Source organism: Grus americana, chromosome 4, assembly GCF_028858705.1.
Source record: "Grus americana isolate bGruAme1 chromosome 4, bGruAme1.mat, whole genome shotgun sequence".
In the NCBI taxonomy this organism is placed as follows: domain Eukaryota; kingdom Metazoa; phylum Chordata; class Aves; order Gruiformes; family Gruidae; genus Grus; species Grus americana.
Window position 1 is genome coordinate 45,744,469 of NC_072855.1, and position 144,179 is coordinate 45,888,647.

The 144,179-nt window shown below is 38.7% G+C and overlaps 4 protein-coding genes across 8 annotated transcripts; 2 read left to right on the forward strand and 2 right to left on the reverse strand.

Moving 5' to 3' along the window:
* Positions 1 to 6,232: 6,232 nt before the first annotated feature.
* PPID (peptidylprolyl isomerase D) lies at positions 6,233 to 19,419 on the forward strand. Its single transcript, XM_054823058.1, has 10 exons — positions 6,233 to 6,626; positions 8,527 to 8,667; positions 9,121 to 9,227; positions 11,367 to 11,555; positions 12,335 to 12,457; positions 14,093 to 14,199; positions 16,008 to 16,149; positions 18,403 to 18,489; positions 18,575 to 18,617; positions 19,190 to 19,419. The coding sequence occupies exons 1-10, from the start codon at positions 6,542 to 6,544 to the stop codon at positions 19,276 to 19,278; spliced, it is 1,113 nt and encodes a 370-aa protein (XP_054679033.1). The 5' UTR covers positions 6,233 to 6,541; the 3' UTR covers positions 19,279 to 19,419.
* A 141-nt stretch (positions 19,420 to 19,560) lies between these two features.
* On the reverse strand, positions 19,561 to 39,607 carry ETFDH (electron transfer flavoprotein dehydrogenase). 3 transcript variants are annotated; one of them, XM_054823055.1, is made up of 13 exons: positions 39,466 to 39,607; positions 37,388 to 37,534; positions 36,339 to 36,568; positions 35,362 to 35,443; positions 34,976 to 35,094; positions 34,584 to 34,661; positions 31,853 to 31,999; positions 29,912 to 30,052; positions 27,324 to 27,467; positions 22,699 to 22,867; positions 21,248 to 21,430; positions 20,680 to 20,901; positions 19,561 to 20,368 (listed from the first exon to the last, which is right to left on the reverse strand). In XM_054823055.1, exons 1-13 carry the CDS (start codon positions 39,497 to 39,499, stop codon positions 20,205 to 20,207), a joined length of 1,860 nt encoding a protein of 619 aa, XP_054679030.1. In that variant the 5' UTR covers positions 39,500 to 39,607; the 3' UTR covers positions 19,561 to 20,204. The 3 variants fall into 3 exon arrangements, with proteins under 3 accessions (XP_054679030.1, XP_054679031.1, XP_054679032.1); XM_054823056.1 differs by lacking the exon at positions 39,466 to 39,607 and adding an exon at positions 39,069 to 39,208; XM_054823057.1 differs by lacking the exon at positions 20,680 to 20,901.
* A 334-nt stretch (positions 39,608 to 39,941) lies between these two features.
* C4H4orf46 (chromosome 4 C4orf46 homolog) lies at positions 39,942 to 41,475 on the forward strand. The gene is made up of 2 exons (XM_054823062.1): positions 39,942 to 40,118; positions 40,233 to 41,475. The coding sequence occupies exons 1-2, from the start codon at positions 39,966 to 39,968 to the stop codon at positions 40,386 to 40,388; spliced, it is 309 nt and encodes a 102-aa protein (XP_054679037.1). The 5' UTR covers positions 39,942 to 39,965; the 3' UTR covers positions 40,389 to 41,475.
* Positions 41,476 to 41,957: 482 nt separating this feature from the next.
* RXFP1 (relaxin family peptide receptor 1) lies at positions 41,958 to 92,770 on the reverse strand. 3 transcript variants are annotated; one of them, XM_054823060.1, is made up of 19 exons: positions 92,717 to 92,770; positions 92,400 to 92,454; positions 73,803 to 73,958; positions 60,367 to 60,471; positions 59,424 to 59,529; positions 58,074 to 58,145; positions 56,396 to 56,467; positions 55,246 to 55,317; positions 54,334 to 54,405; positions 53,467 to 53,541; positions 53,112 to 53,183; positions 52,573 to 52,644; positions 51,781 to 51,852; positions 50,457 to 50,528; positions 48,358 to 48,429; positions 47,900 to 48,129; positions 46,236 to 46,646; positions 45,505 to 45,723; positions 41,958 to 43,548 (listed from the first exon to the last, which is right to left on the reverse strand). In XM_054823060.1, exons 2-19 carry the CDS (start codon positions 92,446 to 92,448, stop codon positions 43,247 to 43,249), a joined length of 2,301 nt encoding a protein of 766 aa, XP_054679035.1. In that variant the 5' UTR covers positions 92,449 to 92,454; positions 92,717 to 92,770; the 3' UTR covers positions 41,958 to 43,246. The 3 variants fall into 3 exon arrangements, with proteins under 3 accessions (XP_054679035.1, XP_054679034.1, XP_054679036.1); XM_054823059.1 differs by having other exon boundaries at positions 92,400 to 92,450; positions 92,717 to 92,762; XM_054823061.1 differs by lacking the exons at positions 60,367 to 60,471; positions 92,717 to 92,770 and having other exon boundaries at positions 92,400 to 92,562.
* Between the last annotated feature and the right edge of the window lie 51,409 nt (positions 92,771 to 144,179).

The following is a 144,179-nucleotide window of genomic DNA, read 5'->3' on the forward strand; positions in this document are numbered from 1 at the left end:
AATACCCAATGTAAATATTTCAGCTTGGATGTTCTTATTGCTTTTCATTCTTTACTTCTGCCATCATCACCAAATGCCCCCAGTCATTAAGGTCAATTCACTCAACCGAAGCTGAAGGACAGAAAAGTAAGGGTACAGTGATGATAGTACACGGAAAGGGAAGTGAATAGCAGGGTGTGGCTGGACAAGATGAAAGACATCATGCCTGACATAGTAATCAATGCAAATGAGAACCTAGGCGTCCAGCTCCAGAAATAAGCACTGGACTGTATTTCTCAAAGAACAGTCTTGAGGAACCTAAAGTTGCAAACACCACGGCTGCCCCACCTGTGTTAGCAAGTAGTGCTGACCAGTGGGGGCAGAATCATAGGCTAACCGGTTGTCTTACAGAGCCCGATGTCCACATCACAAACATTTTACAGGGTTTTATTTTGGACTAGTCGTAATCTGGCCCTGTCAGCAGGATGAGTGTCAGTGGTTGGAGCTCAATTAATGTGTTTCTGAAAAACATCTGGTTTAGTTTCATCTGAAAATGATTCACTTGTATGCCCAGATGCCTCTCCAAAATGAGAAGCAAGACAAAAATGCAAAAAAGACAAAGCAAAAACAGCAGTGTAAATGCACCCTACATGTTGGCTGATGCGCAGTGCAAAATTAGTTCTCGATATTTTCTGTTAACGTGTGTGACAGTCACTATGATCTGAAAATGATAACAAAACATTAGGACACTAGTGTTCTGAAGGTTATTTCTGAAAAAAAATAATGGGGGAAACACAGCAGAATCAGCAAAGGATTACAAAACAACTTTCATGGTCAGTATGTGCTGTCCCACCCCAAACAGTTTGGCTAGAAGGAACACCTGGCAAAGCAAACGTGGTGATTTTTCACTGACCCATGAGTGCAAAATATGAGCAGATGTAAAGAAAAAAGCCATACCATCTGTCAAGCAGAGACCATTTACAGCAAGACAGTGTGTCTACAGCCCTCACTCTTTGAAGAAATATAGGAAATAAAAATGTGGCATATGAGAATCAAAACCTTATTTGTAATATTCTAACTAAGGGTCAAACTCTTTGTGTGCAGAGAAAGACAATGTAATTGATGAAACTTCAGTCAGAAAAGCAGCCAGATTCTTGATGTAGCAATAGATGGGACTTGGTTAGAAAGTTGTCAATACATAAAAAGGATCATTCACATCCTGGAATAGCTGAATGCTTGGATAAGTATTTATATGTTTCATCGAGCATAAATCTCTCTGAAGATTCTCTCCTGAGAATGTAGGAACAAGGTTTTATAGCCAGGACAGGCTGGGTTAAAAGGCAAGTCTCCTAAGTCACACTTTGTCTCCCCATCACTTAGACCTGGATGAAACGCTGAACTCTCTTATGGCTGCTCCCCTTCCACCCCGCTCAGTCCTGAATGCACAAGTCCAAAATGCTCCTAAACCTCTGTTATCAGAACTAGGCTTTGGAGGAACCACAAAAAGAAGCCAGAGGCCGGAACAGGTAAGCTCTGAAGATTTAACAAAAAGTTTGTTAATCCAGGATGCTAGTTAATGACTTACTGCTTAGTGTAGTGATGCATGCTAAGTTACATGAACACAGCAAGTCTTGCTACACTTTGCAATGTATCAGCAATACTCTGGATTCTGTAAAATAAATAAAAACTGACTTTTATTGCCACTTCAAACATGCCAAGTAAAATGTGGTATCAAGAAATGTCTAGAATTATTCTCTCTCCATACTGTTATTATTACTATTTAGCACAGTAAATCTTAAATTACTTTCCACAGAGAATTTTAAAACCTATTATAAAATGTATTCCACTTTGCAAACAGGGACAGAAACTGACAGAATGGGAGAGCCTGGGATTGCAGCCCCCTGCAAACCAGCTTACTCATCCTTCACTGAAGGGAGCGTTACATAAATTGCGCTGTTGCTGCAGCAACTTTTCCTGGCCCCTGAACAGTGCCACAAACGTGCTGCCTTAATATAGCTAAGCAGTTTCACTCTCTTTTTGCATAGAAGATACAGTCAGTGGAAAGACAGTTTAAAGGGAAATATTATTTGTTTCAAAAATACTGGGAAGTATTGATGTATGTAATGAAATATTTGATTTTCAATAGTCTCTGGTGTGAAAAATAGAGAGAAAGGCCAGATAAGGGGTGTCTTCTTTTAATCACCACAATATAAATATCGAGTAATATGGTGAGGACTGGACTGTGTGAACATAATAGATATTTACAGTCCTCTGAAGTCACTACTGTTAACTTATGTATCTTCTCAAATTTACTAAAGCAAAGGTACACTACTTTTTCCTCCAGAAGAGCCTGAAGATATACGTACCTGTGAATGTTCAGACGCTTGTTTAGAACCTGGTTTGGTTCCTCTCTACAACAGTTGTTAGTGTTGGTAAGATTGTATTTCTAAGCCTTCAGACCGGGATTCCATCCAAAGCCAAGCTGGAAATCCATATGTCCCAGGTTTTCAATGGCAAAATCTGTAGTGGGATTTCCCACTTGCTGGTTGCACTCTTGTCTTTAAATCCATGCTGATGTAGTTCACCTTGGACTCCATCCTACCCACATTAGATGCAGACCAAAAAGGCTTTCTATAAAAAAAAAGAATACAGTCATCATAATTGATATTTTAATACCTTTTGGTGATAACTATGATAAACAGCATTATACATTTACATGAAATTGCAGTAATATACAGGACATAAATTTGTATCAAACGTGAGGACAGGAATTTAGCAACAAACCCCACATCCCACATCAGCACTGCAGCAACAGCGGCCAGAGGCTAGCTAACACTTTGGGCCTCTCCTCCTTGCAAGCCATGGCTTGTACTGTTATCAGAAGTCATAGGCACTCTCTGCCAGGCCTCCTCATGTCCCAAGGTCCTAAATGCTATTCTGCTTATTTGCCTCTAAAACATGCTCTAAGCAGATCTAAAATATATAGCTAAAAAGTCTGCTTATTTTTGCTTGGTTCTTAGCTAAACCATTTCTTTAGCGATCAGCATATCTGAAAACTAGTGATGAGTAAACGCATGACTTTTCTTTCAATTCTGTCATATTATGTCAGCTCTGTGTAGACAATTTTCTTTTTAAAACATCCTGAGACAAGAACATATGGTTCTTTCATTGTTAAACATGGCATTTTAATTCAGCTTAGAGGAATCAGCTCAGAGTCAGTAACAGTTCAGTATGGGTTTAATCTGGGACCTCTTTATTCAGCTTTACGCAGAAAAAGACTTGGTGCAGATGGAGAACAATAAGCCTGATGATGACAAAACAGATTTATGTCTCCCTCTCCTGTCCCATGTCTCTGTCATGTAGGTGACATGCTTGATGTGCCAGGTCACATGGGAATAGCACATGATGTACCCCGTGTGTCACACGGCAGAGGAAAGGCTGAGTGGTTGCTCCATTTCACAGCAAGCAGTGAAAGCGTCCTCACCAAGACTTGTTACCAAAAAAATTGCATATTGGAAGTTTCTTGGTAGCTGTTCTGAAAAGCTGGTGAGGTATGTGTTTCAGTCGCTTGGACCCTATTCTGAAGCTACAATTCAGCCCAGTGAAAAATCCACAAACATATGATTACTCCTATACAAACCAAAATGGCTTTTAATATCCTTAGAAAAGGCAGTTCTGCACTGAGACAAAGCGCTTACCTTCTGGTGGAACATACGTGTTTAAGCTTCTGTTTTCTTTGCAGTGCGAAATACAGACTTAAAGGTGAAAAAAGAAGCAAGAAAAAGAAAAAAAAAGCAAAAAATCCTAGTCTGAAAATATAAATATTTGCCCATTTTACACGATCAGCAACAATTATAAATAATCTTAATTTTACAGTTTATTCGTTCGTGAATGCTATTTGACAGGCTAGAATGGTTATGAAATAAATTTGCTTATTGGGTCTTCCATCAGAGTACAAGTTTTAGAATGATATATGCATTTCTATGCATTTATCAATGATAGCTTCTTTAGTCAGGGAGGGAAGAAGAGGTAAAACACAAGATTCTATAACTGGTTGGACATATGAGATCCACAGCCCTTTGGCTGGTCTTGAGTTCAGTTAGGCTGGAGTGTCATACTCCAGCAAGTATGATGTACTTGGTGGAGTGGAGACCTGTACTTGAAGCCAATGGCTTCAAGTTTTTAGCACTCCCAACACATATTTATTTAATAATAATAATAATAATACTCAAACTAATTTTACTGGGGAGCCAAAGCTGTATGTGCAGAAAAATAAGTATCTGAATTAAAACATTTAACAGATAAGTAAATATAGGAAATATTTTGGTGATAGGAAATATTTTTAAACTACAAGATCATGAAGCATTAGAGGATCACAAAGGCAATTTTACTGCTTGAAAACAGATTTTAGAGGACTTTATAAAGTAAGTCTGACTTTGAAAGAGATTATTTATCTATCGATTTAGTGTACAGCTTAACACATTAATTTGAACATTAAATCACTCAGTAAATTCTTGACAGAAGTCACACTATATTTGTTTTTTACGATCTGTCAATGACTATAAATTAATGTGTAGCAATTATGCAACTGCAATGCTTGAGATTCATTCAGCTCACATATTTTCCAGAATCTACTACTGACACTGAGAAAGTTGCTTAATTTCTCGCTTGTTCAGCTCACATTTGCAAATTAGCACAGGGATTGCCTCTCTCTTTGTACCTCTGAAGCACCTTGCACATAAGGACTTCTGAGCAACTACTGCAATATGAATTACTAATCTAGAATCTAGACTATTCCAACTTGGCCAGAAAAAAAACTGCAGGGAGTGCGTCAGTCTGCTCCTAGAAGAATGAATCACTGCTTCTTCTTGAGAGGAAGCTGCCAACAGCTCTTGCGGGGGACACACACCACCAAAACACACTTTACTCCCATGTCTGCTAAAGAAATCTCTTCTAGACCGTACTGGCTTGGCTAGCAACTGCTTCACTGAGATCACTTCCACACCACTGCACCTCACCTATGCTAAGTGTAATGATAAAAATATCTCAGCCAGCGTCCATGGCCAGATGCCTGGTGACTTACTGATGACTCAAAGCTCTGGTGGCCTTTGACATTGTGGAGCATGTGAAATCCCTGACACAGCTGCATGACCTGGCTCAGAGAGAGAAATGCCTTAGCATGGTTCCACTGATTCCTCACTGAGTGTTCCCAGATGGTAGCAGATGGCTTTTCCTTCTGTTAAGGGTTCCCAGATGTTAATATGCAACAGCACTCGGTGCTGATCACCTCTTCTCTCCAACATCTGTACAAAGGCTGTGGGAATGATCACGATGCAGTATATGGACTGCAATGTTATTAATATCAATGCTGCTTTATCTTTTCTTTCAATTTGGGAATTACAACTGCCCTCTGACACGTCTAATATTGAGAACATACCGAGAGAGATGAAAACCAGCTTGATGAAGCTCAAGTCCAAACCTATAAAGATGACATGAGTTAGAGGAGAAAGCCTTTGGATGATACAATGAATCCAATGAATTGTAGAGATTTCTGGGATGGATTAGAGAAGTCAAAGGAATAGAGAGGCTCATTTTGATCAGCAGCATTCCCAGAAGGACATAAGTTTGTGAGAGTCAGAGGCCAGAACTCTTCTGCCCCTTCTGCTTTTGCCTCAACACATACCTTGCCTTCGTAATGCCAGCGAGCATAGGATGTGGCCGTGCTGACCGTTCCTCTGCTTGGGAATTCGGCACCTTGAGGAGCCCCAGCAGTTTGTTGACAGCATTCACATCCCTTGGTCAACACAAGTGGCTGAAAGAGACTATTTGCCTTGGAGCAATTATCGTGATACTCATACTTTGGGAAGAAACACATTTTGCTTTCAGACCGTAATAAGACTGGAGTTACTCAGTGTTTCTAAACATTTATGTGGCGACAGTCACTTCTGACAATTTGCCGATTTTTCCATGGGTCACAGCTTTTCACACAGCCTGCGTTTCTCTCATAAAACAGAAAGCCTGGCAAGATCAAAAATCCCTCTCCTTGCCCGCCCTTCCAGGCCTCCTGTGTGTGTTTATATCCTCAAGAAAGAAACGTGGTTTCTTGGCAGATTATCTCCAAGTCATTGAGGGCTGCTTCCAGGCGGGACGCAGAGGCAGACCTTTCCCGCAGGCCATCTGCGGGACCCTGCCTCCGCCGTGCGGCACCCCGTACCCAGCAGGCCGCCACCGCGGGCGGCCCTTCCGCCCGGCGCCTCGGAGAGCGGTGCGAGGCCACGCCGGGAGCACCGAGAGGCGCCCGCGACGCAGCCGCCCCCCCCGCCGCCCAGCGCCGCCGGCCGAGGCGCCCAGCCCGGCCACGCTCCCTCAGCCTCGCCTCACAGCGACGGCCCGCGCAGCCATTAACTCGGGGACAGGTTTCCTGCCCCTCGGCGGACACGACCCGCTCCGCCACCCGCCCGCCCCGCCGGTGGGAGGAGCGGGGAGCGGCCCCGACCCCGCGGCCGCCGGAATCGCGGGCGGCCAAGCAGGCGGAGCCACCGCGGCAGCGGGCAGCTGCGATATGTCGCACCCGTCCCCTCTCGCCCGGCCCAGCAAGCCCTGCAACCCCCGCGCCTTCTTCGATGTGGACATCGGGGGCGAGCGAGGTGGGGAGGGGGCGGGAAGGGGCCGTCGCGGCGGGGATCCGGGCCAGATCCGCGCGGTGGGGCCGGGGCCGGGCGGGAGGGCCGGGGCACCCGTGTGCGGAACGTGGGGGGCCCGGGCCGGGTGGGGGGGAGCGGCGCGGCTCATCCCTGGGCCGGGCCGCGGGGCAGAACGTTCGCAGAGGGGAGGGACGGTTGGGCTCCGGTGGCGCCGGGCCGGGCGCTGTCCCCGCGGACTGCGAGCACAAACACGCGGCCCCGGGGAGGAGGAGAAACGTGGCCCCGCCGCGAACGGGCGGCCTGTGGGGCGGGAAGGGGCCTCCTGCTGAGGCTTCCCCGCCAGAATGAACAGGCCCGAGGAAATAAAAAGGCAACAACATGGCTGCATCGGCACCCCATCCCCCGTGGCTTCCCAGCCGAGGGACATACCCATGGGCGATGCAGGGGAGCCTATACCGCCATCAGTGACCCTCTGCGACACGTTCTCTTTACAGCCTCACCCTGCCAAGTGTGGCAGACTGACACGGTGCCCCGCACCATATAGGTCCCCGGTGTACCTATGGCGGTGGCCTGCGCCTACACACGTACTGCCACGTGCTGTCGGTGTGCCCAGCTCGGCCTCCGTCAGGGTGACCCACTTGTCAGGCTGCGACGCCTGCCTTCAAGCTGTGGTCCCCCGCGCCACGTCCTGGGGACGTGCTCTGGGCCTTACCTGGCTGCTGCCGCGGCCGGCCGGAGCTGTCCTGGGCCGTGGTGGGCTCCGGAGGTAAAAGTGCGGGCAAACGGGCGGTCCCAGTCATGCTCTTGGCATCGCCGGTGTTGCCAGAGGTCATTTGAGAATCTGGGCAAACGGTCAAAATGGAAATAAGAAAACAGCAATGTGGAAGCTGGGGTAATATTTGAAAGCGTAGGTTTTCCAAATTTGCATGGGTGAAGACAGATGCTGCCTTTGTGTCAAGATGTTGCCTCTCATTTATTCATTCTGCTACTCAAAAGAATAAAAGAAGAAAGTCTGTAAGATGATTTGCCTTTTATTGATTTTCAGTTGTCTAATTTGTTTTCATTCCTGTATTAATTAGAATTAATATATTTACATTTAGCTTCCAGTAGAGTGGAGTTACGTTAACTAATTGACTGTGAGGCTGATGAGAAAACAGGAGCATCAACTGATGGCGGCTGCTAGGAGCGAGGAGTAGCTCTCCGAGAAGCCAGTTTGTGAAAAGATGAGAATTTGACACAGAATCCATTTATCGACTATTACAGGATCTGTTAGCTAGTCAGGTTTCACTTCCTTTGGTTAAAACATGTACATTTTTGGATTTAATAATTGTAATGTCTGTAGCTGTAAATAACCATCATTCATAAGCATGTTAAGTATTACTGTGTCTTATTAAAATTGGAGTTTAAGAGAATGAGGAGTAAGGTTGGTGTACATGCTTGGCATAAGCAAAATAAAGCCAATAAAAGTCTCCACAAACCAGTCTTTTTTATTGTATCTATTTTTGATTGAACAAGCTACATATCTATGTTAAAATAGACATAAAATAAGTATGCGTGTTAAAATACATAATTTGGCTTTAATATATGTGTTTGTGATTTCCCATGCACTTTTTTTGGCAGAAAATGCCTTTGGAATTTTTGGTTGTTTTTGGCAGAATCTGTCTTTATTCCCCTAAATTATTCTTGATAGTGGAATTCATTGTTGGTAATAACCTTGCTAAAACCTTGCTAAAAACCTAATGTCACTCTGCTAGCAATTGCACCAAAATGTAAATTTAACAGTAACCTAAATAAAAATAATCAAGTCTGAAACATTAATTTCCTTTGCCCTATAATGCTCAACACATGACCATGCTAAGCACGGAACTTAAAAATATGTCTCATTCTCTCTTTGTCATTTCAGTTGGACGCATTGTCTTTGAATTATTTGCTGACGTTGTACCTAAAACTGCTGAAAATTTCCGTGCGTTATGTACAGGGGAGAAAGGAACAGGGCCTACCACTGGAAAACCTCTCCATTATAAAGGATGTCCTTTCCACAGAAGTAAGTTCTATGAAATCCTCTGGTTTCCTGTTGGTAACAGAAGTCCTCCATTATCAGTGTTTGAAATAATGTTAAATAATATTTTGGAGCACTTGTTTAAGAAATAACTTGATTGAAAGTAAATTTTTGACTTTTTGATCCTGCTAGTGACTAGATGTTTTAACCATGCGTTAACAATAGTAAACTCTAAATTTACTAGTAAGTTAGCAATAGTAAAACTAGTTTGCTACGAGTTGTGAATAGGTTGAAAGGGATTTCAGGTAAAGGATTAAATATCAAGTGATGTCCACTTAACTGAAAAGGAGTACTTAGGGGAGACTTGATAAATAAAAGGTGGTTTTCGCATCTTTAGGTACAAGTGCTGGTGACAGGGATTGCTCTTCATCTCTGAATTGTTTTTCTTCCTGCCTTTCCCATCTTGCTGCTATATTTTGTAATTATTTTCTTTTACAGTTATTAAGCAATTCATGGTCCAGGGTGGGGATTTCTCAAACCAAAATGGCACAGGTGGAGAAAGTATATATGGTGAAAAATTTGAAGATGAAAACTTTCATTATAAGGTACTCTATTGAAAATACTAATTGTATTCAGTTTTTGAAGTTTCAGCGATTCTAATTTTTCTACAAGTTCAGAATCAGTGCTCTTTAGTCCAAGGTTAACATATTTTTAAGCAGTGGAAAGAATGTGGCAAAAAAATCCCCAAACTGGTTTGTCCTTAAAGTCTTTGTTGAATACAGAACAAATACATGTATGAATACATCCAAAATGAGGTCAACCTCATTAAGACAAAGATAACTGCAGTTTAAATTTTCTTCTTAATTGCACCATCAGAAATTCATTTGAAACACTACTTTAGTTCTCACTGAAGTAGGGATATTATTTTAAGAGTGGGAAATTTTGTCACTCTGAAGTATATATAGCATATTAGCATTAAATGGATTTTTTTTTTTTCATATACTACTAACATTCATAAGATTAGATGTGGGAAGTACCTTTCTTATTTCAGAAGCGGGGAACTCATGGTAGATTGCAGAATTAATCCAAAGGAAAATTTAAAAGAAAGCATTTTCCGTACTACAGTTATTTTCAATGATAGGAAAAGTAAAAGGCTGTTTATGAATAGCTTTTTTTTTACCCAAAATGTTGGAAAAATGTGCTGTGAGCAAAGCAAGTTTTTTGAATATGCAAAGGTCTCAATTTGAAGATGTCATTTTAAGAGATGCTGGCTTTGATGGCAGAAATTCCTACCCCTCCCATTACTTATTCCCATTCACGTATCAGAGCTCAGTATTTCGTCACTAGCAACCATTAGTGCAGTCCCACAAGCAATTTTGTCAGCCCAGCTATGGGAAGAGAGGAAGGAGCTGTTCTGCAGGAGTAGGAGAGATTACTCCAGTAGTGTTCTGTTGGCTAGGTGCAATTCTAGCTCTCAGCTGTACAACCTTTTCCCAGAGTTCCTGAGCCAAATCCTGGTTGAAAGATTCAGACCGTATGACTGGATGAACACCTCAGGCAAGGACTTCTCCCTGCCGCCATGGAAAGCCAAACACTGTATGGGAAAACAGTTTTCAAAACAGCAGGTTCTTCGAAGTTGTAGAGACTATAGGGACAAACCAGATGCTTAAATACAGCTGTTTCAGACTGTTATCTCAAACTAATCAACCTCCCATTGAGCGCTGAGGTCTACTTTACAGCAGTTTCTGCTCCCCTCCCCTCTGTGCTGTCATACTCTTTTTTTTTTTTTTTTTTTTTTTCCCCTCCCCTCCTCCCCACAGTATCAAGTTTCCTGGGAATACCACAGTTTGCATGCTTCAGTCATGTACTAGTGTCTTGGTATAACATACTGGCCTACGTTAAACAGAGTTCCTTGCACTTAATAACCAGATCAACCTGGGGACAATAATATCTTAATGACTGTGTCTTGGCAGTTTAACAACAAGAGATTCACAACACATACAAAAAGTACATTTTTGCAGGACGAGTGAAAATGAAATAATCTGTGTGATGGAGCAAGATAATTCTTATTTCAAAGAAGGAAAAAGTACTTATGGGAAACAAGATCAAGCTAATATCTTTTCACATTGGGCTGTTTAATATTTTTTTTTTTGTTATTTTGTGGCCTGGTAGCATGAGCCAAAATAATTAGATGGTGAAAAATCCCAACAAAATAAAAACTGTCTCTCTAGGAAAGTGAAGGAGTTAACCACCGCCCCCCCCACCTTTAAATAATAAAGACCACAATCCCCTAAAAGCCCCAGTTCTATGACATACTTTGTGCGAGTAGCCTTTATAAAATTAACAATACATACCCATCTTGACAGTGTAACATTAAAGTTGGTTTAAGTGGTGTTTTGCTGTTTCTTGAGGCCAGTGGTCTTGAATAATCCAGTGAGGAACTTCACGTATCTCTCAGGTGATCTGTGTAAACTCAGCAGCTGTGCAGGAGATAGAGTGTACAAGCAGCAGACAGATGTTACAGCATCCAGTCACGCATGCGGCTCTGCTTGCTAGGCTGCAAGATGCAGAGCGAGGCATTTGCCCTCTTCAGTTGCAATAGGTAAAATTAGTTGCCAACTGTAGGTAACTGGTTTACCACATTGTCCTTGCTATATATATTAATAATTGCCTTACAGAATCTTATGTATGGTTTTATAACAGACCTTTTATATGTTGGTTGTGATTTTTTTCCCCCAATGCAGCATGATAAACCAGGGCTGCTGAGCATGGCAAACGCAGGACCTGGTACTAACGGCTCTCAGTTCTTTATTACAACGGTGCCTACTTCTCACCTGGATGGGAAACATGTGGTGTTTGGCCAAGTGATCAAAGGAATGGGTGTAGTTAAAATACTAGAAAACGTTGAAGTAAAAGGAGAAAATCCTGCTAAGGTAAGCAAAATCCAAAGCACTTAGGGATGATGTTTATTCTTCCATTATATGATGTATATTCATTTCTTCTCAATGCTTGGTGTAATGTTTAGAACTATTAAATGTTAACCAGTTATTTTTACTAGCAGTGTTAATTTCCATTTTACTGTCCGTGTTAAAGAGGCTTTTGTTCTTTTGCTGTAAATTTCCTCTGCACAAACAATTGATTTATTCAACACAGCTGTGAGGGTTGAAGCCTTTATCAGGGTGGAAATACACAGTTAGCAGTGTACGATGGATGATGAAATTAAAAGGTAGAATTCACAACCCTATCTAAATGATATGTAATTCTTACTAATTTTCTATCAGAAGTTGTATTTCTGGAAAAGCCATCAGGGTGTAAGACATGTCAGTTTGTGGTGGTTTGAAAAACTAATACCTCTAACTTTAAAAGACTTGGCAGTTTCGGAAAGAACTGTCGTCTTAATGTAGTAGAACTTCCATGTCTTGTGTTTTGCTGCAGCTCAGCTTGCTGCCAGTTCTTCTTCCAGCCTCTCTGTGGAGCATGGGTATGGTGTTCTTGGAATGCTGCTCCTCTGAAGGCAACACTTTCTGTGATAAAAGCCTTTTGATGAGGATAGGCTAACGATGTGATGGGCTTCTGAAATCAACGCACCCAAACAACAGATGAAAAAGCATTTTTTACTGAATTTCGAAGAGCACTCAGAAGTTACAACTTTTTTTTTTTTGGAAGTTGTCTTAATAAGCAATACTTCTATTTGCACTTTTGTTTTTTTCAGTTGTGCGTCATTGCAGAATGTGGAGAGTTAAAGGAGGGAGATGATTGGGGAATTGTTCCCCAGGATGGATCTGGAGATGTTCATCCAGATTTTCCTGAAGATTCAGATATAGACTTGAAAGATGTAAGTATTTTTCTTTTAAGGTACTTATTTTATAGAATGCAAGACTTGTAGGTAATCTGAGTTACATGGTGTCTGTGATGATGTTCATTAAGCCTTTTTTCTTAAGAATTGATCGAGGTCCAGATTAAACGGTGACATTCAATTTTAGGAAAGAGAATGCTGTGGGAGTGGATAGCTGTCTCATTTTTCCAATTCTAATTGCAGCTGATGTATTCCCCAGTAACTAAAACCACAATTACTTACAGTTATTACACTTAATTTTTTTCTGTTGTTTCTTTTTACTTTTGTTTGTGCTGTAGTGACAAATTGCAATTACTGTAACGTCATCCTGCAGATGACTAACTTACGTTGTACCTACACACTTCTCTGCAACTTTTTAAATACCCACCCTTAAAATTATTTTGCCTCACTTACTAGAAATAATAAAGGATCAACCTTTTTAGAAGATTCTTATTACATCAGAGCTAGTTGTTCTCAATTCCCAGTAGTTGTTTGCTTTTGAGGCTGTTCAAACTGAAGGAACACTTGTTGGTGAGAGAGAGGGAGCAGACTGGTGAAAGCAGCTCTTCTGCAGGTTTTTACTGTATCATGAAAGTGAAATAGACAAACTGTGCAAATGAAACAGTGATTTGTGAATCACTGAAACCAGGGCAGAAGGGGGAAAAAGGGGGCTGCATGTGTACATTCCAAATACAGAATTAGAATAGTAAAAAAACCATTACAGCTAGAAACCAGAAACTCCTCCCATCTGGCTATTAAGAAGCACTTCAACTTCTGAAAATGTTTTTGGATAGGACTTGCTGTGCTTTAGAACTGAAGTTGGCAGGTGCCTGCCTCCTTTAACTTTAAACTTGTTCATATAAATTAAGTATAGAAACCACGGTGACATTGGTCTCATGCTGTGATCAGGTTTTTTTTTTTTTCAAGGTCATTAATTCTAGTAGAGTAGAAGTGTAAACTGATAGTGTTACAAATAGCAGTATATACATTTGTCTCAGCTTAAGACAACTGTGGTATAGACAGCAGTAATTATAAACTGTTTATTGCCACTGGAAAAGTAACTTAACACTTGAAATGTATGCCACTCTGGAAATAGAAATGATGGATTTGATAAAGACAGGCAGTTGTCTTTTTATCCTTTCATAGGTGTTTGAAGTGTTTTGAGAGAAAGAGAATTGTGTTGATACAACTTCTAGTTTGAGAGTGTGTAGAGTTCAGGTGACTTACACTGTTTTGAGAGCAGAAGACAAATTTTTCTTGGGAATAAGGCAGTCTTGGTTGAATACTTTGTTAACGTTTTCTTTTCTATGAATAACAGTCAGTGCGTTTATATATAGTTCTGAGTGGTAGCAGCGTTTAGGGGAAGGAGTTGAACTGCTATGTTGTCTCTGGTATTTTCTCACCCTTTATACTGTAGAAAACCCATTAGGAATTTAATCTTTCAGATTATTGTGTTACATAGAGAATATTATAGGAGTGGTTTGAAGCTAGTATTTTTCTAAAATTGAAATATTTTTATTCTGAGATTTTATGATAATCTTTGAAAGAGGATGGACATGGGATCCTACTATTAAGTAAATCAAGACTTCTTTCATAAGTACATTCATGCTTTATATTTTCCATCTATTTTATTAGGTTGACAAGATTGTGGCCATAGCAGAAGACATAAAGAATATAGGAAATACTTCCTTCAAATCGCAAAATTGGGCAGTGGCAGCTAAAAAGTATAGTAAAAGTTTACGGTAAGGCTATCATCATTCAATCAGGTAGTTTCTGTAACCCAAATTAATATTGCTATCAAGCAATGATATGTGCATTTAAAAAGTGCCTGTTGCTGTGCTTTTTTCTATTAAAAAAAAAAAAAGAAAAAAGAGCCTTCTGAATCTCAAACATCTGGTTGATTTTTAGGTACTTATTCAAGTAGATCTTCTACTCATTGCTAGGTAAGAGCAACAGGCAAGAGGTATTGTTCCGAACGGACTAAAAGCTCCTTTTTTAATACTCTTGCTGAGCTGGTGCATAACTGGGAAGAAAGCACAAAAGTATGCAGGGTAGTTAATGGACAGGAAGGGAGGGGAAACTCCTTTAGAAATCAGAGAAAAAGCAGGTTTAGGAAATTGGTAAGTTCGAGAGAGTAACCCCCAAATGTGACACTTAATAATTCATTATTATTTTTCTGAGGCTCCATACCATCATCCTGACTCCATATGTAATTCAGACTTGCCTTCAAAATCATGGTCGTTCTGCTTTTGTCTCCATACTGCTCCTTTCTTCTTACCATGCTTTTTGCTTTATGTATATGAGCTTCTCCTAAAACCTCTTTTTTTTTTTTTTTTAAAGTTATACTGACCCTTATCTCTACCTTCTTAATAATCACTGGTTAACTAGCAGTAACAATAATGATTCATATTACTGATTTCTTTGACTTGGAAGCTCTAATTTTTTTTTTCCAGAATGGTTGTGGTCTTTCATGTTTTGGTGTGATTTATAAATATTATAGGTGCATTCTGTTTGTTTTGAACATAACACAGTTTTGTATTATAAGTCTCCTTAGCTTTTTACCCTTTTCTCTGTTCTGATTTTCATCTTTTGCATGATGCCTGGCAAGTGGAAAAATCACTGGGACTATGTCTAATTTACTTTTTAAGTATTGCTTCTTTCTGTGGTCCAAAGCTGTATACAAAGCATGCAACGCTCAAAAGATAGGGCATGCAAAATTTGGACTTACACAGGCACTGATCTGCAAAGACGGCATTAATCATGGCATGCTTAAGATGTGAATGTATGCAAACACATAATTTCTATTTTTTAAATAAAACCCACGTAAGTTTTATCTAGTAGGCCATTAAAAGAGTTAGAACTTTTATATCCACAACAGACCTTTGCCACTTGAAATAAAAAACTGACAGCATTAGCACACTGTAAATTAAGAATGAGATACAGTTTGCCTATCAGAGATGCAGTAAATGATTTGGCTTAGTCCCAAACCAGTGTCAGTTTTGAAGTTCAGGAAAAAAGTCATGAAGGAAGACAATGGAAAGAAGGCGGAGTTACTAATGCTCGTAAAACACCCTCCTTTACAAAGTAAAGTTAGCTTCAGATTTTAGCCATAAATGCCTACATTAATAAAAAAATTACTGAGGGAAGTGAAGGAGAGATGAAGTTTCCACGAACGTGGAAGGTGCAGTGGTGATGATGACTTTTTGCCACAGATAAGCAACATGTTTTTTGAGAATAAAGAGTTATTGAGATAAATTCTAATGGTTTCATGCCATCTAGAATCGTGCATTTGTCTAAGAAAAAGAATGCAGTTAGTATAGTGAAGGGATAGGAGTTACAGAAAAACATTTTCCAGTGAGTTTATCTTTTTTGTCAGGGTACATCTTATATTCAGGTTAATAAATATTTGTAATAGTGGAATTGAAGCTGCTTTAAAAATTCCAGTTTGGAGAGGCCAGTTCACACATATCTGTGGAAAGATAGCTAAGGGCAGAACAAAATGGAAGTTGCAACACTAATACATGTTCTTTGTAAATCTGTTTTTCTGCAGGTATGTAGAAGCTTCTGAAGCAGTGGCAGAGGAGGTGGACAAACCGAAGTTAAAGAGTGTTGCTTTGACCTGTGTTTTAAACATTGGCGCTTGTAAACTAAAATTGTTGGATTGGCAGGGAGCCATTGAAAGTTGTTCAGAGGTAAACTTAATGTTTAGTATTTTGATTAACAATTGGCCTGTATAGAAAATCGAGACTGAAACTACAAAGTTTTTTTTAAAGAGTCTTCTGACCAGCTTATGATTTGAAAGCAAACAAAGTAGAAGGCTGATTGAGAAGTTAGTAATAACTTTCCAGTATGTGGCTTTTCAAGAAGATTTTGAAATTGAAATAACTCATTAGAAACAAGCTTTAAAAGAGGGCTGTTGCTTACTGCCAGAAAAAAAAATGCACACTGTCATTGTCAGTTTGGTATGCAGAGCTAATTTTGCATTGGAAAGAGTTAAACTGTCTTCAGTGAAAGAAGAATACTTTCTGGAAGACTAGTATAGGCAAAACATTTTACTTGTTTTTAGATTTGATGGTCTTGTATTTTATTAATTGAAGTGACTTTTCTAACTAAAGCCCTTTCAGGTTGACTTAGTAGTGAAATGAAACCAGTGAATAGGAAGGAAGGAGGAAACAATAAATACAGAAATATTGAAAAAAATTAGAATTAAAGGAAAAAAAAGGAAGTGACATAGACATACAGACTGAATTTAGTACATTTGAGGAAACTTTAAATAATTCATTAAAACTGTGAAATTTTGAATGAAGAATGCTCTTATCTGTTAGCAGAGGATCCTGAGCAGCATCTCTTAGGGCTTCATGCTGAAAGCAGGAGTCTTGGCTAATCTGTGTGTGAGGGGTCTTTAGAGAGCTGGCTTGCTTTCTAGCCTGCTGATGGCGTTACCGCATAGAGAACTTTCATAAACCTATATTCAGAATGGACAAATGGGGGACGAGGAAAAGGAAAAAATAAGGAAACTGTGTAATGTTATATCTGCCATTAGAAAATGGTAGAAATTGAAACAGCATGTAAGCATTACATATAGAAATTATTAATCATAATACTTGCCACTGAGGAAAAGAAAAAAACTCTTCCTTTTTTTTAAGATTATAAAATTGTTAGATAAAGGGAATGCCATAGCTGTAATAGACTTCTGTAAGGTATTAGCTTCCATCTCATACGCTGTTTAACACTTGTTATCAGTGTCTTAATCAGAACACCAGTTTCCTAGGATTAACTAGCAGAGTAGAAGGTAATTGTTAATGAGAAACTATTCACTTTTATGATTTCCTAAGGCCAAAAGCATTTTAAATTAACAATCTGTAATACATGCATTATTTGGTGTAAATAAGGAAATACAAACAGCTGAACCTGTTCAAACAAACCTTGCATTAAAATAGCTGTAAGCACAATGGTCAAGCTAAAACCAAGGAGTGCTACCTATGTGTACACGATACAGACACCTAATTTTCTAATTCTTGACACAGAAGAGGCTCTAGGCTTTAGAGCAGACATACCAGGATAAGTGCCCAGAGTAATACTTCCTTTTTATCAAGAATCAATACTGAAGTGATTTAAAAACATCTGGATGCATCATCTAATATCTAATTAATAAAGTTAATAAATGAAATTAATAAAGCCACACATTCATGCAAAGAGATTTCATCAAATCACTAAGAAACTATAGTCTTGAAAATAATCAAAAGACACACTATAGAACTATCTGCAATAAGAAAAAAGAACATGATCTTCACAGGCAAGAAAACAAAACACCTAGCTAGCCAAATTAACTGAGGTACTTTGAAAAAATAATGTAAGTAATCAAATAATGGAACACTCTATTTGTCCAGCCACTGTACTTCCTATTTTGATATTGTCGTATTAGAGCTGGCATATACACATTAGCAAAACCATTCTGCTCAAAAAAGGCATAATGACTGGAACTTGGCAGGGCTCCTGAAGCATGAGATGGATTGCTCGTATGTATCTTCTGAGCCCACCATGAAAAAAGCTTTTCAGGAAATGTGCGTGTTTTCTTTAGGATGCCATAATTTTGGTGTGAAGGAAGAAGCTGCAATATAGAGGTATACCATGAGATTGAAGGTTAGGATAATTTGACCTGCAGCAATACCTTTGCCTTGACAGAGAGAGAAAGAGCAGGTCCATGTTATCCACCTGTATGGTCATCCTTCACATAAGGCCACTTCTGGTGTGGGGATATTAAAACTGATTAGCTAGCTATTCAGTGTGCTACAATATAGCATTCCTTTTTTACACAGTTAATGTTTTGACAGCTTACCCTGAAACCAACTGGGGAGATTGCTGGTGTGAACTGTGCCATTTGCAGAGATGGGAGGCTGTGAAGTGTATGAAATGTTAATGTGACAATTTTATTAAATTTACAGGCTCTTAAAATAGATCCAGCAAATACTAAAGCTCTCTACAGACGGGCTCAAGGATGGCAGGGAATAAAAGATCTTGATCAGGCACTGGTAATGATCACAATATTTCATTTTTTTTTAAAAAGAATCTAAACACTTCATCAGAATATTAATTTATATTTCTCTTTTATTTAAGGCTGATCTTAAAAAGGCTCATAAAATAGCCCCTGAAGACAAAGGTAAAATAAAGCTTTTTCTTTATAAATTCTTTACTTTTTTTTTTTTTACAAATGTAGAAAAGTAACCAGGGTAGTATTTAGTAGGAAGTCATACCAGGGTGATGCCTAAAATGCTGGCTTGTAACAGCTTAAATGCTCATGTATTGAGCACAGAGCCGACTGAGGTGGAAAACCTGTTTTTATATAGCAGTGATGCTTCTGTTGCACTGGGAAACCTGCTTATGTAGGTCAACAGCGTGCCTCTTGAACCATCTCCCTACCTCACAGAGGTCTTAGTAACTTACTTAATTTCCTGGTTTAGTTAGCTAAGATTTTTAGCTCATAAATTCTGTGTTGGCACCAATACTATGGTTGCTACACCCTCCTCTACCTGGTAACCTTACTTTATTTCAACTGGTAAGAGACAATGGGTTTTTTTGCTGCTAGTATCTGACCTAATAGAAGATTAAATGCAGTTCTGTTAAACAAAATAACGTGGGTAAGTTGCAGCAGCATGACCTGGTCTTGACATATCAGGAGACCTAATGAAAAGAGATCACTATAACTGTATCATACGTTTTCTTTTTAATCAGCTATCCAGACGGAAACACTCAGAATCAAACAGAAGATAAAAGCCCAAAAGGAGAAAGAGAAGGCAGCTTATGCTAAAATGTTTGCTTGATTTTTTTTTCCCTAAACTTTCAAATCTATGCACTAACTCATGCACAAGGATAAATGGAGCTGCTTCTTTCATTTGCCCTGTACTGCAGTTGTCAGTGTTTACAACTCAACAGTCTGATAATAAAGACAAACTGTTCAAAGATGAAGTGATTTTCTTTTTTAAGCTCTAATACCTTGCATTTTCAGACTCAGGTATGTTTCTAATATGTAAAACAGCAGTGGTTGTGTTTTTACAGCTTAATAGTTAGTGCTTCCTAAGAAGCTTGATTTCACACCAGGACAATTTAGGCAGTTTCTCTTAGAGTTTTTATTACAGCAGACCTGATTTCTTGTAAGGAATAAAAATGATGGTAGACAGACAATGAAGGTGCAATGTTACACTTTTGTCTTAAACAGCTTAAAAGGTTTTATTGCAGATGGGCTCCCTATTATCATCAGGAAAAAAAAATCTAACTGTAAATTTGATGTAAAATGTGTAACACATACACCAGTCTAGAAAATTGTCACTGCTTTTTTTTCCCCTACTGCAAGGTAGGATGACATATAGTAAATCACTCCAAACAGAGAGAGAAAATACTTCTTTTAAGGGTACATACTAAATTCTTCCACCATACCCATGATTCTGGATATGGCTCCTATTATCACTGAACTTCAGCAATAAATCCAAGATCCAAAGTTCCTTTGTCAGTCCTGAGAACTTTCTTCTGCCTGCCACACAACTCCTGTAAAGAAGTCCTGTTTAAATAAGGCTAGGGTTTAACCAGAAGGCACCAACTTCTCCATTTAATGCAACAGTCATACCTAAAATTCAGAATGGCACATTAGTCTCAAACTCTTCAACATTCAAGTCAGTGCTGTATTTCAATTACACTGCAGCATAAAATACTTGTGGGTGATCAGAAGTCGCTGAATAGATTTCCTGTCAGTTTACATCCCATTATAAGCTGGTCCTCCGCCACCTTCAGGCACTACCCAGTTAATGTTCTGACTTGGGTCTTTAATGTCACATGTTTTGCAGTGCACACAGTTCTGAGCATTTATCTGCAGTCTTGATCCTTCTCCTGTTTCCAGAGGAATATATTCATAAACTCCTGCAAAGGGCAAAAGAGAGCTGTCACTTCACTCAGTCTCCCCCTGCACATTTGCTCTACTACTTGGCAGCAAGCACAATGAGGGAAGTCTATTGCTAGTGTGAATAACCTGCCTTTTTCCATGTTTACTAATTGTTTTGTCAACAAAGTACTGTTAATGTAACATATTTTAAGACCTGCACTTGAAGCCTCTTCTAGGAGGAGGATGGGGATAGAATGCTTGAAGTAAGTAGTAGGCCAGCTGGATTTTTTCTCAAGTACTTAGTCTTTCGTCTTGCAAAAATCAGCTCAGGCACATTTTTATTACCTACCTGCTGGACAAAATCTTTGTTCTGGTCCATCGAAAACAGCCAAATTCCTGCTCACAGGGACGCTGTCATCTTTGAGAGTTAAATGAGCAGGCTGGTCATGTTCATGGTTTGTACCACTTAAAGCCACAGACGACAGGAGATCAAAACTGATTTTTCCATCAGGCTTTGGGTATTCAATAGGCGTGCAATCTTTGGCTGGCTTGAGTTGAGCAAAATCTGGTCCTAAATATATTTATTAGTTTCAGTATAAGTGACTGTAATTTGCAGTTACTCTAGAACAATTTCATTAAGCTATTTTAACTTCCTTTGTCATCAGAATGAAATATTTCATAAAAGGTAGCCTTTTTCATGAGACAAAAAAACCATGCTTAGTAGAATAGTGTTTTAATGTCTTCTGTTACATTGTGTGCTAGATAACATGACAAAGTCTGCTTCACTGCCTTACCACCGATTTCTTTTCTACACTCTAAGGCCTCGCTGCTTGACCAGATGTGCTCTAGCTTTAACTAAGACCAGAAAAGAATGACATATACATTTAGTATCTTCTATCAGGAAATAATGCAATTACCTGGATGTTTTAACGTCCATGGTTCCATTCCTCTCAGTAGCCAATAAAATATTCCTGTGTAAATCATTCCTCCGTACACACCAAGTATGCTGTGGCAGGATGGCCGGATGTTTCTAACCGCATACAGCTCTTTCCAGACCCAGGACTTCTTCAGGTTCTCTTCATATTCTTGCACATCGAGTCCTAAAGCAGTACATTACTTGTTAGGTACCTACAGTGAGTAAAGACTATCCTTGAAATAAAAAATAATTGCTGAATAAAAGCAATTGTTAGCAACAAAGGCAACAAAATGAGAATTTCAGAATAGTAAGCTAGGAATGTACCAGACAACATATTTCAGCCTCTTGAAGAGACCTGTTTTGTTGACACTTATTAGGAGATACTTGCTGCTCCTTTGTAGCCTCTAGTAAATGACCCACAAGCAGCATTAAATTGCCTCAAACATCAGGAAAATATAAAGATAACCGGCCAGGTGGCTACACTGGCAGCTGTATGGGAAAACAGCTACTTGCTCATAGAATCTAAGAATCAGCCAGGAGAGTCTACCTGTGATCCAAGAGTCAGGTTTGTAATTTTAACGTTGTCAAGTTCAAAAGCTGCTTCTACAAGTTATGCAACCACCAACATTCACATTTCAGTAACTATAACTATGGCCCAATGGATGATGCCAGTGCTACAGAACATTTTTTTCCCCTTTGTAATTAGCAAGTTAATGTGAGATATTTGACTACAAACTTTTGACTTAAACTCTTTCATTGTATTCTTTACATATACCAGACATTGCACACTTGACACGACACATCTACTGTGGCATAGTTAACACCAAGTAATTATCTTGGAAAAAACCCCTTCAAATCAAAATTTTCTGACAGCTTCCCCTTTGCCATTCTCCATTACTACTGTATAGGAATAGATGTTCTAGATAGTAAGTTTTAAGCCTTGTCTATACATGGAAAACATGCTTCAGTCCGTATTTTCTGTCTCACATAAGGCTTTGAAAAAAGCTCATTATCTATGCACAGAAAATGGGCTGTAATATTCTACTGTCTTGACAAAACTGGAAACAGCATATAAAACCTGTCTATAATCAAACAAGAGTGCACACTACCCAGCAAGAGTGTTTATTGTTTCAGATAGGTTCTAAGCATTTTACTCTGTTGCACTAGTTGAAGCTTTAACCTCTGTGGCATGTTTCAGCTGAAGGAGAGCTGACTAGGACTGTATCCACCCCCTACAGAGAAGACATTTCTAAAATACAAATCATGTGGCACCTGGCTGTAGCATCCATCTCCAGAATAACTGAAAGTCTGACTGGCTTCTGTCTCTGCACAGTCTTTGTTAACAGATTTAAGGGAACAACTAATTATTTCAGACACATTTAGCTACTGCTAAGCTGTTCGCGGTTCCAGTTAAACACAAGGTAATTACAAATCAAAGTACAGTGATCTTACCTATGGTCTTTGATTGGAGATTTTCATTGATTAACTGGCTAAAGATGGCTTCTGAAGCCAACATACCGCTTTTCATTGCGGTATGTGTCCCTTTGATCTTAGGAACATTCATGAGTCCAGGACTGCAACCAATTAATAATCCACCTGGGAAGGTGAGTTTGGGTATTGACTGAAGAGGAAACAGAAAGAAAGGTGATTGGTTTGGGGGGTTTTTTTTGTTTGTTTTTTTTAAAGTGAAATCACATTCTGGAAATGAAACTGGCAGGAGGCTTGAGTGTCCTTTACATTTTTAGACTTGCATGTGCACTATCTAAAAATACACCAGAGTTATGCCACTTCAGGAATTTTGGCATAGTAAGCAAATAAGAATACAGGCATTGACAAGACAACATTTTCCTTGTATCCTCTCTCCAGTTGCTTTGTCTGCAACAAGACTGTGGTAATGTCACCCACTGACACTGTTTTCCTCCTTCAAGTTTAAATGAATTCTTTAAAAAAAAAAACACAACAAAACCCCTGACACATTTGTGTTCCCATTTTCCACAGAGTAAGTTGTATATATCTTATCTAACAGTTTATTACTCAGTGTTTTTTTTCCACATTTTTTTTTTATGAAACTGCACAGTGTCCTCCCTGTCCTCCCTCAGGTCCCACTTAGTTTAGAAGTTGGTCAGCAGCCAACAAATACATTTTTGGTGCAAAATCATTGTCTTACAGAACGGGAGTAAGCAACATAATGTCATTGAGGACAGTCAACTCACAAACCTAAGACAGATTATTTGCAAACATCAGATCTCTATATTAATACACTGTTATATACCTGTATTAACTAAGCAATACCTCAACTATCAAGACAGTTATTCTCACCCTCGTCCAATGAGATCAAGATTTTAGACAAGGAATAGCTTCAGAAGGTGGACTGACTGCAGCACTTTGAGCAGAAAGCTGTCATCAAATCCTAGGTCTGAAATTGCTGAAGCTAAGCTATGCACACAGCATTCCTCCAAAGTCTTCAGTACTGAGCAATGCTTGTGAATCTAGCATACTGCTTTTATTAAAGCTGCCTCAAAGAATTTATTTTTTAATAGCCTAAATAATTTGACCCCAAACAAGTAGTTTTATTTCATGAAAAATGTAAAAAAAAAATTATCCCTTGGAATTCAAGATGATCTGAAAACCACGTTTTGTTTCTTCTGCTTGTTCAATTGTTCTCTGTTTAGTATTCCCCCCAGGGCTGGCCACTTTTGAATATTCATATAGTAGTCACTAAAAAAAAAAAAAAAAAAAAAAAGTACTACATACCATTTCCCCTGTGTTTTGGGCAATTTGTTTAATCACAGACTTGGTGATTTGGTTCGTAGGAATGGTAATTTAGGCTGAAAACACAACTACACCTCTTAATTTAGTTTTCAGTGACCAGAAGTTCAGCTACAGAGCAGTATTTCAAAGGAGTTAAGTATGTCAGATGTCTTCTCTTTTCACAAGACCCTTGGCTGAAAACACTTATTCTGTCACATCTATTAGGATGCAATGATGCAGCACTGACATAAGCATAGAAAGATTTCTTGACTGACTCTTTGAATCACGTAAAAAGATGGTGATCAAGTATTTTTCTTCTGCAACAAGCGTTTCACTTAATAGGTAGTGACGAACATACTGTCAAAGTATAAATGAGACTAGTCATGTAACAGGAAAAGTTCCAGATACTGCAGCTTTGTTAGTAATTCTCGTTAGTACCATGGGAGTTGGTGCCTGTTTTCCCAGTCAGTTTATGGAGCTGAAGGAACACACCATGCCAGCATGGCACAAGCCCTCCTTGCCCCTGAGATACAGGGTGAAACTCTTTCAACCTTGAGCACCTGAAGAAGCTACCACCCTCTTGGCAGCAACTAGACAAAACAAGGCTGGTTTGGAGGAGGGAAAAGGGGAGACTCCTGCTCCCTGCAGAGTCGTCCCCCCCCACCCCCACCACACAGGGAACCCCACATTCTCCACTTAGCTCGGGGTTGAAAAATCTGTTAAGTGAGTCTAATGTTTGACACTTCCATGGGTCATCAATATGAAGGTTTTTTCCCCCTGATGTTCAGAATATACATTGCTCAACAAGAGCAACACCTTTATTTTTTTCCACAAAACTCTTAAATCTTTTCCAAGTTTTTTGATGAAATAGGTACAAAACAGAGGTTGCATGGGAATTTCTTAATTTTAAGTGCTTGATTTTGCAATTTTAATAAAAGAAATAACAGCTTGTCCTGGTTTTCAGCTGGCATAGAGTTGATTTTCACAAGAAGCTGGGAGGGGACACAACCAGGACAGCTGACCCAAAGGAGTATTCCATACCATATGATGTCATGCTTAGTATATAAAGGGAGCTGGGCATTTTCTGGGTGGTGAACAAAAGTCCAGGCAGTGAGCACATTGCATTGTGTATCACCCATTCTGTATATTCCAAGTACTGTTGTTATTTCCCTCTCGCTTTGCTGCCCCAGTAAAGTGTCCTTATCCCACCCATGAGTTTTACCTTTGTCTTCCCATTCTCCTCCCCATCCCACCAGGGGACAGAGGAGTGAGCGAGTGGCTGGTGCTCAGCTGCTGGCTGGGGCTAAACCACGACACAGCTATGTAGATGTAGTCTATTGAACTATGTCCCCTCTCTCATATCTGAAAAAGCTACAAAATCAGGGAAACATCCAAGAGTGCTCGCTCTCTCTCCCATCAACTTAACATCACTACATGTTAAAGACTAAAGAACACAGTCATAAGGATATCTAACACACAAAAAAGTTTAGATTGATGGTAATTTTATATACCTATTTAATGCAATACTGTTACCAAAATGAAAACCTGAGCTACAGAACAACTTACATAAGAAAATATTCCTGGACTCTAGTGATGCAAATGAGTCAGACTGCTATAGTTATTAATCAAAGCAACACATGCAAAAGAAGAGCTAATCTTAAAAATCTTCCTAAGTGACTCATCAATAAAGTTTTTTTTTTTTTTACTGAAAGCATGTATTAAAAAGCCATTTAAATTGTGACTTCATGATAAACTAGACAATTCTATCTACAGGAAATTAAAAAAAAAACCAACACAAAAAACATAGCATAGTGCAAAGTAAGTGACATGTTGTTTTAAGCTCAGCAAAGAAGTCCAAAGATTAGGCAGAGACGTGCAAGAGCTGTAGTCTTACTGCCTATGTAACTTAGCACAAACAATGTCTGTAAGTGACTTAAAAAATACCATGTTCTTTCAGCCATATGTTTCAAACAGTACGAGGAGTATGCAATTGAAGTCAATCTGGCTACCTCATCAAAGCCAGAAATTCCATAATGACTGTGATAGAGAAACCAGTGCATGGGGTGGAAAGAGAAGTCCCTCTTGCATAAAAGTCTAGATTAAAACATCTCTGCATTTTGTATCTTACCTGTGTTAATAAGGGACTGACAATGGTTTCTGAAATAAGTTAGCAGCACAGTCCCATTACAACATGATATGATATATTTTGACTGGAGAGTGGACAAAGTAATCAACCTGCAGACTGATTAAATGTGTACCACGTGTGTAATCAAGAAGTTGCTTCACAAACCCATGTGACTCAGTCCCAGGCATGCACACCACTGTCAAAGCCTAACTCCACAAGACTGTGACAAGAGTTACACTGCTGCTGAAATTCTACTTGCATTGCAAAAGCTGCACAAAGCCACATTTATACCGAAGAAGAGGTTCAAAAAGAAAGACAAAGTGGTCAGCAGAGTGGAATAGTCCCACACACATGCTGCAGATCATGAACACTCAGGCTAATTTTAAGTTCCAAACTGAAAAGAGCATCTAGAAGATGCATCTGGGAGTCCAGGACACACAGCCATGCCCTGTGTTTCAAGATTCCCACATGAGAACCTAACAGGTTGAAAGGACTTTAGCTGCTATATATAAATTGTAGACTATTTCTCCTGCAAGTTGTTCCAACCCTTTGAAATGACCTTAAGTGTCAGTGAATATATTTTTAAAATTTAACCTTTTAGACTCCTTAAGTGAACATGAACAAGGTACTCCATCTCCCAAGAAAGCAGAAATTCAAAATTGTGCATGAAAAAGACCAGAGGTATCTGTCTGTACTTGAGGAGGTGAAGACTTCTCTGCCAAGCTACATAACAATTTTGGCACCATCATGGACTTAAGAGTCAAGCATTAGAAAGAAGTTCCCTCTGCTAGGATAAACAAGCAATTTGGAACATATGCCCCCCTCCATCCCAAACCCCACATAAAACCCCCAGATGAGTGGTGCTAACCTCTCTTCCCCAGGGTTCCAGGCACAACAAAAAATGATCTGTAGCTTCTTTGCTGCTGAACACATTTGATTGTAATATGAACTCTACTCCATACTTCATTTAGAAAGTAAAGTGACTATGTCAGAAGATTTTTAGTATGACAGAGCTTAAGTCTAGCAAATCTCAGCAGCCAGTATTCAGCAAGACAACAAGACTTTTCTGTCCAGCAAAACTTTTGGCCTTATTCATCTTTGTTATAGTTCAGCTGTTTCCCAACAGCATGCAACCTGAATCTACAGCACTAAAAACATGGCTACAGAGAACTCAAAGTAAAAAACTTCATGAAAAAGTTACCTGGAAACCACCTTCATTCAATGCTCTGGCACCATAGGCAATCCTTGTTCCACCCTCCAAAGTAGGCTGTACACTAGGGTGGTGCTTCCACCTCTGAAACTCCCTAAATGGATTCAAATAGGGATTTTGATAATCTAAACCAACCTAAAAAAAAAAAAAAAGGTTGCAACATTAATGAAAATAAAGTATGAAATTTCAACAAAAGTTAGAAAACAATCACGTATTACCACATCAACTCTTTACATCTATTATACTAAACCAACCTCAGGATCTTTCTACTTGGAGAAACTACTGCCAAAAATACATTCTATTAACAGTATAGTAGAAGCAAATCTGAGAATTTGCTGCTATAAAACTGTTCTCTGACTTACGTGAAACCTGAAGCATGGAAAATATTTAATTGCATTGTAACCACCTTCCATCTGTCTTTGAAATAAAATAGTGACACTAAATTAAGCATGGTTTAATGGGCAGGATAAGCGAGAAAACTTGTTTAAAGTTTGTGTTTCAAAACCTCTTTGCCCTAGAAAAGCTGGAAGAGGTAAACAATTATTTCTAGATAGTTGTGTCCTTGTGCTCACATATTTTAAACAGTTTCTCACATCATTTAGTGGAGTCAATTAACATTTCTAATTAGATGGGCCATTGTAATAAAGCACAGGGGAGCAATGATGAAAGCAGAAAATGGGGGGAAAAAGACTTTGCCAATTGGCTGGATGCCTAGGATTGTTATCTTATGCATTTGAGAATTTGCTTAAAGATATACTCTGCATTTCCCATCTTTAATATACTCTTAAAAGGACTTATGTTGCCCAATTTTCTCATTTGAGAAATGGGTTATTTCTGGTTCCTGTAAGCTTTATTTGGGACAAATAACAAAATACATCATGAACCAGCAACAAACAGTACCTTGATTTCTCTGGCAGCTCACTGCTTTTAGAGCACTGCTTGCATCTACTTTCCTTGCTAGACAAAGTTAACGAACAGTTTCCAAAACAAGTGCAAGATAATCCTAATATAAGAATTAGCTCAGACTGACGTAGCTGTAAAGTTCAAAGACAAAAAAGTGCTTCTATGTTCACACAAAAGTTGATTATCTCCTATCTGGAGATAACATCACTGATTACCATCCTCTGTAAAATCAAAGCTCTACCCTTCTAAAAACAAACAGGATTTGAATGTCTACTGTCTGTACTTATTTATTCCAATATCAGAAATCTGCACAGGATAAGTACACGTCTGAAAAAAGCTAACAAGTTTTTCCAATGTTTCTTACAAAACGGTTAGACAAAAATACGGCTTTCACCGCCCCACACACACTCTGGAATCCTTTTGAAATCTAGGAGGCCAAAGGGTCACCCTCAATCCCATGCTGCTAAAAGTCCAGATTGTGTCCCTGACTCTTACAATGTCTGTGTGTAAAGCACCCACACAGGATAAATAGTGCACACTTCATTTAGGACTGTAGGCACTAGAAAAACATTTCCTACCATTGCTCCTTGCATCACTGGCTAGCAGAACGACACACTCTCTCTAGTGATCTCAATGTTTCTGATAAAGAGGCAATAAGAAGGAAGATGCTGCCTGTCCAATTCAGAAAGACAGTTGCTAAAGCAGGCAAGTCAGATGGGGGTGAAGAATGATGAGAACAAACTGAAGATCTCAGAAAAGAAAGAGATACTGCTTGTGGATGGGAAGCTGCAGAGCACTTCCACTTTATATGCTTCTCTCATAAAGTGGATATGCACCCAAGGTTGACGCACGAATGAGGAAACCGAATAGTACAAAGTGCACGTGATTTAGATATTTCTTAACCTGTAAAAATTTTGTGAGCGCAGTTTTGTTTAATCATCTGGAGTACCTCTCATAAGGAAAGGCTGAGAGAGTTGGGTCTGTTTAGCCTGGAGAAGAGAAGACTGAGAGGGGATCTCATCAATACTTATAAGTATCGATGGCTGGACTTGATGATCTTAGAGGTCTTTTCCAACCCTAAGACTCTATGAAATATGTAAAGGGTGGATGTCAAGAGGATGGGGCCAGACTCTTCTCCAGTGACAGGACAAGGGGCAACGGGCACAAACTGGAACACAGGAAGTTCCATCTGAACATAAGGAAAAACAACTTAGGGTTACCGAGCACTGGAACAGGTTGCCCAGAGAGGTTGTGGGGTCTCCTTCTCTGGAGATACTCAAAACCTGCCTGGATGCAATCCTGTGCAACTTGCTCTGGGTGATCCTGCTCTAGCAGGGGGTTGGACTAGATGATCTCCAGAGGTCCCTTCCAACTCCTTACCAGCCTGTGATTCTGTAATTTGGTTTTGGCTTTACCAAAATTTGTTTGGATTGCAAAAAAAATGTATTTGTAAGTTTTCCATTTTGTTCTTAACAAAAGACACTGAAGTAAAGACAGATTAATATGACAAATTAACCTTCCCTAATATGAGAATAAACGCACTTCAGATTGAAAACTACTAAATTTAGTCTGTTGCTATTCTTGTGTTTTCATCTTCACATTAAACCAGAGAGAATAAATGGCATAAAAATGAAGACCAAACAACAAACAAGCATGAAAAAAACCCCTTCACTTACCACAAATCCAAGAGCAACTAAAGGTTCACCCTCATTTAAGTGGTAAAGAAAGGATCCTCCATACGTATGTCTGTCTAAAGGCCAACCTACAGTATGTTCTACTCTTCCTGGTTTCCATTTCTTTTCATCAATAGTCCATAACTAAAAGGAAGATCACAAAAAAATTACTTTCTATTGCAAAGTAGTGGCCTTTCAATAATAATAAAAGATAAACACACAATTAAGTATAGAAGAAAATTAATTTACTGCTACAACCAACATATAAACTGATACAGCAAAATACCAGGTAATAAGTAGAAATACTTGTTCTGGATTATCATTGAAGAATTTCCTAATACTTCTCTTTCTTGAAATGTTGTGCATCAGAAGATGTAACAGACTCCAGCACTATACCCCAAATTTTCATTCAACCACAAGACCTTTATATTAGTGACTTTGATAGATACTCCTGCTAAGGAATGCAATGCTTACATTGACTCTTTTCTTTAAAAGCTTTATTTTTTCATATTGATCACTGCAATTTCTTCACATGTTTTTCAAGGTCAGGCTTAACAATATCTGAGTTGATCCAAATATTGGCTGTCAAACAGGTTGTCCTCTCTCTGCTCTCTCCTACACATCTCCAGTACTCATCTGACCCATGGTGAACTCACAGAAGCATCTTTACATTTCCACTAGTGAGTCAATTTTCTGCTCATTTCACAAAACATCTCTTTGCCATGGAGTTATGTGCCAGGTACAGTCTAATGACAGAGGGCAGTTGAGCACCATTAGATCAGCTCAAGCATGGAGGGCACATCCACATGAATGTTCCAGCTTAGACTAAGTAGCACGTTGTTGAGCAGGACTCCTGATTCCTCTCACTGTGCTTTGGTTCACATCATACAGCAGCCATGGAAGGCATGAACTGGGTTCCTTTCACATGGAAATCAACTCTAAGACAGGCTCCAGAAGCCAATCTAAAGCATGCCAGTTACAAAAGGGCACTCAGTCCACAGGACTCGACCAAAGGTAGTCTGAAGTAAAAATAACTCTGAAATGTGCACAGTATGGCTATCAGCTCATCAGCAACAACTATTTCACTTTACAGATCCATTTTTATTGGACTGTACTATTTGCTAAAGCAGACATAGTCTCATCTGGAGGCAAAGGATCTCTGCAGCAAACCCTTGCTTTAATGACAACTTAGGTATTAGAAATTTTAAGAAAGCCTGTCATACATAGGAACATTTACAGAGTGGTTATTCTCTGCAGAAACGTAAACTAATTATTTAACAAATATTTTGTAGCTGACAGCACATGCTTAAAGTAATAAATAAAGAATATGTTACAGTCAAACTCTGAATATATTCTAAGTAATACAGTTCTATTTTATGAGTGATATTTCCCCAAGTATAAATTATTTCAAAACCAAAACCTGATCCTTATCTCAATTTTATAAGCTCAGTGAAGGTTTTTTTTTGGGGGGGCGGGGGAAGTCATCTGGAAGGTGTTTCAGAGACCATGAGTCATCATCTGGAACAGCCCTTTTCTCTCTCTAATGAATATACAGAAAATCCATAGAAAGCCTTTCCTCCCCTCCTCAGGTATTAAAATCCCCTAAAATCAAGCAGAATGAATCTCTTTCTCATTTAGTAAAAGTACTGAAAACAGATTTCACAAATTAATGTAATGTGATTTCATGTTAAGACATTAGCAGAGTGGATTCACAGGTACCTCTAGTTATAACACAGATAGAAGAAGCAGCTGAAGCGAAACAGTCACAACATTCAGGGAGGATCATCTCTGATCAGCTTCAGACTAGCACAAATTCTGAAGTCTGAAAGTGTAACTGAAAATCTATCATTCTAGTGTCTTACATAAATTAGCTTGAAAGCAAACAGAAACTTCCTTACAGCTTCACAGTATCTTCCTTAATTGTTAAAATTATGCAGGTAATACCTCTTTCAGTCCAATGCCATAGCTCTGGGGTTGACATTTCTCCCTTAGGTTGTATTTTTTGTACAGCTGTTTGGCTAGATGCCCATGACAACCTTCAGCGAAGATGGTGACTTTAGCATGGAGTTCCAAGCCTCTTTCAAAGGTAGCCTACAAGTAGAACATTTCATCAGCAGTTAGATCTGTGCCGCACCAAACTCATAGCAAGAAAGTGGAGGACGATAAAGTGATTTTACACTACTTCGTGGCACTGCCCAGAACCTACAAACCATTGCAAGCTATGGCTCTAGTCCAGTTGTCTTTTCCACGTAACCATGATGCACCCCTGGCAAATCCTGTAAGGGGATTACAGTAAATCATCATTTGTTAATGAAAGTATTTGTTACTGAGAGTATTTTCTGGATCGGAGCACACTTGTATCACATCTGCTCGCTCATATGGTGCAAAGGAACCCTGACAGAAGAAAGAATCTTAACCTATAACTTCACACTTCAATTTTTGCTCATGAAGTCAGAGTAGAATAAAACATTGTCTCCCCCTCACAAACACATAAGACAGGCTAGACAGACACACTAGATCAGAAAAACCTGCATCACCCCTGCCCCAAAAGAACCCAGTACCTCAGAATAAAGTTACTATAATATTACACCAGTCTTACATGTTAAAACATATTGTAAAATTAAACTAACATTAAGTATTATTATGTAAAAAAAAATTCTCATCAGAAATTCCAACGAGATTGAGAGTAAGATAAGGGGAACCTGCACACTCACGTATAAGCATGTCAGCTACGTATGTGAGAGCACTGGACAAGAATATTAATAGATTATATTTGCAATGTAAGGATATAAGATTCTAAATATACATAATCTTGCAGGGAAAAAAAGAAAAAAGCTTGATTTGAGACAGAAAGCTTAATGTTGAAAAAGATATTGAAAACAGTTTTGGATGAAGATATCCAGCGGTACCCAATAAAACCATCTCAAGGTAAACCAGCATATGTTCAGGAAAAGCTTATTGCTTTGGTTTTAAATCGTCTCTCAGGTGAAATCTGCTTGTAACTTACTGGTTGGAGACCTCTGAAAAAGGCTAGCAAATGAAAATGTTCCCTCTAGTCAGGAATTACCTTTAAACAGGATTTACAAGATTTCTGTGTGTATTCTTTGAATTTCTGATTGCCAAGCTGAAAATTAACTAATCTTACAAATTACTAAGAGAACTACACGGAACTAAAGATTAAAAAATATAACCTGTCCAATTTTACGTAGATTTATATACAACAAATCAATTAACTACAACTCTACACTGTAAATACCAGAAATTCATGAATTTGAAACATTTCAGTAACATGCAAAGTTCTATTTCACAGTTAATATCCTTCTCCAGCATCTACAGAAGAATCAATGTGCAACTTTTTACTACGTATTTTTACCATTGGCATTTTTGTTTGACTGGTGCTGACTGCAAGGTGAAACTCTATTCATTAACCACAGTCTATTTGATTAGGCTCTGTACAAACATATTAAAGATATTCTTGCCTTGAAGGTTATACAAACTACATTTATTTGCCTGAACTTTTATACGCTGGGGGTATCATCAGCTGACCTAACCGACAGTTAAAACACCTGAATACTCAAAAAGTTTGCAGTAGTAGCACATTAATTATGTACATTAAAGAAGTTAATAGATACATTCTTCCAGAATAAATGGGAAAAAATAATCTAGGTTTTGAGGATGCTTTAATAAAAAGAAATAATCATAGTACCTTTCCATTTTAAAATTAAATCTTGATGACCGCAGCAAGCTGTATGCATTACTTTCGCCCCCTACTGGAGACAATGCATACCTGAAAATAAGGGCGAATATTCTATTGGAAAAATAATATTACTTTTCCCTGCCACCCCTTTCTCCTCCATTGGAGAGAGTCTCTTAAAACAAGAAGCAGTCTTCTCATTCCCTGCCTTAAATGAGAAAAATAGTCCATGCTTTTATGTGAAAGTAAATATTTCTTTGAAACTATTTAACCAGTAAGAAACTTACGAAAGAAAGATCTTAAGAAAAAACTTGTACTCAGAATTTCTGCAGCCAGGTAATTATGTGTGAAAGCTGTTCTGAGTTATTCTCACTACGTATTGCACAGGGAAGTTATATGCTTACCACAGTTTATACATTCCACTAAATATCAGCCCAAGTCTGACACTTCGGGCAGAGGGTCACTTACTAGATACAGAAATGTGACCAACCAACAAAAAGGTATAAAGATTCAGCATGTACCTTGCCCCAACAAGGTAGACAGACTGTCAGCAAATGTGACTGCAGTTGTCAATATCAAAGAAAACAAATTGGCCAGAAACACACTCCCATGTTGCCACATGCAGCCAGACGACAGCTTTCCATTTCACCTTTGCACCTGTTTTCTAGGAGTTCCTGGAACCCTTTCCTTTGTTTCCTGATTTCACATATGCCAAAGCACCCTTACAGTATTTCCTTCAAGTCACACTCAAACAAACCTCCTTTCTGTGAAGGCTTTTTCTATTAATCTCAGAAGTTGTTTACGATATTCTGAGACCAGAGCTTTCATGGGTAATCAATCCATTTTATATACAGAGAGGGAAGACAGGTACTGAATTTTATACTTTTTGTTAGCCTGCAGCAAGACTACTGATGGTAGTAGAAGCAGATGTATCACCATTTCCATAATTAGACCCCTAGTTATGGGAAGACAGCTACTTACTTTAGGTGCTCCATCCTTTTGAATGCCTACATCATTAGTTGCTATCCCTTTCACGCTACCGTCTTCATGAAAAAGAACCTTTGGAAATATTTAAACAAACAAACAAAACATTTCAATGATCTGCCATTTTAATCCATTCATAAAAAGTTCTAATGCAGAACTTCTAAGCACTATGTCTTTAATGGTCAAACTTGAAGATTATGTATTTATTAACATACTGTATGATCCACTTGCACTTTGCTGGATCTAGGACAGGGAATTTAGACACTGAAAGAGTCTTCACAATACGCTTCTTTTAAAAGGAACGTTGTGAATGTACAAATAAATTGGGAGCGGAGTGAAGGGGGTTCCAAAAGACGCTGTTTGTATACACACACTGATGTCCGTATTACCTCAGCTGCTGCATAGCCTGGATAAACCTCAACACCCAAAGCTTCTGCTTGTTCACCGAGCCAACTCACAAAGTGGCCCAGACGTACTATGTAATTTCCATGATTAACCATCGGAAGTCCTAGGCAAAAAAGACACACATGCATAAACCACAGAACACTAAGCAACATAACAAAAGTTGTATACATCAGATGTCATATCTTCTTCTACAACTACTACATTCACAGTAACATCCTGTGTTATTACAGCCATCATCTACAGGGACCCTATCACTGGAAGCTATTTACATTCCACATACACTTGCTGTACTACATTGAATAAAATACATCGTTTCATTCATGCAAAAGTTGAAAAAGAAAATGACTTTTACCGCATCACCAAACTTTACCTGGAAGAATTGGCACTGGAATTCTGTATTTCTTTGTTAAAATTCCAAACTTGTCTTCAGTTACAGGAGTATTAAGTGGAGCCTACATTAAAAAAAAAAAAGGAAATGGAAACTATACTGAGAGTTATGTTTCTCTAGCCAATCCAACAAAAACAACAAATAAATGAAACCAGTTGAACTGGCAGTCAATTAAAGGTTTAATAAAGCACTTCTAAAGGAAAGTATCAAAAGATAAAGTACTTTGAGGCAGTATCAGTTAAGAATTAACACAACTATGGAGGTAAAAGAACTGGAACAGGGCCTTGCAAATCACTTCTATAGCTTGTACACAGGCTTGTGCTACATCAATATTCTAGACCTTTCTAAAGAAGGCAGCTCAACTTGTGTGTTTAGCCCAGTAACACAAAACAACTAGTCGACAGCCCACCTCTTGCAGCTCCCAGGTGACAGCAGGCAGCCAGCAGCCAGCCAGATAGCTGTTCTGGCAGAGGTGGCAGCTCATCACGTGCTATCCTCCCTCCTAAAAGCATCTCAGGCCTCCATTACACCACTACGTCTGCACAAAAATCAGCGTACTATGCATCATTTCCTGAGGCAATGAAGAACTATTGTACAGAAACAAGTCTGACATTGCTAAGAATCTGCCTACTGCTTGTGCACGGGAGCTGGATTCTGCACAAAGCAGTTAGTGTAGTGCATCCCAGGATGCACCAGACATACTGCGTACATGCCGTAAGGCCACCGTATAGAAGAGCAAAGGCCACAGCGTATCTGTGTAGACATAAAAATTTAGCATAAAACTCAAGGAAACAGACTAAAAAGAAGGTAGGGGTTTTTTTTGTTTTGTTAGACCATCATATTTTAAAATGGTATTAAGTATCAATGGCACCAAGGTACTAAGTCATACCAGAATGAGTCAGATACGGAGTTCATTACAAGCTAGTGATTAATTGCAGTGTTTATGTGCTCATACATACCCCTCGCTCCTTCCAGTCTGGAAAGAGTTCTTGTAAGGACCGTGGCTCAAGACAAGCACCAGACAGTGTATGGGCACCAATCTGAGAAGCCTTTTCCACCAGACAAACGCGTATTTCTTTGCTATGCTCAGCGGCTAACTGTTTGAGTCGAATAGCTGCAGAAAGACCCGCAGGGCCTGCTCCAACAATGACAACATCAGCTTCCTCTGCAAATCTTTCCATGTTTACCCCTTTAATAGAAAAGAAACCAAAACACAACATAAACCAATCTCCAATTCCCCCAGGGTCTCTCTCACTAAACCTTGCTCTGTGATACTGGTTACTGGGTACCCCAGAAGCATTATTTTGCATACAAGGAGGCTAAAAATTCAACAGAATCCTCACTTCAGTACTTGGAAGAGTGCAAAAGGACATTAGCATCCCAAAGTAAAATCAGCTCTTTTTAAGTTGAAGGGACATATACCATAAAAACAAATACTCAATATCTCTATGCACCAAAAGTAAGTATCATCCTAGAATGTTAAACTTAAGAGCCCAGTTGACTAACTGTATCAAAGACGCTCAGTGAAACTCTAGGTAAGGCAGAAAGAAAAGAAAAAAAGCCCCTTAAAACAGGTTACTATTTTACACTATTTAATCAGTGTCTTTTCTGGAATTGAAGCCATTAAAATTGCTGAATGTAGAGACTAGAATGCCCAGAGATTTATATAAATCTTATTTTCTCACAAACTCTCATGGTAAGAACAACTGAAAAAATCCAACAGATACATACATGACAGAATTAAATCTTGTTGTGACAGTCACTAAAGCAAAAGCTGCTTATATATATTCTTTAAATATCTAGGATTAAGTTTAATCTAATCCCATTTTATAGCACTAAAGACACTCATTTTGAGATAGCAACCACAAAATTTAATTTGGAATATTAGTACTATATTTTAGAGTACAGAATTTCTGTAAAAAGAAAAAAAAACCAGCAACACATTTCAGTGTCTTTAAAACTAAGCAGTAATAATAATGCTTTTAAAGAACACATTTTTTCCACTTACCGTCCCATCGTTTGTCTTTGTCCCGAGGATGAATTGTATAATGTGTAGTTATGCGAGGCACAGAGGCAGTAGAGGCACATCTTGCGATATGCGGTGATGGAATGCAGTCTCTCTTTATCAACTTTAGAGCATGAAAGCACTGACGTACTGCAAAAACAAGAAACAGATTTGTCAAATCAGTCATTTTCCAAAATTTTCAACTTTCCAGAGACACAAGTTGCACAACAAATATGATAGCTCCCCCTCCAAAGGCCACCAGGTGATGCGAAGCTGAGGAACCATAAACACAGATTTTAAGTTCGTGCTATATAATTTTATATCAGAAAATAATAGTAATAATAATAATAATAATAATAAACAAAGACTAAAGAGCTTCCCCTTTAAGCATTCTTCACACAACAACACTCTACGCTGGCTAGCTGTTTCTGACAGCTGACATAGGGTAACGTGTGTAAACAGATAAAACACATTTAAAGTTCCTATTTCATTTTGAACTTCAAAAGATTTCAGACTTCACTTAAAGTGACCAAACTGTAAAGATAGGACATGCAAGTTCATCTCTTCTGACATCTCAAGACATGTTGAGACACACAGTTTGGACTACTGATACTAGACAGTTCATCTAAAGTACATGCCACAGTCTACAATAAAAGCTTAGACTTAAACCCATGTATACTTTAGCCAAAGCTAGGAATTCTTGTTCTAATTTTCCTCTTTCTCAAAAAAATTATGAAGATGTGTGCGATTTATACTCAGAAAACTAGCATGGTTAGCACCAAAACTAGTTATAGTCAAAAGGTCTGTGAACTAATGCACCTTGACAGGTATTTTTCCTTCCTTTAAGGATTTTCTTTCTCTAATTTTGGGGGTAAAGAAGGAAAATATATTTAAAATAGAGTATTTCTGCAAAACTACATAAGTAAAATCACCAACATGCTATGACCAAAATGTTTTGTTGAGAATGGTGACTGGCAAGGCCAGCACAAACATCCTCCACTGTAACTCTGCACAGTGACAGTCAGGACAGTCAGGTCTCTCTCTATATGCCAAGTAATGACTATTATCTATGTTGGTTTCTTAACAGCAGGTTTTATATTTAACCAACATAACATAAAAGCTATTATCATATCATCTCATGACTCTCAATTATCCTTTACCTGCAACCAGGCAGGATCTGAGAACAAACAATATATTTCATAAGCCTGATAACAACTACACCTATACGTATATATTCAAATGTGACACCTTAATTTAATTTTTAAGATATTTTTATTTGAGCAGAACTGACAATACTATGAATTACAAAATAAAGCAAAAAAAAGTCCATTATTTCACACACACACAAAAGAAATGAAATTCAGCTCAGAATTTATCTGATCATTACAAAGGCAGGTCCAAATCCTGAACGGACAGATTCTTCCCAGTGAGCGAGCCGAGTTTGCGCCACCACACTACTGAGAGCTTGCGGACTTGGTAACATGATGTGAAAATTTCGCACGAAGCAAACAATCCCTAAGAAGAGGCTTTACTCTTCCGCAGCTGTTCAATAACTGCTGTCAGGATGCTGTGCCTACAATTATTTCGTCAGTAAGGGCGTGCACTCAATTGCTTTATTTTACCCTTTAAAAGAGGCAACATCTAGTACCGCTCCAAAAAAAAAAAAAGTACATTTGCTACGCACCACGTTACAGACAAATACAACAGGTGAACAACCCGCAGTTCAGGCTCGGCCAGCGCTCACGCACAGCTCCGTCCTGCCGTTCGGGAGCACCTTCAGACGGACAGAGGCCGCCGGGGAGCCACGGCCGTGCCACCGCCGATACCCAGTGCCGCTCATCGGCTCCCCCCGCCCGCAGGAAGGAACCCCCACCGTGGGGCCCCCCCCCCGCCCGCAGGACCCGCTCCGGGCCCAGCGGCCGCCCCGCCGCCCGGACACCCGGGCGAGCCCCAGCCGCGACCTTTGCTCTCCTTCCGCGCCGCGCCAGCCGCCGGCCCCACCCCGCCCCGCCGAGCGGCGGCCGCCCCGGCCCCGTCCCCTGGGCGCGGTCAGCCGCCCCCGGAGCGAGCCGGCGCGTTACCTCGGCCGGAGGACGGGCAGCCAGAGAACAGCATAGCAGCGGCCCGCGACCCCCCTTGGCGCCCTCCGCTCCTCGCGACCGCCCCCCGCCGGCCCTCGGCCACGCCGCGCCTGCGCACTCGGCTGCCGGCGAGAGGGCGCCGGTCCCGCCCCGTCAACCGGCAGGACTACAGCTCCCAGAGTTCCCGGCGGCAAGGCCCGTCCCAGCTTCCCTCGCGGGGCAGCGGCTCGAGCCGGTACGAACCGATTCGCTCATCTAATTTAAACAGGAGACGCTCGGAGGAAGCGGGGCGGTGGGGAGGAGTCTGGGCTGATGCTGCGAGGGCCTGCGGCGGGAAAGACTACCGCTCCCGGCGTGCAGCGCGACGCCCGTCGCCGCAGTGACGGTCCCGCCCCTCCCCAGGGCATGCCGGGATGCCGGGGGCCAGGCGCGGGCGGGCGGGAGGCGGGGCTCGGCTCGGGATGGGCGGGGCGGGGCGGTGTCCGTCAGCGGAGCGGGAGATGGCCGAAGTGGGGCAGCTGTCGCCCGCCGCGGTGCCCGAGGGATCGCCCGGCCCCGGGCCCCGGAGGACCCGCGGCGGGAGCGAGGGGTCGCGGCCGCCGGCCGGCGATACGTGGGAGCTGCTGGAAGAGGTGGAGATGCAGATCGGCGACGTGAGTGCCGGCGCGGCAGGCAGGCAGGCGGGCGGACGGGGGTCCCCTCACGGAGGGCACCTGGGGAGGCCGGGCGGGTGTCGGCGACCCCCAACCTCTCTGCCGTTCCTCCAGGCCGCCTTCTCCCTGGCGAAGATCCTGGAGGCGACGTCGGCCGTGTCGGCCCAGGTGGAGGAGCTCGCCACCAAGTGCTCGGAGAACGCCCGGTTCCTCAGAACATGGCGGGACCTGCTGAGGGAGGGCTACGAGTCCCTGAAGCCCAGCGGCTGACCCTGCCCCGCGGCGGCTCCCCCCGGGTCACTCTGGGCTGCCCGCTTGTATCGGACTGGAATGCGGTTCTTCTTTTTAAACGACTTTTTTTTTAGGGATTTCACGTGAATTTTTTGTTTTCCCTCAGCAGCTCCCCGTGAGCCCGGAGTTCTTTCAGAAATACTTCATGATTCGTGTGGATGTTGTATGTAAGTCACAGACTAAAAGAACTTTGTTTAGGGAATCAGTTTTTGACTTTAGACTCTTCTGTTGCAGCTCAAGCGATCTCGTACGTGAAATATTCTCCCTTTTTTTTTTCTTTCTTTGCTGATGTGGTGGATGCAAAGTTAGTATGTGTGGTATGTCCAGAACTAATTACTGGTGGAGAAGTGGTGTCCTGCGAGGAGGTATTGTCAGCCCTCCTTTTTAAGAGCTGTCACCAGCACAAACCCTGCCAACTCCAGAGAAACTTGCTGATCTGACTTCAGTTTGTCTATGCATGCTTTTTCTCTGTGTTGAGGATGGGATTGTATGGCAAGTTGTGGCTTATTTATGAGCTTTAGATAAGTCCCATATCCCAAACCTTACTATTTTTAGCAATATTGCAATATATTTCTATAAATTTTGCAAAATTTTACAATATCTTTTGTTGTAATAAAGTGCCTTATGATGGACCATATATCTCTGAATGGTAGAAGTTTAATAGCATTGTTTACTGATCGGATGAATTATTTTGAACTATAAGTAAAAGCTTCCATCAGTTAGAATCTATGAAATGTATTCTCCCATGTTTTGGGAGGCACATTAGAGCTTTTTCACTATTAGGTCCTATTTTATATCTTTGCCTTCAGCAATTATTAGTTATTTAGTCCAGAGCTTTTTGTCTGAAAGATCACTAATCTGTAATAAGTAGCTGTACTGAAACTCCTGTACCTTTACCAGAGCAATGTGAAAAAAGTAATGCTGAAATGCAATGGGAGGCTGTGGGAGAACATGGCTGTACCATGATTTATTAGTCGGCCTTATTTTTACTGGTAGAAGGACTTTTTAAAAGACAAACTGTAGTTTTCTTATCAAAACAATAAAGGTGTTACAAAAAATTCTGAAATAATGAATATTCTTGTGTTACTCATAGAAACAAAGATGACATTGAATATATTCACAATCAAGTGAAAAACAGAAGTAATGCTGAGGACAGGCATCCTTGCGTATCTCATCAAAAACAGTTACAGTCATTGAGAAGGCTTGGCCCCTCAAAGTACACAAGTTCTATTAAATTAAGTTCTAATTGCCTCAGTTAAAGGCTGTCCATGTGCAGGATTTCACCCAGCTGTTTTTAACCCACAAGCCAAAATGTTGCTGAGCAGCTTGGAAAAGAAGCGATTTTGTTCAGCAGATAATCTTTTATTTCAATAAAACATACAGTAGTGGAAACAAGAGGCTTAACAATCTTCAATTTCAAGATAATCCAAAGTTCTGTAAACAGTTGAAGTGTGAGTCACTTTTCAAATTCTACTTCTTACACTGTCAAGAAGTTAAGTGCAAACATTGGAAGTATCTTTTAACTTCATTTAAAAAAGCTTCAAATCATCAATGCAAAAGGAGCATTTCTTTTACTTTTGTGGGCTTCTAGGCTATTGGACTATGAGCACAGTACTGAAAGAACTAGGGCAGTCGTAGTAATTCATAATGGAAAAGATTCTCTTCAGTAAAGATATGTGAAGAAAAATGCCTCTAGAGGATTGTCTTAGATGGGATATTATTTTTTTTTTCAACCTTGTAACACTGGGAAGTAAAATAATGCCTCCAAAAGTGCTGAATGGCTGTGCTCCTTAAATTATTTTAACTGTAATGCATCCAATCAGATGCAAAAGGTGATTAAAATGTACATGTCATGACAGCTATTAAGACTGATAGTCTTCTGTTTGGTTGTCTCCCATTATTCCATGTACAGAATGAGACATCTTAAGACTGAAATTTGTTGAAGTTTGCAAGCTGTGGGGAGCTACTTACGGTAGCCTGTTAAGAAACAGTGAGGAAAAGAGCAGCATCAAGGTGTTGGGATACTCAGTCCAGTCTTTCCCGGGAAGGGTGCTCTTCTGAAGGGGGAAGCTTCCACCAGCTGTAGCTGGGGGTCACTCAGTTGAGAAAAAAACCCTTTTTATTTTTTCTTCTCCACAGTTGTGGTTCTGCCTGAATTAGAACAATCATTACAATTTCAGGATCGTCTTTACATGAGTTGAAGTAGTTGGTAAATTTTTAAAAGGAATAAAATTTCCACTTGTCTGGCTTTGACAAGTACAATAAACTAGTCTAATTATGAAATTTAAATACTTTTCTTAGGGCTATTTCTCCCTAAAGCTGATGTAGCCTAAATATAGCCAGTCAGAAATTTTGAGGAGAAAAAACAAATTCTTAATGAGAAAACCAGTCAACTCTAAAAAATTCAGCTGTTGAAATGGGGAATTTAAAAAAAAAAAGTTTAATGAAAATAATCCCCCCCCCCCCAAAGATAGGTGATTTTGAAACATTGTGCTTTCAGGGTGAGATGTTTTAAATGACAGTTTGGTTTGTTTGTTGGTTTGGTTTGGGGTTTTTTTCCACATTCTTGGCTTCTGGGAGGAAAAAATCAAACAACTGACTTCTTATTCTGATCTAGGATGAGTTGTCAAATGTCAGGTACTGCCGTGAGATGGTAAAATTGTTGTTGTGTCAGTTCTACCTGCGAACGGACACACTGCTCCCTCTTCTTCCTGCTTTGGTTCACATGAGCCCAGGTGCCATTTTTCCTCCCTCATTTTTCCTCATTGCTGTAAAGCAGTAAGCCCACAGATGTGAAGCTAACAGTGCAGATGTCACCATGAAGATTCAAAATTTATTTACGTGTATGAATTTAGCCTTGTTGACTGTGTAGTCACCGAAGCATCAGAGGAGTCTGTACAAAGCACAGGCTTGGTTAGCTTTGGCGTGATTTCATGGATTGGCCACATCTCTACCCAAATGAATGACGGACCATATGTTTTCTTACTGCCTTTACCTCTTTTGGATCTTCTTTGTCTGTAATTATACCAAACCTGATGAATCATTTCTTTGAAAGGTCGTGTAGTCAAAGTGTAGAGAAGAGGATTCAAAGCACTATTTATTGGCAGTATGAAAATCACTACCCAAGAAGTTATGGTACCTTAGGGAGGGAAAAAGAAAGGAAGCTGTAACATCCATTCCAGCGTTTGTACCCGTTAATCACACAAACACTTGATGCCTATGCAGCACAGCTTCCTAGTGAGCAGGGTGATCATGCGCTCCTAGGCTGAGTTCATGTCATAACACATACTTCTCTTTTTCTCCTCACTATTATGCTTGCACTGCCCTCTTACCTCCCTCTGTTTCCAGGACCTGCTGCAAAACCAGACATTTTTTACCCTCCCAGTAGTTCTATTTGTCCCTTTTACTTTTCTGTACCATCACTCCCGATTTGCCCTGGCACACTTCTTGTTCTGGCTGGGCCCCATTTTCCTGCCCCAAAACTTTTTGTCTCTGCTTTGCTCTCCCTGTCTCTTCCTGTGATCTCCGTTCCCCATCCTCTTCCCACCACTAGTGGCATCCAATCCTAAGGATGTCCCTGATGTCCTGTACTGCAAAGCAATATCCTCCAGTCCCTGTATCCCCTCAGAGATTGGTTTTCTCCTCTGCACCACGACTTCTCCGTTCTTCCCCCTGCAAAGGGCATTATAAACATCATCCTTATTTCCTTTTTGCCCTGTTGGTAAGAGTTTCTGTGTTCACACCGTCCTCCTTTTAAAGGTTTCCTGTTCTCCTGCCTATATCAGGGTCTGTGTGCGTTTTTCATCCCTTCTTCCTCATCCTCACTGTTTGGGAGGTAAGTCACCTTGTTACCTGAGGGGCTGGCAGAGAAGGGACAGGATTAAAGTGCTGAAAGAGGTTAGTGAGTGCCCTCCGTTGCAGTGTTTGGTTTATAAAACGATTATAGAACTGTTCCAACCTGCACAAAAAACTTAATTCACTCTCCCTTCCTCAAATAAATGCTACCAAATAGGGTTTAAAATTTCTGCAAACTCAGACAGCTATCTGTGATGTCTTTAATTTTATGAAATGAGTAATTACTGTTTAACCTGGTTTATCTAATGCAGAACATTCATTTGCTGAACCCAAGATCACCCTGCACTTCAGCAAGGTTTCTTGACTCAGAATACATCTGCTTCTACTTTTCACAATATTTTCTTTAAAATTTCTTAGGTGGTTTGATTACGAAGAAGCATTTTAGAAGAGTTAAAATAAGTGAAAATATTTGTCATAATCAATGTAAGTTTCGAACATTTGAAATGCAAGTCAAAACTTTGAAAAGGTAACTCTCAACACTCCTGGTCAGCACATAAGACAAAATCCTCTGAGCTATAATGTTTTCTCACCAACGTAGTATTGTGACACATATCTGTACGTTGAGTCTGAATCCGCTGTTGCTGATGGTACTGTTCATGTTCACATGGTCTTTCTAACAGGGTTTGCAAGCCCTACTTAAAGAAGCTATTTTTCTGGCATGTACTGGTATTCCAAAGAGAAGGAATAAAATAAGGTGCATTTTTAATCTTTTAGGTTATGGTATTTTTATATGGGAATATATTAATAGCATAAGAAAGGTAAACAGAGTTTTATATAATTTAATGTTTTGAACTATAAGTACCAGTTCGTAAAAGAAAGTTATTTCAGGATAACTATTATATTGTTAAATCAAGATGGGAAACACTGTATTGTCCTGAGCCATATTTAGGTGACAGAAAGAGCAAAAGCTGTAAGATGAGAAAAGCAATTCAGCCTTGGTTTTCAAATACATTTTGTACATTTTATAGATATTCTATGGAGATAGACTTGAACAATTTGAATTTTGGGTTTTGGTTTTTTTGCTGACTCTAAGGTGATTAATCTTTGATGATTATAGAAATATAGTTCAATGCAGTAGTAAAACTATAGAGTTCTTTATATTGTGTGTACATATATATAGATATATAACAGTTCATTATAGTAATATAGTTCAATATATTAAATTCTTTTTCTTCTAAAGTAGAAACAGCACTCTTCATACAGATATGGTTGAAACAACCTCACAAAAGAAAGGATATACCTGGTATTTCTACTTGAAGTAAAGAAAGGAGTTTCAAAATAAAAATGGGTATCCAACATAGTGCATCAGTAAATACAATGAAGAAAAAACGTTTAGCAAGGATCATCTCTTTTTTAATATGATTCCGAATTTCAGTAGCCGTAATAGCTGTTTGGTGAACACTGTAGAACATACTCCCATAGGAAAACACAATGATGATAAAAGCTGCCAAGTTTACACCTGTTTAAAGAAGTTAAAATTAGTTATAATTTAACAGCATAATGGCAATTCCACATCACCTATTTGCAGGCTGGGTAGTAAAGAAAAATGTTTCATCTAACCTGCTAGTCCCATAGAATTAAGAAGATCTGAGTCTGTCTTCACCTGAACACTGAATTTTCATCTCTACTCGGGTATTTGTTTCATTCATCGCCACCTGATAAATGGCTGCCATCTGATCCTAACCACGTAGTTCTCCTCTGGTCTTATCATTGCTCTACTGCCCTGGGAAAGTCTGTTCATTCAGGAACTTAACGGCCATTAATTTCTTCCTACTTTCTCAGCCCTTCGTGCATTTTGAGGTATGTAAGTATCTATCTAATATAGTAAAATACTCCGGCTGGAAAAAGTGTGTATGTGCTTGCTGGAGCATCTATATACGAGGTGTGAACATCACAGCAAAGCTATCTTATTTTCTTGAGAGTTAAGTTCATATGCAACGCAATCATATATAAAGAAGAAATGCTACTTACCTAAAAAAATGACAACAGAATAAATCTGACTTCCTGAACTTTCTGTTTGTTCTGAGTGAAGAGGAAAACAGACGCCGTTGGTGCCATAGTAGTTCCTGAAAAATTCCTTATTGCTCAGTGGGATAAAAGCAACAGCAAACCCAATTATCCAGATAAGAACCAAAATGGAAATTGTCCTGCGTTTTCTGGGCTTCAGACACCTAAAAGGATAAACTATGCAGATGTATTTTTCCAAAGTCAGGTAAGTCAACAGTAAGACTGACACCTCTGTAGACAGAATAGCCAGCGATCCCACCAATTGACAATGAATACTGTCCATCCACAACTGAGCGTGCTTGTTGTATTCTCCACGATATTTAAGATCAAAAGCTCCAATCACAAATAAATATATTCCCATCAGACAGTCAGCACCTGTGGGCACAGTGCTCAACATCATTATTTACACATCTGAATTTCCCATTCTCTGTGTATATGTAAATTGGAAAACAGACATACACACATATATATGAGTACATATTAATAAGTCAGCTAATATATAGATATAAAATCAATATTATAGTTGGAATGCTATTGTGAATTACAATTAAGGCGATATAATTCAGTTCTGTTCCTTTTTTTGTTTTAAATTTTCATTTGGACTGACAGTTTGTTTCATACTTGTTTCCAACCTGATCTTTTGAAGCTCAGATAAATGGATTTGCAAGTAGAAAAAGATATGGCTTCATTTATAGAAATATTCTTGCAACCCTTTTTTTATTCAGTCTTATTCCTTTTCATATTGACATTTGGCTTAAGATAATTTGCTTTGAGTAGGGCATCTCTGCTAGCTTCAAAGTTTAGTTTTGGTTTGTCCACCTTATGCTAGTTCAAAACTGATGTCCATGCCTAGTAAGGGAAGAGGAGCTGTCAACACAGAGCTGAAGGCTTCTCAGGTATTTGGGTTAGAAGTTTTGCATCGCATTCAGATTGTTCCCATGGAAACAACAAAGTTTCAAAATCACTGACATGCTGTGTTTAGAAACGTTGCAATCATTTTATACTCTGTTGACAATTATCTTTCAAAATGCAACTAATTGCATTTGTGAAATGCTTGTAGGTTCTCCTGTATTGAGACAAGGTACTCGAGACTATGGTGACTGTACTGCCAAATAGTTTGTCCATAAAGGTGTCTTGCTTTTAGGACAAAAATTAAAAAAACCCCTAATTCTTAATATTGGGGAGCTAGGAGTGATTGTTTTTCTATATTTGCATAAGTAACCTTTTGCTCATGCAAAAAATAGAATAACTATCTTGAACACAATGTTTACATGCACAAATTGCTATTTACTCAAAAATGCGTGGTATAATTTAGGTTTATGAGCCTTTGAAAAATTTGGAATTTTATTTCTCCTTGCTGAAGAAAGTGTGAATTAAACCTGCAGCATTAAAATCAAATGTGAAACCTTTGGAATTATCAACCGCCTATCGGTACAGAACAAAAGCAGCATCTAATGAGACCTCCCGATGCATAAGGTACACAGCATTTTGTATCGTCATTCACAACAACATGAAAGTTCAGTTAATCCGGTGCTGGAAATATGTCACTCCATTATAACAACAAATATCATACATGCGATGAGCAGACTAAACCAATATTCTTTTACTTTTATGCATGGAGTACTCACAGCAGAGAGACATTATTGAGATGGCATGGAGCTTATTCTCTGATCTGATGTAAGGCCTCATGCAGATAACAAAAATATTTCCAAAGCAGGTGATGGCAGAGACAACCCAGACAAACACTCTCTGTATGATGCTGGCTAGAAGATTCTCAAGGGATGAAATCCCATCAGTATTGGGCTTACAGCTGCGCACATGAGGGGCATATCCACAGTACTGGAATTTCTTAAAATATCTGGTTGTGAGAACGAAAAACAGATAAGAAATGGTTTTAGCTTGGTTAGCAGAATATCAAAGCTCTCTAGTAACTACTCAGAAAACATATTCTGAAAGAAGAAAAATTAATTAAAAACTGTCAAATTCGACAGCTGCTCACGTGCCGCTTTGCATACACTACTGTTTTCAGTATTCTGTAAATTGTAAAAATCAGACCAAAAAAAGCACACTGGAATAATCTACTTACATGTGGGAAAGGTTTCTAAGGGGTCTGAACATTCTTCTCTGGATGTTTGCGATTTCAATGCCCTCCAAGCTGCTGTAAACAATATACTCTCAATAAAAGGCAATAGAAACTCAGTAGTAAAAGAACAAACTTTATGAATGTTTAATTGTGTTTCTGTGATTATATGTAACTAGACATGCACTTTAATTGCATGGAATCTGTCATCCCTTTGAAATTTGAACAGAAAGTCTGCGTGAAAGCTAAAGTTGAATAAAATTAATTGCAATTAAACTCGCTGTTCTTCCAAAAGCATGAAGGTGGATCTTTTACTGCTCTCAGCAGTGCAGTCTCCGATTATTATGTTGCCCTTCCAAAGTATTGTTCTACTGATGCTCTTTCATCATCTCTGGGAAAATAATAGCTTGTTCCAAGAGTAATGTTTTACATGTCTCTTCTGTTTTTATCCTAGAGAGTGCTTTACTAGACAAACAAATCACTGCAGGAATTCAGTCTTCATCGTGTCACGAGCAGCGGGAAGCTGGGACCCAGAACATGGCATGTAAGGGAAAGCGCTGACTTTCTTGTGACACGTAGATGGGATTTCTTATTTTATTTTATTTTTAATATATTGAAATCAGCACTATTATTTCCCCTGCAGTCCTAGATCAGGCAGAGGTCTTTGGTTCTTCTTGTGAGGAGCCTTGTTTCAATTCACCTTTCAATGCTTTGAGCACAATGTTCCCATAAGTTCTGAGCATATTTAAGCAAAAGTGGAGAAAGGTACCAGTCTTACTGGTTAGTTGCTTTGGGCTGGTGAGTAGTTTTGCTAGGAGACAAGAAGAAAGCCCCAGATATGGAAATCTGTTAGTTTTATTTAAGCACTGCACTGAATCCTGGCGTGTGCTTTCCCCAGCTATTCTTATTATTTTAATCTAGGAAAGAGGCTGTGGTAGGTTGACCCTGGCTGAGTGCTGAAACATACAGTTTCCTACAGATCTCAAGATTTAATAATTTTCTCAACTTAAAAATATGGAAGGCCATGGTCAATTGCATGAGTTCTTTGGTGTTAAATAATAGATAAAATATATATTGTAGCCTGACTGTTAGGGAGGTAATTAATTTTTCTTTTCTGTGCTCAGCTGCTTATTTTCATGAAACTTGTACAGATTTAGTATTTTCAGATCATTAGCCATTTACCAAATTTAGTTGAAATTGGCCACTGGATTCCAAATCACTGTAAGGAAGCTGGACTGGCCAACAAAGGTCTGTGCACTGCTGGCTGCTTCTCAGGGGTCAGTTCATAAACTCCTATTACGCTCCTATCTAAGGAGACATCTCTTTTTGGATCTCCACCACCATTTTGAAATGATGACCGACAAGAACCAATGCTGTGTTCTACCAGGCTGGTTATCGCAGACATGCAGTGGCCTGTGAAGATGTACTTAAACCTACTGCAGGATAGTTTCAGATTTGCAAGAGTGTCGCTCCATTATTGCACAGTTTTAGGAAGGTCTCTTCTGGCAGACTTCAAGTTCGAGCTGCTGTGTTAGTGCACCCACAAAACCTCCCTCTAAACGCTTCAAAAAGATTTGTAAAAGTCCCACCTCCCTCTGGCATGGCGGCCGAATCGTACTTGGTTTATATTGTTCTTTTCATGGTCTTGGCAGTAGATTCCGTAAGAATGGGAGTATGTCCCCAAACTTGCACACACACCAAATTCCTTTATCATTCCTGTCTTTACCTATGCTCATGGTACCTGCCCATGGCCTTTATAGCACAACTGAGCCTTGCATGATCCTTAAGCCCAGTGAACAAATTGTGCACGATCAAACGAGGGTTGCATTAATCTTGTTCTGTAATAGCAGAAAAGAAAATGTCCTTCTCTAAGCTGAATTTATGATCTCTTTTTCTTGGAAAAACTTCCATTATGAAACTGGTATTTTCAGGAAGGAAAATTTGAGTATTGCTAGTAATTTTTTTCCAGGCTCAAATTGTTGAGGATCATCAATAAAACTACAAACTACTTTTCTTATAAAACATGTTCTGGATCATGTTCTTCTGAAGGAGAAGCGCATAATCACAATGAAAATATAGCTAAAATATAAAAACTCAATACTTACAGGGATTTGAGTTTAATTAAAAAATCAAACTGGTCTATTTGTATTTTCTTGATTGGGTTGTAAGAAAGGTTCCTGTAAATACAACAGTGACATAAGTAACTTTGTACATCTTCCTTGCAGCTTTTTCTAAAAATAAAGTCAAACTATGTCATCCATTTGCTTTTCCAATCCTGCGTGAAGAACTCGTACAATTGGCAGTTACAGCTGCAAATGGTAACATTCATTTAGCGTTATTCAGCTCGTTAAGCCAGTGGAAAGAGTAGTCAGATGCTTCACAGACATGCTATTGCCACGTACGCACACACGTACACACACAACTGTCTCCCCCAGCCTGCTGCTTAAAGGTTTTGACTATAGAAATATTTAGTTATTAAACTTCCCGGACTTGTTTTTCAAGTAAAAGGACCTAGCTGAACTGCATGCATTTAGACATAAATTACAATTGATTTTGCTAGTTACTAAAATCTATTTTTTTGTAATCATTTGTGTGAGTTCAAGAAGAGATGGAGGCAGTGGAATGTAAAAATAGACATTAGTATTAGACGCTATCACTCTGTGCAAGAGAGTTTCTATGTACATCCCCTTTTACTTCTGCCTATAACTTTTCCTTATGTTTTTGTTTTGATATTGTAATTAAAATGCACAAACTCCAGAAATGCAGCTGCACACAGTTGGTTGCCCCAGTGTAACATGATGGATCCCAAGGATGCTGGAAAAGCACAAAAATAAGTTATTCCTCATACTACCTCCCCCTCCTCCAGAGAGGTCTTCAATTTTGTGACTAGTGCCTCTTTCAGATTATGCGAGAAAGATTGGGACTTCCCAGCAGCAGCATTGGAGAATTTGCCTATATATGCGTCATGAGAAGAAGAGAGAACATCCTTCTGGTTTTGTAATGCCTTATGCTTTTTTGGAACTCTTTCACAGGAAAAAAGCAGTTGCAAACAAGGCGTCTGTATGATGCTCTTACATGCTTATGATCTATTTTTAGAGCCAAATCTTGATATCACATTAAACATTGCCATCAAATTATTAATTTCTCATGATATAGCTAACATAGCTCATTTTGTATACGCTAACAAGATCGAGAAAAAAGCAGAATTTGAACTTGCTATCTTTCGAGACATGCAAATACACATCTTTTACAAAACTATTCCAGGCAAAATGTTATACTGAATTATTTTTGGCTTAAGTATTTTTTAGGCAGAGCTTAAATGACGCATACAAACAAAGGTGCTCTTTTCTTTCCCAGCATTCATAACTGAAAGCATCACATCAAATAAGTAATATACAGTTATATATATTAATGATCAAGAATCCTTACAGTTGTGAAAGCTCCTTTAGATCCTTAAATATATACGGAGGAAGTGATTCAATCTTGTTGCTAGCCAAATCTCTGCAGAAACAGCCACAGGTAAGATACAGTAAGTTCTTACTAGGCTCAGTAATTTTACCGAACAGTTTTGCCATTTCAAGACACACAGTTTTATTCTAATTGCCAAATAGCACGTTATTTATTACATGGGTTATCAGAAACTTGGACTACAAAAGAATGATGTTAAAGCAAGGTGGGAAGCTAGATCCATCAGACCTGTCTTTGTCTAGTTAGTTCAGACATGCCGCTAGATAAATAATTTTTAATTAATTTTTTACATCAAAAAGAAAGTAAAATACCCTTAAGTTGTGCCGTAGGAACTTGAAAATAAATTAAACATATTATTTCATGACAGGAATTCTTTCACATGGACTAGCCAGCACATCTTTCCCTTAGTTCTTCTCTCAACCTTGCTCCTTATTTTCACTAAACATAAATCCTGATAACTGTGGACAGAGGAGTAAAGGTCACACGCACCTAGACTGTGGTGATGTAAGGTTAATTAACGTTATTCTGTTCAGGGAACACATCGATCTTTTCAGCAAAAACCCTGATATTATTGATACAGGGTATGTATTTTATCGTCTATTTCTTTCCAGTTAAATACATAGAAAAAACCCTCAGATGAGTGCTGTCTCCAGAGCACGTTATATGAAATAGAATTTATGATAAATGATATTTGCAATATGAATTATAAAACTTTGTAACTTGTGATACAAGTAAGAGAAGAAATCAACTCACAATTCATCTAACATCTGGAGAGAAGAAAAGCTGTTTTCATTTAAAGAGCTGATTTTATTTTGTCTCAACACCCTGAAAGAATAAAACAAACTTATGTTACTGTTTCTTGACATATGTTTGGTTTCAGAGGAAACATTTTATAAACTTTAAAATTTCTCTCTTCTCTGCATCTTCAAATATTTGCCCAATTCAGTTAACAACCTAATCCGATCGAGCAGCTTACCATTTCACCATGTGACGAATAACTTCTGGTGTCTAGACATGCATGTATTTGTGCATATATATAAATACATTTCTAAATCTTACTATCAGTCGTATCACTTCACATAGTTGCATATATCAATGCTTAACTTTGCTATAACTGTGAACAGTGGTTATTGCATATGGCGCTCATTTAAGACCAAGCATTTTGATTTAATCTCCTTGAGATCTAAATAACCGTGATACTCGGGAAGCTTTTAGATTAGCTGTAATGAATCAGTTGACGGTTCAGCACAATCATATCTCGCTCTGGCTGGCTAGCATATCCTATTACTTACAGCACAGTTAGAGTGTTGCAGGAGATGAAAGTGACATTTCTTACATGATGGATATGGTTGCCTTCAAGGTCTCTGGGATATAAAAACAAAACATAAATCACTGAAAATAAATCGAGGCGGCATTTATTCTAAGGTAATTAAAGAAAAATACTACCAGAACTTCATGACTGCACAAAAGAGAGTGGGAACCAGACATCTAATTTTCCACACACCTAGTTGATGACTTCAGGTCACCAACCCCGCAGTGACCCAGCAGGCACTCTGTAAGAGCCAGCACCCCATTAGAAAAAGTGGCGTGGAAGCGCCATAAAACGATGACAAAACAATAATTTCTAGTGAAATAAGGTAGACTTACAGCCAGTTTAGTCTTGGCATATATCGGCACAGAGGTTTATCAGGCAAATGAGCAAGAGAATTATTAATCATCTCTCTGAAAAAAAAAAAAAAAGAAAAATTGTATAGCTGGCTATACTTGCCAAAAATTATATTACAGAAAAAAATAATCTCTCTTAAGTTTGTACTTTGGAAAAAAAGACAGTCAAAGCTTGATTCTCTTTTCATAGTCTTGGAGGTAGTATTATTTTCTTAAACTTCTACATATTTTCCCTACGGCATTCTGCGGAGCAGTATTTTATCCTTAACTCGTTAATTACCAGGTAAAGGAAAGATGTTCACTTCACTGCTTTTTCAATAAAGCAGAGCAAGTCAATACAAGTATTTCGACTGTTCTATCATAGCACCTAACCTCTGTTGGTGAGAGAGGAAGGGGGGGACGGAGGGAGGTTTCCCTCTGGGCTGCAGGGGAAGGGAGTCCCTCGTGTTTGGGTCCAGAGGGGCAGTGACAGGTTGCGGACAGGGTTTCGGGGAGGGAGGCTGGGCTGCTGCCGGGGGCCCCCCCACCTCCTGCACCATGGCTTGGTAGGACAGCTGGCACCCATTGCTGCAGCTGCCGTGGCCTTGCCCTCTCAGTGACGTTGTCTTTTTACCATTTTCCCCACCCATGTCCCTATACTTTTCCAAACACCACATGCCCGCAGCTGCCAAATCTTCCTACTCCAGCACATCTTGCCTGGGGGTAAGAAAAAAGCAGGAGGCGTACTGCTAGCACTCCGTGGTGAGCAGCCGCGGTCGTTACAAAAAGGTTTTCATGTATATATCTATATATCTGCCCTTTCTATTCTGTTCTTTTAAATAACACTTTTGGCTCTTATTCCATACTTACAGCAGAATAAGTGATTTGAGTCCATAAAATGTTAATGGCGAGATCCGATTTATCCGATTATTTTCAATTATCCTATAAATTACAGCAAATCAGTATCAGATCGATAATTGACTGCAGTCTTAAGTTGAACAGATGATAAAAAAATAACAGACTTTGAAGTGGATTTCTTCAAATGCCTGTTCAAACTACTTAAAAAAATTAATGCACTACTCCATAGCAGGTCAGGGTATACATCGAATTAACTTCCTTTCAGAAGAATTTGATTTAAAAAAAAATTAACTTAGAGAAAGTAATTGCTTTCAATTTAGAAAAAAAGTATTTTCTTTCCAGTTTTAGAATTCTTTGATCAAGAATTTGAATGACTTCTCTGTGAAAACAAAGCAGCACCACATAATGGCATTCCACGGCAATCCATCAGTTCAAAACACACAGAAAAATCTTAGGCATATTATTACTTGCTTATTTTTAATAACTTCACTGAATCAAAACAGTATTTCATTTCATCTGTCTGAAAAGCAGTACTAAACCAGAATTTCAGATTATGACAGTGATTTTGTCTGGGACATTTTCAAGCACTATTTACAGGGAAAGACCTGCCCAAAAAATTATCTTTCTACTGTTTTATAGTATCTGAGTTATTTCTCGTATTAATTTGTAACAAGCAATTACTAATAAACATTATTTAGTATTGTAAAAGTCATCAGTCATTGGAGTCATTAAGGCCCAAGAACTAATTTATACTCTCACCAAAGTCAATTGGATTTTTACCTCACACAGTGTAACAGGAGTTACTTAGTTATTATCTAGTATGAAGTACTGCTATGCACAAAAATCAAAGCAATCCAAATATTTCTTTGTCTTGCTTTCACCATTCCTTCAGAAAACAAACATACAAATCAGAAAACTACATACAGCCATTCCAGTTTGTGGAGATCTTCAAAGACACCAGGCTTCAAACTGGTTATCTTGTTGTTGCTCAGGTATCTGAAAACAAGACCAAAAAGATAAATGAATGGAATGATTAACTAGCATCAGATGTGTGGAAAATTTATTTTAGTATTTTTTTTTCCTTTCCAGTTTATCAGAATACTCCTAAAATTTTTCATAATTATCATTTTTTATTAGGGTAATTTTCATGCCCTTCTTTGAAAGCAAGGCAAGACACTCCGTAGCGAGGACTTTCAGAGCAACTGTGTAGAACATTTTGTCTTATCTATAAGAAAACACGGCAAACTAAATATTTTCATTGTGTCATATGTCAGGCCCTTTGCAGTTTCCTTTTATAGAGTGATTTGTTGCATGAATGTTTCCAGGATCCCATTCAGTCTCAGCTAAGGACGTTAGTCAAATGTGGATGCCAGAATCATGGAAAAAGAAAGACTGAGAAATGAAAGGGTGGGGGTGCGTGTGTACTATAAAGGGTCTGGGAAGGTAATTAACAGCAGCTGTAATAACAGATAATCAACCACACTCATGGAACCAAAAACTAAAAGGTACAACATTTTAAAATTTTCCTTTTACAAACACTGCAGAAACAAAAAAATGAACAATGCATTTTATGTGTCATCTCTTTCACTGAGTGTTATCCATAAAAGTTGGAAGCACCTTTCAAAAACCTGCTGCAAAATAAAGAAGATAGTGTTCTCTTCACTACCGATACTGGTTACTTTGGTTTGCTTCTGTAAACCAAAATACAATGTTAAAGAGTTTTCATTCATCACAAGTTCTTGCTTTTGTTTTATTCCTTTTTAATTCCTTCTGACTTTGTGCAGGTAACTACCATACTGTCTCCTCTTCCGTTCTGCAGATTTGGGGAACCGGGGTGAAGTATGGAGCCCACTTGTACTTTCAAAGTATTGTCCTGTCAGATAAACTTGGACAGATAGCTACTTCACCGATAACTCTTTATCTATCTTTGCTTTCTCAATCCAATCATTGAGTTAAAGATTTGGACCATTTTGCAGCTTCCTAACATTGAATCAAATAAGAGCGAGACATCCGTAGCAACTCTCAGAGCTCCTCCTGTTGCTCTTTACTTCAGTATTCAAAAAGCAATACTTACAGTTTCGTCAAGTTGTATAAACCTTTGAAAGCACGTTCAGATACAGCTCTGATTTTATTATTCTGAAGATACCTAAGAAGATATAAACCCAACAACAATTAATTCTCTAAGCATGCAAAGTCAAAGCAAGCATAAATAACCAATTAAAATCTATCAACTAAACTGAATGCCTGTGTGATACTTGAAGCTGTCAAACTTGTTACATCTTAAATTTGACAGCACCCATTTCACAGCTATAGTTGCAAAGACTGCAAAATAAAGAAATACCCCTTGCCGCAGCAGCATTACAAAATTCATTCAAAGAGCCAGTTGCTTTGCCTGAGATGAACAACGAAGTAGTTCCTGTTTTCGGTCCTAACCTTGCAGTTCTTACCTGTGTGACCTGATCTTTATGTTTAGCCAGGACCCTGCCTCAAGCAAACTTTTGCATGGCAAATATCAAATTAACACGAGTTTTTGAATGTTCTTGTTATGGTATCAGACACTTTTAAAAGACTGTGGATTTTTAAGATGGTATAATAAAAATACAAAGTGAATGTTGCTAATTTTCTGTAAACTAAAGAATAATAGTTCTTTTCTGTCTATTTGACTTTGTCTACTTTGATTAAATAAGTTAAAAAAATATCAATTGCAAATGCTAAATCCTTCTAAAATATTTTTAAAGCATTATAATGCTATTCTCTAAGAAATATTTAAGTACAAATCCTTTAAATTAAATTACAGTCAATGAAGTGTCCAGATGCATTCCTGTTAAAAAGCAATACGAAATCTGACAGTGGCTTTTAAAAAGTGGCTTCGTGTCAAACGCTGCTCAAAAGCTTTCTGAAAATGTACAGTTATCATTCAGAAATATGTGAAATTAAGTAAACATAATTCAGTAACACTAATTAATATTAATATACATTAATGACTATTTATTTTAATGCAGATGTGTCTTTCCAGGCTTTAACAGTGGTACTTAACTTTGTGAACACCAGATGGTGCTGCAGTACAGCACAGTTTCCAGAAAAGTTACGGTCCACTAAGTCTTCTAGGCGCACAAGGGCCTTGGATTGGTGACGTAAGAGCCCTGCTCTAGACTTCTGCATTTGATTCTTAATTTCACTAATTCTATATAAAGCAAAGTTGTCAAAGGCTATGATTTTTGAACAACACATATGTCAGACACCATAAAACGTAGCTCAGTATTGCGCTGCTGTAACAATTTGTCTAGTTGAAGCGTTATCAAATTGGTACCAGATATAATTAGGAGTAAAACCAAGAGCCGTGTGAGTAAGCTCCCCATGACAGTGGGAAGTTTAACTTTTCAAACTTTCATTTGGTGGAGTAAGTGGATTAAGTTACTTGAATTTCTTTTGGTATATTACTGTTCGTTATACATGTAACTTCCTTCAGACACAGTGAAAGTTTAGCATTTTTCTGGTATAAAATAGTCAATATAAAAAAAAATTAAATATGCAGAAATTATGGTTTTGAAAAAGAGAGATGCCAGATAAAGCTATTTGAGCCAAAGAGGTTACACAATTAGATGATGTACTGAAGGGTAAGAAAAAACAAAATTTTTGAGTATATAATAAGAGTTGTCACTTAGACGTTAAGATCTGTGCGCATATGTGAGAGGGAGAGGATGAATATTTAAGGCACTAAATAGATATTTTAAGTTGAAGTACTGCCTTACAGATTTTTAAGGTCTTGGTATTTCTTGAAAATGTCAGCAGAAAGTTTCCTTAGCAGATTCCTCTGAAGAGACCTGTAGGAATGAAAGCACGCAGTAAAACCACTCTCCCGGCTTCTTACAGTGCTGACACTTCTGTTATTCAATAAGAGCAGCTTTCACACTGCTAAATAACAAAAGCAACATGAAACCATCTGAATATGCTACCTCTGTTTGTCTGAATATTTGTATCTATTTCAGCAGTAAGCCAAATACTTTATCATCAAAAAATATTCCTCCATGTCCCCAGACCAACTGACGAAATAATAGTTAAATCTAAAAGTTAAAAAGATACAAGCATAAACTAAAACACAGATTCATTTCGAACCTCAAATGCATACAGCTCTTATTTCCCAGTACATGTGTCCCTGTGCCCCATCTCCACTGGGCACCGACTCAAGTCTCCTGTCAAAAACCAAAAATCGTTCAGGGCATGGTTGGATTAGAAGAGAGTCTAGCCCAAAAGCCAGCTGAACCCACTCACTGCTTTTTCTAAAGCTAGAACTGGGCCATTATTTTTGAAGTCTTTGTTGACCCGGAGCCAACAGCCAGTTTAAATATATATTTGACATTGCACTCAATCTTCGTTATGAAGTATCGCAGTATTCGAACAGGAACCAAACAAGGAGAAGCCCAGCCACATGTGAGCACAAACTGGTACCAAACAGAAAGATCCGTACCCCTGCTTTACAGGGAGGATCCTGGGGTAAGGACACACGATGCTGCTCTCTGCTCATCCCGCAGAAAACGGTCTCTCAGAGGGTGATGTGCAACCTACGAACAATATCAACCATTCTCTGATCTCTTCAGAAAGTTTGGCTTACACCTACGTATCTGTATGATGACCCAGCCCAGATTAAACCCTTTTAAATAATGACATATTCTGAGACATCAAATGAGAACTAAAAAGATTTGCTCAAACAGGTAGTTCCACTGAGTTCAAGGTTATTGACTTTATTGGCAGGAATATAGACTAGGAATAAAGGCAGGTGCATAGAATAATGAAAATGTCTTAAGCATTATGTCTTAAAAGGAAACATTTCTTCCGCAGATTTCTTTAGATTGCCTGAAACTGTTGCTAGCTCAAGTCACTGTTACAAACATGAAACGATTATTTCACACAGAGTTTTTAAGTTCCTATTCTCTCCTTTTCTGCAGGGAACATTGAAGGGCTTGTAAACAGAGAGACACTGTGCTCACACAAACACCGGCTGAGCCAACTGGCCATTACTACAAGGCTGTAGGTGTGAAGAGGTTGTAGGATCGGTAGTCAGGCCAGAACAGAGCAAGAGAGGACTGCTCTGCTCTACTTACATTATGGTTATGTTTGAAGAGACTGACGGGACAGCACGCAATTTGGCAGCATCGCAGAAGACCTCCAGCCCCTGGCAGGTACACTCTGCTGGCACAGCACCAGCCACTGCGGGAGAACAAGCACGTGGTCGTGGCAAAAGGTGGGATGGGTGGTGCGATGGGATGGGGAGAAAAGAAACGTGGTGTAAGAGAACAGTGAGCACAAAGGCAGACATACCAGGCTGGGTTGAACAGAAATTGAAGCACACGCTTTTATGTAATTAATTTAGACCTGGGAAGACACAAACCGTAAATACAAAGGGACACAAAAAATTATGTTACCTCCTGACCTCTGTGAAAGAGCTTTTACAAGCTCTTGAGCTTTAGGCTTGATATACAGGAATCTGGCATGGTAATGATTTTTCAAATTTTTTGTGGCTCTTCTTTAGATTATTCAGTTCTCTTATATTTACAAGAATGAGCACAATTCTGTCCAGCTGAAAATGGGTCAGGAAGTCTTTGCTCCCTTTCCGCCTGTCTGTGCTTTAAGGAACTGCTCACAGCAGACAGCAGAGTCAGAAAATCTGTACGAAGGGATGAATGCCTGAAGAAGCAGAGGAGGTTTGCAGAACCATTTGATGTACGAAGAAGTGACTTTGGAGGAATGCTGTCTTTGTTTCACTCTGAAACTTGTGTTTCACGGTCTTCCCAGCTGTATTAATATATCCAGATAAACATTCATATTGCCCTCCTAATTGGCATATGTTTGACGCTTCTCTTACAGAAAATGAATCACTCTGATTGGAAATGAAATGAGCTTCAATCCATTTGTTTGAAACATTAACTTTGGCTTACTATAAATGAAACTGCACTATATGTCTCTTTCTGATGAGCATATGTGCTATATATTTCTTTCTAAGAATCATCAGTAATAATCAGGCAAATAATATCTGTAATTACTTACAGCACTCAGGTGTCTTCGTCTGAAACGCATACAGAGATTTCAGTTTATTGTATTTGTCCTTTGTATAATGCTTATCAAATTGCAGAGACCATCCATTGTTGTCTTCTAATAAAAAACCCCCCACAAATAGAAGACACATTAGAATAGAAATTTCGTTGTGTCACTTTTTTTTGCCTCAACTTTTATCTCAATAGCATGATTTTTTCAGAACATTTCATAGACCATTAGATGACCTTATCTTTATACAGCTGCTTAATCACAGGTATGCATGGAGATTATGAGCTGCATAGTAGGAACAGCTTATTATACCTTCAACATTGACATTTTCCATGAGAGTTGCACCAAAAAAGTATAATCTTTCACTTTTTGTTTACGTAGGAGTCTAAAAATGAGAGGCAACCATATATTTTCCTACCTCCTTAAATGTGCAGGTTTGTCACTTGTCCAGGAAAGCTCAACTGATTACTACCACTCTGACGACTTCTTTCAGAGGGCTGTCTCACACTATCACAACCTGTAATTTCTTTCCTGGAAATCTAGACAAAGGCCCAATGAACACTGCTTTTCAAGAAAACGGGTGACATGGCGTAACACATCCAAGTCAGTATGTTTAAGTTAAACTTAATATGCATCTTCTTAAACAAAGCATTAATCCATATTACCAGTTTGGTCACTGCGCATAGATGTACTGGAGCAGAGTAGTTTATGGCCATAAAGGTGAAAATTGAAAGGCAGATCTTTCAGTTCCTTCCCACAAATGGAGATTTCCAGATACAGAGGTGCTGGACATAACTGCAGACCTGTTTCATAGAGTCATAAACTGGTTTGGGTTGGAAGGGATCTTAAAGATCACCTAGTTCCAACTCCCCTGCCATGGGCAGGGACACCCTCCACTAGACCACGTTGCCCAAAGCCTCATCCAACCTGGTCTTAAACACTTCCAGGGAGGGGGCCTCCACAACCTCTCTGGGCAACCTGGTCCAGTGCCTCACCACCCTCACAGTAAAGAATTTCTTCCAAATATCTAATCTAAATTGACCCTCCTTCAGCTTAAACCCATTACCCCTTGTCCTGTCACTACACTCCCTGATAAACAGTCCCTCACCAGCTTTCCTGTAGGCCCCTTCAGGTACTGGAAAGCCGCAATTAGATCTCCCCGGAGCCTTCTCTTCTCCAGGCTGAACAACCCCAACTCTCTCAGCCTGTCCTCACAGGAGAGATGCTCCATCCCTCCATTCAGCTTCGTGGCCCTCCTCTGGACTCGCTCCAACAGCTCCATGTCTCTCCTGTACTGGGGCCCCCAGAACTGGACGCAGTACTCCAGGTGGGGTCTCACAAGAGCGGAGTAGAGGGTCAAGGATCACCTCCCTGGACCTGCTGGTCACGCCTCTTTTCATGCAGCCCAGGACACGGTTGGCTTTCTGGGCTGCAAGCGCACGCTGCTGGCTCATGTTGAGCTTCTCATCCATCAATACCCCCAAGTCCTTCTCCTCGGGGCAGCTCTCAATCTATTTCTTGGGAGTCTATTGTATATCTGACATCTGTAAATTAACTGATCAGGTAAACACTTCCAAAACAGGGCACAAATACACACCACACAAAAAAAAAAAAAAAAAAGAGAGAGAGAAAATGAATTTGCCTTTAAAAAATGTGATCCAATTTTAGTTTTATTAATTTGGGTCTGACCTCTCTTCAGCTTTGACAACACCCACATCCTTCTAGTTTAAAGCATCTTATGTAATGAATGCGCACCAGTAGCAGAAATGCTCCTTAGGATGGCACTCACTAGCTGGTGAGTCAAAGCATCAGTGATAATTGAAAGCATTACTTTGTAATGATACCTACTGTCAAATAACATTATATCTCTGAGGATGGCTCTGCTTTACTAGTCATTACAGTCTTAGATTCACTTTTATGATATGTTAGCAATTATCTTCCCCCCCACCCCTTTCACACAGTAATAGTTCTGTTACACTTAAATACCATTCCTCATAGACATTTCTCTATAAATCTTCATATCCGAGTATGCATTACTCCTATATTTATTGGCTTCAAAATAGGCAGGGAGAAATAAAATGTAATAATTTCTTTGCAACTTTTCCCCTCCTGAAATGGCATCTCCTTTTTCATGTCACATTACAACTCCATTGTTTTCTCAGTTGGCAGGGAAATTACCTTGAGAGCATCTCCCGAAGTACCTATCTGCCTACAGACTCTTAGCAGACAGAGCTGTTCCGAGAGCTGCCAGCCCCTCCGCTGCCTCAGCTGAAAAGATGTACTATACATGCTGATTAATAGATATTATGAAAGCTTAAGTAACTTCAGGCAAACTATATTTTATCTAGTTATTCGTTTGTTATGCATAAATCGGAAAGGTAAACAATTCAAAGCAACCCAAAATCTCTGTCTTCAGGAATTGCTCCATTAAGAGAAAAGACAGACTTGAAAATCTTGACATTTTCACTTGAAAATTAATGTGAATTAACTTATGCCCACAAGAATGCCAGCTTCCCACCCAGGGAAGGCATTTAAGCACATTTTACTAACTTCCTCGAGAGCACCTGGTACACTCTGATCCACAAGCAGTTTTGCCAGGTTAGATCATTAAGCTGATATTCAGAAGCAGCCTAATGCATTTTGGACAAAATGAAAGGTGTTGGCAAACCTGCAGAAATATTGCTCCTGCCTGTTTTAAATGCTCAGCAGTTCAGTTTTAGGACCAGCTCACGAAACTGCAGCATGGAATCCATAATTGATGAAGCGATGAGAACAGATCCTTTGCCAAGCGGTGAGCACCTTATAAACCCCCTGCCCCGTAGCTGGGGCTGTAATGAGGTTTCCCCTATCACTATTTCTGAATATTTAACTAGAACACAGCCATTAACTTTCATTTGCAAGACTGGACCCAGGAACTGGGACCTGAAGAAACTAATGGGAATACAATATATGCAGAGGAGATGAGATTTAAGAAGAAAGGAATCTTTCATTGAGGATTTTTGAATAGAAATTTGTAAAGATGTATTAAAAGTGAGATTATTCTTAGAGTATAATCACACCAAATAAATATTTCGCAGTCAGTAATACAGTCACAAAATATTTTTTGGACTTTCTAATTAATAATTACATTCACAGGAAGTTTTGGACAACTAACCGCTTATCTGCAGATTCTGAATATATAGTTAAAAGTCATAAATTCTAATCCTCCTGTAAGCCAATGAACACATAAACTGTTGTTTTTCTGCATTTCCCTGCTTCTGACACTGAAGAGTGGATAGATGAGATTTTATTCCACCTTTTAGTATTTTGAAAGCGCTTTGCCATGTGACAAAGCACGTGCAAGAGGTGACCGTCACTGCGGCTCACATCTGCAGAGAAAAAACACGAGCAGTGCCTCCTACACGAGGAAGCGGTTCCCCACAAAGGGGAAATTCACCACCATTTTCAAGGAAGTTGAGAGGCAGCTGTGTGTTTTTGGGTGGCCATAAAAGAGAAAGGGGGGGGGGGGGGGAAAGCACAGAGAAGGGAGAAGATGGATTAATTTGTACTGGAAACATTCCAGTTGTCTGGAGTTTCTGGTCAGTTCATTTGAAATAACGGGCTTTTCTCATGGCATTGGTTTTCGTGCCTTTGACTAGACATACAAAGCCATATCTGAATATAACAAAACAAGTTTTTCAAAGTTTTTCAACCTTCAGAAATGTTTGCTTTGGGCTCAAGTTTTGTGCCCAAGCCTGGGACAGTCTTTATTTTATACAAACTGTTTTGTCAAATCCCAGAAGAATGTATTGTGCAAATAACTATATTTAGTACAACCGTTCGGTGAAGCACTCAACGCCAGAACTGTAAATCACTTTGTGATTGTTTAGAGTTTATATGGTAGGTTTGTGACCTGTTTACCTCTGTCGAGACGAGGTTCTCCAAACACTTTAAGAAATGACTGGTAATAGCACTGGTCTTCAAATCCTAAATCTATCATTTGGGGGAGTACAGCTCAGATGAGAAATTACTTTTTCCCAAGCCAGTTCTAAAATAGATTATGTTGGCTGCACTTCTGTAAAAATGAGATCTGAGAAAACAAGGCATCAGCAAATCTTCCCCCACGTGGGATAAGTGAAATAAGTAATTGTAAACGGGCCTTATCTGACCACTGATTAACACACTGTTCCTTGCTAAAAGTTGTCAATTACCATTTCTGATGGGAAAGAGAATGGGTATGTTAATCCTGACAAACTACAGATTTGAATAATCTGTTCAGTGACAGATCCAAGAAAATATCAGCTTTACTCAATTGAAGATACATCTCTTATTTAGGTTGAAGCTTAGGAAAAGGACATTATCTATACGACTTTCCCTTTCTCTTGGCCATGTCTTCATGGGTTATTGTGGAGAGAAACACTACCAATGAAATGCATAAGCACTCTAAAGACACATGGCATCACCCTTTGATTTCACCTTTGCTGTTGGTGGCCATAACCCGTGGACATATTTCTTTCTGCCAGTTGTTCAAACATACTTTCTCTTGCTGTAAGAAATTACTGCAGGCTTTTCACAAAGATATCTTTTAGTACAACAAGGAAAACCTGTATCCTCCAGAGAAGAAGCAATTCCTTTGAAAACGTTTGCAGATGAAGGAATATCATTGCCCTTTTCCACAGAGTTGGGGCGTGCCTAATAACTTACAGTAGAACCAAAACCACGCTGAGATTTTTACAAAGCGGAGTGTTGTGGTGCCTGGAGCATTCAACTCTGGGAGTGAATCTCACAGCCCCAATTCAGATACCCAAGTGGAAAAAATGAAGAATCTATAAGCTGGACACCTGCCGGTCACGGCCGAGGCAGCTTACCCCACACCAAGCTGCGTGTCACTGCGCACCGACTGCTTCCTCTTCCTGCTGATTACTTCAAATGTAGCTTGGCTACTCATACGGGACGATGCAATCACAGAAAACCAGGCAGGAATCAAATCAATTCAAATAAGGTTTATGCTTCTCTGGATGAGCTAGATTACATGCTTACACAAGTTTATTCTTGATTTTAAAACAACTTAATTAATCGAGTGCAGCTTTTAAGAAAATAGGCAGGCTCAAATTTCTGAAAGATAAATATCTTCTCAATATTGTAGCTTTATTCCTGTGCAACACTTGCATAGGGGAGTTTTTCAGTTTATATAACAATACTTTTAATCTATAGAGATTAATTCCATTTTCTACTCTGTTTTTCTTGAAGTATTTACAATTTTTTAACTAAATGTGACAGAATAAATTAAAATAAGCTAATAGCACGAATACATCTGTAAAACCTTGAGTTGGTTGAAAGCTCCCTTAGCAGTAAGCTACTACAGTGGAAACCAAAAGAGACAAAAGTCTCGTGAAATGTAGAAGTTCCTCTCAGTTATCAACAATATTTAAAGATCTCAGTAACAAAATCAATTAAAAGCCTCCAGAACTATACGAAAAATTTCCACATGAAGCTTGAAAATCTGATCTTCGACAAGTATTTGCTACATTTTGAGCAGGCTGCTGACTTCCAAGTGTTTTCTTTTTGCTTCATAAACAGAATTTACTATCTAGGACTCAAAACTGAATGGTGTCTCATACATTTAAATCTCACATTTTAAGTACGATGCGGAAAAAAATGTCGTGCCAGGAAAAGATGAGACCAACTGTAGCATTATTCATTATTAGTATTAATATGAAATCTAAAGTCATCAAACTCTTCTGCAATGTGCTGAGGCAAAAATGGGAAACTCAGACCCTCTGAAATTTCTCATCCGTTATGAGCAATCTTGTAATATTAAAACATATATCTTTTGTATAGATGTTTTGAAACATCCCATAGAAATTTAGGTTTCTGCTATGGAAATCTAGAAGATGATTTAATGAATCTACAGAACTGCAATAATTCTCTCTAAGTTTATAGACCTTCAAAGGAACACATACAAAACCAGCATGACATCTATATAGATTGTTATTACTTTCATCCTGTTGAATTTTATAGGCTCTTTTAAAAAAAGAGGTAGTAACTTATTACTTATTAAATAAGGCAAGCCCGATGACCGCACGGCACACAGTAACAGAGGAGGCTCGTGCTTTGAGAGGTAAATAGGCGCGAGACTTCAAACAGCCGCTCCCTGCCCCAGTTCTTTCAGAAATCTGTCTGTGATTTCCAGCCTACGAGCTAGACAGAGCTTAACGAACATCTCTAAGTGAACTCTACGTCTGGGGACTTGAATGCTGCCTTTTGTTCAGAGACCTCTTCGGCCTGGAAGCAACACAATGGTAAATACGTTTAGCCAGTGAAGAACTCCTCCGGAGAGTCAGAAACATCTTAAATTAAATCTGCGTGCCTGTTCTTGCTTCACTGGACTGGAAAAATGTGGCTATGACACTGTGATTAAAAAACAAATGCAGAGACACTACAACCATTCCCAAAAAAACCAGTTTTGCAGACCTATCAGCAAAATTGTCCAGAAGCCAAATATCTAAACACTGAGGAAACTTGTGCTCTCAAAATAGCTCAGGCTACTTTGTTCCATTAACTACTACATAATTAAAGACCTTGCTTGTGAAAAAAGATAAAATGAAACACTCTAGCATGGTGTTCTTTCCATTCCCCTTTTATTATTGCTAGTAAGTAGAGTGGTAGTCAAATACGTAACAGTAGTTGCTGGTTTTTTAATGCTCCATTCACAGTGCAACAGTCCGGTCTACAGATGTACAAGCGATTAGGCCCAATGAATGCAATTTTGGTTCTGAAATAAATAAGAATTCTGAAGTATTTGCATTTGTAACAATTCTTGTGCTAAAGTACTTTTTATTCTAAATGAGACTTATACTTGTGTTATTTGCACATAACCATTTCCTCTAGAGATTTACTAGTCATAAATGAAGAACCTATTTCAATAACCAGTTTGGAGATAAGAACTATTCAATAGCACAAAACAACAGTAACCCTAATTTTAATTTTAAACAAAGCATGAACCATATCTACTCAATTCCCAATTAAATTTAAGAAAAGAAGAATTAGGGCATTTATTTATGAGAGTTATATATCACTGGCTGCACGGGCAGATATTGTATATCTCCTGTTTCTGTGATGGTGCGGGAGATCACAACCAAGATTTCTTCATCTCATTTAGCATAAACACATAAATAAATAAAAATCACTGCTAGCACAGTGTTTCCAAACAGTCGTATCCAGTACTATTTAAGAAGGCTAACACATGAGTAACAAAAATTGGGTTTTTTTTTGAAACATCCCAGCTTTTCATTAGTTTCCTAATTTAGGTAAGTTGTGGTTCTTTGCTCACTGAAGACAGCGGGAGCCTTTCCATTGATTTCAGTGGAGTCAGTCCAGGTCGGTTCTCACCAGGCTCAGCCTCGCTTCATAAAACATGTTGTGGTTAAAAGCCCAGGTGGTGTCTCTGAAGATTTTATATCGATCTTATTGTTTGCATTTTAAATTAGAACAGAACATCATCAATCCAATAACTAATTAGATTTTGACTGCATGTTTGGGTACTATCAAACCCTAATGGAAGTTAGGAAAAACTTTTCAATCTGAAAGCAGGACTACCATAAAAAATAGGTGCACCTGTACTTTACATCCAAGGGATTTTCAGAACCTGTAACTACAGGATGCTGACACATTGTGCTAAATATATCAGAGACAAAGCAGTAGGGCTTAATCTTAGGCTTTAAGACATATCATAAAATACGCCTTCAAATTGGCCAGGTAGGATGTCAAGTCCAGAGATTCCCCTCAAAGGAGAAAAGCTCAGAACTTCTGAGATTTGATTATGTTTCTATATTTCTCCATTTACAGTTTTGTACCAAACTAAATTCAAGAGCTGATGGGTGGTTTTGGAACAAGAAACCTGAGGTAAGTTACACTGCGATTTACTGGGAGGCTTCTCTCCAAGAACCGGCATCGTATTAGCATCACAGCTCATTTACAGTTACGGTGAGCAAATCATGCTAACTAGCCAGCAGAAAGGCTGGAACATTACGGTTAATTGCAACAAAGGAAAAACAAATATTCAGTCTCTCAATGATTTTAAAATTTAACTGCATTAAGAATTTTTGCAGCACTTTGTAATTAGCATGCTATGACTACAAATTGATAACTGACCCAGTGATGTATCTAGAAGAGATAATGACACAAAAGCTGTTAGACTGATAACATCACACTTTTATTTGTGCATTTAAGAGTAGGAATATTTTACTCAGAGAAAGCTGACCCTTTCCTAGGACAAAAGTTTGCCCATTCAGCCCTGTAAGTAGATGGCATATCAGAAAACTTAAAAAAAAGAAAATATAAAGTGCTTATAATTTTTAAAATGTAAATACTTAATTAGGGAGCAGATTAAGGATTTTTTTTTTTTCTAAAGCTACTTAGATAATTAATATTTTCGGGGAAAAAAAAAAAAAAAGAAAATCCATAGATGATTACCGGCAACGTTACTTGTCTTCTGTCCAAATTTGTAGAGTACATTTATGTTATGATTTAACATTTCATACATTTTTGCAGTTTGTCACATGTCAGAATTTGTTCATCTAAGCAAACATGCACTTCAAGATAATAAAACACATATGGACTTAGTGAAAAGCTAAATCTCAAATACTATAGTTCTGTTATTTTTGTTTTCTGTTACTCGACCCCTGTTTTATTCTGCTGTTATCTTTAATTTTGTTTTGCTTTTCATCAAGTGTCAGTGTCAAAGCAGAGATTTTAAAACGCTTCTTTCAATGAATACATACTTGGGAATATGTACTTGGCACTTTCACTATGCCATTGGGCTCTAAAGGGCTTTTTTAACAGTAACATTGCAGCAGTAATGTCTTCAATGTAAGAAATACTCTTTACTCGTTTTAGGAACAATTCCCATGTCCACACTGCCTTAGCATTAGGTGAGCAGAATTTGCTGTTATGCCTAACATTTATCCTCCCTGCTCACGTTTAAAAAAAAGCAATGAAGTAAACAAATGTTCTAACCTCCCATCTACAAACATCAAGTAGCTACAGAATCAAATCTTAACAGCTGTAAATAAACAGAAAAAGCTCTTCCCTTGGAAATTAGGCTGAAACCATTACATTTGAAATCAAACACAGTCTCAGTAGGACAAAACACTATCAAACTCACTCTGCTTTGCCAGCTTGAGCTTTAATCGAGCTTGGGCACAAAAGGATGCTGGTATTGCTTTACTTTTTTCTACACAGTTTGGGTTTTGCTAACAGATAGGGAAATAACTCCAAGTGAAACAGGTGATATAGGCTAAATTGTTTTTAACATTGCACTTGGTCTTTTTAAGAGCTCGATGGTTCAGAAGGGATGAGCATGGGGCAGAACAACAGAGAACAATTTACTGCCATATTCAAGCCTAAAAAAGGAAGTCCTCAAAACCATAAGCTTTTATGACACTTTATGAAACTTTAAATAAAAAAAAAAATTTAAAATATTGCATTTATGACAAATTTGCAGAGATGCCCACTTCTACTTGATGGACTATGTTTTCAAGTTCAAAAGGTAAGACTGTATTTTCTATGCACATTTAAGGTTATCTAGTCATAGTTCAAAATAAGCCTCCTATCACTTTGGGCATGATAAGTTGCCAGCCTCCTCCTCTTCTTATTGCTGCTTACTACATTGCCTCAAGCTCTTCCCCATCACAATATAACACAGAGTATTTTCTCGGGTTTGGAAACCCAACTGGGTGACAAAGGCATGCGAATTTTCAAAGACGAGTGTTTTCTCTCTACTGTAACATATCGGCTACAACCCATCCCTTTCTAGAAGTGGAAGAAACGCTGAAGTTGAACTGACCAGCGGATGTCCACACACTGAGGTTAAGGACTAGCATGGTGGTCTGAGACCTAGAGTCTCTTCCCAACTCGACCTGTGATGCTGATTTCAGGTCATGTCACTTCTCTGAGCCTTAGTTTTATGTTTATGATTTGGACACGGAGAACACGGTGGAGGTGAAAGAGGAAGCAGATTTGAAGAAGGTGCCACAAAGCCCACCTTTACGTGCTTGGGTTGGATGTGAATGGTGATTACAGCACATCTGAAAACAGATCTCACAGGGAGGATTCAGTTTAGTTTCAACTATTTTTGATCATGTTTTGCTGTTACCGGGCGTGCAGTGCATGAAACAGGACTCATTTGCAAATTGTCTCAAAGATTACAACAATAAATATCCCTATAGGAATGAAGTGGGGAATGAGAGAACTTTGTCCATTAAAAGAGGGAAGGGGCAGAATTGCTACAAAATAGTTGGAGTGACTCGTTTCAGTATTTTCAGAGGCTCCTATCACGTTGGTCTCTTTTGCACTGATGCCTTTTACGTTTTGTTTCAAGGTCATTTAAAGACTTTTACAAAGTAACTCTCTTGGAAGACCTACCTGTGCTTTTTATGCTAGTTGCTTCTCCACTTGTTTCGTTCACTGATGTTTCTTAAAAGTGTAATTTCAGTAATTGCAGTCACTGTTAATATTCAGCATGCTTAGGGGCTTGTATTGAACAGCTGAACTTTGGATTTTCTTATCTTTAGAGTACCTGGTGGTTTGTCTTTTTGATTTTGGGGGGTTTTTTGATTGTTGTTGTTGGTGGTTTTTTCGTCGTGTGTCGTTCCCCCCCCCCAAACAGAAGTATTACAGTCTTCAAAAGAAGTCGGGTTTTTTTTCCTTTTCTTCTTCATCAGTATTGTCCTTTCCACCACAGAAAGAACTACTGTCCATGACAGATTCGTGCTTTGTGTTTCTTTATAATACTGGTATGTACATAAGATATAGTCTTCACTATAACATTTTTCTGTAGGCTTAAGGTAGTGCTAGTGCTTTATCCTGAAGAAATTGTTAGCAAAGCTAGGTAAAGCAACTGCTGTGTTTGACATACATGCATTTTTTAAAAATTTTTTTCTTTTTTTTAACTTATTTGTGAATTCCTTTGAGGGTCTACACTGATTTTTATTCCTCCCCACAGTTGTTGGGTTGAATGTTGTAGACTGGCCACCTCAAAGCTCTTACTCAAATTTATGCGAGATGAAAGTGTGCAAGAATTTAAAAGTTGAGCTACTTTAATTAAAGTACATTGTGGATGAGATTAAAATTTCCAATGGTACTGCATGAAACAATTACTACACTGGAATAATTTCATTCTGAATTGCTTTTCTGTAACCAGAAGCAATGACTTTAACTGAAAACTAGTTGTAAATTTTAAAAAAATTGGTGGAAGGAAACAGATACAACTGCTGGCATAAGGCAGGCATACTAAACTGGTCCTGGGAAACTGCAGCAGAATAAAAAAAGAGCCGGATAGTTTCTTTGTCTTGGGAGCTAATCAATGAGGCTTCCTTTCTTAGTTTTTAAGCAAGATGAATGGTCACAGAACAGAGCTGTCCCACAAAGATCCCCACACTTACTGCAGCGTAGGGGTGTTGCAGAAAAACTCATCAGGACATTCCATATTCTCAGGCAAGTAAGCGACTCTTCCTTTATTCAAACAACAAAGTTTGACTGCAACACCAGTTTTTGAGAAAACGTTACTGTTAAGTATGACCTTAACGTGTTACACATGGCACGCATTTCTAAATGAGAATATGGGATCAAGATATGAAAAAACCACTAATTGCATAGGTTTTCCAGTAAGTCAATACAATGACTCCTCATCTTTTGTAATTTAGGTTTTCAGAAATTGAGGTTAACTCATTCTTGAATTACTAGATCCAGAAGAGGATTCAATATTGCAGCTGAATTGTCTTGCAGCTTATACTGTCTCATATGTCACATTATGAAACTGTGTATATCCTCATTGCCATTTGATCAAGCTGTACGCTTTCAGCAAGTCCATGCATGATAGACCCTCTGGTACTCTGCAGAAATGAAACATGGATAAACCAACAGTTTACTGTACTTGGACTTCTTAAACATAAGAGGGCATCACCAACAGCAATGTCTGCCACTGTAGGGCAAGATAATTGCAGAAGAAGAATAGAACAAGAGCCAATATTTTTTTCAGGATTTTGATTACTGGCTACAGAAAGTGTGTTTATGGCATCAGCAAATGACATGAACCTAGAAGAAGATGCAGGTCCATTAGATGGGATTAGAATTAAAAGTGACTTTCATATGGAGTAAAATGCTGAAATTTGATAGGCGTAAGAATAAGATACCACACATAGGTTCAAAAATCAGCTCCACAGATACACAGTGGGAACAACTATTTTCAAAACCTCATTGACACCGCTGAGAACGCTTGTGAAAAATACCTTTACCTTGAAATTTCATTCAGAAAATTTATTTTGGTATTACATAGCTTGGAAATTTCAGTTTTTGTTCCCCCTCCCCCCTGCTCTAAAGGCTACCTGTGTGGCTGGGACAGGCAGACCGTTCATCGCTCGGCTCCGGGGAGCTGGAGGCAGCATGCGAGGCAGGGCACCACGCGTCTGGCTGCCCTCCACGTCTACAGGCAAACGGCTAAGGAATAGGAAGTCTAGTTTCCCCATCTGCCACGGATCAGCAGCTCTGGAGGGTAGCTCTGAAACTGTCCAGGCTGTTAGTAAGCTGACAATACCAGTAAATAAAATGTGCTAGGGATGATTTTCTCCCCCGTGGTCATAGCTCACAGCCAAACGGCTAAGCTCTCTTCTCACCAAATACCGGGAGGCCTTTCCCAGACTATCCCAGGTCTGTGCCACCCTCCGAGCAGCGTCCAGGCGCTGCGTGAGAGATGCTGCTCAGCACGGACTAAAGCTGTGCTCACAAACGAGCAGCGTGGACAGGCGTGTCCCAGTGCGAAGCCCGTGCCCAGCCCCTACTCAGTTTGCAGCAGGGGTAAAATCTATGAACTGAGCGAAGTTCACGGCTGCCGTCCGGCAGGGCCAGGAGTGACGAGGATCATGACGACAGCAGCAGCAGTGGCCTGGCTATGTGTATTCCTTCAGATTTTGACATTTCCAAGCCCCGAAGCCTGGTAGCAGCGCGGCTTGTACAGCTCACACAGTCACAGTTTTGGTTGTCCTCCCGAGTTAGGGCATAAAAGATTTCTGAAAAACCTTGAAAATTCTTCTAAATTATGTTTCCCATCCAGCTTTAAAAGTCACATTAAGCATAATATAAACTCTGTTAGTGCATACATCTACCTTTCCTAAGCAGATATCTCTGCTAGATCATGTACATACATTTGCACACATCAAAATGACACAGGCAAACAAGTTCAAAGCGTGGATAAAATTGGATAAACCGATACCATACACAAAAAAAATGTGGTACTTCCTTCCTAGCAAGTGGCTTGTTGGGTGGCCTTGTTAGCTAAACCAAATACTTGCTGTACCCTCTGCAAAACGTTTAACTTTCCTATTCCTAACACTCAATGTGAGCAGTGCACGGGTTCCAGTGCCTGCGCGTGCTAGACACAAAGAAAAGTCTCAGCCACGTACCACAGTTGTCTTCGTCGGCCCGATTCCCACAGTCATCCTCACCGTTGCAGTGAAGTTGTTGGGGCAAACACTTTGTGATATTGCCACACGGAAAGTAGCCCAGGGGGCACCTGGCCCCAACTCCAGAAACGTGATCTTCCAAAGAGTCACGGATAACTAAATAGAAACAGAAAGAATATGCTTTAAGACGTCCTCTTAATTTTAAAGATTGAGGCAGTGCTTTTATAAATACTCATTTGCATTTGAATGTGAATATCAAGTGATAAATACATATTAGTTCATTGGACATGCAATTACAACAGTATATTAAGTACTTGTTACCTTGGCAAGAAACATTTATATCATCAGCTAATTAAAATTTGCTTTGATATAAAGTAACCAGGTAATTCCTCTCCACGCATGCTAGGAATAAGATGAAAATGCTAATCATACAAGATAAATGACCTAAGGCCACTATTTAAAAGGATTGTTCCTCTTTGCACTGGAAATTAATTTATTATAGCAATATAACAGATAAGCTATGCAGATATGGATTATATTAATTTGTGCTGAAATTTTAGGCCCAGATAGATAAGTGCTCTTTATACAAAGTCGGAATTAAATATTTTAAAGTGTATTCTAATTTTAAAGCAATTTCTAGATGTAAACCGACCGAGGATCAAAGAACAAGGAAAGCGCGATCAAATCTGTGATGCAGTTTTGCTGCAGAACAACTAAGATGACATAAAGATGCCATTATGAATCCTTTGGAAAAGCAGTCAACCTGGTCCAAAAAAATTGGAGATTTTGTTCAGAATCTATCAGTCTGAAGGTTAGATACCTAGATGCGGTTCTGTTAAGCCCATTGCTTATAGGAAGTAATTTCACAGAATACAGGGACCTCATTCGAGCAGTGCTGAGGGAAAAGGCAGAGGGATGCTGACGAGGGACAGCCGGGGCAGCTGGAGGACTCTACCTGTCCTCTGGTCCTCAGCATTCTGTTCTACAGCAGCTTCAGTTACCCACGATGCCTTACCAGTCCCTTCAGTGCACCCGAGGGACAAATCCTGCCACCACCACTTTTTCCAGGGTCAGTACTACTGCTTTTGTAACAGATTGCAGGGTGCCAGCTCAGACTTCTTGTAATATAAGATTAACTTCTTCCCGGGAGCATATGACAGAGAGGGGTTTATATTACTCTAGAATGCAGTTTGCTCAGTCTCCAATATTTTGGAAATGGAGAAAAGCAGAACATTACTTAGTGCTCTTCATGCTCCGAAGGCTTCAGTAAGCCTACCTAGCGAAGTACCGCTCTGCAAAGGCCTGCTAATTTAATTTTGGAAGTACTTTCAAAAAGGAATATCACTTCCTAATTATAGATAGCATTTGACTTAGTGCATGCTGTCACCAAAAAAAGGATAAAGATATAAATTCCAATACAAATTATATTTTGAGTTTCATTGCTGTCTTAGAGCACTTGAAACGCTCTATGCCAACTTCATTAACTGTGATGCGATGCTCCTTCAGACAGTATATTGTCACTTCTGAAACACGCAACTACTTTTCCAGCCTACTTTCATAAGATAAAGTACAAATCTTCCATGCAACTTTCTCAGATTAACAAGGAATATGTTATTACGCATCTGATTTTTGTCCTGACTTTCCTCCTGGGGTAAGGGAATCATCTGAAATTGAATCAAGTACTTCAGATTCATGAGAAATCTCTTCTGGAAGAACTTTGACATGTTAAACCCTTGACAATGTTTACAGCACTTGAAGTTTTAAATGTAGGTACAGTATCTGGAGGAAATTCTGAGATAAATATTCTGTTATTCCCATATGCACAGAATTATTTTTGCTGTCAGAAGCATGCTGCTTACGAAGTAATATAGTCAGCTCAGAATCACTGTATGATTTTGAAAAGTTGATTTGCTTTCATCCACCACTGTATAACCTATGCAATTGCTCAAAAAGACTTTTGCTGTAGGTCCCTATCACGCCTATATATAGGTACCAAAAATAAGGATATATTCCAATCCCAGGGTGAATTCACTCTTGCATGTTGTTCGTAAACCTCTCTGCTGTTCTGTGCCTGTATACAGAATATTACGTTTAATCTGTTGCACCCAAAAACAAGTAGGAAAAAAAAAAATCTTACACAGGCTCATGGTATAGTGTTAAGCAAACAGAATATGTATAGTACTTAGTGTCTAAAGTATCTTGCTACAAAAAGAAATCACAGACAACTAAGGGTCCCTTAAGCACATTTATCTAACAATCTGAACAACTACCCAGGCACCTGGTAGAAGACAACAATATGGAAAAATCAAACATAAATGGGAAAACCCCCCAAACATCCCCTTATATTTTGTCAAGCCTTTTTCGCTACACACTGGACAGAAATTCAGACTGAGCTGAACTTTGTGCTTAATGGGGCTGATCTCCGTGCAGTTTAAGTTCCAGATGATGGCCTTTATCTTCTCACAGTATCATTCAATGGATTTTCGTAGCATTTTCCAGAAATTATTATTAATTAGTCAAACAGTATTAATCCCTGAAATAACTAACGATTTTACTTTTTGTCATGGTTTAGAAATCATTCTTTGTGAAAGAGTACATAATTCCTCACTGTGTTTAATGATTTGAATTCTCTGTAAGTTTATAGCCTTGCTGATATCTATTCTGAATCTCTGCATTACTCATTTTGTGCTGTGTCGGATTACCCTGGCATGTAAATATCTGCCTGGGAAAGCAGATAACAAGGCATCAACACTTAACAACTTCATTCTAGTCAAATCATTGGAAGCACTGGTCTTTGTCCATTGACTTGTTAACATCACTTTGTTTATGTAAAAAAAGACACAAGTTTGGACCCTGCAGATCTCTGGAGATTTATGAATGGAAAACCCCCCAACCCTCTATGGAAATATTTGGCAAAACTGACAAAGGTAGACAGGAGTAAAATCCATTGTAAAATGCTAGATAACATTCAAAAGATACTCATCTGGATTAAGGAAATTATCCATTTTCCTCATAAAAGACACCATTTTAAAGATAGCATTGCAACAGCAGCAACAAAAGTACTATGCTCCTTATTTTGCAACTACAAACTGTACTGACAAGGTAATGATCTATCATACTCTTTTTGTCATGCATTAAAGGTGTCAACTTTTCTACCTGTTATTGATTTTCCACTATGAAAAAACTGAACTACTCTTCTAGTGTCTGTTTCACTATCCTTTTTTTTTTTTAGCAGTTAAACCCTCCTGATAGAATAGCTCTAAAAAATATTGATTAATGATTATTTCATGTCATGTCATGTCACTGGCTGTTTCACACTGGTGTTAAATCAAGAAAAATATCATTTTGTATTCCTTTTATTGATCCATAGGTTATGTCTCTGATCCATATCCGTATCAAGCTTCAAAGGTACATCTATTGTTTTATAGGTTCTCATTGACAGCACATCTAGGACAGAACATCTCAGCTTTGCTTCTTGTGGCTAAACGAGCACTGTAAAAGCAAGAGACCTCCTATAACACAAAGGTACCACCATCAGCAAACCATATAAACAATCAACTTGAACCTTGATATGGCTTGATTAATAGAAATGATTTGTGGTTTGTAATGAGTAAGTTTGGGCCAATATTGTCATCTTCCACAGTTAACAGAAAAATACTGATGTCCTTCAGAGTTACGGCCAACAGTGGGGTAGACTGATAGATAAAGGAAGACTAAAAGTTGTTAAACTATGTATAAAGAATTCAGCTACAAAGGTACAAACAACAGAAAAGGTAGAACTCGGGACAGATTTGTTTAGGCCTCAGTTGTGAAGGGGAAAAGTACAAATCTGTGCCAGACTTGATTATGTCTGAAGGTTTGCTTTTACAGATACTCCAAATAAAAAAAAAAAAAATCTCTTCTTTGTATATGTTATACAGAAAACAACCTCCTGCCCTTTCAGTGACCTCGAGGTAATTTCATACATTTCAGCCATACTGTACTAGTAAATTTGTTTTTTACTCATAATGGTCAGAATAAATATTAAAATATTTGCAATGGTTCTAGAACAAATAGAAAATAAGTAGGTGAACTGGTATCAGTACATACAGCAAAAACACAAACAAGCATCTTTCTGACAAGATGTTTGCCATCTCACTACAGAATCGTGTTCTACCCAGTAGAGCATGTTCATAATTCTGCAAATTAAATATTTCTGACTGTTAAGTGCTTTGGGTCCCCCTTCATCCCCCAATTCTTCTCAAACAAGAATTCATGTCGTACACCTTTTAAGCTCGTCCAGACCTGCTGCTTCAAGGCACTTATTGCCAAGGCAGACATCTATGACCTTTCCTCTGGCTTGAAGAAAGTGGATAATGCTTTTCCTGCTAGTCTTTAAAATGTAAGGCTAATTTACCACTATTTTCCTTTTTTAAAGGAATAAGCAAGAGTTGGACTGTCATCTAATATAAGATGGTAAGGTTCTTTCCTCTGTTGTATGGATGCAGAATCACTGGGTAAAGAACATGGCAGCCCCTCTTTAAACTCTCACAAAAAGAGATCAAAAGAGGGGATGCATTTGGGAAAGCCAAGAACAACATATTCCCAGGAGAACACAGCTCTCCTCCCAGATAAATTGATTCATCAATTTAATCAAGTTCACTATTTTTGTGCATTGTTTGAAAAATGGCAGAAAATTTTGAAAACAGATGCTGGGTCACAAATGCTGTTTGAGAAACCAAATAAGGGACATGTACACTAGAAGAACATGTACTGAACACAGTTACTTGTAGGTTCCATAAGACAAGTGACTATGACTCCACAAGGGAAACAATACTGGGCTGATTAGACAGAATCGTAAGCAATTAAACTAATCAAAGCAGCAAGGCTCACTGCTTGGTACTTGCTAGTGACGTCAGTCTCAACTGGATTGCATATAGGTTTGAATAAGGGCATATCATGATAGCCGAAAAATATTTTTGTATTTTCAAAAATTTGAATCCCATGAAGACCCATCATTATGAGTAGAAAATGACTCTCAAATTCCAAATAAGCTAGTAAGTTTTTCTTCCCTTTGAAAAAGTTATCAGTTTGAAAGTACTGAGGCCAACTGAAAGTACTGAAATCCAACTATTTTCAAAAAGGAGTCTTTAGATGATAAGGTCCAAGGAATGATCATGGCACTGGAAGAAACCACCCCCCTGTACTTACTATGATTGAAAGCTGTTTTACCTAGAAAAGCACAATTTTTTCAGAGACCAATGCAAATTTATCAAATGGTGGGGCTTTTCCCCCCTCCCACCCATAACTTATTTTAGTTGCTGTACTTGTAGACACAGTGGGAAATGGGCTAGAGCAAGGGAGGACTGAAAATTTTCTTTTGAAATGATTGTTTTGAAACAGAATATTTTCCTTCAACTAAAACAGAAAGAATCAACAAAGAAAATATTAAAGTTGAAATTGATTTTGCCCATCATTTTTGTGCTAGCCTGAATACTTTAAGATGACAGTAGATTAAAAAATTCTTCTTCTGCTGAAGGTTCTTTGAAAGGCATGTGAACTGACTTTGAAAAACCTTTAGCATAATATTGAGGAGAAGACCTGATAGGCCTGTAACCTTTATTTTCAAAGACAAATCATCAGAACAAGACTATAAAAAAATTTATAACTATGGATTCCTTTAACTTAAAAGATGGTTAGTTAATGATTGACAAAGAATAGCAGTGACAAGTGGTTGACCAACTCTGATCAGAAGCATTTGAATCACCAAATGGCAGAAAAAAGAAGATATGAGCTCTTACAAAGATCTTATTTCTAAAAAACTAATTTGTTGTCTGGATTTGTCCATTACCATAATATCTAGAAGTGAATGATATTTAGTTCAGTCTTACATTAATTTTCTTGGTTTTGTTCTGAATTATTCCCACTTAACAAGGGAATTTTTTAGCAATTCATGACAGAGACTAGGATAAAGTTAGTCCAGTGTATTTCAGGATAGAAACATGACGTTAACTTTTGTATGTTTTTATTTAACTTATTACAGCTTCATCAGTGGGAATACATTTTTTTTCGGCATGTAATTTTATAAAGACTCTCCTAAACAGTTGGACTTGATGATCTTAGAAGTCTTTTCCAACCTTAAAAATTCTATGATTCTAAACCTGATACTTCTTTTAGGAAAAGCTTTCTAATGTCTTCTGAGACTACGTAATGGGAATCCCATACTATTAAAATTATTTTTATTAACATTAAAAAGCTGTCCATAAGTAACATATTGAAAATAGATTTTAGTTTCATACAAGAATAAAAAACCAGTTTATGCACGTGAACTTTCAATGTCCACATTTGGAGTAACCCCTTGGGCAAAACTTGTAGACCAATATACCTTGCTCTAGTGGCAGTAGATTAGCATTAATCCTTGAGGCAAAGCGCCATTAGCTTAAAAGATTTAAACATCTGTACAAGATCTCCACAGGAGTATAACTAAACTGTTATCACTACATTGCCTTGTCTGTAATTTGCTCCTCTCCTCCTTTGCTAATTGTTCAGCCCTGATGTCTGTAACAGTTTCTAAATATCTGTATAGCAGATGCATCGTGTTTGTAATTTTAGATTTTATTGGATGCAAGTGACACAGTGCCATTTATTCAGAATCCCAAACGGTTGCAACAGCTTCATTTCTAAAACACTAGAAATTTTTTATATTTTGGCTGTTGCTCCTGCAACCAGAATTACATTTTCAGTTTTATTGCATTACATTTATCTTTACTTAACCATATTAGATGTCATTCTAGGAATATGTAGTGCTTGAACTACACATACAAGTTTATGGCTGACGATATAAAATACTTGCTTTCATTAAACGTAATATAGTGCAAAGGTTTTTAGCACAAGATGTGTATATTATGACTGTCTATATCGCATGCCAATCTGGTCATTATCTTGAATTTTAATTTCATAAAGGTCTATATGTCTTGCTGTGGGTTTCACAATACTTTCAGAAGCATTTTCCAAAGCAGAAAATTTGTACTATATTTTGGAAAATATAGACTCTAATCTCATAACAACATTACTAAAATTAGTTATCAGTTGTGCTACAGATAATTCATTCTAATTAATCCAGCTATAGTGCTGGAAGATCCTCTTTGTATAACTGCCAGATAAATCTGCTCCAGGGCCAGAAACTGCCAGTAGAGCAATTCAGACTGGGCACGTGGCACCTTGCCAGAGGATTTGGCTCTTATACCTTTTATTAATTTGTCTTTTTGTTCTGCTTACACAGAACTTAGAATTAAAAGATTCTGATGTGCAGAAAGAGCTGGAAGAGATAATATTATTTGAAGAAGCCCCAATATGTAGTATAATGATTTTTTTTTTTTCTGGAAACGTGAATTTTGTAGGGCATTCCAGAGGACGAGGGTTCAGCACAACATCTAACAAAGGCACCAATTAATGAGCAGAGCCAAACCTTTTTATCATTCTCCTTCCCCTTTTCTTCCTCTCGCCAAATATACAGAATTTAAATGATGTCAGACTGTTATTTCTGTTTAGAAATAAATTCTATCTCTGCATTCTGACACAATTTCCAATACAAAATACATTATGGTAGGCTTTCCTTTGCCCTAGTGTTGTTTTGCATTGGTGTAACTCCTGTGATTTCACTAATTTCTTTTTCACCCTGGTGCGATACCAAATCTAAAGCGCATGAAACACTAGGGTTTTGCTCGGGTGGCATTAGATATAGAACAAAAATGAAGTCCCCGATGTAAAGGTGTTAAACGCACTGTGCTAGTCAGTACCATCCCACCAGACAAGGCAGTGGCTAGCCTAGCCATCAAAAGAAAGGAAAACTCCCCCCCAAGGAGCTGATTCTTCCTCACAGCCACCGAGGAGTGTGCTTGGGCTCCCTCTTCAAGCCCCAAAGATAAAAGAAATCTGTTTCAAATAATAATTTTTTCCCCTCCTTTGAAACACTGCATTTGTCTTTAAATCATTAACTCTTACATCTATAAAAAGAAAAAAAAATCCTGAAGTTGAACATCACAAATGGCATTTTTGGTGTTTTGCAATCTCAGGAAAAAAAGTTTCTTATGTAGCAGTATTTGCCATGGGGGTTTTTTTGGTTTGGTTTGGTTTTTTTTTTTTTTTTTCCCCTCTTTCTCCTATCTCATAACATGCTCAGTAGTAAGCTAATGAAGTTTTTTTTTTCTTTTCTTTTTTAAATCTGAGCAATCAAATAATTAAAAAATGTACTTTAGCCAAGAGGATCAAGGACAGATGGTTATCAATAAATTAGTGTGCCTCAAGCAACAATCATTCAACTCATCTGGATAACTAGCATTCTGAATTTAAATACATAATGATAGTAATTAGAGATTACTGTAGAGAAGTTCACTTCAGACTTGTTGCTTTGTACAAATTAACCCAATCAGCCATACGTAAAGTAAGGAAAAGTGAACTGCTAATTAGTGAAAAGTAACTTATTTAAATTGACAAACAACAGACATTTGTAATATGTCTCTTATGTTTCCATAAAGAAAAGGCAGATTTAAGTGACTTCTGTGACACAATACCATATACAGGAGAGGAGCTTGTGTACTTCATTCACGCATGGAAGTAAAAAGAACTCCAGGAGATGAGGAAAAGTACTTGCAGCAAAGCCCTAAGGGAAAGGTGCAATGAGAAAGGGGATGAAATTATAAAGGCAACGAACAGGGAAATTACTTGCTGATATTCTAATTGTAGGATCTTCTGAGAATACATTATTTGTAAATGAGCAGAGTAGCAAAGGATTACATGACTATCATTAGCTTCTCCTCACAACAAAAAACCATCTCAAAAGATCATAACACTTTGCCCAAGTTTTCTTAGGTCTGAAAGGGCAAAACTGTCTTCCTTTTTTTCTTCTCTCCCCCTCACCCCCAACTAAAAATTGCATGACTTAGCTGTAACTTCTTTCATACCAGCATTTCCCCCCCCCCCCCCGTCACAGGAGCGTACCAAAGACTGGTAGAATGACCATCTTGCAACTCTGATGATAGCAAAACAGGTTTGAGAAAGCCAGCCCGACCACAGGCTGGGGAAAAGAACCCGAAGAGGGCCAGTGGGAGATTTTATTTTCTCTTTTATCATCTTCTTTTCCTCTTTAGTCTCTTATTTTGCTACAGGGTCGCTTGAACTAAGCGAGCCACATCAGCATCAGCCACAATTTCAGAAGCCACAATATTTTTCCTCTTCTCCAGAGTAACACAATCCTAAATAAACCTTTGTAAAATACTCTCAGGTAAGCTTTTGCTATCTAGGACTCTAGAAAGAGAAATGGAAAAAGGTGTTTTGGGTATGCAAGTATTTGAAATATTAAACAATCTGTTTTTTTCATTCATCGTACCTTTAATAAAGGCTAAAAGGATTTTAATGATCATTCTTACAATAGAACTAAGCCAGCATAAATTAAAATGAAGCTCTGAAGCATACTTAAGATTAATTTTGTAACGATAAAAATATATTATTTCTTGGCAAGCCTGAGACAGGATTATCTGATACATTTTATTTATTCACATACTTTTGTTACCATTTATAACTATTAAGAATTTAAATTTAATTTAGAACTACAAGTTCAGATTTGGGAGGTTGCTGTGCCCTATAAATCTATGAGATTCCACCCTCCTGAAGTATTATAAAAATAGAATCCATTGTTGTTCTATTTTGAAATAAAATAATTTGAAAGGATTTTAGAGAATTTGTCCTCTAAGAGCTCATGGGACTATTTTGTGAAAAATCAATTTGCAGACACTGTGCTTAAACAAACGCATTATTCTGGGATTCTGACTCATGGATATTTGGTTCAATTTAAAAATCACAAGTTTTTCAATCTCTACTATATTTTACTATGAGTAAACATAACTCACTGCTATAAATTGTTACACTCCAGTTAAAGTGCCATAAAACAGAAATTATCTCAAGCTAATAGGATTTCTGACTTTCTTAAAGTGAATAATGTTAGCTGGTTGAACCATGATCGGAGACATCTGGTTTATTTCTTCTTTTGCAGATCATATAAAAATGTGCACGCAGGTTAAGATTAATAGATATTAAGATCATAACTTTTAGATTGTATCCAATCATTAACGTACATAGAGAAACGTTGTGTTAGCAGCACGTAGGTGTAAGTTATCTGGATGTTAATTTTTCCAACCAAGTTAGAAAAAATAACAAGAAAATACATTCAGAAGTTGACCTCCATTTTAGATGCAGTTTGGCTAAACCATACATGCACATGGATTACTGATGGATTTCACCTGCGTATAGTCTATAGCTCCTCCTTCTCTTCCTTTTGACCCCACTCCAACTGAATCCACACATGATGATGCCCATTCCTGACACTGTTTTCTTGTTGTCAGCGCAAATGAAAGCATGCTCAGCGAAACATGGCTTAAATTAGAGCAGTGCTATCACAATCCACCGCTGGCGCGGCACACGAGGCAGGACGCGGAGCTGGGAGGAGGAGAGGTTTGCCCTGATGGTGATCTGCTGCAGCACCGTGCTCCTGCAACACCTTTCCGTCAGGTCTCCTCCATTCACCCCACATCCGGCTTGCTGACTCAGACAGCGGGCTTTTTGGGAAAAGAGTGCCTAGCAAAACACATCCCTGGTCTCAGCGGGGACCGTAAGAGGCTGCTGTGATAGTCGTGTTACGACAGCGGAAAGGGGACTGAGACGAGGGTATTGGAACAGAGCTTTTGCCAAGGCTTTGAAAGTTACCTAGCCAGATGCGTTGTCAGACATCTCGAGTCACACACAACAGGATGCAGAATGACATGTGGGATCTAAAGTCAATGTGTCCGAGTACTTTTATTGTCTATCGTATTAAAGACAGTACCTTTTTTTTTTAACTGCAAGATCCTTACTTTATTTGACCTGTACGATTACCTATAGTCTACCCAGTGTAGATGTATTAAATATTCTTAGCACCTAATGCTTCCCTATATAAAATGTACAGGATTTTTTTGAGAATAAATCTTAAAACTTCACATCTAAAATGGAGAATTTTTGTTATGATACCTTATTTCAATGAAGGATTAATTTCTAAAAAGAGTTTTCTGTGTTACCAGACATCAAAATCTGGCCGCATTTTTTTTTAATAGACTGAATAAGGCTATTAAATCAGGATAACATATTTGTAACTTACAAGATCATATCCCAGTACTTAAAGCAGTTGTTGATGTGACCGATTATTCAAAAATATCGGTTAGATTCTCCAAAGCTGCACATCCATAAATAAAAGAACTGTTTCTCTGGGCAAGGAACCAATCTGGTTAAAAAGATGATGTGAAAGCAGTGAACATGTAAATGAAAGACTTAGAAAAAAATGAAAATAAAATCAAATAGTGATAAAAAAAGTGTATAGAGAGGCATGCTAGAGAAATAATCAGCATTTATTTTAAAAATAACTGTTTTTTTCTAAAACATATTGGGAAAAGAGAAACCTCATGTGACACATAAGTCTTATGAGTGTAGAAAAGCCCAACTATTCAATACCCGTTTCTGATACATATTTGGAAAGAAGAAAGCAATTTTATTCTTTCTGCATGATGCTGAAAATCTGCACCAAAGATAAAACAGCATTTCTAAATGAAAATATTTTCAAACCAGCCATAGTAGGAATTTGAAAGGAATTAGTTGAGAAACACTTTGAAACTAATGTTATTATACAACACATTTTGAAATACAAAGAAAATACCAAGAGAACTAGAGGCTTGCAGTGTTATTTGAATACTAGAAAAGAATGACAGTTTGTGAAAACTAGTGCCTATAGTTCCAAGGTAAGACAACACAACAGTTAATTCCCATGTTTTAACATGGAACTGAAGACCAGAATTGAAGACTGGAAAATGACATCAGGGAGTGTACTTTCATGGTAGATGGGCCTTCTTGAATAAACCTCTAAAAATTAAGACCATCTTTGTCAACCGTATCACTATTAACTTCTACAGACTAATCAAGGCATTTGACCTGCAATCACATGGCTTTCAAATTCATTAATGTAGTCTTTTTTTTTTTTCCATAGAGTGCAAACTTTGTTTTTAACTATGTTGTGGCCAGAACTTAAGTTTCACGAAATGATGCTGTTCTCAGCAGCGGATTCCAAAGAAAAGTTGGTCTATTGCTCTCTCACCTATTTTTAGATCTATTTTTTTAATTACATTGAAAACCAAAGTAAACCAGAAAAAAGCTTATCTTTCCAAGTAAAAAAATACCACCACCACCTCTCTAAGCACTGTGCTTTCTTCCCCATGTTCAGCACAGCATGTGATGGGAAAAAGATTCTTCTCCTAGGTCAAGTCAGTGCTTTTATTTTCTCTGCAGAACAGAGGAGAAAGAGGGAACGTTCACCTGCTTCGACAGACCTAGGCACATCTTCCAGTCTCGGTCACCGCTACAGCCTCTGCCATTCTTAGTGCTGTAGTGACACTTGTTCCCCTCTGGAGGAAAGAATTACTTGACAGAATAAACATTTTGACCAAATAAAGCCTTGGGAATGCTACAGGGTACGCTGGTGGAACAAAATGACCTGCGGTATACAGGACTGGGTGATTTAATGTCCTTTCTGGATAAGCTCTACTAAGTGATCTTACGGGTACAAGTCCCACGAGATCAGCGTAGCTTCTGCTGGGCTCTCCCTCCCCACCACCCGGCCACCCTCTTCCCCTGACACCAGGTGTACAGGGACAACTTGCCCTCCCAGGGCTGCCTCTCCCCAACAGGCCACAGCTGATGGCTCCAGAGACCCTTTCAAACCTGTGTTTTCCCATCAGTAATTCCTCCAGGTACCTATATCTCGCCCTGTCACACAAGCCCACTGCATGCTGGATGCCTCGTCAGCATTGGGGACAACAATTAGCTAGCATAATACTGCGTATTACTTCTGCGCTTACACAAAGTCACTTCTTTACATCATACGTTGTCGTCTTGTCTTGGCTATCACACAATTTACAGACAGTTTCTTGGTTTTTTCCCCTATGACAGGGACCATGTGCAAACGTCAGTTATTAGCAGCATACATTCAAATTCTGCCACATATCTTTAGATTTCACACATTTCTGCAAATGCACCTCTATATAATACCACAAGCTTTTTACCTACACTTTGATTAGTCTTCTAATGGATTACTGACATCCTGCTGTTTAGTCTGTCTAACCACTTATAAGTTGCAATATTAAAATCCTCATTGCTTCGGTCATGCATCTACAATAATTAGACTACCCATTTTTAGGTCCTCACAGATTGCTTAGATTACAGTTTAGACATTATTGCTCAGATGGGGAGCTGAGACATTAACATATGTATGGCAAGTATTTCTGCTAATTTTAGGTTCCTACTTTCAGAATCAGCTTCACAGATTACTTAAAGCACAGCTTTTACAGATTTCAGTGACAGCTGTGAAATGAACATTGCCACATCAGGATTATCAAGCCAAAAAACTAGAAAACCTGCCATTTGATTATTATCCATTTATGAAGCATTTAGAGCATTACTGTCTGGGGCAAGAAACAGGAACATAAATCGGTTTTCCACAGCAGAGTTCAGTTGCCTTCATCACATGGCCATCATTTTGTAATACCCAGCCTCATTCACCATTTATCTTTATCTTCTACAGCAAATAAGGGGTCACACAGACAACGCAATTCACTATACATTTCTGATTCATTCTTTGAATGCAGTACATGAAACCTAAGTTCTTGTGGAACTATAGCATGAAGAAAACTTAGTATGTCCACATATGATAAATTATGATTGCATCCTTCATCTTGATTCTTAAGCACTGAGTTTGCAAAATTAATAATGTTCTTTGATATAGGTAGCATCCTACAATATTAAAAGAGAAAATCAATTTTCCTCTGACATTTCATAACATGACACCCTGCGGCGTCACGAGTTCAGAACCTTAAGCTCTCCAGACTTTTGGTGTTTGAGAGGGTGGAGTGATCTGGCAGTGTTAATTACCAGCCTCTGAGCAGAAGGTGTTACACAGCAGGAGGAGACATTTTGCAGGAGACAGTAAGCAACAGGACAACCTTGAGCTTCCTTCCGTCTTTGTAGCACAGTGCTCACCCCACCAAACGCAGCTCCTTTTTCTGCTCAGCCTCATCTTTTCCTCACCCTGGCTGCTTACCTCACTTCCATCCTTTCTTGCCTAATCACTACCCGCTTCCCATCCTCTTGTCTCCTCCTGTCTGCGTAGGGTCCTAATACTGGTCTCACCATCCTCTGACCTTATTCTTCAGGCACTCTCCTCTCCTCTCTCAGAGCTCCTTGTCCTTCTCCTTTAATTCTCTCCTTCTCCACTGTTCCCTGCCGGCTCCCTCTCACACACCCCTTTCCTCAGTCTCTACTCTCTCAGACCAGCGGCCTTTCTGATTTCCACTTTCCCTTTCTAAGTCGCGTTAGCCTTTTCCCTCACCTCTCTTCTCCCTTGTTCCACCTTCCTCTCCCTTTAGCCGCTACTTTCAGTCTCCTTGCTCAGTCCTTCCTAATACATTTTCACCTCCTCTATTCTTCCAGACACAACCAATATGACTTCCTCATCCTCTCAGCTCCCTACACCTCCCCACCTCGAACCAGTCATCTCAAAGTCTGATTTGATGGCTTCAAAGCATAGGACATACTGCACCAACAGGAAACCTTTGCTGAGATCACTGGTGACAGCTCCTGTGATGAGTTTCACCTTGGTCTCTAGCATCCAGGAGCATCCATTAGAGAAGGTTAGTTTTTACACTGGTGCAACTAGGCTTGAACAGGCTCGTTAGCTGTTGTGGAGTGGCCTGTCAGAGGAGTCTCCCCTAGACACAGTGATTTTGTGGAGAAATACTGCAGAAACCCTTATTCATTTAAGAAAAGGCATTGCTTAACACAAGATTCCCAGAACCGTTCAACACAGGCAAAGTACTAATTTCTCACTTTCTGAAAAATTGAAATTATTTTGGTAAAGTTTTGTTTGTCTTTTTTTCCGAGAGAAAAAAAAAAGGCACATTGCACATAAAATTTCAGAGCCAATGGTTGAAGCCTGGTAGAGTTGCTATAAACAGTCAAGACAGGTTTGGAAGAGTTGCTATAAACAGTCAAGACAGGTTTGGAAGCTGGGTAGCCCCACGTGCTATTAACGGAGAGGTGCAAGCAGCCTTGCCCATGCAGCAGTTGTAGGCAGACCAGCCTGTGCAGACAATGGTCTAAGTTCCAGAGCTTCAATTTATCATTGTGTAGTCTTTTCACTACCCTCTACCTGAAATCAGAGGAAGATAATTTCCCGAGGAAAATCTCATCCCTGATTTTCTGCAAGGATATTATTTTTTTTAGTTGTACACACAGATATACAAGATGGACATTATTTTTCTAGCCACAGGGAAGCCAGTCAGATTAACGCCCAAGTTAAATGAAAGAAAAGAAATAATAAAAAATTATTATTACACAATGATTATTTGAGCTTGTGCAAAGGCTGAAGTAATTTCGCTTTCCTATACACAAATCTGGAAGGGATCTTAAAATTTGTTACAAACTAAGCAAACAAGAGCACTATCATGCACATCATAAACTTGCACTCTTCCAAATGATTTGGGACGGTCTCTTTCCCACATTTGATAGAAAGCATTTGGTATAAGAAATCTTAGCCTTGAAAACAGCTGTCATGTGCATGCAGCACCAGAAGGCCTAACAAATTTCAGATGGTTTTAATAAAGTTTTCCTTGGCATTTTGAAGTGGCAGTAAGGGAAGGAAAAAAAAACAAAACAAGGAGATGAACAGAAAGAGGTGAGGGAAGGGGAACTGTAGGCACAAGCAGAAATAGGATTGGAAAACTTCAGGTAGGGGCACAGAGCATACAGGGTTAAAATAATAACCGTCGCAATTGTTTTCCACAAGAGGCCTGCCAAATCCCTTCTGGAATTCACTTTGAATAGTTTTAGATACTAACGTTCTTCTGTTTTACTTAATGATTGATAAATGAATTGTTTGTGGGACTGTCACTTAGCCAAAGTCCAGGAGGTCAAACCAGTTTTGGACCCCGGAAAGCTCATCGAAGCACCTCTAAAGGCACAAACGCGCGCTATGGTTACTGCCGTGGTTACAGTTGGTTATCGTACTAAAAGAGAAGATGCAGCAGCAGCCAGCGCAATGCCAGCCACACGCCCAAGCAACCTGCCAGCTTTGCGGGGGCAAGGGGGGGCAGATGTCTGTCCTGGCTACCCATTCAACGGTGCCAGTTCCACAACCAGAGTCTGAAATTTACTTTTCTCCATGTTACAACTGATGCTGTTGGGCTGCTGCAAGCCACGGATGCTGCTTTGTTGTCAAAGAAACCCTCTACCTGGCATAGTGCATTCCACACGGGAAAGTATTCAGGCAGTTGCTGGTGCATAAAAAAGCTATGTAGTTTGACTATTTGGATTTTGGGAGGAAAGATTTTCACATAAAAAGATTTAATGAAGAATTTGAAGGACGAGCATAAAAGAGCTATTGGAGTTATTTCTGTGCAACTTGAGCTGCTGAATGGAAAACTAAGCAGATGTAGATTGAATTGATACGGAAGGATCGGGCAAGAGTAGTTTTGGTACCACAGATATTTCTCATTTTACTTTTTAAGAATTAGGAGTATCTGTGAGTTGTAGAAATAACAAAAACACATTGAAACTCTACAGCTGAACTTGTAGCAGTCCATAAACAACAAATCCAATTTCTAAGCAGAACTATACCTACTTCAGGAGGGTTTGTTTTAATATCAGCTAGTCTAAAGACTTCAGCAAAGCTTAAATCTACCGTGTGGATGAGATCAGCCGACGCGTAGCTGTGGTTACGATTCAGATTGCCGGCTAAAACTCTGAAAGTCAGTGTAGCTATCTGTCTTGGTTTAAATCACAACACTACTAACTGAGTGAGGTTAGGAGAAGCGGCACTAAGCAGGAACTCATTTTGATCCAAAATAGAGCGCGAACAGGCAGCAGAGCCTCCAGGCACGCGTGTGCTTTAATCTGTGCCCGCACGGCTTCTCTCTAACAAATCTAGATGAGCCACGTGGTTTTCTTATAAGTGTTATATATGCTATATATGATGAGCCAACAAACACCTTAAAAAGGTAATGGCTATTGTAACTATTATACTAGAAGGTCTGTATCGTCATTCACAGCCCTCATCTGCTATCCTATTTTGCAATATGCCTTAACATTTTTCAATAGGTTTTATAAATTCCACAGCTGAGATGAATTTAACTCAGCAGAAATTATACCAACAATGATTTACACATCTTGTATAAATGTTTCAACATTTTACTGTTCTGGTATAGAAAAGAGTAATTTGAAAGGCTTAATTTGCTTGAAATCCTTTAGCTTTTGTTCTGCATACTTTGAAGTACTACCTTTAACTATTGGATTATTGCTCATGGATAACACGGGTGTATGTGAAGCCAGACTTTGCTCATGGGCTTGATAAGATCTCATTATCATAGCCTGCTTAATTCCAAATACATTAATATCACTGTTTCTTCGTGCTTGCAGGTCACATATTGTGTATTCCTCCAAAACGTAATAGAAATGCTTAGAGTTTTCCCACAGATTTAACTAAGCTTTGCAACCATAAAAATAACTGTACGTGGAGCTTTATTTCCCAAACTTCTAATGCGGGCAATATCCCTTACAAATCTTATGTTAAGCAGTATAGTATGCACACGTAAACCCAAAAAGGTTTAACTGAAAAGCAGGAGAGAGACCAAGCTATTGTTCAGTACAGAAAAAGGTGGCAGGATTCAACCTTATGCTCCTATTAGTTTAACAAAATAGTTGATATTGCAAAAGGTAACTAATTCATCTACAAAGTTAATAAAACATTATTCTAGTATTGACACAGTGCAACAAAAAGCATTTTTAATATAAAAATTACAACTAAAGGAAATTACAATCATTAGGAAAATCCAACATATAGATCAGCATCAATATTGGCAGCTTCACAGGGACAGCTTTACCCGAATTGAAAGCAGCACTTACAAACAGGGTACTCGAATGGAATGAAGAAAACATTACTAAAGTAAGCAGAAGGTCAGGTGTAACTCCCACCACACTGAAGGGACTTGCATCTGAAGAAAGCTTAAATTTAATTCAGTCTCCATCTTGCATCTATGCTGCCTATCACGCTGAATCAGACAGTAAAAATTCCTGTTACCTGAACACAATCTACTTTTTGAGAGCTACCAATTCTGGTAGCACTGCACAGTGCCACTAAAACCTACTGAACTGAGTCTAAAATGGGGATTTCAAGGCATCCGAAATGAGTCAGTTCTATACGTTCCTTCATTAAATATTTACAGCAAGTATTTTTGCAATGTTTAAACTGTTTCTTATTTTTTAATTTCAGCTCATAACTATGAATAGTAACTCTCAAAGCATTAAGTACAAAAATATCTGATCCTTACACGTAGCTAGTAACCTTGAGAGACTGCATTGCACTTCAATTCTATCAAAGAATAATTGCCACGAAGAACTGTAAAATAACACTGAGATATCACAGTTTTTAAAAGTTTATCAGCTATCTGTTTTGCAGTGCTCAAAGCAAGAAAAAAAGCCAGATACACTTACCCTTGGTACCAATAAGCAGCAACATATAGAAGCAGCACTCGGATGTCATATCTGTCTTTCAGCAATTCAATGAATAAAGTCAATGAACGTTGTCCCTGAAATTGCACACCAGCCAGCGCGCTGCTCGAACGCTCTGCTTCCGACAGCCTTCAGCAGAGCACGAAGCAAGCTCCCTTCTCTCCCCTGCCTTCCTCCCTTACTCTCCTTTGCGCTAGGTCTCCCTCCTCTCTGGCGCACGCACACACACCACCACCCCCACCACCCCCCCCCCCCCGAAAGTTTCCGGGAGCACACCGGCTCCTCAGGCTCTCCCTTACAGGACGGGGGCTGCTCTGCAGCAGGCGAAGGCTGGGGTGTGCATGGACACGGGTCTGCCCCAAGGAAAGCTGCTGCTGCTGCACAACACACAGCCAGGTCCAGAGAATTGTCACCAGTAGTCCAATTTCCCTCCCCCCCCGCCTTATTTTTTTTTTTTTAAATAAGTCACAATACTGCAAGAGGCCTGAAAAGTACAGTTTTATTTAGGCAAATCTGTTTGAAACTAAACATTTGCTATAGTTTAGATAAAAACTGGTGGTTTCTCAAGTAAGGGGAAGTGAAATTTATAAACACAGTCCCTTTGTAGCAATCTGGTCACTCACTGGAATACAGAAAAATGCACAATGTAATTTATTTCCAATAACAGCATGTCACTATTTTTACACATTAACCACTCTTTGTGACTAATGTTAAAGAAAACAATCTGAAAGAGCAAAGAGGGATGTTCAGAAACATATACTATATGGGAATAAGATTTTTCACTGATTCTCTCCTTATTTAAACACTTTGAGACATTCCTCTCTGGCTCTTGGCTTTACTGTTACCTGTAGATCATGGTATACTCGATCACATATACAGACACGTGGTTAAAAATATTTTTTTATGATGTGAAGCCTAACACTCATCAGCATAGCAAGGTATATTTCAAAACAAATCACTCAGTTGAGATGAACTTGAGACAAGAAGCTAAATTATATCTGCCATCAGATGATTCAGATATTTTTCTCTTTTTCTCTATTAAAAAAAAAAAAGAGGCAAAAACCCCCAACTTGATAGATTCAATAGCTTGCCAGGATGACACGAGTCAGGGAGCACGAGTAATGTGTCAGCAGCTACGTCAGGTACTTAGGAAGAAAGCCTCTCAGACAAAGGAAATGTGAGCATGCACGAACACATACATGAAATGGTGAATTTGGAGAGCGGGAAGAATCTATACCATAGTCGAAAGTCCACAACATTGCTATGGCAAAGCTGTCCATAAAATAGATATTATGAACTGTCAGTCTCTTGATATCTAATATAAAAGCATACAAAATACAGAAGGGGTTAAACCAAAAGATTCTTGTCTATGGAAGCCCCAAAAGGTATGTGGGCATCTTCTGTACCAACACCAGTACTAGGCAGTGTCCAGGTGAAAAGGGATTAAATGGATTAGGGACCTATAAAAGATTTCTTTTATAAGGTGGGGAATAGTTTTGGAGCACATCAAGTAAAAGCAGTTGCCTCAAACAACTAATCAAGACTTAAGCTAACACCTAGATAGTCTAGGGCTAACGCCTGAGCTGAAAAGGGCTTCCGTGGTGGGAAAATAAGAGGAAGAAACTGAACCAAGAACGTGAAGAATAAGAGAAGTATACTTTCAAGGAGAGTTAAAACAAAAGCTCTACCTCTTCACTGCAGGGTGAGACAGAACTGATGTTCTAGAGAAAGTTTTTTTCTAGTATAGTTTCCTCTGTGGCTTTCTGCTTCTGATTTAGTCACCTCTATTTGAGATGTTTAGGAACCATATATATTTTTGGACTATCTTATTTTTACCTGATAATACAATAAATCAAGCAAGCTGTTTCTTCAAAAAAAGCAGCTATAAAAACCTCAAGATTTTTTACCTGAGGGTAAACAGGGAAAACCCAAAATGCAGTGCATACCACCCACACGCATCTTCTGAAGCTCTACCCCAATGGGAGTTGTCACTTTCCAGCCTTTCTCTTTTTCAAGGACCTTTAGCAAGGATACTCATTAAAGTTAATTTTGCTACAAACACTCGCTCTATGGAAAATCCACTGAGATCTTCCTTCTTCTAAATTGCTTATATATTCATAATAAAAATACATAAAGCAGCAGCACTTTCCAGCCCATTCCCTCAGTGTAATTATATTTAAACCAAGAAGCTAGAGTTACAAACATGCACACTTCTGAACTCTGGAATGCAGACCAGAGAAAGGAGGAGAGGCAAGCTTATTATTAGAACAAACCATGAAATAGGACATTACTAGCTTTTGAAAAATGGTTTTGGCTTACCTTACTTGAAAGCTTTTTTACTACTTCTTTGAAGCACTTGTGTGCATTAGAAAGTCAATAAGTACTTTCCTCCCGCCTAAAATGCAAAAAAACTATAACATTTGGTGGTTTAGAACTCTCTTTTCAAGAAAACAATGGCTTTATATGCTAGTTCCTTACGGAGCAAGGAAACAACACGTCAGAATTACATATTTGTTTCAAACAACTTGGAGAAGACATTCGGCTTCATTAGGATGGTCAGTATTTGCTTGTATTTCTACTTACAGCAATTCTACAATTGAAATTCCAAAACCGTCACAGAAAACTGTAGTATGGGTTATGATGCAGATGTTTACCTCTGAGTTACACGAAATCAACAGGTTAAACTGAATTCACTAGTATGAAAAAGGTGTCATTTGCCTTCTTTACTAGCTACTGACAAATGCTGGCAGTTTGACTTGCTGTCTTCACAGCTACCTGGCACCGGTCTAAAATTGCAGTTTTAAAACTGTTGGAACCTACACATCAGATGTGTGGGGACACCCCACCATCCCACCCCAAACATTCAACCAACGTTGCATCATCAGCACCACAAACTGTCAGAAGACATTAATGAGCTGTTTCACTAGATCCAAATAAGTATGGCTATTATTTTATTGAGAAGAGTCACCTCCTGTTTCTATTACAAAGCGTTAGAAATTAAATAGAGTATGCAGGGCTTAAAATTAAATAATGGTAATTATGACAGACTTGCAGATAAGCATTGCTAGCAAAGTTCTAGCACTTTGTAGTCTTTTTTTCTATAACTCACGTTAGGTGCTACGTAGAAGGAAATTCCTACAAGTAAACAAGTCATATTCATATGCATCAGCACTGTAAGCATCACCATTAAAAATAAAAATACACTATGCCATAAACCATTGCAGAAATAAGTTAGAATTCCTTTTCAGCTTGAATAAAAAGGTTTACTTACTCACAGGCTGCAGCTACTCCATTGGAGGTTAACAAACATTTTACCTCAAACTCTACCACACTCAATGAGACAGCTGATAAGTTTCAAGCAGATTCAGTACAGGTGGGAGCAAAGGTAGCTCTCAGTTTTAGTGCACGGGGGGCAGATAGATGCATGCAAACTCTACCTCTTACCAGGCTGCTCCAAGTACTAAGCAGTATGGGTCTCATTGTCCTTTACCTAATGTGGGAATTGTCCTTGGTTTGATTAAGAATAGTTTCGAGGATGCTTTGTGTCACGTATCAAATCAAAGACCCACAAGACAATAGGTACGGCGATGGTGACTTTATAATGAAGAGTTGCTCATTAAGCAAATTTTCAGCTGAAAGTACTGATGAGGTTGTCAGCTGTTTTGCTGCCCTAGCGAAACACAAGCAGTGCAGAGTGAAGCACTGAAAGTAAACCTGGGCCCATGTTGCCATCCTCAGTCATGAAGACTATATAGTTCATATTTAGAAATGATTCCTCAAGAAGTGAACCTCTCGCTTGCTCAGCCATTTGATAGCCAAACTCTAGGCTTTGTATTATAGCAATGTGAATAATTAACGTACAGATAAGGCTTCAGAACATAGCATTTAAAATGTAAATCCTCCATTATGTATGTCAATCCTACAATCCAAAAGATTTAACTGTGCAAATGAACATAATTGGCTTAATTACATTTAATTTACATTGCTTTCAAAGCTCCATTGGTATGCTTTGCAGACAGTGCAACTGAGAATAAGACATTTATATTTTACAAGGCAACGGTTACCTTTGGAAGATATATTCCTTATTTAACACCTACATCCAGGTTCCCTGAGTTTGGAGCAAAGCAAACTAAAGCAAAACCTCTCAGGGAAAGTACAAGAATATTGAAGCAGCCTAAGTACAGAAAGATAAGAAAAGACCTCATCTACAGCAGCTTTTTCCAAACAGAAAGCTGTACTGCAGTACCTTTATCTTTCTCAGACACTTGTGACTCAACCCATATTGTAAGAAAGTGTTATCTTTTCATAAAGATTATTCTTCCCCATTGCACAATTGCAGAGATTTAATAGGATTTACCTTCCAAAAACCTGAAGAGCCAGGTACACCTGGCTTAACAGCCTGGACTAACTGCACAGGGACCTTTGCTGCAGGGCCTCCAGACTTCTCGCTCCCCTCTCCAGACCCTCTTTATCAGCACAGTCGCAGCTGAGCTGGGATTACTGGCGTTTCCTTCTGGAGAAAGGGGAGAGACTTTTCGCTGCTGGAGAAATTACCTGAGATAGATATTTGCTTCTGAAGGGCTTTAGTACAGGGACAGTACGGAATTTTTTTTTTTTTTTTTTCCAGTGCATATGCATATCCACCAAACCAGTTCTGTTAACCTTATTTTAAGCTAAAGCAGTTGTACAAAGTTTGGCTGTAGTGCCAGCTCCCAGCTGCAGAGCAATCCTAACTCCCTCGCTAGGTCTGTGGGTTTCCCCCCCCTCCCCTTTTTATCCCCTTTCCCCCCTGCTCCTTTTTTTCCCTTCCTACAAAGGGGAACAGGGATAATGAGTTTCACTTTTCCGTAGGAAAACGGCAGACGGAAGAGAAGGAAGGATTCAGGGATGACTATTTGTCCCTTACGCGCCTTTTGTTGTTTGTAAATGGGACGCTAGTTTGGCTGTAGGCAACCGTGTACACGCAGCGGTACCTAGCTAGCTCTGAGCTCATTGAAACGCTTCCCTTTCTTCTGCAAAAGGTACCCTCTGCTGATGGGTGGTTTGGTGACCCTGTCCAGCTGTCCTTCCATAGCTGGTGTGGAGGAAGGCACTTAGAGCAAACTCACTCACTGCCTCCCTCATTTCCCCCAGTTTTCTCCAGATGTCTGCTCCAGCTGGGTGTTTCGACTAAACCAGATGAAAGCTCACCAGTGTGCCTGACTCAAAGCTGCCGCTGGAATGTAGAAAATACATTTCTTTCAAAATAACCAAACATACAAGCTTTGCCAATGATAACTTTTCCTAATCAGCCATTTTCAGTCTTTTGGTTTATCAAAGATTGTAACAGTAGTTCTATGATTGCATATGATTATAGGCATGATGTTAATGGCTTTGGTAAGCAACTGTTCCATTTGGGAATGTCATAGGAATTGTATATGACATCTTACTTTTCCAGTGTGACTCATTTTCCGTGTTATCTCTGTCATATTTGGGGGAATTACAATTTTTTTTTTTTTTTTTTTTTTTTACAGCACTTAAGCTTTTAGATGGAAAGGCAAACTTCCCACATATGAACAGCTGAATATACAATATTGGAAGATGTGAAGTTCATAAAACGTTCACTAGCAATATATTTACATATTTTAACATGAGATGGTACCAACCATACGATCATTGACAATTAAGTCATACTTTGATAGAATGAGCTCTAGAAATGTGCAGTTTATAGCATTTTGAGGAGGCAAGGTGTTTCAATAACTCATCTACGAGAACCTTCACGCTAGAGAATTATCAAAGCCAGCTTCAAAGTTGGAGAGAAATAGCTGTGTGCTACCAGAATGGTCATACAGTTGGGCTGTCTATCACCTGGATTAAGAAATTGTCCTCAATGTGCTCCAAGGGCCTCCTGGACTGCTGACAGCTTGCTAGTTCATCCGTGCCTTTACATGTGAACCCACAATGTTCCCTGAACGGTATAAACTAAATTGAGGCAATGTTTAACTGAGATTCAAGAGAAGGAACAACCAATTAGACATGTTGGATAAACACACGCTAAAGTGAAAGAAAAAAAAGAATAAGTGCAAACCCCTAAAAACCTCATAGGAAGAAAAGGAAGTGGGAAGAGAGGGAGAGTTATGGTATGAGGAAGCATGGCTTAGTAAAGGGCAAATATATAATATAAGGAGACACTATCAAAAGGAGGAGCAACTGAAATGAAGAATGCATTTGAGAGATTATTAGTAGGATTATCCATACCTGTAGTTTGCCACCGCACTGTTGTGAAGAGAAAAAACTCTGTAAAATGAACCCATTTTTTGTGAAGTAGGTATGATTTCCAATCCAGTGGCTTTTATGTAATACCTTAATTTACAATTCTAATTTTGTATTTCTGCAACAGCCTACAGAGAACAGAAAGAACTAGAGAGAGCTGTGAAATTCAGAAATCCCAAGGTCATTGCTATATAATTACAAGTGACCAGTAAAATATTCTCCTAATGTTAGTAAATATCCAGAACCTAAACTCACCGGGGCTTTGAGTTCCTTGTTTGGGGTGTTATTTAGATTTGTTCTTTTACACAGATACACATTTGATGCAATCAGCAAAGAAAGTATAGCATTTATCTGTATCTAGTACTGCAGCTTTTGAGAAGCATAAAAGGAAAATTGCTTGGCAGAGCTAGGAAAGATGTTGGGTTTGGGAACAGCTGATAGCCTGTGGTGAAGGAGCTTACATTCACAGAGATTTTTTTATTTAGGTGAGCTTTTCTTCCTTTCCTTCAACTAAATTGTGCATTGAAAAAAATCAATATTTCTATGAGCAGCTTGAGCCAAAATGAGGAATTGATTTCAATATTAATCATACAGTTCTACAGCACTGGGAGTGATACAAGTGGAGAAAACGTTTTCGAAGTAACGGTGCAGAATGCATGGTTAAGCCGTAGGAAGTTATGACCTCCAGGTTTCTTCTTGTTTGTTTTCTGATTTTATTTTGAAATATAGCTGAAACTGCTAGGTTTCCAAGACTGAGTGATAGTTGTACAAAATCAACATTTCAAGTAAAAATATTTGGCATTTTCCCCCGGTGTTTGGCTGACTAACGTTATAAAAATCTTTTTTCCCCTTGATGATTTTTTTTTTCTAATTATCTTGAATGTTCTAATACCATTAAGGTAATAAAGTATAATCATAACAGATATTGAGATACTTTAAACAATGCATTTAGCCTGTTTTTGTATTTTATCCCAGGATGATTTCCATCTTAATTCTAGAAAACATCCTTGTGGTAGGGATTATAAGACAAAAATCCTACACAAATGCTTGAACCACTAGCACTGTAATGGCATGCTGTATCTTGTGCTCTCTTTCTGGCTCAGTCTGGGATTATTTTTTGTTCAGGAATGCAGCTTCAGTAAAAGAAACAGTTCATTCTCTTCCCCTTGATCCCTTGTGCGCTCCTCAGAGATATGAGAGAATTGAATGAAATCTTCTGCATCCTGCTCAAAAGCTTTAAACGCTGGGCTATGACATAAAAGGAGGCAATACGATCAGTACTGGTTGGTGCTGACACACACTTATGTTAAAGGAAACAGCAGGGGCCATCATTATGCTTTGTATGCGGGCTGACTCTATTCTGGTGTATAGGTGTGCTCTGAAATTAAGTCTTCAGAGGGCTCAGGCAGCTGAATACCTAGTTTCTGGATCCCGTTGAAATAAAGTGAAATAAAACTTGCAGGGGCTCTAAAATGAAGCTGACAGACTGTGTCTCCGCTGGCCTGGAAGCAGCAATTTAGCAACGAATTTTACTTGTATAGATGCCATGCGATTTCAACAATCTGATGCCCTTTTTAGCTTCAGCCCTTATTGCTTGCTTAAAAGATGTGGTACATTTCTACAGGTTTTGATCTCACACAATTTAATATACTTTTTTGACTACCTACATTTCTACCCATCGGCTTTTATCTTCAGGCCTCTGAGGAAAAACAGATTAACAGTTATTATTCCTTTTTTGACTTTGTAATTGCCTAAAATGTTAAAGCAAATAAATTGGAACTGATGGGTAGAATTCTAAGGAGCAACAATTATTGTATTTCTGATCTATGCATGCTTTATCCAGGCATCATTTAAATGCCTTCGTAGTAATGCTGACTTCCTCCAGATCTGTATGTCTCTATCGATATATAAAGCCTTTTATTTTTTTTATTATAAAAGATGAATCAATAACTGTGTGCTGAAACAGTTTTAGCATAAATAATTGAATTCCAATAAATATAGAGTATAAATCCAAAACTCTAAACAGAAGGCATTCAGTGTAAGGACCCTCCACATTCAGCACAGCTAGAGGCACACTGGCACCCTTCTAGAAAAAGGTGGGAAATTTGCAACTTTTTAAAAAAGTATTTGTAACCTGCTATCTAAAAATGTGGTGGGAATCCATACAAACATACACCTGGTTTTAAAATCAGATAGCTAGATTTTAATAAAGCTGCAACCAACAACAGTTACACTTTGAAGTATAAAACTGGACAAAAAGCATATATTTTTTTACACCTTTTTCTAACCACTTGCTAATCAGGGTATAGCCCCAAGGCGTGATAGAGTAAAACTCAAATCCCACTGTCTTGCAAATCCTGCAGTACCTAGTCGTTGAGACCAGCATCTCTACATTAAGGAGAAGGAGGTACTTCTTTACATCAGCAACCAGTTGGGAAGGTGCCATCAGGCCTGGGACCGGCCCTGACACGGGGATGCCGGGATCCCCAACCTTTGCCTCCTGTGAAATTCATCTATCCCTCCAGGGGGCTATGTGTGACCTTTAGCAGCTTCTTACAATGTCATCTCTCACAGCCAGCAGTTTCTCACCTTGTGTCCAGTAGTTTCACGTGTCCTCGTCCATTAGGATGGCCCAGTCAGGGGCCTGGGCATTTGACCTCAGCCCAAACACTTTACCCAGCAGGCATTCAACTTGCTGTGGAGCCAGATAGCATCAGTAGTTCAAAGGGGATTACGTAAAGTCAAAGACAACTTGACCATGAGTGGTGTCCAGAAGGTCTAGGCAAGGTTGTATGCCCCAACATACCTCGTCCAGCAGTTCAGGATGCTGGGAAATGTGAGGACAATACAGAATCACAGATTCACGGAATGAAGGGACCTCAGAAGACCATCTAGTCCAACCCCCCTGCTAAAGCAGGATCGCCTAAAGCAGGTTGCACAGGATTGCATCCAGGCGGGTTTTGAATATCTCCAGAGAAGGAGACTCCACAACCTCTCTGGGCAGCCTGTTCCAGTGCTTGGTCACCCTCGGAGTAAAGTTTTTCCTCATCTTGAGATGGAACTCCCTGTGTTCCAGTTTGTGCCCATTGCCCCTTGTTCTGTCACTGGGTACCACTGGTGCCCCTTCCTCTAGACATCCACCCTTTAGATATTTATAAATATTGATGAAATCCCCTCTCAGTCTGCTCTTCTCCAGACTAAAAAGACCCAACTCTCTCAGCCGTTCTTCACATGAGAGATGCTCCAGTCCCCTAATCATCTTTGTAGCCCTCCGCTGGACTCTCTCCAGTAGTTCCCTGTCTTTCTTGAACTGGGGTGCCAAGATCTGGACACAGAACTCCAGATGTGGCCTCACCAGGGCAGAGTAGAGGGGGAGGATAACCTCCCTCGACCTGCTGGCCACACTCTTGTTATGCACCCCAGGATACCATTGGCCTTCTTGGCCAGAAGGGCACACTGCTGGCCCATGGAGAGCTCATCGTTGACCAGGACTCCCAGATCCTTCTCGGCAGTGCTGCTTCCCAGCAGGTCAATCCCTAACTGGTCTCTGGGGTTGTTCTTCCCTAGGTGCAGGACCATACACTTGCCCTTATTGAATTTCACTTGGTTCCTCTCTGCCCAATTCTCTACTCTGTCAAGATCTTGCTGAATGGTGGTGCAGTGTTCTGGTGTGTCGGCCACTCCTCCCAGTTTAGTATCGTCAGCAAACTTGCTGAGGCTACACTCTGTCCCCTCATCCAAGTCATTGATGAGTATGTTGAATACACTGCGCTCCTGTGCACTGCCCAAATGCCATCTCTCTGATTTCCATGTGTAGTACACAATAGCTAGGTACCAGGTCAGTGGTTAATTTGTTGAGATAAGCAGCACTATAAGTTTATGTTGACTTTACTCATTTTTCTTTTACCTGCATCAGCAAACTGCAAATCAGTTTCTTATTAGTAACTGCTGATCCAGATGAATAATTTTCTTTAAATATGGTTATTACAGCATGTTTAAGAAGCATGAGCACAGCTTCTGAATATCAAGTTTCCTCTTCCATGGCAAAGAAGGCTGCAGAACATGCTTCATGCTGTCCTCTAGTTACAAATACACCTACCCCAAGAACAGCTGTAATTCAGAACAACATAGAAACAACAAAGAGGAGAGAGTAACACTTTTTCACTTGTCAGAAGAAAGATTTCTGAGGGAAGGGTTTTAAGTAGTTGTTCTTCTGTGATGATTAATTTACTCCTACCTGACCTTTACTATAAATTCGTTCCATTATTCTACTTCTTTTTAGAACAGAAGAGGTTAGAAAACAAGTAAGAAATGATTAAATGGTGAAGTTAATTTTCAGAATAATGTGAAATATATATTTTTTCAAGTTCTGAACAAAAGTTCATTATTTTTTCCCTGTATTTTTTCCCTGTATTTAGTTTAACGCTTTGGTCTCCTTTTCCAGTGATCGTAATGACTGATTAAAAAAATTCTTGCACGGACTGGGCAACACAGAAAAATCTGAAAGTATTAAGAATTTGGATGATGCTTTAATGAATTTATTCTCCCCATCTTGAGCAGCTGACCAGTAGCAATTAATGATTCTGTTTTCCAGCCCAGATAGAGCAATCCTTTTCTGAGATATCAGAAGTGTTGCACTGATAATCTAATCTATCATCTGATTCTAGGAATGCAGGCAGCACTTGGAAACGGCCCTCTATAAACTGAAAATTGCTATAGGGTTGTCTTTGCTGCTAATAATACTTCCACCCTGAAGCTGGGGATGTGACTTGACTTAAGTTCACTCATCCTGCAACCTCATGAAGCTTATTACTTTGAAAGGAAACAGTGTACAGGGTGTTATTGTGGTAGAACTGGATATCAGTAGTATGTGGTAGTACTGGATACCAGTCAGTCCCACATTACTGTCTGGCTCACACTTGTCATTTCTTTTCATCTTTAATTTTGGAAATAGTTTCCTATCCCCTAAGTATATAATTTTACAAATACTTTCCTGTTAGTGAAACATCTTAAAGGCAAATGCACTTAGATTGGGAAATTAGAGTATTTTTATCCATATTAACTCTGGAAAATGGAAACTAAGTATTATAGCATCAAAATTCTTATAACTAGCTGAGGGACTAGATTGTCAAACATTGAATATATTTTGAAAGCTCTTCTTGGTAACCGTTGCAAATTCTAGGAAATTGTGCGGGGGTTTGAGTGTGTGGATAAGGCAGTAATCAGGGAAGAGAAATTTAGTAGATTTTTAGCAGTTATTCTCAAGCTTTCAAAATCTGCTCATATGAATGAAAGGTTCAAGATATTACAGGAGGTATGTGCTTTTTCTGTTTTGTGGAATCCCTTTCATTGTCAAGTGCTATAGGTCAAATCTGTTTTAGGACATCTCATCATCAAGCAAGATATAAGTCTGAGTAATTTTTCCTAAAAGAACTCAAAACACAAGATTTTTCTCAGAGGTTTTCTCCGTGGATGGATCATGAAAAGACATTAGGCGGGACAGGCTATTCTTCAAAATTTTTTAGAGTGAATTTTTATTTTGCTTTAAATGATTTTTTTTTCTTTTGGCATAAGATTCTTGTTTAGTTCAGTTCACGAGGTTTTAGCCATATGTACTACTGCATGCACTTTTTAAATGTTGCAACTCTGCTGCAATGACACACAGTTTTTCCACTGGGGCAAGTTTTCCTCTCCTGTTTATTTCCTCATGGGGTGAAATAAAACATATCACAAAATACTTTGACAAAGAAGCTGCCACCTTTAGGCAGTCATGGTTCCCTGCATGCTTATTACATGTATTTGATTGTTATTGCTTCTTTAGAGCACCCACATGTAATTTAACAAAAACAAAAATGGTCTGAAACTTTTGACAAGTTTGGAGAAAGTACAGCTGTAGGGAAGATTTGGCTTGAAAAGCTGGTGTAGTGCAAAATAAAAATAGCAGGCTTCAAAAACCAGACTTCATAAATCCAAGGTTTCGTAGGTGAACTCTTCTGGGATACTGATCTAAAAAAAAAAAAGCTGAAGAAATCTGGCAGCTTTTTAGAGATGCAGCATTTAGAATAAAAGAGTAAATGATACTATTCTGGGGGAAGAAAGGCAGAGTAATTAAAAAAATCAGCTGGGTTTAATCAGTAACTTCTTGTTGCCCTCAAATACAAGAGAGTACTGAAATGGAAATGAAATCAGATTGCTGAAGATGAGTACAAATGATCAGGCATGCTGGCCAAAATCAGAAAACCAAAAGGGCAAAATGAGGTGCAACTAACAAGGGATGTCAAGAAGAACAAGAAATTGTTGGACACGTAATTTAAAAAGAAAGGACAGGGTTAGGACTGTGCTTCCTGATAAATGCATTATGAAGGCTATTTAGTGTCATTGCATTTTAGAGTGCTTAATGCTCTTTATCTGGATATTTTCACTCAAAAGTTCAAGGTGATCATGTGGCCAACATAAGAGCAACAAGAAGGGGCAAGAAGGTAACGAACATTTTGGGGTACATGTAAATAAGTCAAATACCTGCCTACTGTCCTGGCCCAATGGCCTTCACCCTAACATGCCTTGAACGCCTGGCTCAGTCAATTAGAGAGGTTAATGGTTATCTTTGCAAACAGACAAGTGCATGAATACTTGACCTACTTTCCTGACAGTTTGTATAAATTAAAATTTGTGGCAGAGGGTGTTAAAAACCTGGAAAATATGCTGAGAACATACTAAAAAATAATAGAAGAGCTTTAGTGAGTCATTTTCTGTAGTTTATCAAAACAGAGATTAAAAGGTAACTTTATGGTATATGAACACTTTTCTGCAGTTACTTTTGCTGGTTACTAACGGGCTATTTAATATAACTGAGAAAGATTTAGTATGAATAAGCAGTTAAGAGCTGAAAGCCAGACAAGCACAAACAAGAAATAATGCTGGGCTTTCTAACAATGAGAACAATTAATCAGTGGAATAAATGACCACAGGAAGCACTATATAAACCATGCTTTAGTCAACACACATATAATTTGGGCTCATTTGGGGGAAATTTCTGTAGAATTATGTGTGCTATATTCCCTCTTTCCTATAGCTATTGCTTGTGAACTTAAAACCTGTGAAACTCTTCTCATTTATCCTCATGGGCAACAACAGCATAAATATGCTTTTTCACTTGGGATCATGATGCCATGCAGGAGCCCTAGATTACATCTCAGAATAGAGAATATACATTTATTACTTATTACCTGATCAGAGTTTGACTACTTTCCAGCTAAGACATGGGTGTTTTATTTGGATTATAACGGGTTTATAAAAGCCTGAAATGTCATTTGTCAAGTACAAATATATAGCTGTGGCATGGCAGATACTATAATGGAGAACCACGTTCATCCACAGATGCTGTGTAGATGGCACTGAGAATTTGGAAAAACTCTGCTCCTTTATTTCAAAGAATGAAAACATAATAGTTACCCCAAAGAACTCCACGGTCCTTAGTGTGGACTTTTAAAGTCCTTTTCAGTGAAAGTCCAACACAGTATACAAAACTGCAAGTTTCATAAAACAAGCTAAAGTTTAGTACAGTCCACATAACGACTTAGTGGGTATTGTTACTCAATAGTTCAAAAGAGTTGTCAATTAAAGGTGTGAACAAGAGATGAAGAAAAGATAGGGGCATCTTCAGGTGTGAATGTGTAATTTATTTGGAGCTAGCAGGCAAGGCTGGTGTAAAAATAGAACAAACAACTTTAATCAAGTCAACAGCGTTACTGAAAGTTTGCTTTGAAGCAGAATTTACCACGCTAAGAGCTCTGACAATCCCTGGTAACCAGACCACTGAGGTAGCAAGACGCCTCTTTTCCCTTGTATGTACCTCAAAGACTTAAAATATACAGGTTGTGCTATGACACCATGATGAAGGGGTTACCGAGCACTAGTACAGGCAGAGCTCGTGACTTCAAGGGAGCAGTTCCTTCCCTTGGGAACAGTCAACAGACCCTGTTTTTTCAGCAAAGCTCCTCAGTATTGCAGCTTTTCCAAAGACGAACTAGTGGCAATGTTCAGACCAGTCAAGTTTTGTCTTTCCTCTTTGGCAGAGGTTCTTGAAAATGAGACCAAAGGAAGCCCAAGCAATCAAGTGGTACTTATTTAATCAGTTTTATGTTTGGTTTTTTTCGCTCTCTCCACACTGGCAGGTGCTATTTGCAGAACATTTAGTTGCTTAGTAAGTTGGCAAGGCAATTTTTACTTGAACACAGCACTACTAATGGTCAGCAGGTTTGAAAAATGTTTATAGAGATAGAGGAACTAATGCATTTGTCTTCAGTGTTGCACATAACCCTTTAGAAGTGCTTAATTGCATGTAAGGGATATTGCAGACTCCCATTCTCTCATTCTCTTGGTGAACTACTCTTATCTCTGTTCAAAATCATTAGTATTTCCGTGGGACACAATAGATCAAGCACCACATAAAGAGGAAACAAATAATGCTTTTCTGTTGGCCTCTACATTTTTATTTTTTTCAGGTTCCATTTTTGTGTATAGTTTTAAAAAAACTAGCAAGTTATAAATGCGCTTTTTGTACATCCATATATTGGGAAATGGAAAAGTTGAATAGAATTCTCTGTTAGTAGCAACCTCTCTTTCCATTTATTTGAAAGGAAGCAGAAAGCTACAGTTTTGTCACAACACTATTAAACTAATAAGCAGTTTCAAACAATCAATGCAAGCCAATTAAATGTGTCTCCACGTTTCTAGACTAACAAGCAGAGAGTTACATTTAAATTGAAAATTTATTCAGCAAAGACATAAGCCCCTCTTCAACAGGTTCTATAAAATTAATGAGGTACAATATGCCCCATACAGATTAGCAGTTCCTTCTTTGTAGGGGCATTAAAAAATACAATCAGCTGGCACTTTAAACCTCTGAAGCGTATTAGTCCAATGTGCTTCGCTGTATTTCAAAATCGGCAAAATAGCATGTGATATAGTAGCTGGTCATTCAAAATCTCCCCGTGTGGCGTGGACGGCGATTGTATGCCACATCTCTCATTTCCTTTGCCACCCTGAGACATCAAACCTGTTGTACTATATCGGACACCGGTTTCTTAGGCCCACTTACTGTGAGAAGACGGACAATGTGGAAGATGCAGCATGCCACAGGCGTACAGAAAACATTTGCCAGTACTCATTTGCTAGGTTTCCCCAGACACCCACTGCTGTGTGCTGTTCAGTGGTTTTCATAAGAGTGCAGTGAACCTTCCGTGGCATCCGCATGAAGCTCCTCTTGCAGTCACTACATTTGATGGTCCCACTTGAGGGGGCATTTAGTCAGTTAATGCACGCTATCTTAAACAGAGCCAGGTCTTCCCCTTCACTGTAGGAGTCTAAAAACAATTGCAGGCTAGTTAGTTAGTCAGTTAATGCACACTATCTTAAACAGAGCCAGGTCTTCCCCTTCACTGTAGGAGTCTAAAAACAATTGCAGGCTAGTTAGTTAGTCAGTTAATGCACACTATCTTAAACAGAGCCAGGTCTTCCCCTTCACTGTAGGAGTCTAAAAACAATTGCAGGCAGTGCAACAGGCCTGCCCATAGTTCTGAGACTGCTAAATCTCATGCAGTCTCCTAATTGAGTATATGTTGTGGGTCACAGATGCTGAGTAAGTATTCCTGATTTGCGAGATGACAGGACAGCCATTAGGCTTGCCCTGTTAAAGAAGTGCCAGTTCATACATAAAGTAGGAATCGCATCCCTTCATATGTTTCATGTCAGCACCCTTACTGTCTACCCTGTTGGTAAATTCTCCAAATAACAGTCATAAAAATCTGGGCTGCTCTCACAGGACACTTCTAAAGAGATCTCAGGCTCTGACCTGGCACACCAACAACGTACAAACCTCTTTGCACCCAGTTCCCATGAAGCTCGTATGTGGCTCTACCACAGCTTCTTTGACTAAGGCCACTGGGGAAATGCATCTGTAATGATTCAGAGAGAAACACCTAGAAGGCCTCCTAACACTACTGCAGAAACTAGAGGTGAAATTGAGACATGTGATCCTGACTGGGCTCTAAATCGGGATTTTTCCAAAGTAAAGGTATTGGATCAATTCAGATGTTTCATCCAGAGAATTTGATTTGACAACAAATACAGCCGAGCCAAAAATGTGGGTAGCAGACTTCCTAGCATCCCTGGTTACTCATGTAGAGAAACAAACCGAAAACTCTTTCTTTGTGCTGACTTGTATCAATAGCTCATTGTCTCAAAAAAGAATGCAAATTAATGAAACAGAGAAAGGTAATTCACATACTCCAGCTTTAGGCGCCTAATCTAGACGTCTGTAATAGGAACGCTGTATCCAGTGGAATTTACAAGGATTATTCAAAGTTTCTTGGTTTCTTTTGGAAAGCTCAGCTGACTACAGGGGGCTGTGATAGGGTACACAGAGTTAGCTTCTATATATGCACTCCCAGAAGCTCTGGACAGCCATTATAAAATGCTGGAGACTGCTGAAGAATGTAAAGTAAAATTTAACTATGTTTACATTTTTACTCATACTCGCCAAATACTGTTGCTGACATCACACTTTAAGTCTGCCAGACTGCTTTCGTTTTGGCTCGAGTTAATCTATTTGATGAAAACAACCATCTCGGCATTACTATGATGTTTCTTCTTTTTTTTCCTTCTCTCTGCCTATGGCCTCCTTTCTAACCTGCCAAATGTATTTTCCTGAAGAAAGAATTCCTGCTTAGCAAATATGATACATTACAGTCTCCTTGTGCTGGAAACTATACAAGCTCTTGCCCAAAACTACCTTTAAATCAAGCATATTGCTGGAAGAAAATCAACTGAGTTATCTTTAAAGTTCTTTTCTAAATATACATTCAGTAGTATAACTTATTCAAGTTTGAGTTTTAAAATATTTGGGTGTACACAATTATTTTAACAGCAAGTAATAAAAGAAAGTAAGAATAACAATGCTTTGGTTTATATTTTCTTTTCAAGAATAATTGGCTGCTAGGGGCATATAACTTCACCTGCTTCCAAATGAATTTTTTCTAATTGCACCTGTGTGCTTTCATCCCTGCAGTGAGAAAGTCTGCAGTCAGTACATTTTTTTTTTTAAAAAAAGAAAGCATAATAAATAATATTCAAGTTTATACAGTTCACTTAAGTCCCTACACTTTGATGAAAGTAGCACATAATTTTTATTTAATGTTGTTCCTCAGAATTGTTTGTATTTCAAATATTACTTTGAGTCTAAACAAGACTCAGAGAGAAAGTAGCAGTGACGAGTAAAAAAACCACACAGCTGGTTACCCTGAAATCTGCAGCATTACAAGGTACATGGGATTGTATGCAAGCATATTTTCACGTTGTGTAGGCACTTTTCTCATTGTGTTTCTAGCTGTTAGTCATGGTAACTACAAGTCAAAAATGATGGTTAAAATAGCAGAAAAGTAACATAAGTCACGGGAGAAAACTGCTATCCTCAGAGTACATCTGAGTGTAAAAGTTTAGTTCAACATCAAGATACCACTTGTATTATGCTGTTGTAGTTATACTAGTCCTAGAGGATGTCAAGATGGATTTTTAAAGAACACGTTGTGTTCTTATTTATTTCTTACAGAGGCTTATGTGCACAAAGACTTATTGAAGGGTTCACGGCTGATTACACACACAGACTCTAATGGTGAAAATGTCTCTTTTTTGGGGGGAGTGGGGGGCCGGGGGGGAACCACACCACAAAATAAAAAAGAAAAGAGGAAGGGAAAACTGCCCAGTGGCTGCCTGGGAAAAGAAGCAGCAAAGCCTCCTAGGCAGATGTCTCGCTTTGGGTGTCCTCTGCAGAGCAACCCGTGTCCCCACGTGATACTCTCCTCACGATAACCACACAGCCTCTGCCAGGACCCCCTCAAACTCCACGCTGAGCAGGTGCAGGTGCTTTATGCTCGTTTGCTGTTCAGTTCCTTGTTGGCTCCCCCTGTGTAAATTAAGAGTAGGAAAAGGCAGGTGAAAGGAGAAGTGACTCTCACACAAGTGGCAATCACTTCCCATGAGAACCCACCATAGCAATAGTATTAGGGTTTGCTTGAAACAATATTGGAGTCTGCAGGTGAAAAATGCCACGAGCTGCTGTGACTTAGCTGAGGAAAGTTTTAAAGAGCTGCAGTGAGTTCTCTAGAGATTCTGGAGATTTGATTTTTTTTTTTTTTCAGAACACACAATTTAAGTACAAGGGATAGATGAATGAAGAAGATTACACCTTGTGCAATACTTTTCCTGTGAGGAAAGTTAAACAATTATGACTTTGATCCTGCATCAGCTTTGGCAGCATGAAATTCTAGCTAGCACATAGATGGGCAATAATACAAAACTGCAGAACTGGAAAATAGATTTGTTTTGGACTCTTCTTTAAAAAGCCCAGTACTCTCCTGGGCAGATGTTTTCCTCAGCCAATTAATTGTAAGACTGAAAAAAAGCCATCAAGAAAAATCACTATGTTGTCTCTCTTCAGGTATGGTGGACAGTCAGCACTGATAGAGATGGCAATTGGTGTTTATTGATCCATTCGCAATTTATTGATCCATTCATCATTTTTACAGACTTAACGGACTAAGACTTAAATAGCTAAATTTTCTCTGGTTCTGGCAGAGATGTGAAATAAACTTTGATTTTGTTTTGCTGTCTTTCTAGAATTAGAACCTTCCAATATTATAAGAAGTTAATGAATTTCCCTTTAGTTTCATTTTCTTTTAAAATGCCATCATAATAATTATCCTAAGGAAGCAATAAAAGATTTTGTTGTCTCCAAGTACAGGACTTTGGAGATCAGTTTTATGAACTCAGGAACCATGATATGTATTATTGCAACAGAAGGATAGCAAGTACGTTGTCACAATGTGCGAGACTATTTGAAAATAGTGCCCCACACTCCTCACTGAGATTATTTCTGCATTGCCATCTCAAGAAAGAGATGGTGCTGCTATTCTTTTTTTCCTTTTATTGTTACTCATATCTGTCTTTTTGACAGAATCTTCTTAATTAATATACCCTCTTCTTGCCTCCACATATTCTATAGATTTTCTTATCGATCAAAAATCAGCTCACTGTGATTCTGTCTTGAGGGCTGTGATTCAGATCCTTACATGTGATCCAGCTGCTGGGTATAGTGTTAATAGCTTAAACTGGGCTACGTGACTACTCTGTTCACCCTAAACAAAATGAGAGGGGGAAAAAAAAGGCACTTTAATATTGTTTCAGGATTTTAGCATTTCACTGCTTAAAAAAATCTTCATGTACTGTTTTTAATAGGCAATGACAGAATATTTAATTTTTCATAAATCCATACACTTAGTTAAGTGTATGTTAAACGGCAGCAACATATCCTTGCCTTGACGTTCAAGTAATGAAATTATCTCAGACCACAGAGGAAGCATGAAATAAAGGATGAGAAATCTCAAATCCATGTAGGATGTCAATGCAAAGTTAGGGTATTAAAAAGCAAGGTATTTTTAAACCACTTTTTGCACGCTTTTTGTGTAACTTGACATGTAAAGCAAAGCCATTGGGGAAGAATAATTATATCGGCAACACTCAGACAGAGAAAGGACCGAGGGAAACCATTTTCTGACCAGTATTTCTTTCAGTGTGGCCCTGGCATTCCTTGCAATAAGGTTTCTGTTGTATTGTCCAGACAATTGCTTCTTTAAGTCATTGACAGTGTTGGTTCATATGATTTAGTGGCTATCTCCCAGTTTTAGATTCTTAATAACTGCTTAATGCACAATGTCTGATATCAGAATGTACATTAAACAGAGTAACTTCTGGTAATAGAGATGAATTAAAATGAAAGAATATGAACTAGGAATATTGAGCATCTGATAATTCCACTCCTTGTCTGAATATTGTTAAATCTAAAGTAATTATGTCAATTTTGATTAACTTTGCTAAATTTTCTTTGACCGATATCTGAATAATGGTTATTGCTTTAAAAAGTGTTTGATTTTGCATCCAGTAGATAGCTACCTTTATCACCTAACATTTCAGGTGGTAATGTAAGTACATCCTCAAGAAGTCTTTGTTCCTGTAACATTATTCAGCTACAACAGGCCAAATGGGGAGTACCGATGTGAGCCCTTAATAAAACTGTGTTTGTTGCTCTCATGATGGCAAGTAGCAGCTCTTTCAGATGGAGTTAAGAAAGCCAATCTCCCACTCTACTCCCTAAAACCTTCCATGACCTGCACAGAGGGAGGACAGGAGGTAACGTGCACTTTGCAGAATGGCCACTGGGATCACTGAACAAAAATATCAACCTCAAAGCCTGGTGCTTATGGTTGATGGTCACACCAACTCTCTTTCTACCATCTGCTTAGGGAAATAGAAATTCAAGCTGTGTTTCAGAATCCTATTCAAAGATACTCAAGGATTTATATTTTGCTAGACAAATTTATATAGTGTAGAAGACAAATGCAATATGAAGCAACCTAATAATGTTTTTTTGTAAGTGATTAGAATAAAAGTCGCATACATTTTCCAAAGGAGTATTTTTTCCACACACACCTACACAATGGCACAGACAGATGTTTGTGACAGGCCCAGCGGTAGCTATCAAACCCACATTTGTTAAGTCATTTTATTTAGCTGAGGTGCTGCTGTTTCCTTCCCATACTTCACTGGTCAATAGCAATGATGACTACCTTTTCCAGAATATAGCATCTTGGGCTATTGAAAGAATGGTCACGATTATCCCAAATTAGTTATTTTTATGGCAACAATATGTATATTCTTACTAGACTGTTCAGTTCATTTTGTTTGCTGTCAACGCAGCTTAGTAATGTATGAAATATTGGTAGCGAGAAAGGGCTAATAATCCAGTACCTAAACATGGCTTCAAAAGGAAAGAAAGATGATGGATTTCCTATATCCTGACTCAGGCATGGGCAAGTTTGCATATAGACACTATATGATCAAAGCTTGTTATCATCACAGATGAACAGGAAGAATTCTGGTTTGAACTTGTGACCTATCTATCTATAAGTTAGACCTATCCTTGGTTTTGTCAGATTTCAAAGTATATTCTATTTTATGTAATAATTTCACTTATATAAAGGCAAGGGAGATGGTGGTCATTGATTTACATAGGAGTTTTAATTTCAGATATTCCCTTAAATCACTGAAGTAGCATGTGAAAAATATACAGATCCCACAGTGCTGTAGAAAGTGTTAATATATCATTAGAAGCAAAGAGAACAAAAATAAATAGTTCAATGATTTAAGCAGTCAGACTTGCAAAACTTCTTGAATGGGTATTTTTTTTCTTTCTATCGCTACCTTTTCACTAAACCATTCACAGATTTTTCAGTCCCCAAAGTTTTTCTTATAATTAACATGAAATTTGGCCAGGAACAGTAAAGCTTCTTCCACTTGCCCATCCAAGAAATCGTGTTTAATGTCTCTGAACTTTTTGCTGACTAAGTCAAGGGACTGAAATCAGACAAGATAAACCTGTCCTTTCCATTTCCCCCCGAATTTCTAGCTACCTGCTAGAAGTTTCTTGTACTCATGAACCTCATTTAACATTGCTCATAAGTCTTCTCTTTTTTTCCTTCTGGGGACAGACCATCATTTTTAGTGCATATTAACATCTCTTAGTCAGTGCAAACTTCCCTTAAAACAATGAAATCCCTGTCTCAATAACAGAATACTTAATAGGATTGCCTTGCACAGACACCTTTTCTTTCTTTTGCAGCTTGTTCCATATTTCTCTTTCCATAGTATTTCCTCTGTTAATAACAGACTCGTTTTCTGTTTTCCTTGTCACCTACACAAAGGCAGCAGCACCTTTCCAGTCTTTAGCTGTATAGGACTCATCTTTATTTTCAGTGACCTCTCTCTCTACCACACCAGCCATGCAGAAATTATCTTTCGGGCAAGGACCTTTTCCTATCTACCCTAAGCCTTAAAAAAACCTTTAAATTTTCAAACCTTATTTCCTCTTCTCCTTTGTTCTTACATCCAGAGGAAAAACAAAAAAGATTTTTTTGCCATATTCTTGTATATCACACAAGCATCTGCAGTGCTCTAACGCTGGTGCCACGCAATTCGTGATCCTGGGGCTGAGAAAGGCAAATATCTTTCACCTTGTAACCAACAAAGGGTTTGCTTATGCACTAAAATGACAAAGAGCCTCAGTTATGGTAGTCAATTATAATGATGGTCTGGTATCTATATGAGTCTGTGATGGGAAACAAGAAACCTTAGTGTGAGATTCATGCTAGTGTCTCTGTCAGGTGTGCTGATAATAATTTGAAACTCATTATCACTTTCATCTGTTTCACTTTTTAATAGAATAGAGATAGTAGTTGTAGGTGATGAAGACTACTGATGTATGCAGACAGTTATGATTTATGCTTTATTTTGGTGCCAGAGTGAAGAGAATACCAAGGACCTCAGCCAAAAATATTCAGGCACATTAAAGGCATCCTTGGAATGAAAGATTCATCTGAATAAACTTAACTGACTCCAGAGAAAAGGTATAATCATGTTTTGAAGAATTATAATATAACCTCACTGATTGCTGCATTATAGTTGGGACATAAAAGATGTAACATTTTTCTCTCCCAGTATTCACTTTCAGCCTCTGAATCTAGCCTGCCTGCACTTAACAGTATGCCTCTGCTAACAAAGATGGAGAGTCTCAACAAACATTTATCTGAAAATATTTTTGCATAATGTATACTCTAATGTTTATTTGGTTCCTTAGGTCCTGAATTCTTCAAATATTATAGAACTGTTCACATGCTTCTAGTTAGGCATATACTCCAATATATGGGGCTGTGCATAATACTGTGATTTCGGGTCATAAAACAATGTTATGAATACACACATATTGCACCATTTGTCTACATACCAAATGCTAGTATTATTTATTTGCATATATTTCCTTACACAATTCAATAACTTTTACTATAAGAAATAGATACTAAGCTACTGATGTTATTTTTATTCATCAGCTCCCCCAAAGCAGGTTTCAGGTCTCATATTGGCTCTATGCAAGGTGGGCTTTGAAGATAACTATTTAATTTTCTCTTCCTTTTCTCTTGACCCCATTGAAAAGATGGGAAAGCTTAGCATTAAAAAATGTGTACCTCGGCAGCTGCATTTTAGCACAACAATTTGAAATATGGGGTAACAACAGCGCAGTAAGAATAAATGGATTTAGAATCTTTGCATTTTGTGACCCCCAAATATGGAATTTTATAAGTGGCATTTATGCATGTAAAAATCAATATTCACTCCAAAATTTACCCTAGTTCACAAGGTAATATAAAAAGCACTCCCTAACAAACTGTCCTGCTGTTTGTTAGATGCCTAAGGGTTGAGAACAATTAGCAGACAGCCCAGAAGAGTATTGAACTATTCTTAGAAGATATCGACCTCCTGCAGCACCTACCACACATTCTCAGGAGTGGGAACTAATGAGGTGGTACCAAAGCGTGGCCTCCGTAAACAAATCCTTCTGCTGCGTCTATTTGCTGTGCAATTGCTAACCTTAAAAAGGATGGGGAGAAGGGAGGGAGAAGCAGAAAGACCAAACATAGCTGCCATTTGGCCAGCTTGCAATTTATAATGTCAGCAACTAAGCTTCGAACAGAGTATTGGCACCGACATGGCAGATAAGACTTGTCTCCTAGTCCTTTTTACTATTACTTCTCAGAATCTGAGAGAGTCAGAAGTTAGTAGTTGGTTAACAAAACAGTTTATAGGTAAGGAAGACTTGTGCATGTCTTGCATGCACAAGATATCTAGTGAGCAATGTTTAATTAAACCATTTATTACAATTGTATGCTTTGAACAAAACATTTGTTTTTCATGGGTGATTAATTTTCCCTTTATTCAGCTCTGTCTCACTCGCCTACACCAGAGCACGGAGCGTTCTTCTTACCTCTCCCATAGTTCTCAGAATATTCATAAAAATAATACACATTACCATTGAAACCTTTTGTTTCTTCCTGTCTCCCCTCTTTTCCTTATTCTACGCCCTTACCTCTTAATCCATTTTTCTCCTTCCCGTAACCTTCCTCCAGATTTTTACCAGTGCCTACACATTTTCCTCTGCTGTCCTCTTTCTTATGCCCTCTTGCTTTCATGCCCCTGCCTCACATTTTTTCCCTAGTTTCCTTTTACCCTCTGTGAAGGGCTTATTAATTATAGAGGAAGAAAAAGCTGGCAATGCCTTCACCCAGGTGTGTGTGAAAGGCAAGCTCTGGGGCTCTGGACTGTCTGTCCCAGAAAGCTGCAGGACCCGCTCTTTGCCCCTTTTCTGGGAACCGTGCGCCTAGAATTGGCTTGAGGGGTGCGCTCTCCTCACGCCCACCAGGGCTGTCTCCTCCTGCGCACAGGGTTCAGGCTCTGCTGCTTCCATTTTGGCCCCATAGTTAGTTATACCGCAAAATTGTTTCCTCCTAATGCTGCCTGCCTCCTCAAATGAATGTTTTAGGTGTGTTTCCATCCCCCCAGAACGCCTATTACTTCTCATGCATAATTAATCTCTGCTGACTTCTTCTCCAGTACTGCCTTTGTCTTTGTCACTCCACTTGTTCTTACTAAGGTAAATCACCATATCCTTCCTGTGAAGTGAAAAAACAACTTCTATTACACTTCAACTGCTTGCTGTGCTTACAACTTACATTGAAAAATTTTCTATCAGTCTCTTCTTCCCCACCGGTTTTTCTTTCAAAATGACAGTGTGTTATATTCTATTTGTTGGTGCTAGATCAATCCTGTCTTTGAAACCTTTTGCTAAAATCTCCCCTCATTTCACTTTCATCTGTTTTCTCTAAAACCTGAAATTCCCTAAATGATTGTCTGCACCTTATAGATATATCTGTCATATTTACCTCTTGCTGCCTGCTTAGTCCTTTTACTTAATGGTCCTCTATCTCCCTAGATCCTTGACTTTATGTCTTTATTCATAGCACTTCATGCTTTGAATACTTCTCTACTTTCTGTTAAGCTCTACTTTCTTCTTACAAGCTCTACTCTACATTTTCTGCCCCAAATAATCCCCTGGCTCTGCCTTAAGCAACAACGATGCCATGCCGTCTTTTCACCACCATGGTTTGGGTGTCTGGTGAGACCTCCAGTGAGGTGTTGAAGGCTCCTGTGTTACAAATGCTGGTTACAACAGACCTACAGAAAACACTGATAATTTACTCATGGTCATCCACCTGGCCAGTAATTAGTCAGTCAAAATGAAAATGCCTATTTGAGGGAGTAACAATTTTTAGACAGTTTTTTTTTAGAAACCATGTGTTTTGTTACACAGTCTTACAACTGGTACAGAAACCAAAATAACTTTGTATCTCCAGAGTTACCTGAGGTGACTAGTCAATTTATAGGTGGATAAAAGCTCCATGTTAAAATGGAACATTAGGATGAAGATGATGATAAATAAAATGAAGACTGCCTGGAAACTCCTAAAAACAACTTTAGCTTAGAGTTTGAAAAGAAAATCAACTGCAAATTTAACACTGAACAAAGTAGTAGTTGTCATTTCCTCTGCTGTATGAAACTTTCAAGTGTTATGTTGCTTTTATGAAAGACTTAACACCTTCACAGAACCTCACAAGATATCCTTCTTTTTTAAATGCCAGTGCTAGCTTATTTTGTACCAAGGTTTTGAAGAAAAAAAGTCACAGCAGAGAGCTGCTCCCATCAACTTCAGAGCTCCGCTGTCTTTTCTATCAACATTTTCAGCATTTCAGAACATATAAACACATTACTTTGACCAATTTCTTCACAGATATGCAAAAGAAGCCCGTGGCCAATTTCAGGCATGCTACAGCTACTGAAATCATGTTGAATTTGGCTGAAATGAAGGTCATTCTATCCAAAACCAATACAATGGATTTCTTTGGTCAGTAGATTTAAATGCAGAATATTTTGGATTTGGGTAACTGGGAAAAAAAAAAAAAAGGTATTTTTTCCCAACCTTTAACAGAGTGGCTTTAGAAAATTTTAAAAAAATATGTTTAACCTGGTGAACGCACTGATATCATTGCAGCTGATTTTAGTTTGTGTACACTTTTAACATTTAAATGCAAAAGAGGAACACAGTTTCCCTATTAATAAGGAAATGTGTAGCCTTGAAAAAAATAAATTACATTTTTTTCTTCAGAGGGATTATTTCTAATATAGCAGGAAAATATTAATAAACTTATAGATGGTGCTGTTCAGAGTTCCTCTTGTGCACTGAGTACCGTTCCTAGTTACTCAGATTCAGTTACGCAGAAAACCTACGAGGAGGATCAGGAGAATGGAGAACCTGCCTTCGGAGAAACAGGCAAAAGGAGCCAATTTATTAGCCTAATAAACAGAAGGCAGAAGGCACCTGGGGTTACTTTCTGAAAATACTTGGTGGACGTGCAGGGTGTGGAGAAGTCCTCGTGAGAGACTGGGAACGTGGGAAAGAACTGTTGAAGCTAGCAGACCACACCAGCAGGCAAATACCTGGTTGATAGAAATAGAAATAACACAGTGTTATTCTTTGGAAAGTACCAAACCATCACTGCGAGGAGTTTCTAGAACAGCTTTCCCAATAATTATGAATATGGGAACCAAAGTGGGTTTAAGATGAAAACTGCTGAATATAGGATAGATTTTATGGTACAGTTATCTGCACCATCAGGAATCCTGGTCAGATAACCACAAAGCTTCCTTCCAGATTAGTGGTCCTGAATGTAAGAAATCTATAGCAGATTGTAAATGAAACAGTTAAATTTCACTAATGAAACAGTTAAATTTTTTTAATTACTTTTTAATTTTTGTTTTGGGTTTTTTTTTTTTTTAGGGCTTTCCTGCTAGGTTTTCTTTTGATCTGTGTTATTACAGCAGTACTTCAAAAGAGAAAGAATAAATTCAAGACATAAGGCTTGAAGCTTAAGTGGACATGGATATTTGGGTAGTCTACTTTTTGTACATTACTGCTTAACAGTGTCCCCTTTGGATCGTTTATATATCATGACAATTTATAATGGAGTAATTAATAGAGGGAAATGGTATGCATATAAAAAGGAATGCAGGAGCAATAGCTAGTTGCCAATAGCCACATGCAAACAAACAGTAAGAACTACAGGCTACTTTTTATTATTGTCAAAAGGAATATAATAGCAGAATATTTAAGATAGTATGAAAAATAGTAAAGTTTGTTTTAAAGGTGGTCTTCAACTACAAAGCATCAGTCTTTACTTTCTCTGAGGATACTCATACTGACTTTCATGAAGCTTTGGGATCATGAACAGAGACTGATTGAAGTTAATGTGCTTCTGGCATTCCCTACTTATGAATTAAAAAAAAAAAAAAAAATTCCCCAAGAGAATTCTCATGAAATTTCATCAAAATCTGAAAGTCAAGAGGAGGCTGCCCTCATGACTCACTGCCCAAAGCAGCTGTGTTGTTCCAGACACTGTTGAAATAGGTGTGTGCTAATAGTTCTGTATATGTGAACTGTTTGGGAGATTTTCTAGTCAGAGTAGAAAAATACTATTTGGGCAGGAAGAGAAGACATATCATTTTGCCTCTGACTACAACATGAAAAGGAGTTGAATATTTACAGCAGAACAAAAGGCACAGTCTTAGTGACAGCAAAAATAAGCTATTAGTTCCTTATTACATCAAAGTTCTTCAAAGGCACTTGTGATAAATGGATGAATTTATTACTCTTAGGTTTTTCTATAACACGTATCTCAGGTGCATATGACCATTTTTTAAATAGCACTTAGTTACAAGGAAAGATTTTCGTATTACTGCAATGCAGATGCATTTGTAGGATTACTGGGGCATTGCAGGTCTAATCTTGGAAGGAATTCTGATCAAGTCAGGCCAGCTAGCATCTTTGTGAAACATCAGAATAAAGGCAATTTGAGAAGTTAAGGTGAGCGTGGCAGAGGGATCTCTTTTATATATTTTTCATGTGTAACCTGACTATACAGGTATAATCATGACCATAAATAATCCAATGCATAAAATTCCAAGAAAGATTTTCCAAACATGCTTTCCTGGATGAATATATGGGAATAAAGAATGTTTTATTTTCTCTTTTTGAAGTCCAGTATTCAGCTATATGTTGCCAAAGTACCCTACGGCAGAAAAGAAACACAAACCATGACCCTCTCCACCCACTAAACCACTCTGCTAACACTGTTTAGAATGTTATGTTAAAGTTGACTTATTTGGGTACTGACTTTAGATAAATAGATATTGAAATTGCTTTCTATTAATAGACCACCATAGTGCCACAATATTTCATGCTAATAACCCAGGGCTGAATCTATTTTCCTTGTGCATATCTAAGCCTATTTAAGAATGTAAATTTCTATAGACAGACAAACAGAATATTTGAAAGGGATTTTTATCTAGGCCTTATGAACTTCTGTTACTTGATGTGCCTTTGCTTTGATGGTTTTGGAACTAGAGTGATTAACACATTTATATCTACCCATTAAAAGGCTGTAGATATGATTCTAATATTTTTTCTTATTTTCTTTTGCAGGGACTTAGAAAGGCTGCTTGTCTCTTCTAAGATAATTCACTGTAAAATCAAGTTAAACATGGAATAAAATCAAATTACAGTGTTTTTTATTTTTTTTTTCCTCATGATAACAGAATACTATTTTAAAAAAATGACTGAAAAGTTAACATGCTGGAGTTGTTGGTTAAAAAGAATACCAACGTGCAGTTTATTAATTCCCGTTGAGGATATTAAACCGCTAGATTATTGAATACATTATTTATTAATGCATATCAAGTCAACCATTTTCTGTCACATCTCTTTCAGACCAGGGAAAGAGAAAGGTCACCGAGGCTCTGCCATTTGTCAGAAGGATGTATGGCTGAGGAATTAGGGAAACCTGTCCAGCCTACTCCAACGTAAGAAAACGATGGTATTACCTCGGAAACAGGACAAAGAGGAGACCTGCTAATTCAGGATGTCAAAGCTTATTATTTCAAGGTGCTCAAGTTTTGAGATACTTGGAAAGGCGTTAGTCTCAAGCGCTTAGGGAAGCAACCAAAAGAGCGAGGCATAATTTTCGCAACAGACATCCGTAAAACCAGGCAAGAGCCTGAGACCTATCCGTGGAAAGGGAAGGGATTCTCCGTGGGCTCACAGATGGGAGAGGAGACTCCTGATGACTGACCTGTCTCAAATGGTCAGAACTGATAAGGGACATGATGCAGGAAATACATACACATATTCTGTATTTCTTTAGGGTTGTTTCCTTGTAAGGAATTACTATTTTTTTTAATCCCTCAAAAGTTAATAACATAACTTTCAGAAATAAAGAAAATTCTTAAATTATCCTCAAAGCCTACCAATGGATCATTTATTTGCTTTGATCTTGACACGTCCATGTATAACTGATTTATAAACCCTGAGTGCCCATAAGGTGGTAGCGGGGGGAAATGCTGTCATGATGCTGTCAGCAGTGATCCTTAGGACGTACAGCAGCAATGTCTAGGAATAGAAGGAAATCTATGTTCAGGATACATATCTAAATAAAGAAAAAGTCCTGGTGAGGGAGTTCAGCTTGGACTTTATAGCCATGATACCACTTTTTTTTTTTTAAATGACCATCACCTTGGTGCAATGGTAGCCATAAAAGAAAGCCAGAGACCATTATAATTTTAGATAAGAAATCTGGGACATTTTCCTTCTTAGCTGGTTTTTATTTTTTTCTTTTTAGTAATTTACTAGGGTTCTCCCCTCAACTTTTCAATATTCTGCCTTATAATTATTTGTATCAGAGACTGAACAGCAGTTCAGTTTTACAATTTTAATACCCTTCATTCCTTCCACTACTGAGAGTTCAAGTATTCAGAAACCACACATTTAAAAAAAACCTAGCAAACTGATTTTGAAATGAAGCCTGAGCTTATTTATGTTTCACTTCCAGTTTCTGTATTCTTAAGTTATTCTCACTTTACATTTCACACTTTTCACTCAACACTTACAAGGTTCATGATAAAAAACAAGAGAGTCAACAAAAGTAGAGGACTGGAAGTCCCTTAGTTGAAAATAATTGCAGTTGCGGAATGGCCAAGTGCCGGGTCCTGCACTTGGGTCACAACAACCCCAGGCAATGCTGCAGGCTTGGGGCAGAGTGGCTGAAAGCTGCCCGGAGGAAAAGGACCTGGGGGTGCTGGTTGACAGCTGGCTGAATATGAGCCAGCAGTGTGCCCAGGTGGCCAAGAAGGTCAACAGCATCCTGGCTTGTGTCAGGAATAGTGTGGCCAGCAGGAGTAGGGAAGTGATTGTCCCCCTGTACTCGGCACTGGTGAGGCCGCACCTTGAATACTGTGTTCAGTTTTGGTCCCCTCACTACAAGAAGGACAGTGAGGTGCTGGAGTGTGTCCAGAGAAGGGCAATGAAGCTGGTGAAGGGTCTAGAGCACCGGCCTTATGAGGGAGTGGCTGAGGGAACTGGGGTTGTTTAGCCTGGAGAAGAGGAGGCTGAGGGGAGACCTTATTGCTCTCTACATCTACCTGAAAGGAGGTTGTAGCCAGGTGGGTGTTGGTCTCTCCTCCCAAGTAACAAGCGATAGAACAAGAGGAAATGGGCTCAAGTTGTGCAAGGGGAGGTTCAGATTGGATGTTAGGAAAAATTTCTTCACTGCAAGGGTTGTCAAGCATTGAAACAGGCTGCCCTGGAAAGTGGCTGAGTCACCATCCCTGGAGGTATTTAAGAGACACAGAGATGAGCTGCTTAGGGACATGGTTTAGTGGTGGACTTGGCAGTGCTAGGTTAATGGTTGGACTTGATGATCTTTTCCAACCTAAGCAACTTTATGATTCTATTTATGACTCTCTGATTCTTGCACAACATAATGCTTAACATGCAGATTATTGATTTTTCCCATTCATAAATTGCTTGAAAAGTTTTCTCTCACAACGTGGAAGCAATTGGCTAACGTGAAAAAAATCCAGCGGACTTGAATTCGAATTTGTGATCTTCTAATTAATCTGAGATTTATGTAAAAAATTCTTTTCTATCTTTATTGAATGACTAGAGAAAGTAGATAATGACAAGATGAGTGTAGTGAGCATTTCAATGCCGCATACAGCAGCATAGTATTTACTTATTAAGGAGAAAACATAGCATGTCAAACATAGAATGCATTTCTCATAAGATATAGAATTGCTTTGTATGATTTCCAGTTGAGCAGAAGTGGAAACTCAAGCCTGGAGAAAGCAATTTAGGTTACTGACCACAAAAGGAGTCTAAATAAGCATCGAGGAAAAAAAGAATTGAAGGGAGAGGAAAGGAAAACAAACACGTCAAGACATACACGGTGTTGTGTATGTTCGTGTAAAAGGAAAAGAAGCTGAAGAGAGAGATTTGAACAAAACTTCTCCAAGACTAGTTGTCCTACAATATCTCTTCCATTATTTTTACTTTGCCAGTAATTAGATGATCTGCAGCAACAAATGAAAACGACATGATGCCCTGCCCCCCACAGAAACTTAAAATAGATCTCCAGTAAATCTGCACCTTTACCTAAGACTAGGATTAGTCTTTGGGTATTAATTTGGGGATGTCACATTTGAAATAGAAAAGACACTTCAGGCAAATAGCTAAACCACATAGATTAATCTGTGCATACGAGGAGGTCATAAGGCCAGTTAGCAAGTCCATAACAAACCAGTGAGTCATTTGGTACTGTGCCTGGTGAGAAGGATGGCTTTGCTGTATTGGAGGGGCTGACCCTCCTTGTTGCTGTCGAAATCGCCTAGTCGCTTTTAACAATGACATATGCTTGCCCGACTCTGATTTTGTAACATACCCATCACTACAGTCTCTAGGTATTTGCTATTTTTATTAGTTTTACTATAAAGAACACCGCCCTCCTGTACAGCTAGGGATCAAGCTGTCTTCTTGAGCCATACCATTTGTTAAGCAATTGCTTCAGAATATTTTCATACAATATACGGATTTGGCTGTGTACCCAATGGCATGTCAAAATGTACTGGACAGAGTATGATTTGCTAGGAATAGCAAATCCTTTTGGAGATGCTTTTTTCAGTGAACTCTTTCAGATCCTTGCATAATTGCTGAAGTAAACAGAAACAGCATCATATTTCCTCCATTTCAAGAATGAGAGGGAGCTATACAAATAGAATTATGCTGCATGTTGCTTTTGGAGAAACTATACTAATACCCATAACAACAACACTGTATTATTTAACAACACATAATATTGTGTAGCAACTCTGTTGCCACCAGTTCATCACAATAAGAGAGCTATTTATCTTCCAGCAGAAGGAAATTCCTTGTTTCATTTCATGACACAAGATAGACAATGGATACAAGGACTACATTATCAGTCTTGAACAAGTGGGCTATGCAACATGTTAGAGGTGCAGTGAAGTTCTGAACATCATCCACAGAAGTGGGAGATTAAAGCCATGTATATACTCCTAGCCCTTCTCTCTGGGGGAAGAAAAGGGGAGGTGTGAGGCAAGAAGGTCAAATCCCTGTCAAAGGCAATAGAACACTGTCCCCATTAACTGTAAACTAGTTCAAACTGAACCTTAACATTCCCAGGGTAAAGCACGCTAAAACTCCATATTCATTTTTCCAGGAAACTGTCCTCTGTGCGAAAACCCCATAAAATGGTTTTGAAACAAAGCAGATGACAGCACTTTCATGGTTTAAGATCCTTGAAAATTTACTGGTCTTGGTCTGAGAATATGTTTGACAAAGTACAAGAAAACATGCTGTCCTCTTAATCCATTAAAAGAATAGAAAGTTTTAAGCTGGGACATTAAATGCAAGACTTCTGACAGAGTGATTTTAGTTATTAAATCACCAACCACACAAAATTGATAAAGATAACGTTACATTGCCTGACTTACTTCAGTATCAGATCCAGCATATTGAGTGTGAAACTTAGAATTAAGTATCTTGAGAAAAAAAAAATTACTCACTGATGACTGATGATTAGCAAACCAAATGTTTCAACTCTTGCTTGTTAGTTTCACTGAGGAAAGAAATACAATTTCCAGAAAGAGGGAAATCTCATTAAACTTTCACTTAAAGCAGGAATGGAGGTGAAGTTTAAAGTATTTAAGCTTTTAATTTTTTCCTTTTTAAAAAAAAGCTGGATTAGGTAAAAAATACTACATTTTTATTTGAAGGATTTTAAGCAGTTGAGAACAAGTATTTCAAATTAAAATTTTGTAATTCAATGAAATTAAGCACGTTCCTCTTCAGTCTAACATAAATCTGAACTTTTTAATCTCATCACAAGCATGCCGGAAAGATAGAATACATAAAGGCACAACATTTTTCTTTCAGCTAGGATCTCAAAATTTACAGCTGATTTGGTACAAATTGCTGCAGGAAAATAATAAGGATTTTACATAAACGGGAGACTTACAGATGGTCACCCTAACCCCAGTCACCACTGCAGTGAATATTGTTTATGTTGACTATTGAGGGACCAGAATAAAACAGCCTTCAATGCACAGCTGATGGACTCCAATATAAACGCCGTAAGGTCTCTTCAATTACTAATATCCCCAAAATAGTAAGAATCACCCCACACACACACACTATTCCTCTGGTTAACTGCTACCAGAATTTATTTCTATTTCTGTATCTCCTATGTCTTAGTGAAGTCTCATACCTCCTCCTTCCTGCCATGGAAGGGGGCCAGGCAAGAAGATCCATCTCAAACTCATCATGATCAATGCAACTGTAGCTATACCCTCTTTGTGGCAAGACTTTGTAAGAATGTCATGGAGAACTGTATAAGCAAGTAGAAAGACTTGGACAAAGTTACTGTATAGGTCTCATCCTAAAAGGACAGCAAATGTGATTTGCCCTTAGATGTCCCATGGGAGGGAGGGTGGTTCATATGTCCACCATTACTTGGTACTTGAATGATAAGAGAGATGCACATTTAGACAGGAAACAGGCAAGAATTTTGTAGTAGCTTTAAAGAAGATGATCAACATGGTACTGATATCTCACACAGGTAGTCCAGAAACACAAGGTGGAAGCCAACATAAACTAAAAGCTACACTTTGGAAGGACACAGAAACACAGATGAAGGGCAGGGATATGATTGACTAGGAGCCATAGGGCAGAAAATAATTTTGGTGTTATAGTAAACCAAAAAAAATCCAAAGCAGATAATTTGTTGCAAAAAACCCCAAATAAGTGTATGAGAAAAGGGTTATTTTTTTTTACTCTAATTGATACTGGTGGGATCTCACTGGGCCAAGATGACATTCAGTTTGAAACGTGTTCTTAAAGAAAAGGACAGATAGTTAATCCAGAAGAACAACAGTCAGAATGATGAGAGGTTTATAAAGTAAGACGACAGTGTGTTTTCTTTGGAAAAAAGAAGACAGATTCTTGGAAAAGAATTATTTAGATGAGAGAAGAAGTATTTGTTGTTAGCTCTTCAGAAATAAATAGCGGAAAAGGTCAAAACGTTGGAGGGCTGTTAATGTTCTCAGATCACAAACAGCAGTGTGGGAAGGGAAGAATCAGCAGCCAATGCTATCTTAAAAGGTAAGCATCAGAAAATATGCATGGTGCCTACTCCACAGAGACACTCAACATGAACAGGCTTTAACAGGCTTTTACTACTTTTAGTTGAGCGTGGCGGTGGTTTTTTGTTGTTGTTTTTGTTGGTTTTTTTTTTTCCTTCTACAGCAATTGGACTGTGGGAAACAAGAGACTGTCAGGCCCAGGGATGTTCAAACACCTCCCATGTGTTCTGCATCCACTGCTGTACGAGAGGAAGAGCTGGCATCACACAGATGCCTGCGCAGCTCGCGGGTAGGTCCAACAGCTGCCACAATTCAGCCAACACAACTTCTGAGCTCCACTTTCATTCAGTCCGTTTCTCTTCTGGCATACAGAGGCATTAGCACTGTTGCAATATGTTCCTAAGCTCCCAGACTGCGAGTAGCTAATTTCATACCATATCTATCTGGAATGCATTTGCAGAAGTCCAAGCTGCACCTTCAATTGTGGTGCCAGGAAAAAATTTGAATCTGAAGATCTTCTGGCAAGGGTGGGGGGGAGTGGCTGAGGAGGAGAAAGGGGTGAAGGATTAGCCACTGATAGGCTTATCTCCTGCTATTTTCCCCAACTCCTACCTATTTGTTATCTTCCTGTGAGGATTGAGAGTTTGTCTCCACAACTTCCTTACAGCTCACAATTCTTTTTGCTCCATGGAGCAAAACTCCCACAGAGCAACTTGGAAGAGCTAAGTCAAGATGAAGGCCCAACCATGATAGTTTGCAAGACCAAGCATAATTCAGTATAATTTTTGTAAATGGGAAGTCATTAACTATGAATTTAGGTCAGTATAACCAGCCACTTTACACCCAGCTTTTGTTATTTAGATGCTGGATTTCATGTCAAGAGTTACATGAATGCTGTCTCCTATCAAGGCTATCCTGAATAAAAATAGAAATTCACAAAACTGGGGTTTGTGTCCTTTGGAACTCTAGATCATACTTCAAGCAGTCAAAACATTCAGTTCACAAGCAGCAGGTCTGACAATGAAGGCACTTCTCCTATAAATTCTCTGTGACATTTTTGTAATAGAAATATAAATCAAAATAGATGACAGAAATACAGCCACTGAAGAGGCTAAGTCTAGAACATGATCAAATTTGCCACATACCAATAATTAAAGGGCAAATTTCTCAATGGTCAAAACGTACATAATCCTTAAAGAGTTTGTTTTTTTTTTTTACCCAGGGATGAGAAAATATCATTTTACATTTTATGTAATGCTCGTCCTTCCAAAGATCTCTTCCGCCATCACAAAGCAACATGGACTCGTTGCATCAGACATTCCTCAGGAATGCATCTTTGGCACATTATATGGCAGAGTTCAACAGGGCCCACAAGATCTTTAAGACAAATTGGGAAGTTTATTGCTTCTAGTGCAAGTTACGGGGAAAACGTAGATGCTAATAGCCTGAGTCAGAATTTGTCTGTGACACGATGGACTAAGACTAGAATCAATTAAACAGGTTTTGATTCTTTTAGGAGTTATTCTTAAGGAAAAATGTTTCCAGCACATTTTGACTTATTAACAAGCAGGATCAAATAACTATTTACATTCAGTTTCAGTTGTCTTCCCCACCAGGCATCCCCCAAGATGTGTAGTTAATTTTTTAAAAGTATGTTAAACATCAAAAAGCTGTTTTTCACAGCCACATTGTCTCTTCCCGTATGTCTCCCATGTTTCAATTATCATTACAGAGTCACACTTCCACTTCAGACACTGAAAGAGGTTCATCTTTTCTGGGGTCATAGCCCCAGGAAAACCTCAAACCAGAAAGCGACCTCGATTCAATTCTCAGGCTTTGCTTCATGTCGCTTTGCTACCTTCCTTCTCAGATTGAGCCCTGCTAGGGCAGCTGCTTTCCATGACCACAGTTTAGCAGAAACTCCGCTGCCCTAGGAAAGCCAAGTACCTGAAACATTACTAGCCTGTTTTTTCCCTACTCAGATTCTAGGGAGCTGGTCTGTCGTGTCGTGTCCCCCCCCCCCGCCCAAACTTCTCTCAGATCTGACACCTCGTTCAGGTTAATGAGTCCAGTTTAGGACTGCTAATCCTTTGCTGTCCACTTCTCAGTTCTCACACCCCACCAAAAGTTCGCTTATGATGTAAACACAAAATTAAAAATATTAGCCTGAAACTCTACCTGCCTTTATGTGCAATAATTTTTTAAAGCAATGTCAGTGCAAGCAGGGAAGGACTATTAGAACAGATGGTAGAGGAGATACACAATCTGTTCTTATAATAGGGCAGAAAAGAAGTTGGGATAATTCAGCATAGAAAAAATGAAGGCCAAAGCAGAATAAACTTAACCCCTGTAGACACATCTACTGGGTGAAAACCTAGAGAAGGGAAAGAGCTACAAAACAGTACTGAATACAGAACGAATGAGCTTATGGTGATCACGTGTAAGTCTGGGACAGGTATAAGGAGAAAAGTTCTAACCATGATGGAAAAAAGATTGTGGAACCCTGTATCTGTTAGAAGTGGCAGGGATGAGAAAAGTAATCGTAGTCAAGATGCACTTGTCACATGCCTGGCAGTGATAATACGACATTGTTGCATGTGACAGGAGGGCAGTGGAAAATGCCTGTCTAAACCTGCAAAACTGCTTTATTACTAGCAGTGATTGAAAGAAAAATGAAGTCTGTTGTAAAACCTATCCTACACACCATATCTGAAAAGTGTCTGATGCTCTAAAAAAATGTGGGTACAGCATGTAGCTGCCCATTTTAGCTCTTACTTATCTGTAAGATGAACAATGAACAAGCATGACTTTGGCTTAGAAAAGGAAAATGTGGTATCTAACCATAAGACCAGTGTATGACGCTCACTTAAACATGCAGTTTCGTCTTTGGCAACCTGAATCCAATTTCTTTCAGCAGTTATAAACCTCTACAACACATTTGAGTTCTGCCACCAAAAACATTGTGCCTTTTGGCCTGAAGAAATGAATAATTTCTTTATGTTTGTATGTATAACATCATCCCCACAGTAACAATAAAATCTAGAAATGTTATGCCTATCTCCAAAGCAAAAAAAGGTAGTAGTTGTTGGTTTTAAAATGAAGACTGTTTTGATGTTCTCCATAAGATGGTCTTAAAATTCAGGGGCATGGCTTTTTCAGCGAGGTCTAAACTGGCTCTTGTCATTGAAGCAATCCTAGGGACTCTATTCATACTGCTTCCAAAAATCTCTTGGTCCTTGTTGCAGAACCATTGCATTCCAGAACAACAATTTCTCTACCAACTTGTCTGAAATCAGTTCCCTACTATCCTCTTCACTATCCACAGAGAAATGAAAGGAACCATTCTCCAGGATTAGCTTCTTACCTGCACTAAACCCAAGTTGTCTGATAAACTTTCACAGCCTGAATAAGTATAAGGATATGCACAGCAATATGTCATTAAATCTGATGGTGAGAGCACACCAGCCAAGATTCCAGATAAGGAAGATGCAAGAAGGAGATATATGTTAGAAAGAAATTCTTTACTGTTAGAGTGGTGAGACACTGGAACAGGTTGCCCAGAGAGGTTGTGGCAGCCCCATCCCTGGAAGTGTTCAAGGCCAGGTTGGATGGGGCTTTGGGCAATGTGGTCTAGTGGAGGGTGTCCCTGCCCATGGCAGGGGGTTGGAACTAGATGGTCTTTGAGGTCCCTTCCAACCCAAACCATTCTATGAGTCTATATATATATATAACAAACAATGATCTCACTTAACAGGGGCTCACTTAGGGTAATAAAGAAAAGCTGACTGTACTACAGCTTATGCCATTTCTGTCCTGTGGATAAAGTGCATAGAAGACTACGGTTTTCAGGTCAGTCAATTTGATACATTTTAAATGCACTTAATTTGAAACAGGAATAAATTGCTAAGCAGTGTCAGTATTTGCTCTGAAAGAAGAACATATTCCTCAGGAGGATGAATAACGTCTGATGAAAACATCAGCCAAAAAGCTGCAGAACATCAAAGCCTAAAATGGTTTTAATAAGTTTAATAAAAGAAACTGTTACACAGTGTAGAGAGAAAATAACTTTTGGTTAGCGCAGATAATTTCCTTGGGAGCCTGGATTGGCTTCACTTCTGTTGTTACATTATACAGAATACATGCATTTTAATTAAATGTTGCTCTGATACATCCAAAATGTAGGACAGATCATTTACTGTATCAACAGGACACGCTGCCCTAGGATGTACAATCCTTCACAAAATTAACCAAATTGGGCCCAACTGTGAAAAGGGTCAGGTTATTTAAGCAGTAAATCTGATTTCCATCACAAAGCATACTATGTGAAAAAACCCCCTCTATTTAAATGGCTTCGTTGGCATCCACGTAGTGGCCTGCAGCCAGAAAGCCATTCTCTTTTTGCCTGTCTTGGGATTGACTCGGACTGCCAGAACACTACCTGGTCCATAGGAATCAAGTGAACGAAAGCAGACTACAACGCATAGCAGGAACATGACTTACAAAGCAGATTAGAGTGCAATCAGAACATAGTTTAGAAGGTCTCATTAAATTTGCATTTACCACTAAGGCAGTCTCTTCCAATCATTTAACCGTAGATTAGAAAGTGATAAAAGTTAGCAGGACAATACAGAGGTCAAATTTGTACTTCTGCAATCCAACTTTTCCAAATTTTTATGCTTTTTGGGCATGGGAGTCATGAAGACTGAGCGCAGCACAAAAATTAGTTGAAAGAAAGTACTTAAAAAGCAAACTTTTTTAATTTAAAAAAAAAAAAAATCAATCTCCAGACTTCTCAATACCAACAGCAAGTGCACATTGCAAATCAGAAGGCTCTAACACTAAGCATTTTTTCTACAGAAACTTGAAAGTCAACTTTCTGAAATAATTAGCCAGAGTTTTAAAGTACTGTTTCATTCTTGGGCCTTATATCCAAAATATGTGAAATACATACTGATTTTCTGTCTCCAGCACTAGGAAAAGCTTAAGTAACTACATTAATCTACTGAAAAGAGAAATTTAAGACTAAGTTTCAGGAATTTTATTATAAAACTTGAAAAATTCTTCAGTTCCCCCCTGCCCATAAGTTATAGGTGAAATATTAAGTCTTGAATGCCTCCAGCTGATACGCTTGCAATGTCCAGATCCAAATCCACCCTAGGGATTTCTGAGCAAGTTCTGAAAATCATTCCTCTTAATGTCTCAGAAAAGACCCAGACAAGGGTGCCATGGAGAGAAACGATATTTTCTGAAAACAGATTTCTACCTGTAATGATCCAATTACTTTTCCTAGCCCAGTGAGGTGGTTAGGAATGGGGTCATATAATAACCTCGGAATATACTCTACCATTAACCTGCTGAGTGTTGACTCCTACAGAACTTACTCTCGTGGCTTGGCACCTCTGAAAAGAGTTTAGGCAGTGCTTGCTTGTTGCTGGGCATGCACGGGAGTGCGCTTCCCAACAGCAAATAGCTCATTGTAGTGGCTCACGAAAAGCTGCATATTACTCGTAGTCCTTCACCATTTCTGAATTGACTTTTTTCTTTGTATCCAGTGACAATTCCCCTTATGCAAAAAGTAATGCATGATTTATACTAATACGCTTACTTGTCTGCACAAAGACACAATACCCAGCAATTTGAAAACCACAGAAGTATTTGCTTTGTTATTTTGCTTTATCCCCAGGCATTTGACTTTTTTAGCTCTTTTTACTTAGCTATTCTTCCCATCCTTATTTTCTGGCAAGTGACGAGCCTTTTAGAGCTCTAGAGAATAAATTGTTTGCCTCTGTTTAGAAGGGAGAGAGTAAATAAAAAATTACCTAAAGAAAAATATATTGCTCACTGCTTTATTTTATTTTTCTTTCCTTATTTCTTGAGGGATGAACATTTTCAACATTCTCAAACTTTTAGGCTATTTTTTTAAACTCTTCTGCCATAGTTCTTCAAAATAGTACATCTATTGGTGTATCTACATCCCAAATCCCATGCCAGCAACAGTGATATGCTGCAGAGTGATATCTGTTTTGATCTAGGACCAAGACATTTCCTGCAGATTGTCCCTTCGCTGCATCGCAAAATCTCTCCATGGAAATGTTCAACAGTTTTTGATTTGTGAAGTGCTAACTAGTGAAGGTGTAAATCATTTACAGTAAATTTAAGCCTACTATCAAGCAGTTACCTTTCACAGATGCCTTTGAAATGGTCCACAGACTGAAAAACATTCTCCACAACATATATTTCAGATCACAAACTACTTTTTTTTTGTCCTCTGATTAATTGTTTATCTGTATACTGGCAGATGGAAAACAGAAGGTTTTTTTATTTTGTTTGTTGGGTTTTCCCACAGTTTAGAACACTCCTAAGGCAGCCAGCACGGTCAGTGCTATGCTGTGGTCTTCCAGTTCTGGCTTGTGGAGACCTTTTGATGTGACCATATCACTGAATTGTAGCTGTCCTCAGCTTCAGAATGGGCTTGCTGAAGCTAGTCATCAAATGAGCTGACCTGGGCTGGGATCAGAGCAGCCTCGAGCCACCCCTCAGATCAGAGAAAGGAAAATGATATTTGTAGTTTCTCTCCTGTGTGACTCTGACTGGCGGCCAATTATTTATCTACCAAAAATGAAAATTCACTTTCAAACAGTAAAATTACATAGTCCTAGGAAAAACAAACATCAAGCTAGTTTCTAGGCCTCCTTCAGAAGATTTACATTTTACTGTTGTGTTTGCAGAAATTAATTTATCCACTGCAGCCACAGCCTTGAGACCAATAATGCTGCATAATTTTTTGTTGACATTCACAGAATTTGGGAATCAAGGTGTAGCACATTACATTTTTCATTTCTCATCAAATTAACAAGCAGTAACAAAATCTTGCAGAAGACAGAATTTCCTACAGTTTGGATGCCTTCCCTCCCCTGCCCCCAGCCCTCCTTTAGTTATTTAGGCATAATATCCCCTAGAAATCTTAGACTAAGACAATATTGTATTTTGCTTTCATTAAAGGGTACATATCAACAGCTGTTTAAAGCAGTCTCACTCTCTTCCCACATTAGAAAACACATTCTTGAAAACTCTTGACCCAACAGGAGCCAAAGTTTATTTTCAACCCACATTTTAGATCTCATGCAAGGAGATGGGCTTGACTGATCCAGCACTGTTGCAAATAATGAAGTTATGCTGATTTATACTAAGAATCTGGATGACTATACTTATTTTATTGCTCTTAGTGCATTTTATAACATATGTGGTTTTGAATTTCCTTATATTTTATATATTTTCACAGTTAAAATTATCTACCTCTAATTACTGCTGATACATTTAGAGTTGTGATTATAATTACAGATTTTGCCGTTTAAGTGTAAAAAAGTATGGAAATCAACCTTTCTTCTCCACTGCCAAGAGTGGGAGAAAAGACATCAGGAATTTCCTTTATAGTGTGAAAAAGGCAACCCTAAATTATTAAAAAAAGAAACCCGCAAAACACTTCCAAACCCACCAAACAGAAAAGATTTACAGGGCAACATCAGCACTACTTTTTGCAGCACACTTAATTCTGCACTAGATTCAGGTTTATTTAAAATAGAGATATTTTATGTTGCATTATATTAATTCATTTGCATATTTATCACTTTACAGTTTGTTGGGTGATCTATTTTGAAACTATACTCAGCTTCATTTATGTAAGCACTCAGATTTCTATCTCGGTAATGCCAGAGGAAGTTGCAAACACAGAGAAAGCAAACAGGTAAAACACAAACGTTCCAGTAGAAACATATACCGACCAAGGCTTCCAGAAAATGAAAGAAATAAAAGCTTCATGCAAAGCACCCAAGAAATCATAATGGTGGGAGAATAAGAGATCCGATTTCAGGAGTTTTGAAGAAGGAATTATCCCCTCTGGGAGTGAAAGATGTATCAAACATTAACAATTTCTTTTCCAAGGGAATGCTCATTTCTTTGATCTGCTTCTTCTAATGTACTCATGCTATAGTAAAGCATGTTGTTTTTCCCTCAGAGGAGGAGATGTATAAGTAGTCACATACAGAGATTAAGGAAATTTTTAAATGCGCTTCAGGGACACACTGAAATGCTAAAGTGACCCACTCAGCAGAGGAACCTGCGTGGATTGGAATACACCCTAAAACATACACCAGCTTGGGCTTTGTTTTCACCTTATCCTCTGTTAGAGTGGTGCTGATATTCTCTCCTCTGTGATAACAAACAGGGGCATCCATGCTCTCTTGAAGAAGGGGTTAACTCAAATACGTCACAACAAAGATTGAAAATAATACATTTGTTAGTTAATTAACCCTCAACATATTTTTACTAGGTCAACACTGGGCAGTTTGGGGGGGGGGTTATTCATTTTTTCATATTTTCAGTATTTTCTCAGACAATTCCTAAATAACAGCCTTCTCTACTCCTGAGAGCAGGAGAGCAATCAATAATCTAGCTCTGCAGCAAAAATAAGATTTGCATTAAATTGCTCATCTCTCAAAACAAATGTCTGTCTTGGTATCACACAAAGGATGAAGAGAAGACCAAAGCATTTAATACCTTTCCAGACTCCTTATTGCATGGCTCTTTGGATTTTTCCAATTCTTTCAATAGTAATTGAGGATCTGGAAACCTGAAAAAAGCCTTGAAAAGTCTGAAAGATATGTGTGCTAATTTTACCCAAGAGAGGTGAAGAATAAGTTCACACAGCTCAAGAATTTGCACAAGTCCTGAACTAGAATAAATTAGATCGCAATTATGATCAAGGTCAGGGTCAACAAGAGTAGTGGGCAAAGTCTGACTCAATTTTTCACATTACATTAGTTAGCCATGCATCTTTATTGGGCACTGAAATACGCTGAGTTAAAGGTGTATTTTGACTAAATTGAAATCTGTCAAAATGACCCAATTCTTCCACTACTGAAAGCACGGGAGTTTCACTACCGGCAACAGCAAAAAGCAAGATCTATCCATATCACCAAGATCTCCAGCAGACCTCCAAGTTTCTGCAAGTACTTTAGAAGATCCATTGGACACTGGGAAGAGTACACTTATGATATATTTCTGTGCCAAAGCTGAGCATAAAATTCTGGGAGTAGAAAAGACCTCAGTGATTCTTATTTTTTTTTTCCCCCCTCCTCTTCTTTTTTTTTCCCCTGCAGGAAGAGAGATCTTTTTACTCACCGCCCTATGAGGAGAGCGCACTGTTGGGTGATGTTAAGGGTAACACACCCTTTGTCTAGAGAAAACCTAGCACAGAGAAGGAGCATGCTGCATGTAATACTTTGTTAGCAGTTGCATATTTATGACACTTATCGTGAAAAAGGACAAGGTGGCCTTTTGAGAAACACTTGTATAAAGCCTGTGGTCTGGAGCGCATCCTTGAAAATTTGAAGTACTCTCCCCTGTATATACTTGTAGTGGAGTAATTTGAATCACTTGAGACTGATTAGAAAGGCTGCGATCAGTGACTAAAAAAAGTTCTTGCATTTTATATGCAGAACACTTAAATAATGACACCTTTATGTACAGCTTTACAAAGGCAGATATTAATACAAATTATTTACTTCTTCCACTTCCTTTATCTATAGCGAATCATAAAGCAAGTGTGCATTGTTTCTGTTGCCTAGGGAACTAAACTTTTATATCAAGATTTGGTGGGAAGGCAATGAGGCTCTATACTTTGTATTTGCTAATCTTAATGAAAGTCTGTATTAAAACATTTGGCATCTGAAAAAGAAGGTATATAAATAGCTCTGCAAGATAGCAGGATGTTATCAAATTGCTTTTGGCTAAGAACTCTTCGATTCATATTAACGTTTGTTGTGATCTGGGAATGCAAAAAGTATAATATAAAAAATAGTTTTGTGCTTTTATTTGGATAGTACTACTATAGTCTTCTGTCTGAAGTGTTATCAAGAGTTTAGAAAGGATGAAAAGAACTTCTTGATATCAGATTTTATATACATGTATAAATATATAGGTAAAAGTACTGCCTTAAATGTATGGGTTCCAGAATTAATATCTGACATTGACCTATAATTTCCTTAAAGCATAGCAACAGCTTAGTCCAAGCCAATATTCCAACCAGTTTGTAGGGATGGAAGTAGGGGTGGTTTTTTTTCCCCCTTAGTCATTCAAAATATGGTCTGAGAGTAACAGCTGTTGTTTGGAACAGTAACTTGGTTTTTCAGTACCACAGAGGGCTAAGATCTGACTAGCGCTCTTGAGGATCAGTTCTTATATTCCTGGGCTTTCATCCAAAGAGGGGACGCTTCGAAGGATTCTTGTCTTGGTAACCAACAGAACAGAATGCACCTTCTTTCTACATAAACAAGATAAACTTGTTTACTCATTTGATAACAGGAGGAGGAACAGAATGAAAATGCTTTTGCAAAGGAAATAGTTGACTGATTTTCTGGCTGGGTAACACTGACATTGTTGAAAACTAGCCCTGCGAGCTAAAAGTGAAAAATGGAAGAGGGTGCCTGTGGTTACCCTCACAGCCAATGTTTACATGCTGGCTGTGTTGGTACCAGTATTTCTATTGTAACTGTTTAAAAGCCTGGAGATATGTTTCACTCCTACTGCTAAGACCTGGTTGTTTTTTACGTAGTTTAATAAACATAAATCCAATACATGGGGGAGAATAAGTGGTTTTATAAATATGCAAATATAAATTTCAATTTTTCATATTTGTTCAAAATTTTCTTTACTCACTATTAATTTTATGCAGAACTGCTAATGTTTTACTTATCACCTTTCATTTTGGCAAGACTGTATAGCTGAAAGGCGGTGGTGTCTCAGATTAAACACAGCAATTAGCTGTTCTCTAAGTTAACCTCTATTGTACTACAGCAACTAAAGAGATTCACAAAAACTGTCTAAACACTGTACAGTGTTGATGTCTTCTCTTACAAATATCTTTTCTAGGCCAAAATCATCCTTTTATCCTGAATCAACATTTAGTAACAACTAGTTATTTCCTTTGGTTGAGCCCCACTTCAGTACTCTCAAGCATTTCCTGAGCACAGCCACACAACGCTAGAACGGCTTCCAGCTGAAGCCTGTGGGACGCTACCGTAAGGTTGATAAAAATACAATTAAAATGCACAAGAGAAATTTAACATCCACCCTCTAGAAAAAATATTTCTTATGTGACCCCCATGAGTTGCCAAAGTGGATCACCTTGGCTTTTGATGTCATACTTCTCTGCTCTAGATGCATCCAGCTTTTGATTTTTAAACAAAAATGCCAATCTATACTGTAAAAATAAAAAAGCAGATCATAAAACTAAGGCCTAATTCTGCCAGGTGCTGAGCACCCCTGTGCTTTGCGTACTTAACGGATTCCACTTCCAGAGGACTTTATTGCTGCAGTAAAAATCCCTATGTAACTTTAGAGGTCACCTTCTCAGAGTCAACTTTAAACTTCTTTCCACACTGACCCTACCTCTAGATCCTAGAGATTTGATTCTTGCGCCACAAGAAGATTCAGATACCAAAAATTCAATTACACATGATGTATAGCGCTCTGACAGGGATGAAGGAAGGTTTGAGTGCTTTGTGACTCATCCCAGCTGCGGAAAGCTGAACACTTTCACAGAAGAGATTTTCAAGCAATCATAGAGAACAGTATTTATCAAGCAGGTTACATTCCTTCCAAGAAGGAATACTACTACGTGATCATCCAAATTGATATCTAATTAAACTATACCATTATCTTATCAAGCTCATGTTTGCTCCTCTGGGGACAGCACCAGATGTTTTAGAACAAGGTGGAAGAAATCTTTCCCTAAGCAGTTAAATAACCCACTTCCAAAAGTTTCCAATTAATGTCCAAGATTTATGTACACGATCTTGTGCATCAGGTCAAATTATTTGATAATTTGATCTTGGTATTCACAATAAGCTGTTAGTTTTTAAAATTCAGATTTTCTGCTACTTATGCTTGAAAATACATGATTATTCAGAAGGCAAAAAAATTAAATGAAGGCTCTATATTAAAAAAAAATAAATGTGACAAGTAACACATTGATTATGCCTGTTAGTTGTCATATAGGATCAGTCTTCCCTGCTTCTTTAAAACTGTGAAAGAGCATTCTGAAAAAAAATTACATTGCATGACAAGTATATCCCTTTATAAAAGCAGGACAAACTGACACTGAAAACTTTATGACTTCTGCTTAATTCATCCTTCTCAGACTCTCCTCTTTGAGTCAAGTTTTTCTTCCATTATATCTTTCCGAGGATAGCCCCTTTAAGTTCAGCAGAATCATGAGCTTCAAGATTTAGTGTCTTTAATAATTAATAATTACAAGCTGAATTCTCTTTTGCTGAAAGATAAAGGGCTTTAAATTTTCATCTTTCTCTTTGTTTTAAGGAAACATCATACCTACGTAATAGTAGTTCCTTTTCCAACTTAAGTAGCTTTAATACTAAAAGCATTCTCAGCTTGTACCCTGAGAAATCTGATTTCTTCTTGAAGTAACAGTAGGAAGTAAATCATGGCATTCGGTACTTTTTTTTTTTAAATTGTAGGTGTGTATCAGAGAGCTTTCAAGTTCTTTGCAATATGGATGTAAAATATAGGAGATTCCTAGCAGAATTTTAGACATATTGCAACTTAAATACCTCAATCCTCCAACTAAGCAAAAGGAATAGTACGGTATATAATTATCTTCTAAACAACACCTACCGCTCATCAGAAGGCTTGTGAAATCTCCAGGAGTTGAAACTAAACAAGCTGTTTGAGTGGGTATTTGTGAATAACAGCCTTCTTAAGTTCAGCACTACCCTGTAAATAAAAGTCTTGAGAAGGAAGAAGTCTTGTGTTTGTCAGGTGCCTTATTTATAACTAATAGCCTAATTGGGTCTACAGGTGGATGAGAATCTAATTAACTCTTTTCCAGTTGGCAATGGGGAGAGTTCATTTCTCTCATATGTTAAAGAAACAGCTGTGTTAAGAAATGGTCAATTTAAATAATTTCATGGCGCCCGGAATGAGCACATCTTCCACCACCAATATCATACATTTGTAGTACAACGCTTATTAAAGGAAAAATTGCACATAGAAACATTTTGAAATAGACTATATTTGTACAAAGAAAATGTACTTAGTTACTGCTGTACTTTGCTTGTGAGGCTTTTCTCATTCATAGTCTCTTGCAGTGATCATAATGCAAAAGCAATTACATCGTAGCATGTTGCTATGGAAAATGTTATGAGGTTATTTCACTAAAATATGGAGTAGTTGAAAGCTGACTTTTTATAAAGGAGGTCGTCAAGCTGAAAATCAAAAATTCCTGTTATTTAGTTAAAAGTGTCAGAGAAAATTTCTCAGCTTAAAAAAAAGATAGTAAAGGGAAAGAAAGTACTTTGTAACTGACTTTTTAAAACAGAGACATGCTTTTTAACAGTTGGTCTAGCCAAACGCAGAGTTTAGAAATTGGTTCTTTTAAAAATAATAAACTGATAGCATCTCTTTAAAAGAGTAAAAAAGATCATAAGAGGCAACAAAAGAGCAAGCATTAGTAGAAATGTCCCTGTTTAAAGCAAAGGAATTAAGTAAATGGATATATTGGTAATGGTCATCAAATTGAATGTACTTTCCTTAAGTGAATTGAAGTATCTAACTTAAGAGTTTTCAAAATTGTCTGAAAAATTTTCTGTGTGAATTTTCAAAAAAATTCTACGTTATTAGCTCCGAAAGAGACAATGCATCATAGGGAAAGTCAGCACACATTGTCCTGCCTCTCTGTCTCGCCCCTCCGTTGTTAGTTTGATCTTTGGCCTGTGGACTGAATTGCCCAAGGAAATTGCAGATTTGTGCCACTCGGTGTAAATTACTGTGTAGACACTTGCCGGCTCGACGTGAACTGTGACCAGGAACTCCTTCACATCAGATACAGAGCAGCTGTCAGGTAGTAATGTTCAGCCATGCTGATCTATAATGAAGCCAGTCATCCGGAGGTTCAGCCTTGCAGATCCCAAATGATAGCCTTTTAATGCATTTTTGATTAAAATTCATACTTTTCAAATCTTTTATATTGTTCATTTCACCTTTTGCTGAAACGTAATGACTAATGTACTTAACACTTGAGCTGTGCTGCAATGCATAGGATGTGTGATTAAATATGCATTTGAAGATTAATTAACTTGCTTTGAGTAATCAGATTGTGACTGAACAGTCTGCAACATTATCTTTAGTAGAGTGATAAGACTTTTTCAAAGCCAACTTTGTTTCAAAGCATGAGGAAAAAGAAGCTAATCCTTCTGCTGATACAATCTCTTTGACAGAAATTTCCTTTTGAGAGACCAATTTGCCTTTAAAATACAACCATGAATATAAACAACAACAACACCAACAACAATAATAATGTTAGTAGGGAACTACCACAAATAAAAATTCTGTAAGCTAAGCAAAGGATAACAAACAGAAAAAAGAAATGAAGAAACATGCCTCTTGCTTAAGTTGCTCACGATGGGCATATTGTTCTGTCTGCACAGGGTTTTCTGAGGTTGAGAAATGGTATACCTTTGGATTCTTGAGTGTTTTCAATGTTAGTAGTGCTTCACCACTTCAGTGTAGTTGGGTGTTGTAGTAGCAAAACACTCTTGGTACAAACGAAGACATCGCTCTGTATCAATGTGGTAATGGGTTATGAGCTCCACTCAGAGAAATGCAGTTTTGCTGGTCCAACTTACGAGGTTTGTGACTTCTGGTGGCATAATTCAATTGAACAAGGACCACAATGTTTTGCGCTCGACAATGGTCTAAGGCTGCTGCATTAACTGGTCAATAAAGGAGAAGTGTTAAACTAATGTAGGTTGCAGCGATTGGGAAAAGTACCTGTGCCAGCATTTGCTTTTTAATTGCAAAAAAAGGAAGGAGAAGGAAGAAGGAAAAAGGCCGTGAATGATCCTGAAGTCTCAGTATGCTATGGAAATTGCTAGTTTCAGAGATTTTTGCTGAAGAAATATGAAGATTTCATTCAGAAGTCTTTTTTCCACATACTTATTGCTTTTCATATCAGAAATTATCTAACTATTTTACAGGAAGCAACACTAACCACAAAAAGCAGAAGAGAGACAGTATACTACTAAAAGATGTGATCACTTTGTTTTCTGACGACTGCAATTTAAAATCAGATTGTTTTGTTGATTAGAGATCTACACTTATATAGTAAATCCAGTCAATGAGACAACATGTGGTTCATTTGAGCTCCTCTTGTTTGAGCGGACAAGCAGCATGCTGTTGACATACTGCCTTGAACTTCTAGATAGCGGTAGAATGGAGTAAGTGTTCACCTTTGAGATGTACATAAAGAGGAGAAGCCTCTACTTCGCATAATAAACAACAAACCCACAACTGTTGCAAAGGCACCCATAATAATTCTGAGTTGTGAATTTCCCTCACGTTCTTCAAAAGTAGCCCAAAGATGTTGTCCGAAATGCACTTTTGGGGTTCTTGCTTTCTGTATTTGCACAATTACATTTAAATACTCATGAAATATTTATGTCTTCGATTTTATTTCAAACACCTTTCAAATAATCAAAGGAAAGAGATGATGTTGACACATAAAAGAATAAAAGGTGGATAATTGGCGTTTACTGAGAGCAAGTCACTCATTTCCCTAGTGAACCACAACAAAACAGTTATGTCACTGTGGTAACCACAGAGAAACATTGAAACCGACCTTCAGGAAACACAGGGCACGCTGAGGCTTGACCTTTTCTAAAAGGATGCTCTGAGAATTGTTCACAGCTGCGCATTCCCAGGCCAGCGTCCCTTTCTGTCCCCATCCACAGAAATACTGTTGTTCTAATTAAATAATGTAAGAACTGCAGATAGGCTTCCGATATGTTTCTTTCACATTTTTCTACTTTCCCCCCTCGCCCCCCCCAGTCACTTCAGTGCGTGAACATGAAAAGAGTAGGAGGCCATTATTCCTACATGCTGGGAACCTCTGGCAGCCCTAGGTGGTACGAGGGCTGACCAGGGCTAATCTGGGTCTTCTAGCACTTGCACCTAGAACTCTACACATGATTTCCCACGTACTCTGGCTTCTTCCTCTCATTTTGAAAACCTCTAAAATAACAAGCAGACCTACGGTACAAAGTGTGTCGATTATTTTATCCACGTTGTCAAACACTCATGCACATGTGCACTGCTGTGTTGCATTATGCCAAAATCTGAGCAATCCTGTTAGTGCTTCTAGATTGTCTTGCCTGATAGCTGCCTGGCAGTTATCCTTCCTCATCTTCCCTTTTCTGTTCTTCTTCCTCTTTTTCCTTCTCTGTAACATTGTTCCTTTCTGTACCCTGACATCTTTTGCTTTCTTTACATCCCTGATTTTGTTCTTCGTACCACTTCATGTCTCTCTGTTGGCCCTAGTTATGCTTGCTCCCTCCTTCTACTCTTACACTTTCATCCATGATTTTTATTCTTTCTGTTCTTACTTCCTCTCTCACTCTCATGTCTGTTCTTTCCCATTTCTAACTACTGTCCCTCTTTCTCTTCAGCACTCTTTTCTATTTGTTTGACATCCTCCTTTCTCCTGCTTCTCACACATTGCTCCATCTGTCTCTTCTGGACTTAGGCTATAATTAAGTCTCACCTATTGCTCATGATAGTTGAGACTTAAGAATAGTATAAATGCAGACCATATTCTTAAAATGAAGACATATCACACAGGCTGTCTAAACTCATAATTTGAAAACATTGCTATAAACATTTAGCAAGGAGAAAACCCCAGAACGTTGGGTGGAGTTGAGGAATTTAATGTTATTCAGAAAAAGAATTCTAGCGTATAGGAATGCATAAGCAAATGGGTGGTATGAGCCCAAGTCAGCATTTTTGCAGGTATCCCTAGCACAAAGAATTCAATTCAGTTTTGCACTTAGTAAAAGTATATCTTGGTACACACAGAAACCTGAAGCTTCAGCATAAAATATTACAGACAGCTGT

Coding starts and splice junctions, on each gene's coding strand:
- PPID (XM_054823058.1), top strand. CDS start 6,542: ATGTCGCACCCGTCCCCTCTCGCCCGGCCCAGCAAGCCCTGCAACCCC. Junction 14,200..16,007: donor AAGTATAGTAAAAGTTTACG/GTAAGGCTATCA, acceptor GTTTTTCTGCAG/GTATGTAGAAGCTTCTGAAG. Junction 16,150..18,402: donor CCATTGAAAGTTGTTCAGAG/GTAAACTTAATG, acceptor TTAAATTTACAG/GCTCTTAAAATAGATCCAGC.
- ETFDH (XM_054823055.1), bottom strand. CDS start 39,499: ATGCTGTTCTCTGGCTGCCCGTCCTCCGGCCGAG. Junction 35,095..35,361: donor TCCAGTGCCAATTCTTCCAG/GTAAAGTTTGGT, acceptor TTTTTTGCCTAG/GACTTCCGATGGTTAATCAT. Junction 27,468..29,911: donor TAGTTGCTCTTGGATTTGTG/GTAAGTGAAGGG, acceptor TTTTTTTTTTAG/GTTGGTTTAGATTATCAAAA.
- C4H4orf46 (XM_054823062.1), top strand. CDS start 39,966: ATGGCCGAAGTGGGGCAGCTGTCGCCCGCCGCGGTGCCCGAGGGATCG. Junction 40,119..40,232: donor TGGAGATGCAGATCGGCGAC/GTGAGTGCCGGC, acceptor CCGTTCCTCCAG/GCCGCCTTCTCCCTGGCGAA.
- RXFP1 (XM_054823060.1), bottom strand. CDS start 92,448: ATGACATCCGAGTGCTGCTTCTATATGTTGCTGCTTATTGGTACCAAG. Junction 60,472..73,802: donor GGCCGACGAAGACAACTGTG/GTACGTGGCTGA, acceptor GTTTTTTATTAG/AAGACAACAATGGATGGTCT. Junction 58,146..59,423: donor TCTTCAAACATAACCATAAT/GTAAGTAGAGCA, acceptor TCATTCCTACAG/GTCTCTTCAGAGGAATCTGC.